General features: G+C 33.7%; 5 protein-coding genes, 1 long non-coding RNA gene and 1 other non-coding gene across 12 annotated transcripts in view; 2 read left to right on the top strand and 5 right to left on the bottom strand.

Annotated features, from left to right (window-relative positions):
* Positions 1 to 6,368: 6,368 nt before the first annotated feature.
* LOC108764338 (uncharacterized) lies at positions 6,369 to 85,077 on the bottom strand. 4 transcript variants are annotated; one of them, XM_018512515.1, is made up of 6 exons: positions 84,707 to 85,077; positions 36,745 to 36,947; positions 31,722 to 31,970; positions 13,498 to 13,711; positions 8,387 to 8,521; positions 6,369 to 6,836 (listed from the first exon to the last, which is right to left on the bottom strand). In XM_018512515.1, the coding sequence occupies exons 1-6, from the start codon at positions 84,847 to 84,849 to the stop codon at positions 6,620 to 6,622; spliced, it is 1,161 nt and encodes a 386-aa protein (XP_018368017.1). In that variant the 5' UTR covers positions 84,850 to 85,077; the 3' UTR covers positions 6,369 to 6,619. The 4 variants fall into 4 exon arrangements, with proteins under 4 accessions (XP_018368017.1, XP_018368018.1, XP_018368019.1 ...); XM_018512516.1 differs by having other exon boundaries at positions 8,387 to 8,518; XM_018512517.1 differs by lacking the exon at positions 84,707 to 85,077 and adding an exon at positions 51,647 to 53,114.
* On the bottom strand, positions 37,422 to 37,493 carry TRNAP-UGG (transfer RNA proline (anticodon UGG)). The gene has a single exon. It is a non-coding gene; the product is annotated as a tRNA-Pro (tRNA).
* On the bottom strand, positions 73,102 to 75,183 carry LOC108764339 (uncharacterized). The gene is made up of 3 exons (XR_001940267.1): positions 75,109 to 75,183; positions 73,339 to 73,461; positions 73,102 to 73,175 (listed from the first exon to the last, which is right to left on the bottom strand). It is a non-coding gene; the product is annotated as an uncharacterized LOC108764339 (long non-coding RNA).
* Positions 85,078 to 87,847: 2,770 nt separating the features above from the next.
* On the bottom strand, positions 87,848 to 92,166 carry LOC108764321 (stress response protein NST1). Of its 2 annotated transcripts, none has more exons than XM_018512482.1 (3): positions 91,851 to 92,166; positions 89,115 to 89,313; positions 87,848 to 88,394 (listed from the first exon to the last, which is right to left on the bottom strand). In XM_018512482.1, exons 2-3 carry the CDS (start codon positions 89,283 to 89,285, stop codon positions 88,041 to 88,043), a joined length of 525 nt encoding a protein of 174 aa, XP_018367984.1. In that variant the 5' UTR covers positions 89,286 to 89,313; positions 91,851 to 92,166; the 3' UTR covers positions 87,848 to 88,040. The 2 variants fall into 2 exon arrangements, with proteins under 2 accessions (XP_018367984.1, XP_018367985.1); XM_018512483.1 differs by having other exon boundaries at positions 89,115 to 89,279.
* Positions 92,167 to 92,407: 241 nt separating this feature from the next.
* On the bottom strand, positions 92,408 to 97,153 carry Usp1 (ubiquitin specific protease 1). Its single transcript, XM_018512477.1, has 7 exons — positions 96,915 to 97,153; positions 96,507 to 96,686; positions 95,764 to 96,002; positions 95,200 to 95,429; positions 94,604 to 95,121; positions 93,870 to 94,062; positions 92,408 to 93,587 (listed from the first exon to the last, which is right to left on the bottom strand). Exons 2-7 carry the CDS (start codon positions 96,673 to 96,675, stop codon positions 93,011 to 93,013), a joined length of 1,926 nt encoding a protein of 641 aa, XP_018367979.1. The 5' UTR covers positions 96,676 to 96,686; positions 96,915 to 97,153; the 3' UTR covers positions 92,408 to 93,010.
* A 1,042-nt stretch (positions 97,154 to 98,195) lies between these two features.
* Positions 98,196 to 105,453, top strand: rin (ras GTPase-activating protein-binding protein 2). Of its 2 annotated transcripts, XM_018512478.1 has the most exons (9): positions 98,196 to 98,570; positions 100,198 to 100,387; positions 101,095 to 101,275; positions 101,572 to 101,937; positions 103,281 to 103,760; positions 103,832 to 104,027; positions 104,290 to 104,546; positions 104,629 to 104,794; positions 104,880 to 105,025. In XM_018512478.1, the coding sequence occupies exons 2-9, from the start codon at positions 100,290 to 100,292 to the stop codon at positions 105,023 to 105,025; spliced, it is 1,890 nt and encodes a 629-aa protein (XP_018367980.1). In that variant the 5' UTR covers positions 98,196 to 98,570; positions 100,198 to 100,289. The 2 variants fall into 2 exon arrangements, with proteins under 2 accessions (XP_018367980.1, XP_018367981.1); XM_018512479.1 differs by lacking the exon at positions 98,196 to 98,570 and having other exon boundaries at positions 100,290 to 100,387; positions 104,880 to 105,453.
* Positions 105,454 to 109,767: 4,314 nt separating this feature from the next.
* The window catches only part of SPARC (secreted protein, acidic, cysteine-rich), a 14,115-nt gene continuing 2,761 nt past the window's right edge, over positions 109,768 to 121,121 (top strand). The window contains exons 1-5 of the mRNA XM_018512481.1: positions 109,768 to 110,208; positions 116,574 to 116,656; positions 117,665 to 117,886; positions 118,644 to 118,862; positions 119,633 to 119,983. Coding sequence (XP_018367983.1) covers positions 110,025 to 110,208; positions 116,574 to 116,656; positions 117,665 to 117,886; positions 118,644 to 118,862; positions 119,633 to 119,983 — 1,059 coding nt within the window. The 5' untranslated portion in view covers positions 109,768 to 110,024. The remainder of the gene's footprint in view (positions 110,209 to 116,573; positions 116,657 to 117,664; positions 117,887 to 118,643; positions 118,863 to 119,632; positions 119,984 to 121,121) is intronic.

Below are 121,121 nucleotides of genomic sequence, written 5' to 3'. Positions count from 1 at the left end.
TACGTCAGATTAAATTGCACCAATAAAGGTGATTCTGCCTTTCTATCTGTTGTTCGATTTGGATTTGGAAAAATCAAAGAAATCATTAAAATGCGCCCACCAAATACGGATTGTAATCTTTTTAAGAATTCGATTCTTACACCACCATCAAAATAAAAATCGTCAATCGAAATCGCGGATTCTACTCGTTCTCACTTGTGGATCAAATGATTCGCCTGCGCGATTACTAGCCCACGCAATATTGTTTTCATCTCCAATCATTATTTTATGACAACACGAACAAATGCTATTGAGTGAGCTACATACATGTGTATGCGTACTAGACCGTTATGATTAATGTAAATATATTGTCGAATATATCCAGAAACTCAAGCTTCAAGTTTATCAAGTTCAACTGTTCGCTTCGAGTTCTCGTCGGCGAAACGTGTGCGGCATTTCGACCGAGGGTCACTCAATTCCGGGGGGGTCCTCGATCAAACCCGATGGAATAATTAACACGTCGTTGACACAGGAGCACGTAGGAGGCTTTCCGGATTATATGCACCGTATACTTTTTTAAAGTCCCAAACAGAATCGAAACCCTGACTGGCGAAAGTTCACAAGTTCATCCGCCGGCGTTTCGATGATCGATATACCGTTCAGTATTAATCTTCGTTATTCATGTAAGGGACAAGGGCGTTTATAATTAAATCCTTGGTGTTGGTCTGAGTATCCAGAAGAGCAATATCGATATACCGCCTCGTGCTATTTCGCAACTCACAGCTTCGACTTGTTTAGGGATGAACAAAAGCGCATACATCCATTTGTTAACTCTTCGAGCTGATTTCACATGACAAATAAGTAACTGGTAGTATATTTGAAATGAAAGTACAAAAGATCGATTTTTTTCTCTTAATGTTTTAAACATAAAATAACAATTAAATGGTAAATTCCTACAAAAAAAAGAATAATATATTTCCCAAAGAGTTAACAGTATCCCTTTTTTCAATACAATTAAGCTTATAAAGCGCGTACATCTGCAATATCTTTTCCTCACCGATACAATCATTAGCGTGTGTGTAATATGAGTTAAAAAATTCTTAAACTCATCACACGCTTCTCGATCGATATCTTCGTCTATCTACGTATTTACAGGACTAGAGTCTTACTTAAAATCTCAGCTGCTTGCTCGAGGAAGGTTTCGAATCCAGAATATGATCGAGAATCGATAGTAACGTCGTCGAGCAAGCAGAAAATTATGAGCATAACGCGTGTGTTGCCTTAAGAACTATACTTACTTTAAATATACTACGCGATTAGTACCCACCGTTTTTCATACGATAAAAGTTACTCATCAACGCAAATTCACTTGGTATTCCAGCTAGCACCATTCTACGGAATATCATTGAGACGCTTATTAACAGATATCACTCGACTGATATATAGTTTCACGTCTCTAAACTTAGCGTTTATTAAGATACATTTCTGTTTTTCTTTAATAATTAAATCTATTGGTATACGTAATCAAATATTTATGCAATAATTGTACAATATTTTCATCTTAATAATATTTTAATAAAGTTATTGAAAAAGTATTAATATATATGTACATATATTTCTTCTCATTTTTATTATATTCCCTTTACATTATTTCGACTTCTCTACCTTTTATAACATAATCTTCATTTCTTTAGATTTGTCAAGTTTAGAATTAATGATATAAGACTGTATGAATATTCATTGAAGAATAGTATTCTTTTCCTCTTGTGATAAAGCTCGTATTTCCAATTATTGCGTATTTATCTGTTTTCTGCGAATATTCAGAGCGATAAGTGTTAATTAGCGTCACAAAAACCTCGTATCCAGTTTCGGTCAATTCCATCAAAAGCACTTAATCCGATTGCCAGAGCGTCATGTTGAAGATCGTGTTACTCGTTAAAACCGGCTCTCGACTTGCTTCTCATCGCGAAACATCAACAGCGCGGGAAGAATTTCGCTTTTCGCCTTATTAGAGATAATAAAGCGTCTCCTTGCATGGACGATCTTTTACGAAACGTAACGCGTGTCTTTCATGCTCGATCCAATTTCTTACGAGTTTCAGGAGAAAAGGTCGACATTTGAGAATAAAAGGATTGGTGGTATTTGCCAATATGCAAAATTCAAAATTCTGACGACTTTAACGAGCTCGCGATCTTATATTGAAACAGGAACATTTCGATGGAACGATATTTCGCGATTCATTGATTGTTCGAATTCACGATGTGAAACAGCGAGGTCAGTATATATTGTAATGAACAGTAATGGAGAGTAGAATTTAACAAGCATATTAAAAACACATCATTAAACCATTTTTCTTTCAATAAAACGTCATCTTTCTTTCAATAAAAAAACATATTAATTTTAATATTTCAACTAAAAATAATCTCAATTTCAGATCTATTTAACATAGCCCGTAATGAACCAAAGGTAAAATATTTATATTACTAAAAATTCTAAATATCAAATTTTTTTAAACGTTACAAATTAAACTAGTATGTCATTCAACTGTAAATAAATATTTTATTCCTGCGTAATAGTAGTAATAATAGTAATAGTAGTAATAATAGTAATAGTAGTATTAATAGTAGTAGTAGTAGTAGTACTAGTAGTAATACCGGGATGGGTAGAACTTTATCAGTCCCTATATGTCTGAACCTAGTCAAAGAGTCACTTAGATCTAAAGAGTTTCCGCTAAGTTAGTATGGATTACGAAATTTTTTCGTATATATGCAGGATTTGAAACTCGCGATCTGTCACGTGATGTTACGAGTCTATCACATGAACCTATACGAATCTATCTCTTATTCCTGCGGTTCCTACGTAAATTACAGAAAAATAAAATAAGAACTAATAATAATTATTTTCTAATTCAACAAATTATTTTGTATAAAATCTAAATTGTATAAAAAATAATTAATTAAACTAGAAAATTTACTTATAATTAGTTAAATTTATTTTTATAGTGTAACTAATTATTTTTTGAAATTTATATCAGTGAAGAAATAATTAGTTAAACTAGAAAATAATTAGTCCTTATTTTATCTTTCTGACTTATGCAGGAATAAAACATTTATTTACAGTTTGAACAATATATTAATTGAAGATCATTAGCGTTTGTTTCTCAATATGTGCTATGGAATGTTAGATGTTTGAGACCTTCATTCTCTTACATCTCTATCACTTTGATTCTTTCAGTTGTCGTCCCGATTTCTCACCGTTCTTTCCATCAAATTTTGATTTCGTAATTTATATTCAAGTATTCCCGAAATCTTTCTCTCGTCGCCTCTTGCCACGATTTAGCAACACGAATGTCTTCTACGATAGATTGTCAATGGTCACAGTCATTCTGCTAGTCGTTTCATCCTGACTCTCAATCTACTAATCAATACTCCGAGTAATCCTTCTTGGAGAATTATTAACTCTTCACACACTATAGACATCTGCTTCTTGTTTCAGAAATTACGTAAGTGGTTTATGAATGCCGATGTAAATTCGTGAGTGACATTTTACGTGATAAAAGATCCTACATAAATATTCAATAGTGATATTCAACCGCGACAAATAATTCACGTCATTTCTCAAAATCGTTAATGTAAAATATGACATCATTTCTCTCAATTAAAATCTTTGACATATTTTAAAATAAACGGATTTTTAAAAATTGACAAGTTGTTACAAAGCCAATTTATTTAAAACAAAAAAGGCTGAATTATCGAGCTGAATCGCACGGAAATTTGTCATGTTATCTAGCTTGAGCGTTGATCAAGTTTTTCATTGGATTATATATATGAACCGGGCCGGAGATAATTCGTTCGGATTAAAAATAAGAGCGTTACCTCAATTCTGTGCAAATTGGACCGAACATCCCATCGGTCCATCTAAGCTTTGAACATTTGCCAGTGCCAGCTGTTTGATCCATACCTTTATCTATTTAGTTAACGTATTTACCTACCTGAATCAAAATGAGAATTTTCATCGCCCTCGTAATATCGATTTTCATGACTGATTCACGAGAGAGAAGAAAGCCTTCTTTTCCCTCCAATACCAAGGATTGGTCTTGGAAGTTGAGTCATGAAACATTTAAAATATGTAAATACATAGTATATATCCTGATAAATGCGGTTTAGGATATTTGCCCTAATCAATATCACTATTTTTCAGAGTCCTATTTTACACCGCTAATAAGAAATTTTGATAAATTAAACTTCCCGATTGTAGCATAAAATAATGTAATAATAAGCAATGTGCAAACATATTTGCTCACTACCCTTTTTGACCCCTAAATTGCTGCTGTGACAAATTTAATAACTCGCGAGACCGTTTCAACGCTGAAGGGCTAAGGAGGAGTGAAATCGTAAGAGCAAGAGGAAGGAAGGGACACGGATTGATCTTGACCTCTCTCACTTGGATCGTGATTTGATGTCTCGAGGGGACGTGCTAAATCGCGCGCGAGGATACCTTAAGAACTACTTTTGGCCAGAAACGTGCCCCGTTGCGACGAATATCTACCGGGATGTAAATGTTCGAGACGGTGGAGCTTGGCGGTAATGTAAATAGGGAGGTGTGTCGCTCGAGTCGAGAATAACTGAGACTTAATTAATGCGCTGATAGTGCGAAACCATGCTCGGTGTCTTCCCTGCCAGACGGTGCCCTTTCCATACGAAAGAAAGGGATGCCGCGACAATTTTGGCGTACCGTTGGAAATAGTCCTTAATGTATAAAGAGGCAAGAGATGTTCACGTATGGTATTAATTTACAGACATTCATGCAAAATTAGAATCTCGTAATAGAAAGTAAGCTAGAAATTAATAATTTCTGATTCCATATTTGTAAAACATTGAATAACTTCTCTAACATAAATAATTGTTCATTTTTTTGTAAATTAAATTTTTTTTTAAATTAATTCCAATGTTCAAAGTAACAGTTAAAGCTTTTTCTTTTGATAGTATCGAAAAATTTGACTCGTTATTGCGTGCATATTTTTATTATGACAGCTAAAAAAAAGAGAGCGCATCGATAATAACGATTGAAATTTATAAATATTATCAAAATTGTTCTACCGATGGACTACAAAAGCATCGCGAATCAAGTTTAATTTGCGAAACAATTTTTTCTGTTGCAGTACATACAAGTTCTGTTATATATAAAATAAACACCGACATGTTTTTAATTAAATAACGTATGACGAACGTACAAACGTATTATTTTTTTATACGTTTTCCTCGTGCAAACTTATTTATTTCGCTTTCCTATGCGAAATATAGAATTCTTAAATAGATAATATAGCACTATATATTTTTATCTACTTGATAAGTTTCCGTACACACAGTGCACCATTGTATGTGTATCATGATACACGCTAACGTGTAATTTTCGAAGGTTATCACATGCATATTAAATAGCACCTCTGATCAGTAGCGCGCATTGCGTACTTCTCTAGATTATCAATAATGCACAATAGCACTCTAATAATGTAGCAGACGTCGAAGCGCGATCGATTTCCACAATAACTTGGAAATGCAAAATTTTTCAATATCATTTTTATTTCTCTCGAATTCTGTATACAGTGCTGAAAATTTCCAGCCATCGTAATTTTTTCATTTACGTACATTTGTACGATATGCCATCGAGCTAGAAAATGGAGACACTGAGCATGGTTTTTAGTCGAGAGATATCATCGAGCAATGTCTCCGTAGCAACGATATTTCACGATAATAAAACTATCGCGTAGAGTACCGTTAATCAAGCGATAAAAAGTGATGGGATCCATTACGAGATCCCTCGTTTCCTAACATCAATGATAGATCAACCCTCTCGGGTCTTGCGTCAATTGAGATCTAAAACGATCAGGCTTAAAACGGAAAGTTTGATAGGTCGAACGGGTTGACATTAACCAACGTTAACCAGCCATCAATCATTTGCCTCCGTCAATTTTACTCATGCATCGTGCATGCGGAGACCGTGCCCGGTCAAAGCGCCGCGGTGACATCAATTAACTCTCAGTTACCCGGATCGTGGCGCGTAATGCAAGACGCATCTTCATCGTTGTCGCGTTATCTCGCAGACGAGCGAGACGCTCCTAGATCTAGAGGTGGGCAAATTAATTCGCGAATTCGAGTCGAAACTTTTTTAAATAAACGAGAAAATGAATTTTCAAATTTATAGATATTACCAAAAAATAAACATGACAAATGTGTATCAAAAAGACCTTCTAATAAAAAATAAGATTCTTTTTAATACACTTTGTTATATAATGTTTATTTTTTAGTATACCCGTAAATGGAAAATTGTTTATTTTTTAAATATAATTTTTTCTCCTTGATCTTTTAATGTAAATTCAAAAAAATTTGATTCGAATTCGATTCCTTTTCGAATCCAGAAGATTCGATTCGATTTGGTTTGACGTAAGAATTTCAAATACGATTCGATTCGTTTCCAAATATATTATCAAAGATTCGATTCGATTCAATTCGATCTTACAAATGGTTGATTCGCCCACCTCCTCTATCTAAATCGAGACCTGCTGCTCGTCGCAACGGTGCACGAAGCCGTGTTGCTGCTGCTGTAGTTGTTGCTGCTGCTGATGCTGCAGTTGCTGCTGTCATCCGCTGTTCTGTTCGGGTAGCAGTATGCTGACGGATTTGCGGTTCACTGTGGAGACAGCGTGATGGCCGTCGTTCGTTGCGGCCAGGGCAGACATTGGTTGTGGCCGATGGGACGGTGCGACCACGCGCACCTCCGGCCTAGGTGAAGCTTCTCTCAAAGGGCTACCAACGCCTACCAGTTCCTCGGGATTCGTCGCCAGCACTGCTGATGGTCTGCAACGACCACAAAAAAAACCATTCGCCTCATGAATGCGCGTATATTCGCTTCGGCCATGTTAACCCATCAATTTATACTGTCTAAAATTTGGAATAGAATCTAATTCTAAAGAGTGATAAAGAGTGACAATTAAGTTGAAAAAAATGACTCCATTGAGAGTCATTTTTTTAAGAGTGAGATTTCACTCTTTAGAATTAGATTCTACTCCAAAGACTTTAGAGAGTAAGATGTATTTCATACATTTTCAGGGTTGCCATAAATTGCTCATCCTAAAATCTATAACTTTTCCTGATTTAAAAACAAAATTTTATAATTTTCCTTGATGTTTTTAATAATATCTCGAATTTTTTTCTAGTTTCGTCCTAATTTGAAAACCGTCAAATATTTTGTTAAATGAACAATTTAATACAGCAATGTAAATTACTGTACTAAAAAAAAAGGATTGGCTGCTGCAACAATTTAGATGGTATCATATGGCATTTTTAATTGGCTGCGGCAGCCAATTTTTGGTTGCGTTAGCTTATCCGCAATATACGATTTCAATAAGTTAACGCAACCAAAAATTGGGTGATGCAGTCAATTAAAAGTGCTATGGTATATTTTACCATCTAAATTGTTGCAACAGCCAATCTTTTCTTTCAGTGTACTTTAATTGTTAAATTGGTAGTATTCCAAAATTATGTAGATGTAATATACACACATTAAACTTCTTCGAAGGTAAAAATTTTAATTTTCCAGAAAATTTTACAAAATTCTCTTTTCTTTGATTTCTCTATTTTCAATTCCCCTGACATTTTCCTGATTTCCACTTTTGTGGTAATTTTGATTTTTAAATTAGCTCAACCTGGGTAATTTCTAACCATTTCTTCCCTAACCATTTCTTTTGCGTATATTTGCTTTTAACATTTTTCAATTCATATAATATTATATGTATACATATAGTGTTATTGATTTAATTTATTCCTTTTATAATTGTAAATTCAGTCTTTTTAAAAGAAAAAACGATAATTGATGATTTTCTAAAACAGGCCTATCCAAAATTAACTCGCGAATTAAACATTTCCCTCTCTTTATCATCTCGTTGAGCGAGACAGAGAGAACAAAAAAAATAGACGCTGGAGTTTTACCCAGTGACTGACTGCTCATTTATTCTTTTTTTCTATTTATCTGTCTCGACAATGGAAAGATGTTTGGCTCGCGAGTTAAATTTTGGATAAGCTTATTCTGAAGCGGTCTTATAGATTGAGGATTAAAAGACAACGGTAAAAAATTCATGCATTTTAATGATTGAAGGTGTTACTTTAGTATTAATAAAAAAATAAACGAGACTACTAAAATTTTGTCAGAGAATTTGTCAATTTCGTATTTATTTATCGGATTATTATGTTAACTTAAATAAATAATTTCACGTTACCAATTTCAATTTACGCAGACATTACAGACCATTCTTTCATTTTCTGCGGAGGCGATTAATTTATTTCGCAAAGTGCTTCGCTATCTATTTGACGTGTCGGAATCAAGTAAGATAAACGAAATGTTCACGTACCTGTGCTGCGGGGGTGGCGTGGGTGTTCGCGATAGAGGGAAACTGGCGACTTCTCTCGTCACCGAAAGCGACCGGATCGAGCCGAATGTTTGGTCCGGCGATAAATTGGCCCCGACGCTTTGTACCATGCCGCTACTGAAACATGGACATCGGTTAATTGCCAATTAGGCTGTTCACGGAGAGCGCACGCAACAGTGCTCTTCTGTCTTAACCCTTAAGTTCTCTCCGAATGTTTCCAAATGTGACTCAACTCGACTTTGTTCTTACGTTTCGCGGAATACAAGTGAATCACTTATTCGAGAGGTTCTGACCAACAGTAGACTAACAAGGAAAGTTCAGCGACCCGTGAATTCAAATAGATTTGAAACTTCGCGCGGATATAGATTTTAGAGAACGAAGCGACCGACCCTTCAAAGAGATAAACCAATTCTCTTAAGTTTCTCCAATATCTTGGAAATCGTCTAAATTATTTGAAAATCAATCAGAAACGTTACAACACTTTTTTAACAAGTATAAAACCGCAGGATTTCAAACAGTCCTTGAAAAAAAATCAATTTGTGATTTCAGTCTCGTTCTGAGTGTCTAACTTGAAAAAGAACACTCGTATATGAAAATATTCTGAAAGATCTTAAAAAAAAAACTGACGCTGTCAAATGTAATAAAGATAAATAGAATGAGTAAGAAACAAACTCGCGATATTTGTAACAAGCGGTTTCAGTATGCTGTAATTTGCTCGAATACGTCAGCCCTCGATTAAATATGCCTAAGAGAGATGACACATCGATTCTTTTTCTAATAGTTCTTCAGAATTTTACACTTCGTTGCTCCGGGCAAGGTTCTACCGGATCGTTACGAAGACATGATTAATCTTACACGCAAGATAATAATCATTCTCGCATTCGTACACGTGCGCTTAAACGCGTTATTAAATCCAACTTCGATCACACCTCCAATGGTTGGGAAAAAGGTTATACATACTTCGATTTACGAGGAGAACTGACTCTTCTTTATGTTAAAACATGATTAACTTCCTATCATCGATATAAAAAGGATTCGAGATCTTTTATCGATGTGAGGAAATGTGGAAAATGCACGGGTTCTGTGCTCTTCGTATAAACGAGAGATTCCGGACAGACTGTGTGAAAAAAATCTGCAAAGGCTGACATATAAAAATTCGCGTATATATGAAGGCTTACAACAGATATATCGCTTTCATATAGGAATCATCTGTCACACTCTTTCTGACTCTCCCTCGTCGCGCTGTTAACATGTGTCAAAGTGACGAAAAGCCTTCTGAATTTAAGAGTGGAGCTGATCGATAACTTTGAAATGGTACGGACTATAGACGTACCCACGCATTCAACTTGCCTCTACACGCGAGGCATCTGTGCCCTTCGTTGACGTGAAAAGAACGCCTCGTTCTTGTCCCACGTTCCACTAAGAATCGCGACTATTTTAAGGATTAAAACGCTACCACGAGTTACATAGTATAAGTGACTTTTTCATGGAATTTCTCTAAACGTGACTAAAATACAAGATACACTGTTAGATATCAAAGGAACATTGGACATCCAATTCCTTGAGTTAAATAACATTTTATTATTTTTAACTTCTACGTATATATCAAAATGTAAGTCAATCTATTCCAAGTTTTCTATTTTAATGTAACGTTATGAATTTAACAATGTATGCGGAACTGTATATTATCCATTAAAAAATCATGTTGAAGGAGCAGAATATCCAAAAAAATATCCCACACACACAATTTTTTCAGGAAAAAAAATATATATTACATTGCTGACTAAATTCAAAGTTTGATTAATCTGTTCTTTATAATATTTTTGTTTTATAAAAATACTGCCTTTTTTCAATTTTCAACGTTAAATATTTCACACGTACATATTGTAAGATACTTCCTGGTCAAGATTCTTATGGAAAAATAAAGGATACATTTTTAAAAAAAAAAAAAAAAAAAAACTTACACTCCACCAACTGCGTTTGACTTTTAAAGCCCTTTACTTTATCTTTTTGTCATACTTTAAAGTAATAGAATCAAAATCATAATTGTATATTGTTTAAATATCGTTTAAATAAAAATCTATTTATAAAACAAAATAAATATATAGAACTAAATACAAAATATTACTTCTTATTGTATGTGTATTTTAATTGCAAAAAACTATAGCTTATTAAGTTTATTATTTAGTACAAAAATTATTGATATGTATAAATAATATTTTAACAGAACATTTTTTTAATCAATTTTCTAAATTAATTTACGCGAATTTTTTATAACAAATGCATAAAAAAAAGTATAGTATATAATACGTATAAAAATATTTACCAGCGTATAGTGCTGATTGACAAAACAAGTCTGCTGATCTCATTAATATAGATATGTATGTATAGCGTGTCTTGTTTTCGTGCCGCGGGAATTCGCGAAACGATTATCGGACGACAGAACAGGAAATAGTTGATCAAAGTGGATGATTATCGATATTGCAGCAGGGGCTCTGGATGCTTTAAGAGATGCTATGAATTATTCATTCAGACCCGACCGGGCATGTCGAAGTTATATCCGACAAACTTGCTATTCCGCTCGCATTCGCTGAGTTCGCAAACTTTTCGGTAAGATCGGTTTCCTCGCGAAAGGATATTGGTGAGACGAAGGTCTTCTAGAAAGACCTCCGTCGATAATGAAAAAGAGAGTTTTGTAAATAAAAAAGTTTAGTTGCTAGCAAATGCGAAGATTTACATTTTTACGAAAATTAAAATTCATTATTCATTTATCTACATGTGTAGATGTATCTAATACATTTTGAGACTGAAAGCATACAATTTTTTAAGAGGATATTTAAAACTTAATGAACAACAAGTTTTATGTATGTTGTTAATTCTGAGTAAAATAGCTTCATTTATGCTTAATGACTATGCGCTTAATGACGTCTTCTATATTGTAAAAAGAAAGAGCTCTTTCTTGGGGTTTTCTTGTTTTTATTTCATTTATATATAGTAATACATTCATTCTACTGTACACGAGTCAGCACCAACAAAAAATTATAGCGCGTTTATCTCGTTGCTTTGCATTATTTTTTAGGCTTAATCTTGAGCAGCGTAAAATATTATATCCGCGTAGGCCCTAAAATATTAAAAAAAAAAGATGAGAGAGAAAAAACTTCGTACATATTATTATGACAATACTTTGTACATGACTAGAATGCTTGAAATATTGCTTCATATTTTACTTTGTGTGTTCATATATATAAAAAATTTGCAAGTATAGAAACATAATATTAATCTTACAAAGTTTTCACAACAAAGTGATATTAAAAAGTTTCTGCTGAATCACTTTCACGATATACGAGTGGAATTACATTACAGCCGGAAATGACTATAATTGTTATAATGAGTACAGAGTCACAACTAAAAGTTAAAAACTTATTGATATCTAAAAGCAAAATTAATAAAAACAAATAAATAAATTTTTAATGGACCAATAAATTTTCTAGTTTATTGTTTCTAGCATTTATTATTGAAAGAAATAAATAGGGTATTATAACTTACACACGATATTATAACATATACGCAGACGCATACATATATATTATACATATATGTATAATGTATATATAACATGACATGAAATATAATGTCCGCAAATACATCTTCAGCTACTTCATTTTTCACAACACTAATTGTTATTACATTGTGACACGTAAAAAATGATTACATAAATAAAAAAGGAAGCTTTAATCATCATTCCTTCATCAATTATCGTGCGACATTACTCTAATATCAAATGCAGCTATATTGTTATTGTCATTCTTCTGATTCCAAAAAAAAAGCAATTAAATAAATATTACAGAAAAGCATTTCTTCACAAAAGATCCCGCACTAAATAATTATATGGAAAATTGGATCCCCGTGAAACGAGTTAGTTTTCATATATAATATAGCTTATAATTGAACAAACGATATAAATACAAAGTTCAATAATAATATTAGGTAGTATTTGAATTATGGTATATCAAACGCATAAAACTTGTGCTCATGGAGCATTTTTGATAATAATAACTTAAAAATTAATTATTATCAACTTTATGTCTGTGACATCTCTTGTTCACTACTTTATAAGTTAAATATATGTGAAAATTGATTTATTTCACCGAGACCCAATTTTCCATTAATTAATGAGGAATTTTTTAATAGTTTAAAAACAAGTTTAAGCAAATATACATTAAGTACTTATGTAATATAACTGTGAATTTATTAAATACATATTTATTGATAGACTGATTGTCAAGTGCAATATGCAATAAACAAAAAATATCTTACAAAAATGATTTTTTTTTTACCTAGTCACGAAAAAGTCATTTATTTCATCGGTGACGTATTTCTAGTTCTGACGAAAATAAAGGAATCAATATGACGACTGACGTATGTAGCAAGAAATTACAATAGATCAGCAATGAATTAAAACGTACGTTGATTATTGCCGGCTATGAACTTTCATGTGGCTTACATTACTGAGCTATGTTTGTCTCATAGCTGGATATAATGCTCGATAAAATATGCATTAAAACCTATTTTAAGTGAACATGGCCTTTAGTCGAATGGCAACCGGTGTCGCTGTTATGTCGAAAATGGAACTTTGCAATCTTCCGCGAATTTACATAATTACAGAGGATCTTTGGTATCGCTAATTATTTCCTCTAAAGTTTCTCTGGTAAAGAAACTTAATTCATATTTAGCTTCATTCGAGAAAACAACGTAGAAAAATAATTGGCCCCGAGTTCGATAAAAGTTTAACTTAAAATTGATTTACAAAGAAAAACACAGAGAAAATAATATGACAGAATCGACAAATACACAATGTTTGGTATCAAATTTCTAAAATTTGATACCAAACTTCAACAACATGTCCTATTTTTACACTCATTGTCAGTATTAGTGACATTTATAGTGATTTATATTGTCCGATATAACAATTTGAAATCCCTCGGTTTTGTCAAGCTTTGACGTTAATAAATCGAATCTCGGTATTACATATGTCATCGAAAGTAACACATAAAACGTTTAATGACGTATATTAGAGGATGAGTTATATTCACCTGACGGAGCCCGAAGTCACTAGGAAAGGCATGGGCGTCGGGCACGGGCTCAAAGGCGAGCTGCTCACGGAGCTGCGAGTGCTGCTCAAAACGGAGTGTGGACATTGCGGCGGGCCTACGTGCGGTCCTCCCGCACCGCTTCCGCCTTTGCTAGACGTGCGACCTTTCAGGCACGGGATCTTCGGCCATCCGCTTACATCCTTGCCAGATACCCCTAAAACAACGCATATCTCATTGGTTATTTTAGGAACACTAGCGACGAAAACAAACTGTACTGATGAAACATCAGCAGCAAATCGTTTAACTAATTAGTATCAATTTACATATATACTTCAAATTTTTGGAAAAATTCTAAGTTAACTTTTTATTAAATACTGAAAAAAAATGATGTTTCAACATTTTAATTAAAAATAATCTTATTGATTTATAACAACAGTATTAATGAAATAAATAAAATTTTATTAAAACGAGAGCATAAGTATTTGTGTTTCATTAATGATATTATTGAATTAAACAAAATTAATTAATTAAAACAATACATTATTTTTTTCAATGTAAGAATATAATTATCAAGTTCTTAATAATCCGAGACTGAGGATTTTTGAGTAGTACAAAGTTTTCATTGATATAGTTCATTTATCTTAAAAAAATAGTAAATAATACTTAATATTAAGTTTTTGTTAGGTGCGGCGTATGTACCGGAGTTACCCTACATAAATTTAAATAGATAGTTATAAAGAACGTAACAATTAACGTTATACAAAAACATTGATTGCAAACAATCTATTTATAAATTTTTATTTGGTGCTTTGGAACACATTGTATGTACATAAATATACTAAATAGATTATAATAGATTATGCTTTGCGACAAAATATATTCTGCGTCTAAAAGCGTATCGTGATAAAAAAGTTGTTGATATTTTTAACTATCTCAACGTCATTATAAACAGAAAGTTTTACTTCTTTTTTAATAAGCTGTATTTAGCAATTTCAAAAACGTAAATTTTTTCACTTAACTTTAAATTGCGTGTGCATAAAAACTTTAAGAATAATATGATGAAGCATGTACGAATATATTACGTTAATAATGAACTTATATTCAGTTATTCATCATCGATAATAATAAATAAAATAAGAAATTGGAAGGGCTACGAGCCAGAGATACAAAAACAAAGAAAATATATTATAAAATTATAAAAATGAAATTACAGCAAAACAAACGTTTCGACATCGATCGGGTCATTCTCAATGTTGACAAAAAATTATTCATAAATGTTAAATTATTACAAACGGAAACATTATATAACTTATCTATCACTTAATATAATATAAATGTATAATATAATATAAATATTTGTTAATTACTGAAATGCTTGCAACAATGTAGTCACATTCTTTTAATCTTTCTAAATAATCCAGAAACCCACGAAAAGTAATGGCATTTTGCGTGTGTTCTTGTAAAAGTTGTCCTATTTTTATTTGAAAGGTTTAATGAAAAAAAAGGTAAGGATCGGTTGGAACCATTACATAATCAAAATGTCGTTTACAAGATATCATGTGATGACTGTGATGTTAGTTACGTAGGCCAAATTAAGAGGCAGTTAAAGACTCGACTGCATGAGCATGTTTCCGACATTAATAAAATAACTAAATCTCTCCATCAGTTATCTCTAATCACCGTATAGAGAAGAGCCATAATTTTAAATGGGACAATGCAAAAATTTTGGACATAAAACCTTCCTATAACAAGAGATTAATTTTGGAAATGATATATATATTAAAAGACAAAAATATGGAATTAATAAACAAAATGATACGGATTCATTCTCTATATTCTAACATCATATAGTCTCTTTCCCCCTCTTAGTTGTTTATCCTTATTCCCCTTCCAGTCAGCACCTTCCTTTGTCTATTAGTCTCCTTTTATTATTGTGTTACGTTATACCGTCGGAGTTACATCATTCTTTGTTCAGACGCTATATAATTTTGACACATCTTTTCTTCTCATTGCAATTGCTCTGATATAAGATTTTATAAGCGACTGTTATTTTTTCTCCTTTTAATGAGATGTAAACTTTTCTCTTAAGAAGGTACTTATATAATATTTTGTTAATTTTATTCTACAATAGTATAATTGTTTGAACTGAAAGTGTTACGGTTACTGTTTGCGGTTTCTTTATAGATCTTTTTATGTTAATCTTTTACACTGCTGGAATGCTTCTATACGCGCGCGCATGCGTATAGAAAATTTTAGAAAAATACATACAATGAAAGAAAAGATTGACTGAATATGGCACAGTGCTTTTAATTAGTTGCAGTAACCAATTTTTGGTTGCGTTGGCTTATCGAAATTCTGTATTGACATTGCAGATAGGCTAACGCAACCAAAAATTGGCTTCTACAGTTAATTAAAAATGCTATGTCATATTTTACCATCTAATTTGCTGCAGCAATCTTTCCTTTCAGTGTAAAGGACTTTAATTCTTACGTGATTTTTCTTCGATATTATCTCAAGAATCATTATAAGATAATCATATCGGTATGCGTACTGCACGTTTATCATGAGTACTAAACGGGAGATGTTGAACTCCTCCTGTATTGATAGCATTATTGCAGTGTCAAGATAATGGGGTGTTTAGTATGTAAAGGGGAGCTTTCGCGATCTCTTCCGAATCCACGACGATTTGAATATACACGGCACAGTTAATGGTTTGCCGAAGTGATACGCGACTCTCTTGGTTATTTAGATTTCCGTCATGAGATAGAAACCGAACATATATTAGTAGATGGAATGATTGTATCTTCATTACATAGACAGCAACTAGATCCGCTCTTCGTTTGATACTCTTTGTTATGAAGAACTCTAAATAACGCGTGTTGTCGTTCGAAATGAAATAAAAATTGTGATCACGTTTCGTACTGTTGGGACACGATTATTTAAAATGCCGTTATCAGCGGACATCCGATTATTTTTTCAGTGACTGTTGGATGGGAAGATCTTTAAAGATCGATTAAACGTCACGTGTAAAAAAATATATAATAAAAAACTTGCAATTGAATTTCTGAAACCTCTGTTAAGTTACCATCCTTATCACTGAAAATCAGAATAAGGTATGTAGCAAAAGTAAGTGCTAATTTAATGCTAATTGAGTACTCTATTTCTGATTCTAGTGCTCAAATTATTTAGCAGGAATCTGCGTTTCAAGGTGAGAATGCTGGATTCAATATAACACATAATTCGAATAAAATTAAAAAAAATAAATATCACAAAATATGAAGCTCTTTAAGTACTTTTAAGTGTCTCGATTTTAATACTAAAATCGCTGTTGTGTCATTTTTTATCCATCTGGTAGTTTTTCTTTTCCATTTAATTTGGATTTGCACGTGGAGTTTTAGATTTTTGTGACTTTTCGTAAATAGTCATAATTAATTACAAGTAATTTTACTTTTATGATGACAACTCTCCCTCGTAAAAAGCCAAATTTATCTTGAACCGCAATTGGATTAATTTAGACCCGCAGTTCTAGTGTTAAAAGATACTTTACATTTGTTTGTTTTAACGCTCGATAACTTAGAGGTGCTTTTTCAACGATAACTGAGAACCAAAATTAGATGTTGTATATCTTATAGGAGCCCAAAATTAGGAAATAATTTAACACTGGAACCAATTCTCTGTGTTAATTTTGAAAGATACTTTATTGTTATTCGTATATTATTATGATTGCTTCTTTGACTTGTATTTTCTAAGTTTATAAATATAAAAATTGACAAAGAAGCTCACGATTTCGATATTAAACAATTTCTTGATTTTGATAGTCCTAAGATATATAATCTCTGTTCACTTTTTATCATCAAAAATTCTTAAATTATCAAGCCTTTTTAAACAAACAATAGTAAAATATCTTTTAAAATTGAAATACATATAAGCACAAAGAGCATTTAATCTTTTTTTTTCTTTGTTTAAATATTATACTTTTTTATTTGTCGTATTTTGATCCAAAAATTAGAAATTAAAGTACTACATTAACACATAATTAACACTTAATTTTGATATATACCTTGTTCCATTTTCAGTGGTAGCAACTTGACAAAGGTTTCTGAAATATAGATTTGATAGACATTCTGACGTTAGCACGATTAAAAGAAAATCAACTCCATGCCACTGAAGAAGAATGTGAAATTATTAGAATATATAACACCAAGGAACATGAATACATTCTTGAAATTTTGAATTCTTTGTTTTAACGCGCAGTGTAATTTGGCAAAATTTATTACGTACGAAATTCAGGAATGCTCGTTGAGCATTCCCGGGATCACGGTCATTCGCCAATTAAATTCTAGCTACCTTCCAACGTCAACGTTGGATAATTCAGACAGGAAGGAAGCCGCTCAAACAGTGCAATGCGGTGGACAAGTACAAGCATGAAATTTGTAACGCGGTCGGATTGTCGACTCGAGAGTCTGCATAGAGCGTGGAATACTCTGTTCTGCAATTCGGTCTTCCAACAATGGAGATCAGCCCATACCAACAAAGCCTGTGGCCAACGTTTCGTTCCCAGCTATGTACACTTCACGCGTACACGTATGAGCGCGAAAAAAAATGATAACTGTTGCCAAATGCATGACTGCACGGTGATGCCGTAACATCGACGAGACAAGAAAAAGTCGATGAATAGACGATGCTGTGTAACGACTGTCGGTATTCTTCCTCTTCATAAAATGCAGAGTCATTTCATTACGATTGAATTATTTCATACAGCATATACCGGTGATTTAAAACATTTATGTAAATATTTTCAAATGTTAAATTTATAAATGATAAATATCGGTGATAAACATTTACATTAATATAGATATATTTTCAAATGATAAATTTATTAGATTAATAAAATATGTATGATATATAAGCTATTTCCAATAAATATTGAGATATCTGAAGACAACTGTTTTTTCCTTTGCACACACATTTTTATGTCGGCTGAAAATATAATAACCTAGTATCTACAGAAGCTTTTTTTCTCGTAATGACCCGAGTTAGCAAACCATTAACTTTAATATCAAAACGTGATAAATTACCGTGAAGTAAACGAAATTCTAGCTTCCTCGAGCTCTCTAAACGCAAATATCTAATATTATAAGGTGAAAGGTTACGGAGATTAGTGCTGAGGAGATTAATTTTTCCTTCCAGGAAATTAAATACAAAATCTTTTAGATAACGAAGACGGACGTAGGATTAAAAAGGTTTAAAGAGAACTTTGAAGATACAAAAACAATATTGTAAACGTCATCAACAAAATTAGTAATCAGTTATTCCAAAGTAATCATTAATCAAAATCCAATATTTTACTTAACGATTCATTAACAATTGTAAATTCTAGTAGTATAGTATTATCAAGTTATAATCCAATCCCATGCGCTTAACGATTTCAATTATCCTCGCTCGATCATTCATTACTTTTATAGCATCTGCAGGACAAAAGCTTTCCAACTAAATTATTTATCGGTGGGTGAAGATGTATGAGCATGAATGTTTGTGCCATGCCTAGCCGTCGCCGCGTCGCCATCGTATAGTCGTCGTGCAAGAATCGTTTAATCTCGAAGTCAATAGCCGTCACTCTACTTCCGTCAGAATTTCTCGGGCTTCGTAAAGCTAGACAATAGCAGAAAAGAATGACGCAACGGCGGACTAGTGGATATTGCACCGTCGTGTCGTAGGTACAAATCGCGCGGACAAGAGGGAAAGAAGAAGTTGGAGGCCGAAAGTATCGGAAAACCGTTCGACATTCGTCTCGGGATGAGGTCTTTCAAGTATAGAGAGTTTCGTCATGGGAGGACGAAGAGAAGAAGATGAGACAGCGAGGCCTGCAAGCGACAGTCCACTGGGATTTGTTCCTAACCAACGTCCAGACTCTCAATAAACTCGCGGCAAACCGCCAATCGATTACCAGCATCCACATCTATAGATGTTTCAAACTTACCGGTTTTTTTTAATTGAGCGATCGAAGTAAGAGAAGCGACGGTTATTTCAATCCCGTTATTAGATTTAAACATTAAAATTCGTTTGAACAAATGAAGTCTCGATTACTTTTAAAAAATATCAAGATCTATTTTAAAAAATATCGAGAAGAATGAAAAAGAAATAGAAACAGATTCTTTGTGCAGGTACTTTATATATGTACTATGCGTTATATTTATTTCACTTTGTACAATTTTTATATGCGGCAATTAATTTTTTGGTTAATAAATTCAGAGCTGATCTTTTTTTTCTAAGGAATTTAATTTAATATCTATTTTTTTTTGGCAGATTTGTTTAACTGTTAATTTTATACATGTGCGCAATTCAGAGGAAATTATAGAAATCGAATTGTAACACATACGCCTGCAGGTATACAGTACCGAAATAACATCATTTTGACTCTAATTAACTGACTGACATAGTTCATTGGTATAGGTCAAAGGAAGCCAAAGGTGGTATTCCACGATTCAGTGGCGGTCAGCATTTTAATTGGCTGACCGGGCATCGCCGAAACGTGAGGACGACCTACTTTTAGCAAAGGCCAAGACTGCCGGCTAACTCGTCGCTGCGCTATGCCATATTAATCAATCCCTCTCTCCTCCCGTTATCTCTAACCGCACAAGGGTTAGCGTGCCTTGCAGTGTACGATAAACCTGACCTTTCAACCAAATAAAATATCTCATCAGATCTGACGATTGCACAGTTGAGCGATGCGGCGAAACGCGTCCTCGTGGAAGATCAATCGGCGTTTAACGACAATCTGATAAATCGCGAACCATTTGCGAAATATACTCGAACGCCAGCGAAATATGCTCGAACGCCAGCGAAATTAATGCAGCCTCTCGGAAAAGTAGGATGGGCGGGTGACAACGCTGACCGCCAATTCTATTCCCTGTGGAGCATATACGCTACATATGCATTTTTGTGGAAAATGGAGTCAAAAGTTCAGGATCCTGATGTAATAATACGTTTCATCGACGTAGGTTTTTTAGTCAGTTATATAATTTACGTTGGGCGTCACCCTTTTTATGGATTTTTCGAACAAAATATGGAGATGGTATCTTCTCGACAAAAATGTGGAGAATTGTTTTTGGATTATAGAGAATTAAAAGTCCTTTCCAGCTGAGCTTTAGAAGCTAAAAATGATAGCAAAATTTTTTCTTTAAAATCTAGAGAAAAAATTGAAAATAATAATTTCAAAAAGGCTATTAATAGATCCAACTTATCAAGATATTTACGAAATGTAAAAGATTATAGACTGTTTTGCTTAGTTTTTCTTTCTCTAGATAAATAGAACATTATTCTCTTAAAAGTTTACTGTAAATGTTACAATTACTTGAAAATTGTTATTTTCGTATTATGTTATTATAATTGTATTAAAAGAGCTTTTTTTAAGCTTCCTCGTGTGCGGATTATCCGACCTTTATTTATGGTTAAAATTCAGTGATGAATTATGGTTTATCATCTAGTATAATAGAGCCTTATCGTGCAGGTAGCATCGTGTAATCTGACATAGATATTACCTTTTTAGAGAATATAATAATGCAGAATATCTATATATTGTATGCGGCAATTTAATTACAATACAACGCTACAATTAATATTGTAATTAACAGAATGTCAGAGCGGCTTAATTAATGAAATGTAATTGCAAAAAGTCATTTAAAATATAAAATCATAATGAATAATGAACGTAAAAGTTGCATTTTCACGTATGTGTCTAATTAGTCTAGTTTATTCAATTTAACAAAACTTCACTTTAACAGAACTGTAAAGTTCTGTAAAATTTTTAGACTCATTGTTAGTTTGTTACACCGAACAGATTCATCTTATTTTATCTTATTTTTTATCTATTATACATATTTAAAAAATCTATCAAAATCTATCCAAATTTTAGCTAAAAGGAAAAAATTTCTTTATTATCTTTAAAAGCTTCTCTTCTAAAGCTCAGCTTTTCTGGAAAGGGTTTCCAATTCTCTATAACCGAAAAGCAAATTTTTGCCGAGAAGATACCGCCTCCGCATTTGATTGTTCGAAAAATCCGCAAGTGAAAAGAGAGTGACGTTCAACGTAAATTATATAAGTAACCAGGAAATCTACGTCGATGAAACTTCTGACGGCTATATTCATACGAGACAGTTCCCTCCGCACTTAAGCATTTTGTCGTCATTACTGTTCTCTCTCTCTCTCTCTCTCTCTCTCTCTCTCTCTCTCTCTCTCTCGTACGCCTATCGTTTATTCGCCCACGGAAAACCTTCCAATACTTGAAGAACTGGAGAAAGTTGTAGTAAGTCACGTAGGTGGGTGCCGCGGGTACGCAGATATAGAAGAAACAAACTGAATCGACGGAAGCAACGTTTATACACACGCGGCCCTGAGAACACGGCTGCAACATCTGTCGTCTAATTGTAATTTGTGGAACACCGTCCGTCCGTCGTCCGTGCTCCGCACCTGCATTGTATTTTAAATATCGAAACAACAGATCGACATTTTTCCACGCGCCAAACGATTACGAAACAATTCGTGCACGCTGTATCATCTTGAGGACAAACAGCTTCTTTCAATATTTCTTTTTCATTATTTCTTGTTAGTATGTAGTACATTAACGTTTAAAGTTTGTATATTTCTCCAACAATTCTATTTATCAAAAATCAAAGGCTAGCGTGAGTTTATTACGTTCGTTTTGTGAATTCAAATAAGCAATCCACAGCATAACGTCTCTATAATTAATATTGAATAAAGCAAATTGAAAAGGTTACAATTGCAATTATAGGGTGAGATTTATGATCGCAATATAGAAACAGAAGGGTTAATTACAGCCTAAGAAAAGTCAATTATTATATATTGCAGAAGCTTTTGATCTCTAATTAGCTCTTCTATGTCTACTTGACTTAATATTAGCGATTCATCTCACGATAGCCTTATATATATAACCCGAGATTATTTGTTTGCTTTGCATGGTAGTTATTAAGATTTTGCTAAAACAAATTTAATTTGACCTCTATATCAAGAGAACAGGAGTCAAATTAACACAAACATCTCTATTTTCAAAATATCACAAATTTCTAGATTTGTGTTTCCTTAAACGACTGATGCATATGTACTAACAATAAGTTAAATCAGAAGTAGAATACGAGTAACTAACATAAGAGCTAATGAAATCGCAAATCAGTTTATGAGCGGAATACCCTTGCAAAGATCTAAGAGAGCGCGCTTGCCATCAGAGACCTTCCTCGATAATAATAACCGTCGCGTTTATCTTCAGTGACGTTCATGAACGCCGGTAAAATACGAAATGCGATTAGGCGGAGGGCGAAGTGCGGTAACGACATTATCCGACGTTGCCGTAGTGTATTTGTTAAGAGAGGCGGAGCAGAAAGGGGTAAAACGGAGAAGACCGACATTCAGGAACGAGAGGAAGGACGAGATACGGACGTACGAGGAGGAGGCAGAGGAGCAGAGCAGGATCGAGGGCAGCAGATGTCATGGACCCTGCGCGACCCATTTTACCCTGTCCTGTATAAACTAGCTCGCTAATGCTGTTGCTAAACCACCATCGACGACGTTCAGCGACGCCCACCGTCGCTGACCCCGGTTGGCAGTAAGCAACCAATGTCGATAGTCTTTACCATTACTACATCGCCTAATGCAGCCTTATTTATTCTGGAGATCACATTGTATCTTTTATTGACATCTTAGCCATTTGTGTTTCACAAAATATATAAATATAATATGGAGAGCGCGACACGAATCAATATCTACGAAAGAACTAAATTTGGAATATATCGTTACGCAAATTTTATTTTAAGAACAGGATATTGATTTCTGAATCAAACAGAGAATAGCCTATATTCTTCCCGAAAACGTCATCTTTATCACGAAAGTTGTTTTTGCGAAAAATTTTGCAGATTGATTACAAATGTGACGTAAGTTTTATAATTCTGCACGAAAAAAAATATTTGATTGAATTAACTGGAATTATGAATTAAATTAACTGGACTCTGATGGAAAAAGAAATCCAGAACTCTGGTTATATCTACTAGATATTTCTTTAATATAATAAAAAATTTTAGTAGATTTAATCAGAAAATTCTAAATTAAATATCAGTTATTAAAACTAAAAGTCTACTAAATTTAATCAAAATTTAAAATCATTCATTTTCCATCAGAATTCCAGTTAATTCAATCAAATATTTTTCTTCGTGTGGGAAATTTTAAACATTAGTACACACGATGCCATTCGTATCCTGCGCATTTCTTTTCTTTGAAATACTACTATACTTAGATAAAAATAATAATCTTTATCCTTTTCTTTTCTTTTTAAATAACTTTATAAATATAATATTTTCTAAAGACGTTAAAATACACGTAAGAATCACTTATAATTTTTCTATATTTGTAAAAATAATACAAATTAGGACACGGACAGAACAATCCATAGTATGTAATAAAAAATCGAAAAAACATCGTTTGTATTAAGGATTAAGAGGATGATATGATGGAATTATCGGCATTACAGATTAAAAAGTCCTTCGAATTGGTTTTACAGAATAGAAAATCTTTTTACATGTGTAAAGTATATATCGAATCAACTTCGGGATATTCAACTTAAACTTAAAAACATAAAAAATTAAAAAATTATATATATATACAATTATTTCACTTTTTCCGTTTTTTTAACTTTCAGTATCCCGAGGTTTATTCGTGTGTGTTTAACACAACACAAATTTAAATATAATACATATATAAAAGTTTTCAATTTAAAGAACTTTTTAACCTGTAATGTCGGTAATTCTGTCACGCTAGCATCATATTAATAACCAAAGAAATTTTTGGAAAAATTTGAATCGTATAGAATGTTACATACATATATAGAAAACTGTATACCGATTCTTGCTTCGATTTTTCGTAGAAGGAGTATCGATCGCACAAACGAATCCTGCCACATAAAAAATGCACTCAATTGCGTCATAGAAACGACCTGTGGACGTCGATTGAATTTCACCTTGTGGTCACTTCGTCTTCCCGCCTCGTGTTGACGTCTACGCATCGCGATTACGCGATTTGCATTCGTGCCACAGTGATGCACCAAGGCTACGCTTCTCGAAGACGATCCTCTGCCACGGCGAATTTACATTTAGATCGAAACGCAATCGGTTCACTCAGCGAAGTCGATTCGGCGACGACGGATGAGCGCCAGTTTTCCGCTTCGTTTCCAATGATGGCAAGGAGAGATCGCTATATACGCAATATAATATATGTAGACTCTTCCTTTCCTTCTGCCTCTTGAGGCAGGGCTTCACGCATCGCCGGTGATGCGCTCGCAAGAAAATTGCGTACGAACTTATCGCCGAGTCATACTCCGCTTGCGCTACGCGAAGATCAAATTTACGGAGAGTTTCCGACAACGACGAGATGAATTTGTCGAAGCGTGAACGCTTCGAGTTAGCGCAGAAGATAGCAAACTGTAAACAATCTATAAAAATATAGTGTACCAGACCTTAACTCCAAAAAATATTTTGGAGCAAAATATGGAGCCAATTTTTCCTTAATTAAAACATGAAAAATATATCAAAATATAATTCAATTAGGATTCCAATAATAAAATAAAAATTCAATACATTTTTACGATATCTCCTATTATGTTCCTGAACGAGTATCGACAAAAAAGTCTCTTTTACAACTTGCTCTTCGCTTAGATTCATGTGACATAATCATCGAGAGTGCACATTTGTTCTATTATTTTCTTTTACGATTTCTGCTTGCGTTCAAATTAGTATTACTCGCAGACGGAAATTTTAAAAGCACGTCGTCGGTCACGCTTTCCATGCCATTGCTCTGATTGCTCATCCTCAAGTAAGACTCTTGCCCGCGTTTTTTGCATGGCCTCTTCCGCAAGACAAGCTGTGTTTAGCCACGCTTCGTGAAGCCAGACGTAATTTCGTCGTCTCGTCATAAAGCTTTGGTGACAGTTGTCATTACCGTACGCCACCGTGAAGAACGAGAATTGTTTTCGCACGACGAATACTCGTCGTGCTTGAAATTACGATGATGTTTCTCAAAATGGTATCTGTTATTTTTCATACAAAGCACGCGTAAGTGCTTGTTTAACAAGTACTACCATATAATTCACATTTGAAAACGTCAGTTAGCATAAGATTGGTAAAGAAAATAGTTCATCATAAATCATAACTATAATATTGAAAAAATTATCAGAAAGTAAATAGTTATACTTTTTCCAAGTTATCATATATAAACTAAGTAGTTTCTTTAAACAATTTTTAAATAATTTTAAAATAATCGTCATCTTTTCTCGCAAATTTAATTTTTAAACATAAATGTTTTAATAAGCCTTCAATAAAAATATTATCTTGTTTCCGTTGGCATTACTTATTTAAATCGGACGTGTTATAATACGAAAGAAATATCTTAATGTTATGTTAACTATTTCATTCTTGTTAATTACACAGGCTTGCAAAATTGGAAGTGTTGAAAGTTGATTGGGATTTAACAATGTTTTCTTACGTAATTTTTTGCGTTGAAGATATCTCGAAATCTTGACGTGATAGAGCGATTCTGCAGCCGAATTCGGATTCAGCGCAAAAAATTACGTAAGAAAACATTGTCAAAATCCAATCAACAAATTTCGTTTTAAATGTTGCCTTGGAATGGAACATATGTTCCCTAACGTTATTCGGACCATGAAGCCATATGTTTTCTCGACATTCTCTTAATGAAGATCTTCCACGTCTGACTGAGTTCACATTGACAATGTGAATAACACTTTAGATTGAATCACCAATTGTAAGCTGAGAATGATTCCAAGAAGAGTTAAAACGTTTTATATAAAAATATGTTATATGTTTATGTTTTTACTTACAATTAATTAACTGCGTTATATTTTATTTACGCATATTTAAGTTTTTACTTACAACGTTTTTACTTATATTTGCCGCTTTCACTCTTAATATTTCTATAATATTATCATCTTGTTCTGTCTTTTCTACATGTTTGCAATCAAACACGATAACAAGCTTAGAGAATCGTTAATTCTTATTAAATAATTCAATATCCATTCAAATATTCAATTAAGAATATCAAGAATATCAAATAATTTTAAAACATATTCTATCAACATTTGTCAGAATTAATTCTCTTTTTATAGCTATGAAAGTTATATTTTCTCAAAACTACATACTAGAAGATTATTTCGAAATGTCTACATTTGCTCGAAGTATACTCAAGCGAAAATATCATCACATCGGTATGAGATTCCAGGAAAACTTTCAGTCTCGCGAAGAACGCACAAAGGGTGTATCCGAGCCAGGATGAAAATGGGAGACGAGAACCCGTCCTTGATAGAACATACTAAGCTCCTTTGGCGTACGCAATAAGATGTCTAAGGTATATAGTGCAACGCTCCGGATGTGCTGAGTATGCGAGACGCATGAAAAGGAACGCGTTTGAATCGAAGAACGCACAAAGAGGGAGAAAAAGAGTAGCGATCCACTCAGGCTGAAATTAAATGGGCGGAACTGAAAGTGATGCACGCGCGTCGCACTGCGTACGCTGCGACCCTGGATGCAAAGAGCTTTCTTCCTCGGGGTTTCTGCGTGACGAGAAACGATCGAGACCGACCTTTAGCAGCATTCAATCAATCTTTCTTTCAACTTTCCCTTCTATACGTGACGCTGTTATACCACTAGAATTTTTCTGCAAATGCATCTTTACCTGATGCATTGACGCAATTATCTCTTTCATGTAACTAGGCAATTACGTGCGCGTTCAGATTTAAAAAAAAAGAAAAGATCGGAGATAAGAAAAAGACTCGGAGAGTTGTTCGTAGAAAATCTAAAATTGCCGAAGTACGGCAAAACTGGAAATGTTGAAATCAAATGAATGGTATCTTTCATGGAAAAAAAATAATAAATCTCGTAATAAAAAACATAATCATTGAAAAAATTATACGAATGCACGATGCGTAAAACGCGTGAAGGTCGAAGTCCGTAATCTCATAACGACAATTTTATTTCCTTAACGTAATCAGTCTCCTCACCCGCGAACGCCGACGCATTTTGTGAAATCTAGAATATCATCAGCAAACAGAATCGCGTTTCCCTCTGCATTCGAGTGTGCATATTCAATTAGCAGAATTCTAATGTTCTGCTCTACGTCGACGATGTATCATTGATATGTTATATACACAGATAAATACACTACAGATAAATATGCTGTAATAACAATTATTTGTTTCAAATATTTCAAAGGTACACAAATTAATTTATCATAAGTTCATCACAAGTATCAAATTTATTCAAAATATGTTTAAACTCCTAATGAGTTTAATATTTCAATCAAGATTATTAAATTAAAACAAATTGGATTTGCTTATTAGATATGTAAAGTCGATTCCTCGATCAATTTTATATCTTTCAAAATAAAATTAATTCTTGTTTTGAGTGTATAATAATCATTTTTCTAAAATTTGTAATAAATATATTTTAATATTATTATCAAAGAAAATAATTTTCATAAAAAAATAACCGTTACTTAAAAGGATGTGCGACTGACATTATTTCTCTCATTTAACGATACTTGCAAAACACGAAAAAAAAAGACAATAAAAAACCAAATAATTGTCGTTTTGCATTATTCGTCATTCATATTTTAGCATGTTAAACGGTATATGGAATAAAGAACCCCTGCAAAACAAGCTTATTGACTTATTTTGTACAAGCTTAGATACTTCTTAGGTTTCGCGAATCGACGAAGCTTAAAAATTGCAAGCTATAATATAAGTAACGTTACAACGGAATGTTTCGCACACGGGGGTACGCAAAAACGACCTTCAGCTCTAATAAGATTTTATTGCGTGCTACGCCGCGAAAGAAATTGCAACTGGGCAATCAGTCGAGTTCCAAGCTTTGCGACCCGAATAAATCGTCGTATAAAAACGAATGGGAAAACCACCTTGAAGTCAAAGTAAGAACATACGTACGTATGTGAGGAGATTGATGGAAACAAAAATTAAAGGGGGATACCACCTTTGAGGCTTAAAAATAATACTTAAATCTGGCAATTTTTTGCAGTAAACTAATAAAGTTAATCAAAAATCGTTTTGAAGGGCTTTAATATATAAAGTTTTGAGAGTACAAAAAAATTTTTTTTTCATTTTCATTTCACAAGATGGCGGCGTTATAGTAAAACCATTTAACCTCCTTTTTCGATGAGTGTATAAACGGTGTGCACGAAATTTTGTACATCATTGGATCTGGAATAAAAATCCAAAGAATTTTATTTTCTTTGCCGCCATCTTGTGAGAGAAAAGTAAAAAAAAAATTTTTGTACTCTCGAAACTTTATATTAAAGCTCTTCAAAACAATTTTTGATTGACTTTATTAGTTTACTGCAAAAAATTGCCAAATTTGAGTATTATTTTTAGGCCTCAAAGGTGGTATCCCCCCTTAAGCAAAACAATTACATTCTCTCACGTCGTTCATATATGGTATGTTTATTCGTTGGTGAAATTCTTATTGTTAAAATTCACATTTATTTTATAAAAATTAAATCTGTTACTAACATATAATATTTATATACAATATTGTAATGATTTTAATCATTTAAATAAATATATATCTTGCACTCATTATGTTTTCAGAATAATAATAATAATAATAATAACTTTACTGAAGTGTGAAAAAGTATAAATTATCAATGTCTGAAATTGAAGAGAATGAATGTAGCGTTAAATGAAATTCTAAAGGTATGGCGGCAATATCGCTGCTCGTAAGTTCAATCTTGATATATAAAAAATAGATATCATATAAATATAAAAAAATAAAACATAAAATAAACAAGAAATTGAGGAACAGGTAAAACACAAGTGAAGAAGATAATAATATAAACATATAAAAAGCAGATATAATATAAACAGATAAGTACAAGATAGACAAGAAATTGAGTAGTACATAAATTTAAATAGTATAATTAGTAATGCGCGGTATGCCCAATAAGACTCTTTTTAAATAGAAATACATAGCAATATTCTATTTACAGTTTGTACATGGAAAGAACAATTTTGCTAAAATATTCACAATTTAGTTAGATACAAATCTGAAAATAATTTTGGATCATCAAAATATAATTACGCAGGAAACTCAAGCATGATGATTATGATGAGCAATACTGCAAAAAATTTGGACATTCGAGCAACCAATTAGAGTGTTCTATATAATTATTTTAATAATTGTTTTGATGGTCCAACGAAATTATTTTCAGATCTGTATCTAGCTAAATTTTTAGATATTTTAGCAACACTTCCGTTTATTGTGTATAAAATATTAGATGCTTCGTGCCATCTAGTCGAAGAGGCTGCGGGTCTTGCAATTTTTATTATCGTTGCATCGTCAAGTTTCTATATATGCCTGCAGTAGCAACTGCCACATACAAGCGTTACAGTAACAATTCTCTCAAAAGTTCGTGTCTCCCGTCAAGATGCGACTAGCGGGAGGTTCTAAATTTCCGGAGCTTCTTGAATTTTTGATGTTACGCTGCTTCCAAGACATGAAAAATTTAAGCCTCCGAATCCGTAACATTCATTGATCGTAAAATATAGTCTGTATACGCATTCAATATTTACAACTGTTAAAAGTTATTCGACAGTGATCTAACATCTTGATGTTTCCAAATTTTATCTCTCAGAGTCAAGTAATTGATAACTCATGTTACTTTCGATTCTTATCGTCTCTCACGGTTCTTCCAAGTCTAAGATCCGGAAGTAATAGGATTATTTCCATTGTTAAAGATTTCTTACCGGACGATTCGATGCGATTTTTCGATCTCTCGGTCGAATGCGGAAACTTGTAGCATTCGCGATGCGCGCGATCGACCCACGCAATAATCTGATAGAGCCGTATTAGCCTGAATTCCGACAATCCAGTTAGCTACCCTACTCCTCGCCCTGCTTGATCCAGCCTCGTCCTGAATTTGAAGCAATTGGCACGAACTGGCACGTTCGCGACGATAAAATAACATACGTCGATAGATTTCCTAAGGCGAAGTCGTAAAATAGCAAAGTGCCTACAAATTTGTTATTAAAATAAAATCAGCTAAATGAGTTATTAAGCAGTTAATATAATTTACACATCACTTATACGTAACCAGAAAATTTACAGAGATTTTAGTAAATTTTAAGATAAAGTTAAAATAATAATCATCGAAAGTAGTAAAAATAAAATGGAGTAAGGCAAACGGCAGTCAATTATCTTCCAACGATGCACATTTTAACATTGTTGCAGATGAGTAATTTAACCTGGCAATACGTATCTTTCGTTAAAAAAATGGATCATTTTGCTGTAATTTTAACGAAACATCTATAAAAAGCATAATGGCATCGCGTGACACGATAATAATGACTGGCGATGTTGGAAAGCTACATCGAGATCTTTTCTCGAGAAGCATTTTAGTGGCAATTCTGCTCTTTGAAAAGGTATCATCGAAATTGCCGACGCGTTTATTGCCGTGCGAATCACAAAGGGATGATTGCACGCGACAAATGATCACGAGATATTGCAAGGAAAAACATGAGTTTCGGCGCTCACGCGACAGTATTTACACGGAAGAGCTTATTTTATTTTCAAAAGTGTGTCGATGTATTTGCGATAATGATGAAGCAAGCAATGAAAAAGCTTTTTTTTATTGTGAATTTATTCAAAAGATTGAATTTTAAATGTGGATATAAAGCTATTATAAAAATACATTAAAGCAAACAAAATTTTAATAGATACAATAGAACAATAATACAGTATATATACATAAAGATAAATTAAAAATTATATTAAAAATAATTTTAATTTAAAATTAATTTTGAAATTAATTTTAAATGAATTATTTTAGGAAAATAATTCGAGGCGATTAATTCAACAGAATAAAAAAATAATTTTTAATTAAAATTAATTTAGAAACTAATTTTATAATTGAAATAAATTATTCAAGGGACCGATTAATTTATCAGAATAACCGTTTGGATTAATTTAGAATTCATTTTCTCGGAATAAATTTGGATTGATTGATTAATGATAGACTAAACTAAAATTACAACATATAATCACAGATTTTTCTTTTATCTCAGAAAACACTTATCTTATATAGGTATAAGATTTCCTTTGTCGAATAAATAATATTGGAATGAATAATATTCCACTCACCAAGCATTTTGATACCTTGGACTGGACTCAGAGGGTAGAAATCCCCGTGAAGTGGACAATGGAAGCCCACCCTGCGCTCCCTCCGCCTCGCCCGTCTCGTGAGCATGCAGAGTAGCACGCCAAGCGCGAGCATAAGGGCGCCCACAACTATGCAGATCGGCCCCAAGATGCGGGAATTGCCGGTAAAGGCAATTCGTGCGGCATATGAGTTCTTGTCTTCGTCTTCGCCGGGGCCACGATAAGAAGCCGCTGTAATAGAGAAACGATCAAATCGAAAATTAATCGTAAAAGTTAATTAAATAACGTTTATTAGGTTCATCAAATTACTGTCTCCTTAAAATAAAAGTTTCTCGTATATTCCATCATCTATTTTTCATTTTTCAACCAGACAAAAGATATAATAAAGTAATAATAAAGTATAATCTATTTTTGTTCTTGAAGTGTCGAATAAGCTGTTAAGAAGTGACAACTCTTAATTGTAAGAGTATAAATTAAATAAGTCGTTCAAATATGATTTCATTGTGCTCGCCTTTAAATGTTGAATACGGATTTGAACCAAGACTTTATGTCCTCTTCGTGTATTTCTTGTACAATATCGTAAAATTGCTTCCCGCTTTTTTGAAGAACTATAATCGCGTTGATTTGAACTGGTCCAAGTTACCGACATCGACTAAGACGCGAATGAGAAAACTTTTCTACCGAGAAGTTTTAGATATAATATAATACTTAAAGAAAGAACGACTGTCTTATTCTCGCCAATTGCGAAGCGAGAATGTTACGGAATATTTGGAGAGAAAATGTGCGTCTGCAAAGTAACGGAAATCATGAACATAAATATGTTCGTTCGCTGCGGAGAGCTCGCCTTCGAACATATTTTAATCGATAACGCTGCGCTAGTGAAACGTTTCATAAACGATCAGCATGCGCAGATCCGACAAGCTTCTCTTTGCATTTGTTTTATTTCGTAAAATAAGAAAACAACTAAAATTCAGTAATGTGATTAAAATAAATAGACAAATAAAATAATGCAGCGTTAAATACATATGTTTGTCAATATACTATACTTCTTCATTTTATGAATGTGATATTTAGAATGTGAGTTCTTCGAATTATTCTGGCTCTAAGTTTATAATAATAGTTTTATAATAATAGTTAATTGAAAATTTAATTTTCAGTATCAATGCGATACTCAATTTCAATTTTTTATAATGAAAAATATTTGAAATATTGAATATTTTCAATAATGTAGCGATATTAATACATTTCAAATAATTTTTTAATATTAAATTTTATAAATACGAATACTATGTTCTGATATATAAAAAAATTTATTTTTTTCAATATTTAGTATATTATTGTTGATATAAAAAAGGTTTTTATTCTGAAACAACGTTTATAGTAACATGAGATCGTAACATTTCAAAACGAAAAATAAAAATAATATACGTATAAAATAATATTAAAACATACAAAAGATAGAAAACTGTAAAAAATAAAATATAAAAATATAAAACTATGAAAAATATAAAACTTATTAATCCCAAATAAATATAATAATTAAAAAATGTTAAGAAACTGTAAATAGTAATCCGCTACATTTACAAAATTCAGATTTGTACATTCAAAATAATGTATCTACTAGTTCTGTTTAGTCAGTGATAAAAAATAAAATCCTCGTTCCACTTGACTCTATCAAAGAGAGCTTGACTCGGCGGCGTGATAAACGTAACAAAGACATTACGAGCAACCGGACAGACGATCTAGAATCTAAACTGTTCAAGAGGAAGAGAAAAGAATAGAAACAACGAAAGGGAAATGGGCTATTGGACCGGTCTTGGCACGGCAGGAAAAAAGGAAGATGAAAGAGGAGGACAGACCGGTTCTGATAAATCGGTTGGTAACAACTAACAACTCTCGGCACCTCGTATGTGAAGAAACGTGGTCGAGAAGTGACGGCGGGAGATGTGACGGGCCAGCTGTTGCTTGGTGAACAGTCTGGGCCCTCTTCCACTTTTCGTTTTCTTTTTCTTTCTCTTCTTCCTCGCGATAAGAAAGCTGTATCTATCTCGGGGGTCAGCGCCCCGACGAACGAACTATATAGCACTTCGCAAATTAATTCAATGAGAAAGAATACGAAACTAGTCTCTCATCTTCGACTAAATCTCGAAAGTTTTCCACGTATTAATATTAATATTAATTAATATTAAATTCACTTTTCAAACTTTGTTATATCTAAAATCAATTGGCAAACTCACGCATCTCTGAATATAATATTCTCAAATGCTTTTATTTAATAAGATTAATGTAATATAAAATTAATATGTCACTTGATTAATATTAAAATATATTTGTGAGACATTCAAAATTTCTTCACCGAGGAAACTGTTATTAATATTGACAGTGGTATTAATATTCACGAGCATCATGAAATTAGAGCAAATTCAGTTGTAATGTAATTTATTAGACGACTTAAATGCATTGCATGCTGCTCACCAAATTCAGATATTTGCACATAGCTTGTACAACTCTACTACTGCTTCAGCCGACTGAATACGGCTTCCTTCTCTATGTAATTAATCCGCTTATAGAATATCAGGAGAGGCTTCAGTCCGATTAGTACATAACGACGAATACTGAGAGAGATATCTCTTCGTTACATCCAGTGTCGACAACATGTTGACGGAATATAGGCATTTCATTGTTCAAAATATATCTCTATTCCATGTATAATTTCAATTCTACATATCCATTCGTTATTATCATAAATAAATAAAATATTTTTAGAATTTCTAAAACGAGAAGATTTTCATTTTTGTTTGCGAAATTATTTAATCTGAAAAATATTTTAATATCCAATATAAAATTAGTGCAAAAAATGTATTTTTCATATATGTATATATATATATATATACATATATAGAATGTTCATAACTATTACTTTAAGAGTAGATTCCTCAAATCATTTTGAGACGAAAATCTTAATACTGAAATATCGATCAGACTATAATAGTTTTTAAATTATACATTTAAAGTTAGTGAATCATAGCGCCTAAAGTTTACACATCCAGGTATAGTTGACATTTTGCGTTGTATAGGTGCGAACTTGTCAGGTATAGTTGGCATTTTGCGTTGTATAGGTACGAACTTTAAGCGATATAATTCGCTAACTCTAAATACTATAATTCAAAAACTATTACAATCTCGATGTATTATGGTATTAAGATTTTCAAAATGATCTCAGAAATCTATTCTTAAGCGTTGTTACGGTCTTTATGCGACATATTTTGGCGTTACCCAGGATGCACCATGTAGAGGCACAGTCCGCTTGGCATCCCTCTAGTAAAGTAAAAAAGTTTAAAAATAAAGAAATAAAAAAGGAGGGATGCCAAGCAGACTATGCCTCCATATAGTGCATGCTGGATAATGTCCGAAATAAATAGTTCGAAATGTACTTATTTATGTTAAAACACTATGAAATAAATTACGATTGTGATTATAAAAAATAAATTACAATTTTTTTTTAACATAAAAGTGGTTGTAACTCGGAAACGACTTATTTCCGGACCTATGTTTATATATCTTTTTTTCTTCTTTTTGAGTCCCGAATCACCTTCTGAAGTATTGCAGGCGATTTTTTGGACACCCTGTATAATCGCAAATATAACTTATCCTCTACTACAAAGATAAAGCTATAATTTCTGTATATAAATAATATTGAAAGATGAAAACATATACAATTAATAATTTTTTATCAATTCTTTGTTTAGTCTGTCCACGAATTAATAGGAAAGGCAATTTCTTTATATAGATATTACAAAACAAATAAAAAATATTTCAATAAACAATAACAAATGATTATGATATCTCATAACAAAATAAACATTAATTCTCTTTTCTAAGTGACCCACATGCGATTACGGAGCCTATGCTTTCTCCGAAATGGAAAGCTTGAAATTATTCTCATCCGTTAAATCACGCCGTGACGCATGCTCCATATCTCCATAGATATACGAACGATCCGACAAATGTAACATAAACTAAAAGTAAAAAGTCTGAAATGATAAATATGATTTATCTAGCTCTCAAAACTCAAAGTCTAAAAATGATAGATCGCCTGTGCGCAGCGCCGACTGACATTGCGAAAAATTATGTATTATCGAAATCATAAATTTAAATACACTAAGATATTTCTTCATCAATGATATTCATCCTGTGCAGCCGAAGCTACATTAATTCTCAGCCGTAACTGTCAGAATAGCGCCATCGCAAATTTTGCAGGTCAATCATGAGATGCAAATGCGAATGCAAATGACGTGTTACGAGATAACGGGAAAAAAAAGAAAAATTAAAGGATCGGTGAATATTCAAGAGTCGCCGATGTAACTATTGTCCAACACACTGTATGTTTTTGCAATATCATAATTTATACAAGCGCTCCTCTAATTGTAACCGTAAAATTATGCAATGCAGTTAAAATCCCTGCGGAGAAAATCTGACAAGAATATTTACAAGAAAAATAAATAATATTTATAACTTGTTTACCATGTTTGTTTGTGACATTTCCTGATAAATTTATGACATTTTTATTGCATTTTTAATCGTCCGCATTTGATGGAGGTGCACTCATTTTACGAAATAAAAAAAATTTATTTCGTCAAATAAGGGTACCTCCAAATGTGGAATGAAAATTACATTCTGGCATTAAATGTACATCGAAAATGCGATTTGCGATTTTAGAAAAAAAAACGTATAACAAGATCTAAAAAAGTGTGCAATGTGTTTTATAAAAAAAGCAAGCTAATAATATTAGAAACATCGCTCTATGATACATTTTTAAACAAACAATAATGCTCGTAACAATATTCTAAAGATTATACTCTTAATAATATTGAGGATATCAGTTTCAAAATAAGTACAGCCTTTTTACCTTACTACGTTTACATATTTGTAACGTAATGCATATTACTTTGACTAAACAATGCAGAGGTAAATATAAACAAAAGAGATAAATATGTATACGAACCAGTGAGTACGGCGCCGACGAGCATGAAAAGAGTGCCAAATGCTGGAAGGGCAATCTGGCAATTCGCCGCTATTACCACACCGGCCACCATCAGGCCGCCCTCGATCTTCTCTACCCTCAACCGCGATATGGGAGTCGGGCATTTCAATTTCGCGCCCAGGCCACCACCCAGCATTCCCTCTTCGGCTGCCATGCTGCCGGTCCTGCAACAACAAGCGAGACTAATTACGACAGCTGTAATAAAGGCTTCCCCTGGTAAAAATTGCGCGGATGAGTGATCACCCACTAAACGAGGTTGGGACATTCTTCGTAAAATTTTAAGTGTAAACGCATTTGTGCATAATTAAACTGCATAATTAGAGAATTAATGAAACGATTAGTATTATTTGTAATATATTTATTACGAATAATGATTTATAATATAATCAATAATACAGAAGAAAAAAAAATTGGACTCTATGCTAAAATTTGAATATGAGATTTATCGCATTCAAAGTAAGAAAAAGAGAATATCAGTGTCTCTTTAATCACTGTCTCACAACCAAATGTTAATCATTGTACAATTATACTAAATTAAAAAAATAATTTCTTTTTAAAAATTTATATTTAATTTTTCATAAAATTATATTTAGACTCTTAATTTATTAAAAATTGTGTTAAAAAAACTAAAAAAAATTGGGCTCAGCCGGGATTTGAACCCGGGACCTCTCGCACCCAAAGCGAGAATCATACCCCTAGACCACTGAGCCACTTGCTCAGCACCTCGTAACAAACTCTTAAATGTATATCGCACTTATTAATTTCCATTGATACAACAATTAAAATATATCTAATAAATACAATTTTAATAAACAATTCTAGTTATTAAAATCTACATAAGAGTGTAATTGCAATTAAAAAATATAATTGTTTATTTAAGTTATTTATTTTATAATTTTATACATTATATATATATAAAAAAAATCTTATACTTAAAAGATTATCACTTAAGATTTTTTATTACTTAAAATATTTTAAATAAAAATGTGAAATAAACTTCGTCTTAGATATGACTTTACGTATAACATATAGTAGATCTCATATGATAGATCTCGCGCTCTCTAAACATCTCACGCATCATTTTCTTGAAAGTCAAACTCGGATATCTTACAAGTAAACCTACTCAAGCGTTACTCCGATTTTGATAAGCTTTGAGTATGTTGTAATCTAGGTCAAACTAAAAGACACGTATTTTTTTATACATGTCCATACGTTACTCTCACATTGAAAGAAAAGATTGGCTGCTGCAGCAAATTAGATGGTAAAATATGGCATAGCATTTTTAATTGGCTGCTACAAACAATTAAAGATGTTATGTCATATTCAGCCAATATTTTCTTTCAGTGTCTATTATATCTCTTATATTATTACTTTTGTATTTTATTAAAAACGTCGAGTGACTTGCCGCTCAGTGCGATTGACTCGCGATCTATAAATCCACATACGCAATTTTTCGTGTTTAAGGAGCCGAAAATGACTCCATCTAGTGATTAAAAGATTTTTGATCACCAGCGCCGTTCGGATCCGGCGTTAAACCGTATAAGACATTTTCGAAAAATATAAGTGAACTATCATAAAATACATTAAAAGCCATAAAACTTTCATTTGAAACCTTTTTTTTATATCTTTTATAGTTTCAACGATATTAGCTCAGAATATAAAAACAAATTTTTTTCAAGAGGGTGTTTTACTCCCTTAACGACCATGTGGGCACGTATAAAAAAATACATGTCTCTTACTTTGACCTAGAATACTCAAAGCTTATCAAAATCGAAGTGTAACACTTGGGTAAGTTTACTTGTTAGTCATACTTGAAAACTGCATAAGGAAGAGAATAGCTTTCTCATAGACACGTCCGATCTTTTCAACTATGATAAACGATTAAAGCGCAAAATTGCATGAAGGTTCATTCCCAGTAAATTGTAGCGTTTACACGACGGAGTAATTGAATCAATCAGCCACTATCATGCACAGCTACTAATTCGACTGTGGAAACCGAGACTCGATATCTCCACAGGGGCGTGGTAATTAACGCGAATACCCTCTACGGATCTCTGGATTCTGACAAATGGCGCAGGTTTCGTCCGCGTGATGAAATGATCATTCTACTAGACTAACTAGACTATTCTACACGACCTCAATATTAATAATAATTTATTGATCCGATTTTTCCGTATTACATAATATATCAATTAAGCGAATTCGCAAAACAATAGCCAAATACGAGAAACAATTTTGCTCTTCATTTAGATCCAATATACCAGAAAAAATGGCAGAGAAAATATAACCAACTAAGTGAGAAATTAATTAAAGGCACGTGAATAGACAATAAAAGGAATTTGTTTCGAATATCGGAACAGCATTTATAGGATCGACGATGGTACAACATTGTCTTCATTATGCAACAACAACGAATGTATTTATGTTGGATACATACGTGAATGCCTCTGTACTGTAGCATGTACTGTACTGTTAGGATTTGTAGTTCTAACAGTATTAGCGATGAATAAATTTGAAACAACGCAGAATAATGTATATCGGCAGTAGTTCGTCACTCTCAAGATGATCTCTTATAATAACAATAGACGTCCAGCTGTGCCGTTAGCAAGAGACAAACAATAGAGATAATGTAAAATTTTAATAAAACTGTTGCAAAAATAACAGATGCCAATGCGTTTGACGTATGACATTAATATTCCATTTATATAAATATATTTTTTCGCACGTGCACTTTATATTCACACGCATTTATCTACATTCTTTTAAAACGTATATCCAATTAATGAACGAGTTCTCTTGAGAGATGGTATTTACTCTTTCCGTTCTTTTAATTAAAATTGTTAATTGAAATTAAATTTCAAGTAATTTTCAGATCGGACCAATCTTCATTTAACTTTGTGCAATTAGTTATTCTCGGAATAGTCCTTTTCTGCTCTTAATTTCATAAAATCGTACATTAATTAACGTTAATCTAATTAACACCAATTCACCTGAATTATTTCACTTCCGAATTTACAAAGAAGAGTGTAGCTATTTTGCTGCGTATTAATTAACCATTGGATAAACTCAATCACTCACAACGGAATTTTCCTAAAAACCAGTCAAAAACAGCGCGACATAACAGTTTCGATAATCCCTGCGAACTGACATCAATTCTATGATAAATTGTATAAACCCTGGCAAATCGTATCGATATTGACACAGCGTATTCTTCGACCGCTAAAAAATTACTGGCCAATCCAGCGATTTTGCTGGACTTTTTTTCTTTAATGTGATAACAGTTAATGAGATGGCAAAATCACTTTTTTTTCGTTATGCATGACAGAATATACAAACAGCGTAAATTACATGTATATCGAGTGATAAAATAACTGTTTACTGTGCATATTGTATTCCTAAATTTACAACATAAAACAGTGTAAAAAAACGTCATAACACAAATAATTAATTAATGTGATGTTTGATTTGCATTGTTATTTCTAATAACAAAAACTCGAACAAATTGATTTAATTTATAATACAATAGCTTTAATTAATGCAAATAATTAACAGGCATGCTGAATAATATAATATATATATATATATATATATATATATGTCTGTATATATGTAGTAAATATAGGTATAATTGCAGACGAAAGGTAAGATTACAGATAAATGTTGATTTGATTTCTAACGTAGAAAGAGAAATGTGGACATGTAGAGTTAAGTAAAATCATAAACGTTCAGTTATTAATAGAATGTATTATTTTATAAGTAAATTAAGATCAAATTTCATGTTCATAAAAATTCTTATTAACGATGTGAAATATTTTCCAGAAGAGCATATCTTTCGATACGTTACGATTGCGTTTACTTTCCGAACAACATCATGGCTTATGTTGATAACACTCCTACTCCGAATGATCAAAGTTACGAGAACCACGCGAGAGACGGCGCTATGTTATCATGTAAAATTCAAGTTTCATCTTCCGACGATCGGAACTTTTCGATTACGAATTACGATCAAATAATATACATTGCATGAATAATCATACATTTTATCACCGAAAGAAATAGAAACATGAAAATAATTTTTTTTTAGATTCTAAATTATGAACGACATATATTTTTTGCTATATTATAATGTCATATATATATATTATGATAATTTTTATTCCATTCACATTCATTAAGGTAACTTTAAAAAGAAACTTTAAGCAGGATACTAAATTAGCTTTAATTGAATCGTGAAAACATCAAATGTCTAAACAAGATTCTAACATTTATTATAAATATATGACTTAGATTATATGTATATTTTATTTACTAAACCCATATACGAGTATTTCTAGTTCAAATACGATGTCAGAGAACATACTAAACATTTAGTCACGCAATTGTTAACAATTTCTAGCCAAGTAATAGTTAGATAGTCATAATTCTTAATTATAAAGCTATGGAAATTTGGCATGTATGTGAGTCATCTAAAGTCGTGAGTCATCTAAATAAAAATAACCGCGAGGAATTATCTTCATCGACTGCTGTGACTCTGATCTTTAATTATAAAGGGGTTCGATGCTCTATCTTGCACGCAATGTATACGATTACCGCAATGGTTTAGTGGAATGGCTTAGGAAACATGTAGCAATCAACATGACCTTATTCCAAAGATGGCGAGATAATCCGTGTAGCTTGGTGAATCTTGACTCGTCTCGCCCTCTGCCCTATTTACCCGGATGTTTCAGGTCATCGAAATCGGAGGGGAAGAGTAATAAAAGCAGGGATAACAATTGAAGCAACAAGAATGAGTGCCACTTATTCTCGCTTCACTGATTCTAAATAGGTTCATCCATTATGCTTTGTACCTTTATGCCATGTTCAAAATCGTAAAATCGATTGGAGAGTCGAAAATTAAATGTCTACTTTACGAAAGGGGAATATTAGAGTTGTTATTATTAATAGCGTCCTGTGTATATAAATACGCGATGACTACTATTTTGTGATTCTATCACAATTATTTATAATAAAATAATAATTATTACTGACGTGCTTAGTTTGAACAATGTTTGCGAAAATATGACTCTAATTTATAAAAAAATCGCAATTTCCTAAAATTTATTCGAAAAATTTTATTTTTTGTTTAAACTTTAAAAATATACTTTTATTATTTTTATCATAATATATAATCCCAATTGTTAGTCGCGATCGGATTGACAATGTATCCTTTTAGGAATTGGCTGTTTTCCTTTTAGGAGATACAGTTGATACATATGTCGCTGTATCCTTCTTGGCATTCAATAAATAATAAAGACAGTTGTGTCAGTTGTCTCTCTTAAAAAGGAAACAGCCATAATGATATATCAAATGTGATAGTAACCAATTTGTGAACATCAGACACTAGAAAGATAAAATACAGCACAAATATTATAAATATTACAACCTTTACATAAAATATACTATACGCGGTGCATTTTAATGATGACGAATCCACAGACTCACTCATATTTTCGCATGAGCAAAACTCAGCGTTATTTACGGAAGACGGTAACGACATGTGTACATATTCACATGCTTACTTTATAACTTATCACGATACGAATATCTTCTATGCCACTGTCATAAATTTCGTTCGTATATTTCGATATCATAATTTCCTGAACTCTTCGTACAAAACTCAGAAAATAAAAGATAAATATTCATTTCGACTAATTTTTAATGAACATATTTTACATATATATTGAAAGATAATCACGTAACAATATCGAAGCAACAATATTACATTAATCAACATGCGATGTGATTTAATACAAAATAAAGTACATCCAGTTAAGCACATCGCGTAATTACTTTACAAGTTTGAGATTACATCACGTATTAAACTCGGGACGCTAGCTAACTTAGTCCAAATTATACAAGTTGTTCTAATATTGCTAGACTTTCCATTAATGTTAACAGACTTTAGTAAATCTTGACAGAATTATTCTCGACAAAATATAGTAAATAGTGAATTTTCGACAAAAATTTATTTTTAATTTATTAGGTATATTTTTTAATCGTGTATTTTTGTTATGAGATTTATTTACAAATGTCACATGATTAAGTAATTTATGTTTAATTACTGGATTTATTTATATTCCAAATTAATGAAAATGTGGTACTCAAAAACAATAATAAATACCACCATGATAAAAGTACCTACTACAACATTTTCATTAATTTAGAATGTAGATCCAGTAATTAAAAGTTAATTATGTAATATTTATAAATAAATCTCATACTAAAAATACACAATTAAAAAATGAATTAAGAATAAATCTTGATGTCGAAAGTTCATAGAATATCGAGCATAACCAAGCATTCGGAAAGGCATAATAAAGTTAAGGATAAGGTTGACGAGAGAAACTGATTAAAGAATTCATAAGTGTAAAGACACGCGGGAAACTTGGTAGTCTTGGAATGCTCTTCGGTAAATGTAAGTCGATTTTTTCCCCTCACGAGAAACAATGGATGCCGAGAAATCAGCGACACTGGTTTACTCGCGGGGCGAATCATGCCACATGTCAAGTTCGAGGCCGCGATTGATCTCCTCCCAAGTGGCAAGTTAATCGAGTCTGCCTGCCGACAGTCCGGTTCGCGTCAGTCGACTCGCGTCGCTAATGGCATAAGCGAAACCTCCTCCACCTGACGTGATTACGTAATGAGCGGCGGTTGATGGATAAAACGACGGCAGACCGCGAAACGGCGGGATAATTTACCGTCAGGACAAAATGTGATTGGCCGTCTAGTCGAGGTTCTGCCAGGAAGCCTGTAAATTTTCTGTGCATCAAGCATATGATTCTATCGCGATGGAAGACATATTAGACACGCTAAGTTCATTACCTTGCTGAGATGAGCGAGAAGATAAAACGAGCGGAGAGGCAAGTAAATGATGGAGTTACGCTCGCAGTCTTAACGAAGACTGAGATCTCTGCTTAATTATTTTCCATCGCTATTGTTAGCGCATAGTGTTAGTTTAGTAGCGCAATAGTACATCCAAAGTAACTGATTCGTTCACGTACAGTTAAGGCGCGATAACAGAATTACTACGACAGTCAATGGTGAAAGATCTAACGGAATTAATCCATGCGCTATTCATGAGCGACAACGGAATATATTAATGCAATCATTAGTCAAGAGATAAAAAATAATACAAATATTATGAAGTATGCTAAGCCACAAATGCTGTAACTGTATAATATAAACCGTATCGTCGCGTGTAACAGGGCTTACATAAAGATAAACTTGGCAACGAAATTACGTGCTCTGAGCTTTACCGCCAGATCGATCGAGATAAAACAACGGAAGTATGGAGAAATCGTTAAGTTAACGAACGGAAATTTAACATCACGAGAAACTATCCCTTCTTGTGGTCTATGTTCGATATTATTAACGTGCACTTCCTCAACCGATCGTTATTTGCAAAGACGGCTTGAAAAGACGGCTGAGAGAAGAAATTCACGCTTTTATGGCGGACTGGATTTTCTTGACGAGCGAGATCGACGATAGAATACCATAAAGAATTGCACACCGTGGGTTGGAAACGCCTATATAATGACTATATAACCACACGAAAGGAAGTTTCTTCCGGCTCCGCCATTGTGCTTTCTCGCACAAAATGGCGGAAAAATAATTAAGTAACGTGAAATTTTGCTATAAAAAGTAGACAAGAATTGTCGTTTGAAAGTCAAAAATTATCTATCCTTTTTTTTCCCATTACGTGTGTGATCGCAGATATTATCTTTTCGAAATTTTTCAAAAGTGATTAAAAGATGTAATATATTCATTTTATCATATATAAATGTTATAATTACAATAATAATTCAGATATTCCTTTCTTCCCAGAAATGTGATATTTATTTATTTCCTATAATGTAATTCTCAAATATAATTCTTCCTATGCTTTTCATATTTTAAATTAAATCTCTATATAATTCTTTTACTCCGCTAAAGTAAAATACTTTACTCTCCATTCTACAATCCGTCGCTATTTTTTTATGACGTCAATATTAATATCAAAGAATAACTATGTCTTGATGAAAGACACAGTTCTGATAGAAACGACCTGAAGAAAGAATTTAATTGAAGAGAGCGGAACTATGAGGCTGGGAAAGTCGAATGTGGAACAAGAAGAAACAATTAATGACGGCTCACCAATCAAGTAACGCCATTAGCAATCTTCGAAGATTCTTCGTTGCGGTGAGCAAATTGATCGCTAATTCCGACGCGCCGCTTGCGAGAATAATTGCCGTATTTTCTTTCGCCCAGCCTCCTCCTTAGATAACTTTATAAACCTAACAACTGAGATGTATTAAATACAGTAATGAGCAAACTTATCGGTCTTTCGCAATAATGCTCCATGCAACTCTATCTTTTTAGATTGTAATTTCTCTTGCTCACCGACAGAAGACTCTAGTTAAATTTGAGAATTAACACACTACTTTAATTCCATAGAAATCTCTCGATGTTGAGAGTTTACTTTACTTTATTTGCTTTCATATAACACATACTTATAAAACCTATCCCGCATCCACCGCAGCAACGTTTAATGACACGCTCTTTGACCAATTTAAAGTTCCATTTTCTTTAACGAAAATATCCAGGGAGAATGTTTTAATTCCTCAACCTTTAATACTATATTTTTCGATATATTTAATATTATATCATACCTCTCTATTAAATTAAAAAATTAAATTAAATCTTCACAACAAAGTCTCAGATTATCTTCACTCTAAATTTCTTATACAACCACCCTTAAAAAAAAAGTGAAAATATTTCACTTCTTAAAAAAGAGTGACAATTTTCACTCTTTTTAAAGTGAATTTTTACTTCAAAGGAGTGAAACCTCATTTGTTTAAAATGAGATTTTACTCTAAAAAGAGTGAAGATCATAAATTTTTTTCAAAAAATGAAATATTTTCACTTTTTTCAAGGATGGTTGCATTTTCACTCTCTTGGTTATATATATATATATATATCAGTATATCATCAGTTAATCCACGATTGTAATTGTTCAAATGATTAATGGTCTTAATTAGACAACACGCGTCGACATACGGAAGAACATAAAAAAAATCGATTTCAAATTAATCAAAGAGAATTACCTGTCAAAGACTTACGCGCGATTTTCTCTATGTATGATTTATTTATATCGTAGCACCTCCGATCACCTATTCGATTCATTGCTCTCGATCACCGGTAAGCGCATCGACTTGGTCGACGACCAAGACGAACCTAAGTAAAACGACCTTGCGCAAACGGCGACGAACACGCTCGGGTTCGACGACCGCTCGGTATAGCTCGCGAGATAGAACCGGCAGTGCCTTTCTACAGCCTTGACTGCAACCTCCAGCGGCACCGTCGTCGCTGCCAGCCTCGTCACGTGCATCCTGTGACGTGTCACTATCCCTCTCCGCCGCGACGAGCGCGGACAATGCGCGATGCATGCATGAGTCGATAAAATAAGGCAAATTAGCGCTTTTCGCAGAACGAAAACATGTGCCTATTGTGCGCCCGCGTGCGGTCATTACTGCTTTCCTGAACACGCACGCGGCGCTGGCAGTTTGACCCTTTAATTCTGCGGGTGCGGTATGTATACACATCCTGCCACAATGGGAAACTTCGTAGCAACGGCAAACGATTTAATGCACCAGCGCAACAATGCTGATCGTTTTTACGCGAATTCATAACGCATGTACCGTACATATTGATCTTTTGTTATATTTTTTTGTATGTTATATCGTGTACCTTTATTTTCTTCATCCATATTCACGTGAAATAAATACGTGTAAAACTTTTTATTCATCACGCTTTATAGAACGTTTCATTATCTCGATTATTAAATAACATAATTTACGTTAATGATTTAGCCATTAGGAAAGGATTTAACATTTACGTTACGTATCACCTAATTAAATTTTCGTTTAATTAGTGAAATAATTAGATGTAATTAAACGTATATACTACACGGAAGTATCAAATGTACGTATCAAAATATACACGACCATATAATCAGGAATCGCGCTATGCTGAGCTCTGTGTCGAATGACTTTGTAATTTATGAAAGTCTGAACTTTCGCGAGTTAGAGATATCTACTATTTGATAATGGCAGAAGTACATTTTCAAACGACGTAACCATGGCATTTTTTCAAACAAACTTCCTTTTTTTAGATTCTTTCATATCCTATTTTATACGTTTCTACAATACAAACGTATAACCTGACAATTCATGATTCATATCATTCATCTCCATCAATCTTCGTGGATCGAATATTCCAGAAATTTTCGTCACGATACTGCCACGTCCAATATCGCACGATGTCGGTATTATTGGAGAAAATAGATAAACGAAAATAACAAATAATATATCTTCATACTTCGACAAGTAAAATGCCTTCGATTGTCTATCGAATTCTAGCATCTCTTATTTCTTTGAGCTTCGGCGCTTGGGCAAGTTTCAAAAGGCATTGCAAAACGCTCAATTCGACATGACATGAACGACCTCTTTATCTCCGTAAAGCGGCATGAAAACGGGCCCTAACGGGAGTATTTAGTCGCGAAACGAAGTGCCTGTCCACACGCGAGCGCATGACGTGGACGGATGTCGGGCTGAATTGGCGCAATGACCATAACCGGGGCCCAACACAACGAGTATGCGATCTTTTTTTCTCCGCTCGTATCAAGACAACGGATTTTATAAAACTTTATTAGAGAAATTTATGAAGAAAAAACGGCTTTCTTCGCTAACTTATAGCAGCTAATATAAAGTAAATCTCAAGTAAATAAATATATGTACGTGCTTAGAAAACAACCGATTTTCTATGATGTATTACGGTATTCAAATAGGTGAAAGAAATTTCTAAAACCTGTTCTTGAAAGACTTCACATAATAAAAACTTATAAATAGAATTATATATGGTTCATTACACTCTATCCATGTCAGTTATAATAATTATCATTTTTTTTACATGAGTATTATATATATATATATATATCCAACTAAATATTTATTAAAATTGACTATATTTTTTTCTCAGTGTATATATTGTATATATATATATATATATATATATATATATTAGATGTGTGTGACTGACAGATTTTCTGTTCTGAAACGGTTCTTTATTACGCATTAATAATAACAAATAAAATAAACACAATTTTAAAAAATTCAAAGAAATAAATTTATTCTATATTCATAGAACTTTTTTTCAATTTCTAATAAAGAAAAATTTATCTGCGTAAATATATTAATATTTATTCTAAATATATAATTTGATATATAGGTTGATATAAAATGATTACATGCATTTCTCTCTAAAATTTGTTTTGATAATATATATAGATGCTGTATAATATATTCATAAATTACGTCCGCTTTTATGATTTCAATGTATTTTTGTATATATCTGTACTTTTTATGACTAAAAGAAGATTCGGATGCTGTATCTGGATAGCTTCAATATTACGTCTTTAATAATACCAGACACGGTTTATAGTATCTCTGGTTTGAATCCCGTTGTATATGGGCTGTGCCCAGATAATAAGGTCACATCAATCCACTCTACTGTGTGACCTTGCCTCCTTTCCACTACTATAGTATTGCCGGATTTTTCTAGTTCACTGATCAGCCTCAATTCGATGGTATTACTGCGGATTTGTCGGCATGGATGACTTAATTTCACGAATCTTTGAACGAAATCATATCGCAGAAAAATTGACAAGATATTTGTAATAAATTCTCCTGAGAAATATTTGTTAGTTATTTCTATAGCAGCTGTATCATCAATTGACGTATAATATTACATTAATTAATTAGCGTTAATTAACTAATATTTTCTACATTAAAAAAAAGAGTATGGTAATAGTAACAAAATATTGAGTAAAATAATTTTAATCTAATATTCGGTTAGTATAACTAAAAATAATTTCACTTTTCTGAATATTCCAAATATTCAGTATTATTATCAAACGATTGGTTATATTATTATGTCCGATAATACATATACTTACTAAGTACTTAGAAAAGTAAAATTATTTTTGGTTATATTATAACTGAACATTTGACTAAAAATATTTCAACATTTGGTAGATCTTTTTTAAATATAAATTTTCTAAGTTTATTTATTTAGACCTACACCCCTCTATATTATTTTCGACAGGAAAATTATTTGAATAGTAAAGTTCGGCAAACAAATGCGTCTTTTAAATACAACCAGAAATATATATCACAATCTCTATACAAAAATATTCATTGTGCTGCAAATGACAATGGGTTAAATGTTAAATATCTCCCAGCGGAGTGCAGTTTTCGCGCAACTTTCGCGCGAGTAATAAATCGCTTCAACGTTAACGGAAATATGGCCGACAAGGAGAACCGGGAAATTTATATGACGGTCCAGTTAATCCTCTCTTTGTGAATAAACTTATCGTTTCCTCGGAGACTACGGTAAGTTTTACGTAACCGTGAAAAAGTAGCGGCGCAGCCGCATTATAACAAAGAGTGTTAATAATATGGACAAGGAATTGCGCGTGTTTCTCATTCGCATTCTTCCTCGTGCGTTCGCTTCTTTTCTTACTCATCGCTCGCAACACATACGTGCGTCGCAATGCTGATCTTTTCTTTCTCGCGTGAATTCGCACACGTGTACACACACAATCACGTGCGTAGAAAGTATTGAGATACTAATCACGTTCTATGCGAAGGACAAATTCATGACAAAGCGCATTTTTGCGATCGCTTTTCTTTGGATCGCACTTAGAAAATAATTATGTGAGACAATGAAAATTAGATTTACAGAATATATTGAGAAAAATAAAAAGGGTATAATGCCGGTTTCAATCACTAAAAGCTTTCAATAAAAGAGCGACTATTTATGTCGTGAATTATTCACCCTAATTATCTATGTTGCATAAATTTACAATAAATTATATTATTCATAATAAATTGTGATGAAGTTGAGTAAATTATAATTTAAATTGTCCAAATTAAATGCAATATTCATGGAAATTTCGCACGAATGATGGTTATTTTAAAATAGAACGTCATGTATATAAAGTCGGAAGAAAATGACTTAGGCTCGTTTTCACAATTATATAATTACCTAAAGATTAAAGATTACCAACAGATTCATCAATGAAATTCATTCATGAATTTTTTGGTTTCCTTTAATTTTTAAGTAATCATGTAAAATCGAGTTTTAGCATATGTATTTCTTTTAAGTAAACTATATGCTGAGACTGAAAGTAAATAAAACATTTTCTTTTGTGCACTATACATATAAGTGAGAAAACTTAAACATCAACAATTGTCTACATTGTGCAACTGTCATTCTTTGTGAGACGCTGTTTATCGTAACAATACTATACGCAATTTTTATTGTGAGATAAAAGTTAAAAAATTTTAACAATTCTATTAAAAATTCTATTATTCATACATTCAATATTTTCTTATAACTTTCTATTCCTATTTATTTAATACGTAATACGTATCCATAAAAGATTGTAGTTAAAAAGATCAAAGCAACAATAAAATTATAAGATACGATATCAAAGAGTGAAAGAGCTAGGATATACTCTCTAAATTCTTTGAAGTGGAATTTTACTCTAAAGAGTGAAAATTCAACTGGTCTTGAAAGAGCAGCTCAATTTTCAGTCTTTAAGAGTAAGATTTCACTCTTCAAAGTGATATTCGCTCCAAAGTTTTAGAGAGTAAGTTTTGATATCAATGCAATCAATCGAAAGCAGATTTCAATTTTGATTCGAAATTTGATTCGGATCAGGGATGTAAGATTCTTTGAATCATAGATCGCTAATTTGTTACTCCAGAGTAGCCCAAAATTCGTCAAATACCACTTCCTAGTAGGAAAAGAACGAAACAAAAGAGATTCTTTAATACTTTAGATTTTTTAATACTTACTAGATTGCTACTTGCCTTTAGTTTTCTTTCATTAGAGAAACTAAAATGTATAAACTAATTAGAGTATGACTAATCTCAGTCTAGTATTTTTGTTATCGAAAGACAGAAATAACAAATATTTATTGTTTTTTATTTTGAATAAAATATAGACTTTCACTTAAATAAAATATAATGTAACCGCGTGTATTATATTATTAGATTATACATTATAATATATAAAAGTATATAGATATCACACTTCTTGTTCAAATTACATTTTAAAAGAACAAAAACTATAAAATTTATAATTGAAAAATAATAATTATATTTTAGTTTTAAACAAACATAAAAAATCATTCCATGCAAGAAATGAAATCAATCTTAGCTTTAGCATGAAATCTTCATGCGTGTACAGGTTTCAATCTTTACAATCATCAATCACAAAACATTTAAAGCTTCCTCAAAATCCATATGGCAGCCATTTATAATACAACAGTCAGTTTTATGATCGGCCATTGCGATGGCTAATCAGGACTTGTAACACCAGTTGCGGTTCACTTATAATATAGGACCAGTATTCATAGTCCATTCAAGACTGCATCCTATTCAAGACCGTCTTAAGTAATGTCTTAAGATGCTAATACAGCTGTCTGATTGGTTCATGACATCTTAAGATTGTTGTTTAAGAGTCTTAAATGTAGAATCGGCTATGAATGCCGGCCTAAGACTAATCATAATATACGTTCAATTGGAACGAGCTCAATTTTCATGTAGCTAAAAGCCGAGATAGCGACTGGTCGCGAAGAAGTCATTTTTCATCGCAAAGTTGAGTAGCCCAAATTGCAAAAAGTACAGCCTAGTCTGATAGATAAATCTCTATCGGATCGAGATTCGCATCAGGAATCGAAACGGCACGGAAACGTCTTCATGAATGTGAGCATACATACCGAGCGGAATTCTCACTGGACAATTGCGATTTCTCGGTGTGGAACGCCGTGCCAAATGTCATGACAGAGCAAGTGGGCGGCGGGCGTTGCTGTGGATGCTTGTCCCGAGAATTATCCTTATCAGCGGTGCGGCCGCCGAACAACTCGACTAGTCAGCTGATCGCGCGATGCTTCATCGCTTCGGTCAGTGTGCGCATAGCAGTGGCAGGAATTTTCCCGTGTATCGCCTGACTATACCCTCCTCCCACGCGATAATCGGCACTTTTTCACTACGTTAAAATTTATCGGATATCCCAGAGGGACAACTGAAATCACCCGCTTCTTCCTGCTGTCAACGATATACACTCAGCTTATCGCTGTCCTCTTTACGACAGCCCGAGATCTGTCGGTATCTTCGAATAATTTAATATCACTTCACGAACAGTCGTATTTTTGATAGTTGGATGTGTTTAGGATCCTCCTAAATTCCTGATGCGCGACTTCTTATCAAAAGTAAATACAAGCTCGGAAAGTGTCCTCGTTCGACTCGGGGAACGGAATTGGGTATCCGGTTCGTACTGGTCGGTGTGGAGCCTCTCCTCGCGCACGTACACGAAAGGCGGAGGCCTCGTCCGATCGGTGTGTCGTGGTGGTAACGGTATATCGCGAGGAGGCGTTTGTAGATTTACCGGAGCGAGCAGGCGAAGTGCAACGACCGGCTGATCGCGTCCGTCGTCGAGACTTGTCTCGTTTCGTATTGAATACGACTCTATGAGGACACGTGATAACGATGCGTTGTCTCGCGTTGGATATCAAATATACGTCTCGATTCCCCTCGAATTTCAACCGTTTAATCTTGACCCTTGTTTCGCTACCGCTCCAGTTACTCGGAGTTTCAGAGAACTCGGCGCTTATTTATTTTTCGTCTCTGGATATGCGTTTCCTGCACGCCGTCTCGACTCGCTCCAAAATTAAGCTAGTTAATCTCGCTATCTTAAGCTGCTTAAGCGTGTTATCTTATTCAGCTAGTGATCGTCGCTTGAACTCTCTATCTGTAGAACTAATCCGCACTGCCAATTTGTCTCGTCTCGAGCTGGATATCACAGATTGGCCGTTATCCGTCTTGATTCGTTTCGAAGATTAAACGTCTTAATCTAGCTACTTATCTTGATATCACTTCAATCTTATTCTTGCAGTTACGAATTTGTGCCTTGACCGTTTGATCCCTCTTGTACTAAATTCTCATCACTATTAGAAGACGATCTCGACGTCTTATCTAATCCAAATCTCTTAATTACGATAATGAAATTTGCTTTAGATTATAGCCGTGTTATTTAGACTCTCGAGTCAGAAAACACAGACTCGAATTTCGAGCAGGATTACCGGAGCACAATCGGAGTACAGTCGCTTCCTCGATTTTATCTCAGGCTCTTCAATCTCAATGTATCTTCTTCAGAATGAGATAATCATTTGGATTTCTCACAATGAGCGCAACTCGATTGCCGTGAGATGTCCGTTGGGATCGTGGCACAGTTCCTCTATTCACGTAGTTCGGAACACGTATCCTGGTTCCGTGTAATGTTAAGTATCCTGACGGATACTATCCTGACGGATACTACTCGGACCGCGCGGCGCGGCGTCCGCACGCTGGCGACATTCGCCGATGATGACGGGCGTCGCGAGAGCGTCGAACGCGGAGCGTTGGGTCACGTCGGGAACAGCCAGAATGGACAACGTCGGGCTTTCCACCTGCCGCCGCCGCGGGTCCTCGCTCACGGACGCTCTCGGAGTAACGATCGCATGCGAACGAGAGGAGGAAAAGGGAGAGAAGGAGATCGGGCGAGAGCGGGATCGACCGACCGCAGCCGAAGTGCAGCGAAGAAGGTCTGGATGGACTGTATACACCGGGTACTACTAGCTCGCGTCGCGCCTGGCAGCCGACTGACTCCGGCGAAAGAGGATGAAGCCGGGCGACGTGGCTCTGACGCCGCCGCAGGGCTTCGCCGCCTCCATCCCGCCACCGCCATGCCACCGCCGCCGCCATCGCCACCCCTGCGATCGTAGCACCAATGCGTTGTGTCGCAGTGCCGCGAACCGTATCGGTAATTCGTACCTTCAACCCTCGCCGTACCGTATTCAACCTCCCCGTACCGTTCTCAACCTCCGATGCGAGGAACACGTGTCAACAGGATAAACCGTCGAATGGACGGACGGCTCGTGCGAACCGAATAAAACGCGACGTCATGTACCCGGTATCTCGAGGACAGTCGATTTTAATCCCACTCGTCCTAAAATCATCTCTAGATATGATTATAGCGACACGTGCACTACCTCATTTCGCAATTTCATTTAACAATGACAATCCACTATTTGCGTCAAAAGCAAGGTGCAAAGTGCGAGTGCGTCTCTCTTGAAAACTTTTAGAGAAAATTTTATTCTAAAAAATTAAATCTCATTCTTAAAGATTGAAAACTGAGTCACTCTCTTTTTTAAAACTCAGTTTTCACTTTTTAAGAATGAGATTTCATTTCAAAGAATTTGCAAGAGTATTATATAAGATATAACGTAAAGATTAAAGTATATAAAATTTTATAAAATAGCAGATTATACGACTTAATAGTGTAATAATAAAAGAGAGTTGCCAAATGCATACCACTTGAGCAATTTTCTATTATATTTTCCATATAGTATTGATTTGTACGTAAATAATCATTGGAAATTGCAGCTTAATATATTTAGAGCTCACTGTTCTCATTGGAGGACAGTCACGTTTTAGTACGTTGAATCCTGCAGCGACTCGCTTATCTCATACTTCGGCACTAAAAAAAAATTTTGTTTAATAAATTGAGCGTTAATCGGTTAATATTTTGGAAATTTATTATTACATGTTTAGTTTTTCAACAATAACAAATTGATTTGTCATAAATTTTTTGTAACATACTATAATTAGTCACCTATAAACTGTACCTATAAATTTTCTGAATTGTATCTCTTATAAAGAAATACTAAATTTATAAATATATATATATATATAAAACCAATTAAAAATATAAGAATAATAAAAGAAATCATCAACTAATACTCTGAAAGAAAAGAGTGGCTGAACATGGCAGTGTACGTAATTACCTAATACTTAATTTTATTATAATTTATCAAAAAAAGATCAAATATTTAATAATTATTAAAATAACGAAAGAAGATCAAAATAAAACCGGCTTGCATTTATTTTTGTAATTAATATTTGTATTCAATAAATTATTAACTTCATTATTGTTAATTATCAGCCTTACCTTATAGTGGTACGATTTAGGAAACATGATTTTATAAAAGTATCGATTTAATCTTTATAATAATTATCGATTTAATCTTTATAATAATTGCAAATATGCATGTATATGCATACACACAATAAAGGTTTATTGTAAAATATTTTACAATAAACTTTTTTATGAAAATACAAAAATTCATAATAAAATTACATGATTACGTTATTATTAGCTACATAAATCAATTAAAAATTAATATCAAATGTATCTGACTTTTTAAAATGATGCTAACATCCATAAAACAAAACGTAACCTATTTACCGTATTAAATTTTTGTCTATATCACTTATTTCTCAATTATTTCATATTTTTGTTACTGAACGTTGCTTATATTAAGTAATAATTATTAATTAATTGCTTATATTAAGTAATAAAATATTGATAAGATACGATTTAGGCATGCAGTATGCATTCGACAATTCTCCCTTGCGTAACAAACCATTTAATTATGACCATTAAGCATATGAGGATATCCTCGATATCAATGCATATCAGGCAGTTTACGAGCGCTGACACATTAGTACGTGATCAAACTCTCTTTCCGTTCACTTAAACACGATGATGAGAACATGTTGAGTTTACGGATGCGACAACGACATCACCGGAATAAGCGAACACCTGTTTGCTCGTATAATAACGACACTGTCGGTAGCAAGCTTTCATACATGCATAGACGCGCTGATACATACCATGTCTGCGGTATTTGAATGAAAATAAGTAGCACCCGTGGGATGAAAAGTTGCATAAAATACGACGTAGTGGCAACTTCGTTCGTGTCAACGCCATTTCGCGATATTTGTTATTCCATCAGAGTTGGACACAACTCGCTTTGCGTCCGAGCTCATTGATTAACGATGAATGAGCATTGCTCGGCGCAATGCAACATAAAGAATTAATGTCTAAAGCGTTATCATTTTGACGTCAGCATTTTGACGTCAGTGAAATTGAATTACAAAGCTATACAACAATACACAGAAAAAATAAAATACCTAAAAATTTATATTTGAATTGTCAAAATAATTATGTGAGACTCTCAAGTATAAAGCAAAGCTGAACAAATTTTTAATAAACTAAACAACAAGCTTCAGTGTCTTATTTAATTATTTTTATAGTTCAATCAAATTATTTTTGGATTTGTATTTAGCTAAATTTGTAGATTCAGCAAAACCGTTGTTTCTGTATATAAGCCTAGTATTTTTTATTAGACTTAACTTATATACTTTAAAGTTAATCTCTCTTTAAATTGATAATAATATAAAAACAATGCTTTTTTTAGCTTAATAACGCTGATTAATGAGGACATCCTCATATTTGTAAATTGATGATTTTGTAGTGTGATAACTTTAAGGCTCGGGTTTTCATTATCTGGTTAACTTGTAGTTTAATTTTAATCTTATTTAACTTGTATTGATGATAATGTAAAAATTGTGTTTTTCTAGTTATATAATTAATCACTAAACTAATGATTTTGTACTAGTATCTTTAAAAGATATTTACTATAAAATCATCAGTTTAGTGATTAACTATAGATAGAAAAATATAATTTGTACATTATGATTAGGTTAAACCTAATCAGAAGTAAACCAGTATATAAATGAAAAACAGGATCTAAAAAGTTACTCACTACAAAATCACCAGTTTAGTGATTAATCATAGTTGAAAAAATATAATTTTTACATTATCAACAAGTAACCAGAAAAACCGAGCCACACAGATATGATATAAACTTTTAAAAATTTATGTTTCGTAATTTCTCTCATGTAATTTATGCTTTTATTTCTCGAAAAAATAAATATGCCACGTTAAAAGAAATTTAAGTTAATATTTCATAAAATTTATTGACCTTAATTTTCATCGAACGTCTCCCTGGAAGCTAAATGCTGACTCTCATATACCATGGCAAACTAGCGAAATATCTTTAAAAGCTTTTTAAAAGCGCTGTGAAGATTCGAGTAACGTTTAAAAAATGTAATTTTTTCCAACCGCTGCGTTCGGTATTATTTCAACTGAGTGAGATATTATCCATCGAAATATCGCTATCTCCACTATTTCTAATGGAAGCTCGCCGAAAATTTTCGGTGGATAACGGATATCGTGACTGCGCAAGATCGCGCGGGCCGAGATAAATCAGTGGTAGACGTGAATCTATGACGCAATGCTGCAGAATCCGTCGGGTGTCCGACGTCACACTATTATTTTCAACCTGCCGAAGCGCCTGACCTATCCTCCAAGATACACTGAGATATTTCCAAACGAGTGGATTACGGATCAATAAGGGACTGCGGACGATTTAAAAAAAGGCTCCGAGACGGTGGAGCTAAAAAAAGGCGAGGCAAAAAATTACAGGTAAATTGAGATGAAGGGTAATCGATCTGCCTACCTCATAACACGCGGGTGCATGAACTGTTATGTATACTAGGTCGCTCCACATCATAACTAAAGCACTTCTTCCGATGAATTAGATAATTAATGAATCATTTGCAGCGTATCATTAAACTCAGCGCGATAGAACTGAAAATACTGATTCGTGCAAAGAAATCGTTTAACATTTTATACATATGGATAGTAAACGGAGCGTAAATAGAAGATTGTTACGCGGCAAAGTTAATTCCGGATTTTCTCAAAGACCTAGAATTCGCTAAAGTCCTGTTACTCTCATATTTCTTTCTAGTTCCTTGCTTTCATGCGTTAAATCTGTTCGATATAATAAATTAAATATTTTGTCGCAAGTACTTCAATTTTATTTTAATAAATATCGCTCCTTTTTCTCATATTTCTACCAAAAGACGTTGTGCTTCATCTCACACTATCCGTAAAAATAGAAGATTATTATTGTGTTACTCTTTGCATATCAGCAACACAAGTGCAACGCTAATGACTAGTAGTTAGCAATTTATTGGATATGCATATGAACATTTCTCGAGTACTCGAAGTCCCGCGGTAGATTTGCGATAACAAGTACCGAGTTTCGCGTTTGCGTATACCTAGCATTACTATCCCTCGCCTTAATGTACGTTCGCCAACTTGCACGGCAGGACGAAGCCATTAATTACGTCAGAACGAGCCTGAGGTTGATGATACCAATAAACCGACTCAAGGCACGATATTATAGCGTTATATATATATATATACATACATATATATGTATTTTACGTAACACATTATCATTATGTATTTGCGATATAACAATTATCATATAGAGTACATCTATAAATTAAAAAAAAAATTACCGGAGAAAGAGATTACTATTTTGTGCATTGTTAAATTTATGATGTTAAAATATTAAAAAGTAATTTAAATTATACTCAATTCAAGTTATTTTTAATCATTTTTTATTCACAGGTTGCCACTGCTCCTATTCAATATGTCATTAATTTAAAATAATGGACTTAAACAATTTAATTTAAGAAAATATACTACAATAAATTTAACTTTAATTTAGTTTATTATTTACTGAGTGCATGCGTTAATATGGACATCGTTTACTGAGAAACTAATTACAAAAAAAAATGGATTGATTTACATTTCTTATACAAATAGAGGTTAAAATAATAAATGTTATTTAACTAAGGGATTGGGCTGCTCTTTTGATATCTATGGTACATTTAAATGTACAATGCATTGTAAATAAATGTCATTATAAATTCCAATTTCTGCTGCTAATAAATACGAAATAATTATTCTCTCTTTTTAAGGCTCTTGAATAGTCACCACAGTCATATTGAATCGTGACGTCAGAAGCGAGAAATGACATATTAACTTTTATTACGTGCCATTTGTAAATAAAGACAATTAGGATAAAATGAATTAATGACAAGAGTATTAAAACAATTGTAAAAATGGACGAAAGCTATATCATTATCCCCCCTGACAATCAGTAAATAATTGTAAAACATGATAAAGGACACATAAAGTGCTTTTATTCAATGCGCACGCGTACACTATTTTCACTTACACGTGCCTTTTAACTGCACTTTTTACGATCATTTACTGCACTGAGAGAAAAATGTTTCGTATTTATAACTATAATTATATATTACTATAATTATGATTATAATAACAGTAACTATGTAAATAATTCTAGCAACAAATGTATATAACCTTGGCAACCTAAAATGACCATAAAATAGTTGAAATTACCATAAAAATAATTTAAGTGACTATAATTTTATAGTTATATTTTGGAACAACCAAATCATTTTTTATAAAAATGATTCAAGTAACTATAAAATTATAGTCAACTATTTTATGGTTATAATAACTATAATTATATAGTCATTTTAGGTTGCCAACTATATACATTTGTTGCTAGAACTATATACATAGTTACTGTTATTATAATCATAATTATAGTAATATGTAATTATAGTTACAAATACTAAACATTTTTCTCTCAGTGTGAGTGTCAGGGGAGATAAACATAGTTTTCGTCCATCTTTACAAATATTTTAACACGATCTCATCATTTCATTTTATCCAAATTGTCTTTATTTACAAATGACACGTAATAAAAATAAACGTATCATTTCTCGTTTCTGCTGTCACGATTCAATATGGCCGTGGTGACTAAGAACCTTAAGTGGTTTATAAAGATATCTTTGAAGGAGTACGCAAGATATCGTCAGGAATCTTTTGATAGTAACAAAACTGCGTAGGAATCTGTGAGTCAAGTGAATTATTATAGATCGCAACTGTGTGACATTTTTCTTAGCAACCGGAAGAAAAATACAAGCAGGAGACGCGACCGAGTTACAAAGAATTCTCCGTGTGGGTCAACTCAAAATAAATCCAACACTCATCGTTCTAGTCACATCTACTTGGCAGATCCGTCGTCTTTAGCTCGAAGAAAAGCACATTTACTGAGCTGCTTCAGTTAAACTAGTTCATCGTAAAAAGGAAACATTAGCAAAAATAATCTCACAGAAATTCTCGTGAATTTTCACAATAGAATAATAAGTAGTTTAATAAATAAAAACGTTTTATAAACTCGTTATTAATTTGCGTTACAACTTTTACGATTAATCGGTATTGCATAATTTGTGTTCATAGAAGATATCTAGATTTTTATTAGGTACTTATGTATCTCAAAGACTATACTGAAAAAAATTATTCTAAATTTTAATAAACATTTGTTTGAATAGTATTAATAAATATTTATTAAATATAAGCACATATTTATTTTGTACAAGAACTATTAATTTAATTTAACTATACATATAAAAGCGCAAGCGTGGTGTAGCAAACACCGTACAGGTATGATATACCTACTTAGATAGAGATTCCGAGTTCGATCTCTGGCAGAACCAAAAAATTTTCTTACATTCGTATAGTTCCTCTCGGAAGGCAATGGCAAACCACCGAGTAGTATGCCCAGGAAACCTCCAAAAATTGCCGTTCGGAATCGGCGTTTAAACTGTAGATCGACCCATACACGTTGTGTACGATCAATATGCGCGTGAAGGTGTATGAGAGGAAGATGCTACACGCTGAGATAGTATGGCACTTGAAGAAGATATGTACAAAAAAAAATACATACTGTACGCCAATAATAATTACGTGTTTCAAGGATTTCAAAAGTTCATATAGCCATAAATCTATCACAAACTTTCCTCACAAATTTGTTCAAAATGTGCTCTGAATTCTGATAAATTCAATACTTCAATCAAGAATATTAAATTAAAATTCGATTTATTTATTACATAAAGTTGCTTCTTCGATCAATTTTATAATATTCTTCATAAAAGAAAATAAGTTCTTATTTTAAGTGCATAATAATAAATTTTCTAGAATTTGTAATAAATAAATATATTTTAAAATTATTATTAAAAAATATTTTTTGTTAAAGGTAACCGTTACTTCAAAGAAAGTAAATTGAGCAATCACATTTCTCTCTCTCTCTCTTAGTAATAGAATATTTTTCTATGTATTATTTAGTAAATATTTATTTATCGTGAATAAATATTTACTAAATATCTACAAATACATCGTAAATAAATATTTTGTTGAGCATTATTTAAAAAAATATTAATTAAAATTTAATACACTTCTTTCTCAGCATATTAATATTTCGATTCTATTTTTCTCTTGTGTTATAGAAATATTTACTAAGTTGTTCAAAGAATTTACAGATTCTGAGATGAATAAAAGAATGCGCAAAAATGTCTGATAGCGACGAACGAAAACTTCTCGAGCGTGGGTGTTTGGACGTTCGATCGAGCTTCGTGTACTACGTCATGACCGAGATGCACAAGGACGAGGCTGCAGTTGCAAGCTGCGCGACTACGTATCGTGGAGCAAGCAACGGCAGGAAATAGTCCGCGCGAGTGCATTATGATAATTATCATCCGCTTGTTGGAGCAGAAGCGTAAGGCATCCAATGTTGTACTTGCGCAATATCAAAAAGTATTATTATTTCATTGAATTCAATTATTTAAAAAAATTATGCTCAATCCTTTTTTGTTCTTTTTTAAAAGACGTAAATTAATAACCTTTCTGAAAACAATGAGCTTAATTTTTCTTTTTAAAGGTTCATAGTAAAATAATTTGTTTAACATAATTTTTAAAGATTTAAAGATTTAGATATCCAGCGATATACCTTTATAAAAAAAAATAATGAATAAAAAATATAAGAACTTAGAAATTTGCGATTTATATTTGTGTAATAGTTTTGATAATCTAGGAAATCCAAATTGATAGTATATTCACAATTATATGCCATAGTATATAGAATAAAAATATTTTAAAAAATGTAGTGTTGAATTTTTGAACTATATGTATTTCGTGGATTACTCCTTCGTATAAGTACGGACAGGATAATGCATTTATGCGCTTAATATAGTCCAATATGGTCTATCAAAATCTAGTTTGTAGCCGAAGCTCCTCACAAAACGATTCAAAATACGACTGTGCCGAGTGGCTTTCGAGAGTTGCGGAATGCATGTACTTTGTGGTTCGTACATTGCTCATAAAGCTCAGATAATAGTTAATGAATAGTGCGAGGTCAACATAGATCACACAATAGTCGAATTAAATAAGATACACAATAGATACGATTTTAATTAATTCTTAAAATTTCTTTCAATTGTAATTTCTAAATTCTATGTACGGGTGCTAGTAAATTTAGTGTCCAAGACACATTTGGTAAACAAAGTGAGTATACTGCTTAAAATTTGGTCCTTGAATTTAACTCTTTGTAAGTTATGTGTCTCCCATTCAAAACATGACAATTTATCAACGAACCATTCACAGACGACAAAGTAATAAAAAAAAGTTACGATATAATATTATACATACATAAGAGTATTATATATACATATATTTTTTCTATATTTATAATATTTTTTCGATTTATTATGTATATTTATATTTGATACATTATATCTGTACATAGTAAAAAATATTTTGTATTTGTGTTGGAAACGATTCACTCAAGTACTATAAAAATTAATATACATGGAATGTAAATTTAACATAAAAGTAACGTATTTTAAAACACACTGAAAAAAATTTTTGTGTGAAATTATATGATTACGCTGTTTTTCTGACTCGGCATAATCATGTAATATTGCAGCCTACATGGAAAATTACAGATTATATTAATTTCACATGCAATATGTATTTTCAAGATTCCATTGGAATTTTACATACAAAATAACATAACGCGTTAGGAACACGCGTACAATACAATGTTGGTATGCCTCTATAAAAAACGTATAATTTCCGTTTCTATATGACCGTTTCGTACATGGCTTCATATACTAATTTTTATACGTGTATTAAACGTTAAATGTATATAGGAATTAAATTCAGATATAAGAAAAAAAATTTTTTTTAATTTTTAACATAAGCTACTTTTTTATTATTCATATATATAGGATTAATTTATGGTTTAAATACAATTCATTAATTATAACATTACGCGTCGCACATTTTGCAATTTTTGAAAACGCATATACGGTATCGACGGAATTCGAACCTACTTCTGGAATAGTAATCTAACACGCTGAGCTATAATTGTACGTTCACTGAAAGAAGTATTTATATGATTATACTGAATCTTTTACGATATTACTAACATAATTATGTATAGTAATGCAATCCACATGGAAAATTACACATGTTAACTTCACATGCAATATGTATTTTTGGAATTCTATTGAATATGGAATTTCTCATCCAAAATGTAAAATATAAAGACGAGCAGACCTAGTCTCTTTGCCTCGCTCATCTTTTTTTGGCGCGTTGAGCATACAGATTCTGATTGGCTATAACAATCATACAATAAATGTAAAATTCCAATTTTTCTGTAATTTCGTATGAAACTGTTTTTTCCGTTTATACGTTGTAAAAATATCGCTTAAATTTAAAATTACAAGTTATTTTTACATAAAAATAGTACTTTCATATATATTTTACCATTAATATGTATTTTTATTTTAAAAAATCTGGAAAAGAAAATTTCCAATCATATTTAAATAATTTTCCAGTCATAAACATATAATATTCATGTAAAACATATGCATTTTTTTCAGTGTATGTTTAAATTCTAAAAATAAATGAATAAAATATATTATATTAATATAACATATCATACATGTTAATTTTACTGAAAAATTTCCATGTTTGTTTATAAACAGTATTATTATTACCTTTTTTGTGTTTATTTTTTAAAATATGATATATTTATGTTAAATTGACACATAAATTTGAGTGAATCGTTTGAGACACGTAAAATGTGTTAAATTTAGCACAAATTTTATAACAACTACTGTACATATATTTGTAGCATTCAATGCAACAATGTTAAAAGCATCTCTTATTATGCCTTCGCCTATTATACTTGGCCTTCGTTAATATCAATAGCATGACGTAAAAATATCAGTTTTTCTTAGCGTAAGAAGCAAATAAGCGATAAAAGCAACATGTAATGTGCTCACCGTTTGACTGACGACAATAAAATGTATTTCATTGGTAGAATCCTCCATCTCACGATTCGAATGACAAAAGGCTTTTACGTTTACACGTGTACATAAGATAGATTCGAGAGAAGAATTGTCAATGTTTCCCATTAGTAGCCTCTCTTGAGAATCATAAAGCTATCATATTCCATCAATACAAAATGACAATAAAGAAATGTATACTTAGATCAGAATAAGCGTGCACGATATATTTTGGTGTTTGATTGATGCAGTTAATTAATATATATCCGATATCATTTTAGAAATTAGAAGTTCTCTCCTAATCACTTCAACAACGTGAACCGAATTATCTTGAAAAAACTATCTCATATATAAAATAAGTAGTAATATAAAAGTAATTAATTTATAAAAATGAAATGTCCTAACTCATGGTAAAATGATTTCGGGTCGTGACTGCTGGAAGTGAATGACATTACTTTTTGACACGTGTTAAGAATATAAGTTGGAAACAAGTAGCTTTCGAGAGCGACGTAAACGAGACTCGATCTTAACACGTGTTAAGAATATAAGTTGGAAATATAAGAGTTTAAAATTCATCCATCAAAACGTTAGAATAACAAAGTTGCAAAGGAAGAGCGCATCAAGAAGGAAAGTCGTGAACAAAGCGGAAGACAAAATCGGACGGACCGCCTGTGTTATTAAACGAGATCACGAACCGAGGATTAAAACACTGGTCTATGATAATTCGTGTTCACGCTGTTTCTCTCGTTACATCCGTAAAAAAGTACGTGCCATTCGGAGTTTGCGAGAAGGAAGCGGAACGGGAGTCACGAAGCGAACGATGTCTCCTCGCCACTTATCGCGGATATCTCGCGCACTACCAATTACGTCAGCACCGGCCTAATAATTCTGCCCCTTTTTTTACACCATTTACCGTTATATGATTTTTTACAACGCACGAACACGAGGATTCCCTGCAGTATCCTTGAACCTTCGACTTAGGCCACTCTAGCCGACTCTAAAAGTCGGATATATAGTATATTTGGTCACGCGAGGTACGGCATGTCGCCGATCGTTTCCGGTAATGTCGTTAGTATTGCTATCGATATGCAGTATTCAATATACATACCAATATTTCCGATTATATTTAAATCAGCCTTATTATCATTAATTTCAATTTATGTACAGTACTATATCCAAAAGAGTAATTGAATGGTTTGTATCGGTAATCGGATTAGCATCTCATTATTAAACTACAAAAACTCACAATTAATGATATTAATAATATAATAAATTTATCAGTATATAATTATTAAAGTTAATAGAATATTACTTTTGAGACTTCCACCAGGGATTTTCTTCAAAGAAGCTACACAGTTTGCGGGTTATCTCCGTATCTTGATACATCGTTAAATACCAATGTTTTGTAAACTTTGCAGTTCTCTTCATCAGGGCATATCAGGTTGCTTCTCGATCTGATGAAGTGAACTACAATATTTACAAAACATTAGTATTTAACGCTGTATCAAAACATAAAGATAATTCGCAAACCGCTTTCTTAAAAGGATATTTTTAAAAAGATTTTTTAAACATGGAAACCAATGGCTGCGTTCAGCAAAGAAAGCAGCTTTGTAACTATTGTTAAATTCTTTAATATGATTGGTCTTGCCCTTAGTTCCTCATTGGATCTAAATATATAGCAATCACGTTCAAGAATTTTACAATAGTTGTAAAGCTGTTTTTTCTGCTAAACGCAGTCATTGATATACTAATTTATATATTCTTCTATCTTGTTATCTTTCCTGAAAAAAAAACAAAGATTCTAATTATAAGATTTTTTCGGCAATACTGTAATTGTATATAATTTAATAAAGGTGCATAAATTGTTGTAAAAAAAATCGACTTTCCATTACTCGTCAAATTAGTAATTATAACGTCATACAGGTGAATATATGGCGAGATTGATTTCATACTTAATGCATGTATGAACTACGGAATATCTTACGTGTCACCATTAATACCATAAATGACATATCGAGTTGAAAATTAAATCATGCGAGTTTCAAACTCGAGACGTGGCAGATTCTAGAAATAGGCCACCTCCCAGCGAGACATGTGCACTTTGGGATGTGTGCTGGTGGACTCTGAAATTAGACTCCGTACAAATTGTTTCCATAAGACATAAAGCTCGACATACGGTGACATATATTGTTTAGTAGACAGTTGTTGCGAAGCAAAGAACGAAGAACGACAGTCTGTTGTATGAAAAATTTTTAAATATATTCTAGCTAGAAGAGAGAAGTTTTGTAAGTTAATGCAGTGAATGTAGGTTCTTTTTCATGACACTGTCAACTCTGGGATAAAGAGAAGTGAAATGCATTTAAAATGCTCGGCAGAAAATCAACGTAAATAATTCGCGATGCAAAATGCGAGGTTTAAATGAATTCCGTTAGGACACCGCTGCATTTTTCAACATAGAAGAGGGGACGGATTATCCGGCCTAATGAGGCGACGCTGAGTTAAAATGGCCATAAACACGCGTCACACGTCGTCGGTTTAAAAGCAAAGTAAAATGCACGTTAGAAGCGTGCATCGCACGCGTTTTCCCATGATGCAGACACAGACAGCTTATGAGGCTTTGCGTGGAGACCCCTCTCGCATTCCGAACGCTGAGTCACTTATAGATCCCACGCGACGATCTCGCATGAGAGGATTTGGAGCGTAAGCCATCGTCGCGGTCGAGCTGAGTTAAAATTCGATTAAAAATGCGTTTGGTCTGTGAACTTTATGCGCATTATGACGATACGAAGGTAAATGACACATTGATCCAACGCTTTTGCGATATTCAACGTGTAAACAACCACAAACGTTCGTGCCTCATGATTTCGACATAATTTCGGACGAATATCATAACATCGTAATTAGACCGTGTAACATGATATGGAAATGACGCTCAATGGCTATCGAGTTGTAGTATGATATAACATCGTATTTCAAATTTGCACTTTCGCGCTTGTGTTGAATTTCACGTAGTCATGTACCGTAAATTTATTATTCCGTATTTCGCTGCGAGCGGTTTGATAATTATCCGTGGATCACAATGTGACAGTGAATATATAATATCTTTCATGGGCATCTCATAAATTATTATATGTAATTAAAAAGGCCTATGAAACATACCTATACATATCCGGCTCGAAATATTGTAATATAAATCTTTGTTTAACAAAAGAGAAGATAGGTCATAGGTAACGTTTGTCGGTTACATAATATTTTCTATGTCATTTCAACGATATTGCAAATGTAATGTATAGATAACATTACAATCGGCATTGTCTGTATTTCCTGTTGTTATAGACATAAACAGGCGTTCATGTTACACAACGATGCGCGAACAGTCAATCAATATTTCCGTAGCAAGTTTTCGTAAAACAGCAAACGTATTGTTCTCGGACTGTGGATATTGATTAGGTACGTGGGAGGAAGTTATTTACGAGCAATAAAAGTTACCGAAGTAACTTTGCGATCTTTACATTCGCAAATATTCAGATTAATTACGCATTCTACGAGAAATGGCTTAATACATAAAATCTTATTTCAAGCGGAAAACATACGTTTGTATTTATACCTCATATTTATCGGTACATTTATTTATCGCGCATTTATTTCTGAAATTCTATAGAGGAGAAGGTGGTATTATGGCCAATGTAGATATAATGGCTCCTTTTAATATCTCCACTATTAGATAATGAATTCTAGTGATTACGTATAAAATTACTTGCTCAGTCATTAACTCGCCATTACCATAACATCAATATACAATACATAATGGCCAGCATTTTTATTTTCGAACACACATTTCGAAATGTTTTTAAAATACATTTTAGCATTTAAACACACACTGAATTACTTACTGATTTAATTACTTCCTCATTTTTTATAAACTTGCAAGCATATCATATGAATATATGTATATTTAAATATGTTGTTGGTTATTTAACATTTTATTTGACTGTATATATTTCGAGTTAAACAACAGCATTTTGCTAATATGACTTCTCGTATCAAAATAGTTGTTCCGCAAATCGATCGCAATTCTACTGTTAATTTATAGTTTATATTATAGACCCGTATTCAGAATTTATCGATAAAAGTGCTTTCATTTTGTCAACGCCTATGTGCATTATTATTATATTAGTTGTGTATTTTTTCTTAATATATATATAATATATTTAAAATACATTTAATATTATATATATTTATATTGCAATATAATGAATATTTTTTTATTTCTTTGTCAACATTTCACAATTCATTCATTTCTTACTTTTGTTTTGCGCACAATTACCCGATGCGCAAGAAATTTTTTCGCTTTTCCGTTTCCTTTTGATTCAATACAACCTTAATGAATGAAAATCTATTCGATATGAGAATATGGAATGGTAGAAAAATGTTTATAGTTTCCATTTCCATACTTATATCGCTTTAAACTTGGAAAACTATTCCACGGCAATAAATTTCCCTTAGATGCGCACAGTTCACCCATTTTCCCCTAATATGCGTAACGTAAAGTGTATGTTAGCGCGCTAACATCGTTGTAAGCACGTTCTGAATATGGACCCATGTGTATATAGATTTTTAATACTGAGCAGCTTATATGCGGAAGAAATTTGTGTACGTACATACATTTGCATACATTCCGCGATATTTTACTTTAGATTTTTATTTTGTAACAAATATTGTTTTTAAACAAAATCAAATTTTTTAATCTATTTTTATGGAAAGCTATATTACAACCTCTATTTTTAGAAATAATGTCTTAAATTAAATAATAAATTATGTTTCATAACTTTGAGTCTAGAACTGATTGAACAACACTTTAATGAACGTAATCGTTAAGTTTTAAATTTTTTAATATTAATTATTAATTAAGTTATTGTATAAAATGTAAATGGGGTGCCATAATAATACCACCTCCTAAAAGATACCTGAGCCGAATAAGGCCTAGCACTAAATAAGGGCCACTTTTAAATTTATTACTTTCTCATTCAGTTATTACAGACCACAGATTGCAATATTCCCATAAATAAAATTTTTTTAAATAAAATTAATTAGGCGGACCTTATTATATGTAACGTAAACTATATACACACATTTATCAATAAAAATAAAATGTGAATACGGATCATTCTCTTATAATTAATATCCTGCGTGTTAGAAATTTATAGATCTATGTTAAACTCATTACGGTTAAAAATATCTGTATCCGGAAAGTAAAGGAATCTGTTTTTCGCGACTCTTTTTCCGTCGTCACGAGTGGGGTGAAACAGGACGTATCGATCCGAGAATCTGCGCGTTTCGAGGTAACGCAAAAATTTATGAAGTGCTGAGAAACGTCCCTGGAAAATTATCACTCAACCATACGAAAATAAAATCACGTCATTCGTTCGAAGCTCTTCGCATCGAGCTCTTCTCGCCTCTTTCGCGCGGTTCTAATGCAAGTTTATGAAAAAACACAGAAAAAATTTCTGGTTAAAAATGGATGAATGAGAAAATTCTATATCCATCAGCATTCTGGTTGTCTCAACTAGAATTACAATGTGTATATAGATTCAACCAAATTCTAATTTTGTTCATTTTAAATCAGAATTTCAATTAATGCAACCAGACTCTTTTTTTCAGTGCACAGAGTGTGAATGTTCGCCATAAGATAAAAATATATTCAGCGCCGAAGAAATTTGTACGCATACGTGACTCGACATAAAACATGTTGCAACAAATTATTTATAGTATTACTCTTACATAACGTACGTCCCAGTTTTAAATGTAACGTAGTTATTAATATATAAACCTTATTCGTAAAAATATAATTTTACGGAGTTTTATATATTTTTATTATTTTCTTTTTTTTTAATATTACGGATGTTTTCTACAATTGTATTATATTCTTTCTCTCTGTATATTATTTAATGTTTTAGAATTTCTTGGGAAGCTTCCTCTTTATTATACTGTATTTTTTTAGTATATATTTCTTTTAATATTATTTTTATAAAGTTTTTAGCTGTTTTATTCTACAGAATATTCTTCGCTATATTTATATAGTGCAGTTCATAGTAGATGCATAATTTACTGCGCTCCGCCCACGTAAGTGACGAGATATTCTTTCATTTAAAAGTATTTCTGTCTTTAAAAATAATTGTGTAAGAAAAAGAACACGCAAAAATCAACATTTTCTACTAATAAGATGAAGGGAAAAACATTGATGATGCAAAACTCCAAAAACACGAATTAACGTATTTATTTCCCAACAATAACCATAACTCAGCGTTATCTTCAATTAAACACAAATACCCAAAAATAAAATAACAAGTTGACGACAGCCATGATATACCGCATAAAAAAAATAATATTTGAGAAAACCGAACAGTCCTCATAAATAACCGCCTATAAATTTCGGATTCTTCTTCCTCACTCGATAGAAATACAATTAGGTTGGCTTGCAATCATCTAGCAATGCTCCAAATTTCCAAATTGTACCAAAGGCCGTCTACACTTTTCCTGATGATTCTCTCTTCTCTATGAAAACAAAGCTACTTGAAACTATGTAAAAGCCCTCTTCTAGCGATTCAACAACACTCTACACTTGTCCAAACGAGTCGTATAATTTCACGAATTTATTATGTAGTAACTGTTTCCGACGAGGATCCACAACTCATGATTAATCCATCGTATGATGACGTAGAAGAAGACCAACCGATTGATAGTGCACACGACCTCGAAGAGATCGTGCTCGGTGGGTATGCCGCGAAGGAGATCGCGAAGAACCGGCTCATCAGCAAGGAAGCTCTTGTAGGATCGCTCGGCGGGTTCGATCTCGACTGTTTTGCTTTCCACCACGGAACATTTCCGCCGAATAATCTTTGGATCCGTGTCACCCTGAATCCATCTCTCAACCACGCGTAAGATAGAGTACACCTCGCCCATTATCCCTTCGTCGACCGTTAAAAGAAAAACGATCGTCGTTTTCACGGAGTCGACCAACGACTGATCGACCACTCATTCTCAATGCTTCCAGATGGTATTTTGGCAAGCCGGTTTAACTTTCGGCGCTATTGCAATTTCGGTTACCTAACTTGGCGTCGTCATCGGTCAAAAGTGCTTCGTTGCGAAATTTGTGACTTGCAACTTGCAACGCACGCTTGTGAGCGACTGATCCATACATAATACTCTTTAAATTCGCCAAAGTAGAATCTCACTCTAAAGAGTGGAAATTGTCAGTTTTGACAAAGAGTGGCTCAATTTTCAATCTTTAAGAATGAAATTTCACCCCTTAGAATAAGATTCACTCTAAAAGTAGAGAGTATACATGCCATTAAAACTGTCATTATATATTATACGTATAATCACATTCGGACTTTTGAGCAACTTTCTACACTAAAAAAAAAAGATATTATATCAACATTATTTTAGTTGAAAATAATTTTGTTAATTCAATAACATTATTAATGGAACAAATAAAATTTTATTGAAACAAGAACAACGTATGTATTTTATTAATAGTGTTATTGTAAATTAACAAAATTATTTTCAATTGAAATAATGCTGTTGATATAATAATTTTTTCTGTGTGAACATGATTCAAAGAAATCAAATTATAGGTTCTCAATTATTTTGTAATTGCGCGATTTATAATTTAGGTCTAAAGAAACCATTTGTATTAAAAAAAAAAACGAAAACTGCAGTTATGATTATTATGAGTAATTTTCGCCATATTGCGCTCAAACAAAATTCGATGATTCAGTACTCTCTCTCTCTCTCTCTCTCTCTCTCCTCAATAAAATTCTTGCTAAGATCGCAAGTTTTGCCTCAAAGAAGATGCTTCCCGTGTCCTTATTTCTAGGAATAATCGCGAACCTTTCTCGAGACGAGCTCAGAGGCAAGCTCGGCAAGCATGGTCTGGCCGTTGACACCGTCGGTTTCTATAAATAAAGAGGCAACCTACACTGCATTCTAGAATCCGAAAGCTACGAAAATATCGAGAATGTCGACTCAAGCGTAATGTCGCCCGAGATGTTTGAAGTAGTTAGGGTCAAAGGTGGATCACGTCAAACTGTGTGTGAAGAATTTATGGAGGCTTTATTCCGAAATATATTATCTCCTATATCTGTAGACATTATATCTTAATATGATAAATATTTTTATTTTTAAAAAACTTTATAAAGAACATCTCTTTTTATAAAAATTACTAGTCAATTTAACTCGTGATATTACTGCGGTAATTTATTAGAGTTAGCGTTTCAAGACCGAAAAATCATTTCGGTGCGCGTTTTTGGGGACTACATACTATAGTATATAAATTCACGTAAGAATCATACAAGCATTAAGATCCAGCTAGATCGTTTGAGGCTTTGATTTCTATAGTTTGTGTCCCTTTTTATACTTTTCGTAATTTTCAGATTTTACATTTCTCCGCCGAGTGGAGAAAATAAAAAAGACGCACTATATTTGACACGGAAATAATTATGCAATCAGCATATAAGAAGAACTCTAGCAGATAAAGCTTTCTTGCGTTTTCAGTTACTCAAAAAGTCTGCTTTGGAGAAGTTATCTTAAGAAAATGTGTCGACAAGAAAACTAGAGCAATTTCGAGACAAAGATAAATGTACGAAGTCACTTGAAGAAGTTTTCTTCAACGAAAGAATCTTACAATGTATATGATGCTAGCAAGATTTCAATGCTGATGCACAAAAGTTCTTAATTAATATGTAATAATATCAGTTATATTTTATAATATTAGGAGCAAAATACCAAAACATTCTTTTTTATTTTTATCTCGAATAAACAATATTCCGTTTACAAAATTGTTAATTTAATAAAGCTTAAATATGTAAAACAAAAAATTTACAAGTATCATAAAATAATATAAATAATAGTAATCGGATTGACTAATTCTAATTAAATTTGATTCAAAATAATACACATATATTTCATTATTAATTGATTATATCATTGAATACTGAGTTGAATACACATATTATTGATATAGAACGTAATTATCATAATAGATATTAATTAATGTTAATATAGATTGATTTTGCAAAATGCAACATTATACAATACTTTCTATTAATATTATCCCACATTGTCTATTATAAAAAAATAATCATTCTTTTAAGCTAATAAATAAACGTTTAAAAGCGAGCGTCCTTCTGAAAACAGAGTTAAGAGTTACCTACGTTAAGAATGTTCGTCAAATGGCACTTAATTTCCTACACAACAAATTGCAAATTGCGAATTTGCCGTCTACTAAAAGAAATCAAAATAAAAATCAAAAAAATATCCAAACTGGAGGAAGTCCGTCAATAGTCGCGAATTATATTACGAGCATAATGCTATTACGACGTTTCCGAGGGAATTTATCGAGGAGAAGCATCAGTAAAGGACGCAGCTGCTGAGTTAATATACTTACTTTCCATTCGTTTCTTTGTGACAGCAGGCAATAAAGAGCGTGAATCGGATCTTCATTGCAGCACCTGCTTCTAACACGAGTCTCACGCGAGAAAGTTGTACAATTCCGAAGTTTTTATGTGTACTGTATGAAATAAAATGCACCTGAAAAATATATAGTTTTAACAAACTATATATAAATTATATAATTTTATCATCTTTAATCAAATCTATATCTCCTAATTTCTAATTCAATTTCCAGCTATACATACTAATTGTTACGGAATATGATCGTCGGAAGTATTCTGTAAGGAAATACATTTCTCTCTCGCGTATTTCTCCCAACGTGAAATAATTCCGCGGACGTGTTACTACACGTGCAAGTTCGCAGGAGAATCCAACCTCGATTGAGTGACGATGTCGCGAATAATATCAAAGTGTCTATCACGACGAACAGACGGAGATCGCTATAACTCAGCTTCCATCTCATCGCTTGCATCATCGATAGGTGATGGGAAACGGAGGTTGAGGAACTTGCTTCCTTGTTCATCGCCCAGGTACACGAACAGGGTACAAACGAGGGAGAGTCGAGGGAAAATGCAGCGTGGGTGTAACGCGAATAGAAACGAAGAGATGAGCGAGAAAGGCAACGAAGGGATGAAGAGCGTGCGCGCGCATGTGTTGGGGGGGGGGGGGGGGGGGGGGAGAGGCGGTGTATGTGTATTGTGCGTCGAGAAGAGGGAGAGATGCAGAATGCCTGGCTGCTGCGGATCGATAGAACGGAGCTGCGTGATAGTCGGCTTTCTACACGAAGAACCGATAGATGCCGGGAATTGCTGTGAATGAGACACACAGTCTACCTCATGATGAAGGCAGCCGGAGGAAATTGCGAGTATGCAAGCTATTCACAATCCGACTTCCACCGCATAAACGTCAATGACCGATTCTTTAACGAGCTGCTGTGCTTTCACGAACACATATATTTTATGAGATATCACGAATGAATGACGTCCAAGAACACAATATCAAAAATTATTAGAAACAAGCGTTTAATTCATTCACATTCATAATAAAATTATTTTTATATAATTGTTATCAATTATATAAAAATTTTGAAATGAGAATTTTGTTAATTATATCAGAGCCATCAGGGTTAGGCATGTATTTCAAGTACTTTTATTTTAAATACAGTATTTGTAATATAATTGTATTTTGTATTTCAGTAGAGCACATAAAAATATTTTATATTTTATATTTCAAATCGAAAGATTGAAAGTATTTTGTATTTTGCAATTCAAAATAATAATTGTCAGTCTTAGGCAATCTTAGAAGTTTGTATTTGAAATACAAAATACTTATATATGTTCAGCTGAAATGCAAAATACAAAATACTTTTATGTGCTTCGACGAAATACAAAATATAATTATATTACAAATATTGTATTTAAAATAAAGGTATTTAAAATATATACCCAGCCCACAAATCAGAACTTTGAAAACGCTAATTTCACAAAAATTTCGATTGTGATAATAATTTATCATTAAATGAATAAAACTTTAATTTAATAGACAGGATTTTTATAAATTTAATTTTGTTTTATTTAAATTTTAATTCTAACACAATATTTATTTAAAGTATATTTAAGACAGCTAATTCTTTATATGATAAAAAAACAACTATATTGATTCAATAACCTGTAACTAAAATATCAACCAAATTTTGAGAGATATCGTATAGACTCATATTTTCAATATAAATAGTATCCATGGGATATAATATATATAAACGCACCCATGTATAATTTCCTTTTCAAAACGCTATTCATTAACCTCTCAGCAAGAATGATGATTTAATTAGAAATATGTCGGATAGCTTTACATGGAAAATCGATAGATGCCAGGAATCGTCGCAAATGACATATGCAAACTCCACGATAAATGCAGTTGAAGGAAATTGCACGTACGCGGTGCTTTCGATACATGACGTATTTGGAGCGAACTAATCCAAATAGTATTCGCTAATGAAATGTCCAGACATAACTCATTTTCCTGAATAGCTTTCATCAATAATATACACCGATAATATTTCTTTTAATAAATTCTTTAAAAAGTTTATTTAAAAGATTATTTCTAAATTCTAAGTTAATGCCATGTATATTTTAAATAAAAAATAAAAAAATAAAATCTATTTGAAATTATTATAAATTTTCAATCACACACACAAAATTTATAAATGTTATCTGTCTACTTATCAAGTAATCAGATATAAGTTGCAATAATATCTTTAATCATTAATATAGCTAATATATTAGCTCTAATTGTAAGTTACAAATTTCATTTATCGAAAAAAGTAAGTATCCAGCTTTTAGCTAGAACTTGGTTTTTTATGAAAACATTTTATTAAAATATTACATATAAATTGCTGAACTCAATATACAATTCGCATAAAGTAAGTTTTACTTAAATTGAAAAATCAAAACAAATTTCATTATCTTATTTCATTTTATCTTATCAATGTCCTTTTTTTATAAGAACTAATATCAAAGTTCATAAATTTAATTAAAAAACGCGCAATTCTACATTACGGTTAAATAATAAATGTTCCGAACGTAATTTTAATCCCAGAAAACCATAGTTATTATGTAATGGACTCAAATATTTTTTTGTCCATTACGTAAATAATTGCAAATACAGAAAAATAGTTGCAAATTTAATATCACTTAAAAATCTAAATCATATCCTAATTTCATTATATCGCTACATTACATTAAAATTGTACAGTACATTATAATAGTGCGTCGCAAATTGCAAATTTTTCCATTCTTATACGTACGAGAGAATCAATATACGATATGAGAAGACGTAAACGTTCCATCGAATACAACGATGTGCAATTTCACACGTAAAACGTCGCGTGTTTATGAATTTTACCGGGACTGAAATATAAACTGAAATCGTCGAACGCCCCGAGGTTTTATGCAAAAAATACCCGTAGTTAGTAGCATTGATGTAATACATCGACGATATCGAGATTTCGTCGGTGAAACACTGGGAGAAAAAAGCAGTGTGCTTTTTATTGAAAAATCAATATGCACCACTCTCGCAAAACACGAGAAGAGATTTATTGCCTGATAGAGGAAGATTTTTTGTTAAAAAAACGCGATTTGAGGTAATTATCGTTAATTACTCACAAAAGAAACACCGTCTATAATAGAAAAAAATCATACCAAAGCATTTACACAACGAGAAATAATTTCTATACTGCATCAGTAAATAATTTTTAAAGAGTCCAACAATTATTGTATAATACTTTAAAAAGTATTCCGGAAATTGATTAGGTCCAAAGTATTGATAAGAAAATATAGTTTCTAAATAGTGCAATTAATTGTTCGTCAAAATTCGCATGCAATTACACTTATATAAATACCGACCTGTCATCTAGCGTTGATTCTTACAACTTAAATATCAATTTTTACCATACAGCTGATTTTGTCCTTTTATTTCTTTTTGTATAAAAATATCACATACTCTATATAGCAATATAAGTAAATAGATGGACTATAAAAAGTTAAGATATATTGGTGTGTTATGAAAATAAATGTAATTATCATTTATGCGTTTGTTATATTAAATAAATTAACTGAAATGCGACTTGAAATATTTTTTATTCTTTTATTGATGCTTTTGATATACACATATTTTAAAAAAGCTTGAAAATTATATTCCAACTTCCATTTATGTAATAAATATTAAAATAAATATTTAACTCTGAAAATAGAGACTCTGAAAATAAACCTCAAACTTCATTTAAAAAATATTTAGAAAAAGGAGAAATAGGAAATCTAAATATTATTCTTCATCATGTTTTATAAAGATCAATTTATTATTTCGCATAAATATATATATATATATTTATATAAACCTCTTGTTTTTCATTAAATATGAAAGCTATAAACGCTATAACGATATTTAAATAAAACTTTTATATTCCAAAAACTTTATTTCTTACAGTTTTATATTTTCTCATTTTCATTATGTTTTATAATTTATGCCTAATTAATAAACTAGAAAATTTAATCAATTATAATGTACATATTATTAAAATAAGCAAAAATATATTCTAATCGATTTTATCACTAATTTGTTTTGTTACTGCATTAAAAAATATATGTTTGCATTCTTATATGCACGAAAATCATCAAATAAATTCTTCCATATTCTACTGAAAGAAAAATTTAGCTGAATATGGCATAGCGTTTTTGAATGCGGTCCAAACGCTTCGGCAGCATTTGACTGACCAATCAGAAAAAAGAATTTCACTAATTGACACATCAAAAAATGCTTCGAAACATTTGTAGGCTCAAGTGGACCATAGTCTTTAATTGGCTGCAACATCCAATTTTTGGCTGCATTTAGCCTAACGAAATCGTATATTGACATTGTGGATGGCTAACATATCGAAAATTGGTTACTGTAACTAAAAATTAGATTTTTGCCTCTAACATTAAAAAATTGTTTAAAAATACTTAGAGGCCGGAACTGTCGCTGAAACCTATCAGGAACTGTAGAACTCTTTGAGAACTTTAGAATTTCGTGATAAAAATTAATTTTTGCGATACTTGGGGTGCCACGCGAAGTTGGCACCCCATTTATAAAATTTTTTTTTTTTTTAGCTAAATCAGCGGAACTATTGTTAAAAATTAGCAGGAACTGTAGAACTATTGTGGGTGCAAACGGAACTGTGTATAAAATATCGATTTTTTTCAAAATGGGGTGCCAACTTCACACCGGAACTGGCCAGTATTCTGGCTATTCACAAACTTAGCGACTCTACGCAAGATGTACGTTCAATATATACATGGATTTTCTGTAGAAAAAAAGGTCAATTTTAAAGGAAAAATTCCTATCTCGACAATTTCGTCCCTTCAACATCCTCTTTTTATAAAGGGATCCTATAAGAAGATCCGCAAGAAATAAATATCTATATGATGAATTACTCACACTATTGTTCCGTCATCATCGATATGTACCTCCTATGTATCTTCCAATTAAATTTCTATGTTATCATTCTTCTGTTATATATAGCACTCACACTCATTTGCGAAAACAGTTAATTACTGCGATTACGCGCACTAACCACCGGAGTACGATGACCAGAGCACGATACTTAGGACGATACTTAGGCACTCTCAATGTTAATTAACCGTAGCGCGTACTTTACCGTATCGTGACGGAAGATTAACGTGAGATTTACTTCGGTAGCTCGAGCCATCGTCTCAATACACTTACGGATCGCTAAAGTCTATTAAACGCGATCCAGTATTCGCTAACTTTAATAGCTACAGAGAATAATCGGATTTGGCGTCTCGTAGTATGTGTTGCGGTCGCGTTCCGAATGATAATGCTAGGATATGCAGAACGGATCACGTTGCTTCCTAGCTCAATTTTCGCCGCACGTATGCCGAGGTAATCGCATATATACAATAGTTACGAAAAACAAACGTCATCTGTTGTCGACATTAAATATCATAAATTTAATACACATGAAAATATTTTGAGCTTTGTTCTTCAAAGCAAATATTAATTAACGACTATTGAGTGACTCGTATCGCAATTTGCGCTCTTAATCTGAAATACCCTGAGAGAAAAATGTACTAAATTTTAATAAATATTTGTTTAAATATTGCCAATTGAATATTTACTACATAAATGTAAACATATATTTATTTAGTACATTCAATCATTAATTCGGTTCAACTATTATTACTTTTATTTAGCAAATATATTTTTCGTATAATATAACATTTTATAAAATTATAAAAAAAAATAATTATTAAAATAAATGTTACATCAATACTGTTCAAATAATTATTTATTAAAATTTGGTACATTTTTCTTTCAGTGTAGGCTCTCGTCTTTTTTCACTTATGTTCTTGCTTCTCAAGAGTACAATACTATCATGCATAATTTAAATTTTTATTAAATAGAAATTGATAAATTTTGATATTAATTTTTTAAATGTGTCACAATTTTATTCATTTTGAAATATCACGATGTTTTTGATTAATTTAAAATATCGATCTATTGAGAAATGTATACGTAGCTATTATTAGCCGTCATTCGTCAGACTCTTTGGATACAATTTGCATGCCGAGTATGAACTGGAATTCAAATGGAATACAAAGAGAAACTCTTCCGTGATTTGAAGAATGAATCAAAAGGCTATACAATAAATTGGTTTAATTATATTGACAATACGAACAATTATACAATGTATAGGTATAATTATATAGCATGCGATTACCTGGATACACCAAAAAATAATTTACATAGCAGACCACCGTTAAAATTAGTTTTTTCTCAAACCACTGACCACCAAAATTATATACGCTAAACCAAAATATTCGGATATTTTATTGTATAAAAATAATTTCAATAATATGAAAGAATACACTGTTAAATTATCAACGTTCGTTGAAATAAATTTAATAATAAAATTTTTTTTATATTTCGATCAAAATTTTTTTTTACTTTTTCAGTCAATAAATTAGATAGACAGAATGAATAAATAATAAACCTACACATATAAAACAACTAGGAAATATTTTGTATAAACATTTTATTTGCAATTTTCTAAACATTTTGCACCAAGAAATATCAGTTAAATCCTTATTACAATTTTATCAAGAAATCTTACAACTTCTCGATAATCATTCAACAGAAAAGTCGAGAAATTATAGTCATAATCTAACTTTCTATATTAAACATCCTAGCAAGTAAATCTCGTCTGCAATTTGTCCAAGTAAAATTGACAGTCATTAACTCGAAAGCAAAGTTTTATTTTCATTTACACACCTTTGACAAACTCAGCTCGCGAGAACCTTTTATCTCCAGAGCGAAATAAGTTTGTCAGGGAAACACTCGGTAGACAGATACTCTGACAATTTATCCCTTGGAACATGCTTTGGTGTATCCGCGACAACCCCGTCGGAGCAGAAATAGATTCCGCGATGGAGCTTGCGCATCAATGATGTCATATGCACGGTCAAAGTTCATCGACCTTTGACGTCGCGCCGGTCACCTGACAGCCGTGTGCAGTTCTTATTGTCCGTGTAACAAAAAGTTCTAGACGCACAAAGCCTCGTTCGTTGAATCGTCAAACCTGCATGACAATGTCATGATAATGCACAACGCATAACGCGCTACTGCAAAATTATTGCGCGCAATCGATAAATCTGCGTCAAAATTCGAGCGCTGTTCTCAACAATTTGCGTTTATTTATCCGTTGCAAATGATCGTAGATCTCGCGAGAGTGTCACGTTATCTTTAGGCAAATAAAAGTATTTTTATTTTTCTTTTTAAAATTATTTTCTTGTAAAAAAAATTTCCCGCTCGCCGCGAGATAATTTAAATTAATCCTGCTTAAACACTTTTTCGATATAGCATATCCGACTTTTTTCAAAACTTTTCTAATGCTTTTTTACTTATAATTTATTTATTGATAAAGATACATACGTTTGCTTGGTACAAAAAAATATTTGTGTGAAATTACATGATTATGCTGAGTTGTGTTTTTCCAACCTAGCATAATCATGTAATATTAAAATCCACATAGAAAATTACAAATTATATTAATTTCACATGGAATATATATTTTCGGGATTCCATTAAACATAGAATTTTACATACAAAATAGATGAGTTCAAACTGACAAAGCGGTTCACTTGGCATGCTTGTCAAGCAAATAAGCATGGTTCTTATCTGTGGATTCAATCAATCACTTTTAACTCCTCGGCGAGCAGATCTAGCCGCTTTGTCGAAAAATTCGCCTATTGTTTTTTCGGCGTGCCAAGTTATACAGATCCTAATTAGCTACAATAATCATACAATAAACGTAAAATTTTATTTTTTCTGTAATTTCGGATGAAACTGTTTTTTCCATCTACACGTAAAAATAAATAAATTTAATTTGAAACTGCAAATTATTTTTGCATAAAAATTTTCACATATATTTACCATTAATATGTATTTTCATTTTTAAAAATCTGGAAAAAAATTTCCAACTATAATTAGGTAATTTTTCGGTCATAAACAAGTAAATTCTATGTAAAAGTACTATATGGATTTTTTTTTCAATGTATAGTTATCCAATGTCTAATTAGAAAAAATTGTTTCGATTGAAAAAAAAATTATTTACAACATGTTTATCTTTATGAAAGTTTTGAAAGTAAGTGAATTGAATATGCTATACTCAAGTGTATTATTCCCAAGTGTATTATTGTAGTGTGGCGTTTATAAGAGTTAAAGATTAAAGAAATTAAGACAAATCTTTTTTTATCTTTCTTTAAATAATCTCATGCTACGCATATATTAGAAATAAAAGTATTAGAGATAAATGACTGAAAAAGACTGAAAAAGTGTGAAATGGTTGAAGATTTAAAAATCAATATGTGAAATTGACCTTGCGTTATTACTTCGTAATCGGTATTTTATCTCTCCCATGTACTTTATTGAATTACTCTGTTAATAGCGTCGATAGCAATTCAAGGAAATTTAAGCAATTGAATTGGATTGGGTATATGCCATGCCCAATTGTATTGTTCCCGCAGTGTGGCGTTTAAGGATTAAGGTTTGAAGAAGTTGGGACAAATATTTTTTTAGTAATTCCATACTACGTATATATTAGAAATAAAAATAATTGAAAGTGTGCAATGTTTAAAGATTTAAAATCAATATGTGAAATTGACCTTGCGTTATTACTTTTTAATCGGTACTTTATCTCTCCGACGTATTCCATATCGAACTATTCTGTTAATTGCATCGATAACAATTTAAGAAATTTGAAGTACGTAGTGTGGCATTAGAGTTAAAGATTTAAGGAGTTGGGACAAATGTTTCTTTAGTAATTCTATGCTGCATATTAAAGATAAAAATGATTAAAAGTATGAAATGATTGAAGATATTAACCCTCACCATATATATACGGGGGTCATTTGTGTTCAGGCGATTTTTTAAATTATGAATATTTTGAAAACAAATGAGTACAAACGCGCCGTTCTGTTCTTAAAAAAAAATTGTAAGATGGAGGAAGATGTCCGTGAAAGCCCGGCAGTGGATATCATTTTCTCGCTCAGCAGCGGATATTCAAAATCGAGCGCGGACACAAATAACCCCCGTATATACTCAACGCATATTTGTCGTACAAATAAGAAAATAATTTTTTTCGTGTTTCTTGACTATTTTTATAAGTAAAACACATATATTTATATACCGAAAAAATTTTTATTTAGCGTTATCTTAGAATAAAAATAGCAAATCGCTCTGCAGAAGAGATGTTACTAGGAGTTGGTTACTAGCGGTTATATAATGTACAAAAATTAACTTTGATATACGAATTAGGAGGGGGTCAATGTATACACGGTGAGGTTGATATTCTATCGAATTTTTCGTTCATGTCGTCAATAGCAATTTAAGAACATTACCGATTTATACAAGAATCAGAATGCACTAAAAGCTACTTTTCGCAAGCTTTATTTAATAAAAAATGCACATAAATATTACGTAGAAAGCGCATCCGATTTCTCGATTTTACGTTCTACATCGAAATCTGAAATTTCAACCTGTAATCCAACCTTGATCTTCGATTGAAACATGACCTCACAAAATTGGCTTTCGCTGAGCGAAAGGATAGGTATATTCATGTCGTGAGAATCGAAAGCGTCGCGAGATAAGTCTCGTCCTTTTCCGTGAGAGAAACACGGTTACGCGAAGCAAGTCCTTGACCTTCTCTACGACGTTTTGTTAACCGTTTCTAAGTTGAGATTCTGCGTCGAGATCGTCAAAAGACACGCAAACTGCATCGATCGCGAGCTCTCCTTACGTATATATTGCAAGCCGCAAGCGCCGCGCGTGCAGCAACGGTTTTCGCAATGCATCATGTGCAAAAGAGATTGACTTTGTTATTATTCAACCTCTTATTATCCCCCAATGTCACGTCCACCTCACAAAATTTACAGTATATATATATATATATCTCTAAAACAAAACAGATAAACCGGTGTTCGTACCAGTTTCCTGGCACGCAAATGGTATCGTAAATGGAGTCAATTAAATCGGTAATTTAAATTTTTATTATGTTTCATGACGTTTAGTTTCATAATATTAGATAAGAGAGATGGAGAAAGAAAAACTAGAAGTATTTTTGCTTAATCCTTTCTGGCTGTAAAATTCCTGCATTATTTATTAAGAATGTAAAAAAAATTTTCTTGGACACGCAAATAACATCATAAATGAAGGTAATTAAAATTTTTTTATAAATAAAAATTAAAAATTTATTACATTTATTTTTTTCATTTGTTAAATGAAAAAAAATTTTTGGAACACGCAAATGGCATTGTAAATGGAATTTATAATTACATCGGTAATTTAAATTTTTGTAACGTATAGTTATCATATTAAGCTTTATCATATTAAAAATGGAGAAATAAAAAAGAAAAAAATAGAAAAAGATATACAATATAATACGATACGAATTTTAGACGGATGAAAAAAATTTATAAGGAGATATTTTTGCTTATAGCATTTTCTGGACATAGAATTCCTACGTTATTTGTTAAGAACGTACAAAAAAATTCTTGAACGCGCAAATAGCATTATAAATAGAGTTATTAATTAAATCGATAATATAAATTTTCGTTATATTTATAGCTTTGTCACATTAAAACAGAAGAAAAAAAAAAAGAAATAAATATAGACATATTTTTGCTTAGCCTTTTCTGTAGGCCGTAAAGTCTTTGTTTGTTCAGAACGTAAAAAAAAATTAATATTCAAATATTTATAAACATATAGATGAAAACAAGAAGGGTTAGGACGAGAGGGTGGAGGTTACAATTGCACACGCTCGCGCCGGCGCGCAACTTTGATCTCTCGCGTGCCACTCTCCAAATACACACGGAAATACGAGGCAAAGAATGTACAGCTCGACAAGCTGGAGCAATGATTTACATAAGTTGCAAAGCGCAAAGGTGTTAAAAAATTCTCATCGAAAACATAAGTTTCACGCCACGCGTGTCAATTCGCAACATTCGTCGCGTGTCGCGAAACTCGTCATTATTAATAGCTCCGCAGCTAAATCAAAATAGAATTAGAGCGATAGAAAATAGGACAGTTATACTTTCCACGTTAATTTCAGCTCAGGCTCAGGGTCGATACATTAGAATACCGTGTCGAGGCCTTGATAAGGCCCGCGATGATCGGCGACGATGCCGCGGAAGGGCAGATACGACGAGTTGACGAGTTTCGCGTGATTTCGCGACAGGACAGGATAATTGACAAGAGCAAACAGGAGCTTGACAGCAAAAAGTAGCGACTTACGTTCGGCACTTACTTACTTGGCGGTGGCGGCGTGCCCTAGCTGACAGGACGACGCGGAGTCGTCGCTGTCGTTCTCAACATTCGCCTCGTCCGTGGGGGGATGCACCGCGGCATGGCATCCGTCACCGGTGCCCTTCGGACTCGCGACAAGTCTGTACATAGGACGAACGCACCTCACGAGAATGCGACGCGCCGTCCGCCGGTCGGCTGTCTCGGCATCGCCCGCATCGCCCGCATCGCCGCTGGCGCGCGCGGAAACGACGCCACGGCGCTATTGTATTATCGACACGGCCTCGGTTTCACGCTCGATTCACGCCGCGGAATAAAACGGACGGCGGGGGAGCGCTTGTCGACCACCCCGTAGAAGCGGGTCGCGCTGCGCCTCACATCGCGCTACCTAGTACCGATCTCGCATATGCTACTAGCTGTCCACTCCGACACACCTGTCGTCATCTACCCGACGACGTCACCGTCACGACGATGTACGCCCTACTCGATGCAGATGAGATGCTCTTTTGTACTGCCACCGCCATTTAGCGGCGACTGAGTCAACTACCTGCGTCGAAATCGTTGCTATGAATGTCGGTAACTGCGCAGCACGTGAAGTTGCTTGTTTTCTGGAACAACGATTGACGGCTGTTCTACAATGTGCTTCTATTATAACTAGAGATGCACCGGATATTCGAAAAGTATCCGGTATCCGGTATTATCCGGCACTTTTTTATTATCCGACCGAATAGTCGAATATCATTAGTATCTGGGAATATATTCAGTTGAAATTTTATATCATTAAATTGTTGATGTTTTATTATATAAATGTTCTATAAATAAGTATACATTATACTTATAATGCTATAATATCTTATACTATATTGCTGCAAAATTACAATTTTTTTCTATATACAGTTATCATTTCTATTAAAACAGTTCTTTTCGTTCCCTTTTTTCTTTTTTTACTCAGCCCCATTTTTTTTAGACACTGTCCCGGAATTCGATCAGATATCTGGAAAATATCGGATATCCGACTCGAAAAATTGTTTTCTCGGATATCCGACCGGATATCGGATATCCGATGTTACATTCTTTTCGGATATCCGATATCCAATAATTTTATGATCCGGTGCATCCCTAGTTGTAACTGCGCCAACAAACGATGGTGCTTTTTCACTGACAGATAAAAGGTGACCAAGGTGACGCATGCATCTGCTTGTTGAAATCAAAAATACTCGTAAGATTAAGGTATTTCTCTGAGAAATTGATTTTCCACAGATTTTTTTGAAATTTGGATATTATGTTTAAAATAATTTTATCTATAGATAGTTAAAATTTCAAAGACCGGTGCCAAAATGGAGATATTCACCTTCAAAGTTTTAACAGAAAATTTAAAGAAAATTTAAAAGAATAATTAGTTCTCGAATATCGTAATTACCATAATCATTTTATTAATTCTACAACAAAAATTGCTGCGTGTACGTTTCAAATATCTATAATATTATGTTGTAATATAAAAACACAGAGTCAAGAAATTACACGTCGTATACGTACAAATTGTCATATATTGCAATATACAGTACTCAACAAAAAATAGGGAACATTTTAAAACACGCTCAAAATTGCGTAATATTCAGAACACCATAACTCGGTAAAAAATTATCGCAGACAAAAAGTCAAAAAAGCATTTGAAAGCTTGAAATCTCTACTTTCGAAATCGGTAATTGATATTTTAATCTGACTGATTCTCTATGGAAATATACGGACACAAATGGATACCTGTCAAATCTGAAAAATGTTTACAAACTTTACGAAGATCTATAGCGTGAAGTAAAATTTACACAAAAATGCAGTTTACAGCAGTCGAAAGAGTGAATCTTCAATTTGCATTTTTATTGAGTGCTGTACGATTTTTTTCCACCGAGTTATTGAACGTTGAAGCAAAAATAATCATTTTTGCTTCAATAACTCGGTGAAGAAAAATCATACAGCATTCAATAAAAAAATAAATTGAAGGTAAAGATTTACTCTTTCGATTGATGTAAATTGCATTTTTATGTGATTTTTACTTCACGCCGTAGACTTTTATAAAATTTGTACAAAATTTTCAGATTTGACAGGTATCCATTTGCGTCCGTATAGCTCCGTAAAAGATCAATCAGATTGAAATATCTATTACCAATTTTGAAAGTAGAGATTTTAAGCTTTCAAATACTTTTTTGATTTTTTATTTGCAATAATTTTTCACCGAGTTACGGTGTTCTGAATATTGTACAATTTTAAGCGTGTTCTAAAGTGTTTCCTATTTTTTGTTGAGTGATATATATTAATTCTTCTATAATATAATTAATTATTCTCTTATAGTTGCAAAAACGTGTTCCCTATCTAAAACATATCGTAAAATATTCACACTAAACGCAAAAGTAAATGTATATAACGTAACATCGCTGATATCGTCGCTGGTCGTCACAATGAGATATACATATGTGAGTAAATACGATGCCACTTACATTATTTACGATTGAGCCTATTATAGGATCGCTGCCGCAGTTCCTAACGGTTAAATAAATTGTGACGTATATTAATGCGCACGTAGACACGAATTCCTCGAGGTAGACGTTCACGATTTGTTCTGCATATATTGATCCTGGTAATGACGACAAGGGCGAAACAAATACAGTATTTTGTACATATGTCTAAACTAATTCACTTTCACTCTTGGATTATGAATGTTCAGATTAAGAAGTTACTACTTTGCTTAATTACACCCAGTAGGCAAGAAACATTTTGGAACATTTCAACAACATTCTAGTAATGTTAAAATGTTTTTTGTTTACTGGACATATGTATGTGTATCATACATATATAATATGCATATATATTGTATGTATATATTTTATATGTGTGTAAAAGTAATAGTTGTTTGTAATTTCTGCTTTGGGAACACATTTACATGTATTGCGCGTACTTGCAGCTATTTATCTCTCTTTTAATTGTAATGCGATTGTTATTACACGGTTGTTACACTGTTATTGTAATATTTATGTAAATTACTTCCCATTTCTAACGATTATTGAAAATTAATAAAATTAAATATATATATAAGAAAATGAATAAATTTTCAGTAAAATATCATCAAATCAGTAAAAAAATTGGTATCTTCTAAATTCCGATTTTACTAAGGCATTTTGTGACTATTTGATTATTATACGTCATACGTGAGCATTTAGTACGGAATATATCGAAAATTTATTTGCTTGGGGGGGGGGAGGGGAGATTTTTGTTTTCACGCAATTGTTTCTTCATAAGAAAGAACTATCGTAAAGTCTCGGTAAGGCACTTTTAAAACACATATAGTCATTACTTCTTCTTCTTCGCTTCGGTATCGATCTCAACTTTCTTTGTTTCTTTCTCACTATCGCTTTTCTCTTTACTAACGTCATTCTTAGAATCTTCGTTTTCTTCTTCCTCTTCCAGAAGTTTCGACTCCAGTTCGTGCTTCTTCAATTCCTCGTCCAGCAAGGCGTCCCAATCGGACATGTCTTTACCTTCGCGAACTCTTTCTAATTCTCGCTTGAGCATGTCGAGGCATTCCCTTCGTTCCTTCCACTTCTCTGACATCTCGAGACTCTTCTTCTCATCATCGATCTGATCCAACATTTCTGTTCTTTCCTTCTCCTCGCATTCTAACACGTATTTCTCATAACTGTCCACCTAAAAAATCGTACATTTGTAATAATTAATGATTATCTCACGAAATATTAACATTTTGACTGCTGATATTGACGTTGAACTTAATAAATCTAATCAATATCATAATAATGTGTCATTTTTACATTCTGTTCTTTTTATTTACATTGTGTCTTTAATCTCTTAAAGTACTTAGCACAATTATTTTTAATTAAGTAAATAAAATATATGTAAATAAGAGTGATAGGATTCTTATGAATTTTGTCGAAATGTAAGTGACATGACAGTCAAAATGTTAAAAGTTTTTCATATTAACTGCTTTTAAATCATTAAAAAAAGAGGGAGAATTAAATAAATCTTTGCTCATTTTAATTAATGTCCACAATTTTTAAGGATATGTTACACGTATTTTTTAACAAAATAAGAAAATGTCAAATGTTTCAAAATATAAAAAGTTTGGTAACGATTCAGAATTTGAATAAAAAAATTTTTTAATAGAAAATAAGCATGTCTTTAAAAATTAATTAACATAAAATGAGAAAATTTTCCTTTAAACTATAAAATTTACGACATCTTAAGATTGTACTTGAAACGGTCTTAAATATAAGATTCCATTATAAATATGTACATAGTATGTACGGTTTATGTACTTCATATATCGTTAACAATGTGCACTGCGTTATGCATATGCATCGATTAAGAAAAAAAACACAATTAAAATTATTGAAAGACAGTCAAATTTACCTTATCTTGCAACATTCTTTGAACATCATTTTGCCTTTTCAAATGTTTCGGTAGCCAAAAACAAGCCTGGATCAGCCGCAAAAATATCCAGACCGCTCCGGCGAGTGCCAAATAGGAGCAAGCGGTAAACACCATGTTCGTCATGTCTACGGTTACTTGTTGGTGCTTCATAATGATAATTAATTCAATTTAAATATTCCTGCAATAAGCATAACCATGAAAATAATTTTAAAATGATTTTAATCTTATTTAAACTAAAATACATGTAACAATTCGCAGAACACAAACTAATAATAATATTATGTCTATGTTATAATTTCCTATCCTACAGTGTTCCTAATCCACAATGTTCTTTGCTTCCTATTTCTTACTTTTTAACTCATTCCTTTTTTCTTCTTTGCAACCTTTATATCGACAATCGCATTTATTTTTACGTGTTTCTTATCTCATACGAAGAAGGCAAGAAATAAAAAGTGGAAAAAAGCAAAAAAAAACAGGAAACAAAGATCACGTTGGCTTAACTGTAATTATGTACATGTGTTATATTACATGTTGTACACAACATATTGTTGAGTGGGAAATTATAAAATAAATGTAATAATATATGTTACTGTTCGTATTTTGCGGGAATAATACAAATAATGATTTGAACAATATGAAGATAAGCAATTTTATTTAATGAGAAATGCTTGTGCTATCATTTGCCAACTAAACTAAGTATTGAAATTCCCTCTTTCAAATTTTATGTGAGTAATGAATAAAAGTGGTCTATGAAATTTTATTGATTTCTACATAAAACTTACAATAAATTATATGCTTTTATTCCATGACTTCAGGAGATGCTCTCATAAAAGGAAACACAACCTGTAATTGTCTCTCTTCAATTTTAATATTTAATAAGCTTTGGATATATCAAGTTAAAGTATAAACAAAAATGAAAATTTTTTTTATAAAAAAGTGCTGAGTCGCACATTAAAGGAATAAAACTCTCTTAAGAAAAAAAGATCAGTTTTTTTCTTTCACAGTGAATATCGTCTAAATTATAAAAAATATAAAAAAATCTTTCAAATAAAAGTTGAATAGTTGTAAAAGTATTTATAATAATAATAGAAAGATTTTTTTAACAAATTTTTTATTTATCAAGAAATGAAAAATTTTAAAAATATTTAAAAAATATTATTATAAAGTATTCTTAAAACTACTTAACTTTTATTCAAAACGGTTTTTTATATCTTTCAGTTCAGTTTCGATATTCACTCGAAAAGACAAAACCAATTTTTTCAAGGCAGAGATTTTTTCACCCTCTTAACGGTGTGACACTTAACGCTTATTTAGAAAATCGTATCTTTTGTTTTTACTAATATTTTAACGTATCCAAAGCTTATTAAAATCGAAGATGTACAGTTGATTGATTGCGTTCCCCTGTCAGAATCTTTTGTTAAAAAGACTAGTTCTTTATTCACGACTTGTTAACTCAGTGACTCTTATACAAAGCGCGTCATCGATTTTGCGGTCAAATAATGCGTGCGATATTCTTTTTTTCTCATGCCTATATCATTCAACTCTAGTGTTGCATAAGTATACCATTCACGAGACGGTGCACTGCGTTGCAGTTGCAGACTCGACTGGGCGATTATACGTGGTGATAAGTGACCTACTGCGGATCTCGCCGTGTGCTTTAAACACATCGCGGGAAAGACGACGTTGAAATCCGTATCCCGCGACGAAACGCTGGACGTATTTGGGTTGATTCATTTCGATAATGTCGACAAACGGTTCTTCGACGGAAACGAAATGTTTTCGATGACGCGTGACAGTTTCGTGAACAGCGTGCTCAGATATGTCACGTCGCGTCGCGACATCAGTTTGTCGGTGTCTTTACGACTGTTGTGTATCGATCACGCCCGTTCAGAATGCGAATGTATACAATATATACGGCGTGAAAAAGAAAGCTTGAAATTTCCGTTAAGATTCTCATCGCGGAAGTTATTAATGTCGAGAGGCCAAAGGAATGATGATTTATGCATCGTGCCGGTGTCCTTGCTAGGTCTTTCGCGATAGAAACTGTTTGCACACGATTTACGCAATTTTGATGGTGAAAATTGTGTGTTTACGTCAATATACAATTATTTCCTTTTTACTTTACTCACCATAATGATAATGAATTCGATGCTTAATAATTACGGACGAATATGTCTTGGATGCATTGTGTACTCGGAAAAAAAACACAAAAACTCATTAAGAAAAAACAAGAAAACTTATTAAGAAATTCTAAACGTAAAATGTAAATGTTTGGAACATAAAATCTGAATACCGTTATTGAAATGTAAAAATTATAATAGATTCTTTGTAAGAAATATTTATTAGTAATAGCGTTGCGTTAAATAATACGCAGCAAAATAATATTTTAAATAATTTGCGGTGAAATAGATATTTTTCAAGTGTATTTCTTTAAAAGTCTAAAATATACAAAGTAACAGATATCAATGTAAATTAATGCAGGACTCATTAGAAAAGATATAAATTCGTAATTATATTTTAATAAAAATAAAGAATTAGTTATTATAAAAATTGCTGATACACGATTCTTTTCAAATTAATTAATAAATGCTATGTTATAGGAACAAAAAGTTTTGATCAAATTGATTTCTTATTCGTACATTTTGCTAATTAAATCTTCAAGTATAAAAAATTTTATTTAATTAATAATATTATTTGATTAATGTAGCCACTTGCCTTTTGCCTTACTCGAAGAATGTCGTGGAGAACATAGCCGTGTAGGAACGTGTTCCACCTAAGAGATATGAACTACTGAATGTATCACGTCTGGAAGTAGTAAGAACTACTATGTGTACGACTGACAGGTGGAATGTTACTCCACTACTGACCCCCTATGAAAATGATCGATATATGGATGTAGCCACGTATGATTGAGCTGACACTATACAAATATTTCAGCATGTGTACACGCGACATTACGAAAGACCGTATGCGCATATACGGGAGAGATAAAATTTCGCCGAATTTATCCCTGACTGGAATTTAGCAAGAGTTCGCTGACGGCTGAGGATGAAAAAAAATTTCTTTCCATCGATCGTGCATCGATAGCTTCCTTGTTACATTGCAATTCAAAATTGAATCACGTAAAGAACTCTTATTTACGCAAAGAGATGGAAATTGAATTGTGCCACTTTTCAGCGTGTGATCGATTAATATCGGAAAGTACTCGTGGAACGATAGACGTTTGTAATAAACGACGTTTTAAAATATTCAAGCTACGTCGCCAATGACGTCTATCCGTATAAAGTCGCGTGTAGATTTTCTAAGGATTGGGTTAGGTGCCTCCATCTCGCGATACGGCACAAAGCACAGTGGTAGACAGGTGTGTGTCAAGAATACATAATTTTTTTTATTATTTTACAGATAACTGAATGATAAAACGTTCCACGTCTCAACTAAGGCTAAGTCATCTACGCGCGGAATCGCGTCGCTCGCTTTATCATTCGTTAAGTCGAGCTCGATGGTGTTTCGTTACATGTACAGAGGTCGACTCATCGTATACCGTCCGATCTCGCCGGGACTCTAACTTACATAACATGATTGGCGATAGACAGTTTTACTTCCTACGAAAATAATACACGCTCGCCTCTCTAAAACCCGATGCGGCACGTATACAGGAAGAAGAACTTGGGTAATCTGGAATGTGCGATACATCACAGCGCGCAATTATTGAAGAATACGGAGGAAGAGAAGAGGGAGAGCAGAAGGAAGAGGGCAAGTATGAGAAGAACGAGGCCCGTTTTTGTCATGGTGTGCTCGTTGCCTCGCTTGGAATTCCAAACCGAGACATTTTGATATTAAACTTCCGTCACGGGAGGGAGACAAAAAACGGCGGCTTACGTCGTCGACCTCACGTAGAACAAGAGATAAGGGGTGGCCGAATTCCGCGCATTGGGTGCCAATTTGTCCTCGAGTTCTCGCAGTGGGATCACGTGTACCGCCTCATCATCGCACTCCAACCATGTGACGCCCTGTTTATTTCGCTTAATGCCGCAACAGTCCATGCTACGACAGCCGATCCTATTTACCAGCTGTTCCTTGTTCTCGTTCGTGCTGGGCTTGCTTCTGTATAAGTACTTGAGTATACCCGATGGTTTGTCTGAAGAGGAAGAAGATGATGACGAATTCGCGCTCGCGGTGCCAGCCTGGCTTAAATTCTGCCGCTTATTGTCGCGATCGCATTGGGAATACTCTGCGTACGCAGGTTCGTCGGGTAAACGTGTATAAGCGACGTAATGACCGGCGGTCATCGTTGCACCTTGGTGCATTATAACCGAATATAATTTGTACACGTGTCGCGTCTCCGTGCTACTACCAGCTGTCGTCCCATGGGTCTCATCATTACTGCACTCCTCGCAGAAGCATTGCAAAGTAAGTGGCGTTGGCATGTGATTATTGATTTTCTCCATCGAACTGAAAACATAAATTCGATTGCAATCGCGATGCAAAATATTGCAAAAGTTTTTCAATATAATAAATGTAAGAACTCAAAAGCAAAATTACATGTGCAATAAGCTCCTTAATGAAAATTAATTAGCAAAATATTTTTATGTAATTTTAATACAACTGCTACTTTTATGATTGTTATAAATGTTAAAATATGCAAATATTTTTCGATATCTTTTATAAACTTTGAGCTATACTTTTCAGTTATTTATTGTTTCTAATTGTGCTGAAAGATCGTACAAGACTTACCCAGCAGCTGTAGAAAACCTCTTCAACTGCAAGATAAGGAGTCTGGGTAAGGAAGGAAAACATACGGCTCTACGAGCTTCATTATACCGTAGGCACCGTGCACACCAGTACTTATCCCTACCCCAAAGCAATTCACTAGTCACTACAGCACGTTTGTATACTTCACTGCTATCCACCAATTCACCATCATGATCTAAAACGAAAAGTCACGTTACTATGAATCGCAGATTAATTATGGAATGTATAAAATATTTAAGCTAGGTTGTTCCATCTATCGAAAAAAAATTTCAGCTCACTCTCTTCTTTTATATTCTCTTACTCTTTTGTCTATCCATTAGATAAATTATTACCCAGTTTATCCAAAGATGAAACAGCGGGTCCTAAAGCTTTAAATCTTAAAGAGTCCGCGCAATCAAAAGAATAGGGAATAGAGAATAAAAAATAGAAGGTCGATTGTGTGTTTTGAAACGAGGTAAAAGTTATAAAAGTGAATTTATTAGAATATTTGTAATTTCATTGGTCAACAGACTTAGTAAATCTTACTTTTGACCTTGCTTCAAGATACATAATTGACCCTCTGTTCTGTTCCCCCCCATTCTCTATTCCTTTGATTATATAAAGTACTTTATACAAACATAGAAGAACATGTCGCACGAACTTAAACAATATTATTAATAATAGCACATCCTTTTGATCTCACATGTACTGCAAACAAAAATTAATTAAGTGCATACCTTTCTCATTCGAACGATCGATGTCAATGGGAACGCATATATCGCAAAATGTCTCCTTCCTTTCCGTCACGTGTTCGCATTCGAGACATGTTGTGCGCAATAGGCTGACACCTTCAAAATCCTCTGAGATAAAACATTTCTTGCTTTCCGGCTTACGCATTCCAATCTCGCCATTACTTTCGACAAACTCTGCGTGACCATTCTCATACAGTCTCGCAGATCCTACGACGCCGTTTGTATTTGGCTGCGCAAGAGATACCGAACTCCCTCTGCTCGTAATCTTCTTCTTCTTTCTGGACTTACGAATGCTTCTCTTCCCGGAACTGCTGCTCTCTGACTGTGTGTCTGTTGACGAGTGATTTGCGGTAAATTCAGGAAAACCACCATTGCTTTGACCAAATTGGCTCTCCCTATATCTGACCAATAATTGAAAAGTCTCCCTAATGTTATCAAGCAAACAAACTAACAGCTCATGAGCATCTTGCTGCTGATTTCCTTCGAATATTGGATTTACTTCTCTATAATAAAATCAGTGCAAAAGCAATGTAAACACGAAACACAACATTTTTACAACATTTTGGCATCAGCATACATACCTAAGAGCTTGTAAAAAGGCATCCGGTTGATACGGTTCGCTATTTTCTCTTACTTCCGATGCTCGTAGTGCCATAAAGAGCTCGTGTAATCTTTCAGTGGCTATTTGAATACGTGGTTTATTGGCTTCTGATGTTGATCCAGCTAATGCCAATAGATCTTTACTGCTCCAACTACGACTACTGCTCGATGTTAGCGATACACCAGTTCTACCTAATGAAGAAGATTTAGCCTACAAAAAAATATTGATAATTTAAAACTTGGATTAACACGTATGCATATACATAAACAAAAAAACAAATTCGTTTTAGATCAAATTAATCTATATAAAGACGTTTCACCATTCCAACAAGCAGCATAATATAAAGGAAACGGCCTGAAGGAACAGCTCAGTATCAGGCTGCTCCTCGCCCTGATAAAGTGGACTGTAAGGTTTACAAAACGTTGGCATTCTAAGAATGAATCTGGACACGGAGAAAACCCACAAAACGCATAGTCTTTATATAGAAAGCACCCATGGAAGCTTCAAAAATATTAATAAATTAATCTGTTTATTTAGTACTTACTTTTGTCTGAAGTTGCTTGTCATTTAGGTTAGACAAGTCAGTGGCTAGATGATGTAAATTGTGCAGAAAGGAAGGCGCGAATCTTAAAGTATATAATACACTATTGAGGAAACAGGTATTTCCTAAATTGCATAAGGTGGCTATCTTCAATCCTTCCGAATTGGTACCAGACATGTCGTAATTTCCATCCTGATGATTGCTCAGCTGATTTCGATAGCCATTCAACATTTTGCTTGTACCTTTACAGAATCAAGTATAATCAAAGATATATGTTTCAAGAAAATTATATGTCATCTAATAAAAATACCAACTAACAATAACATAATATCAATATTACAATTTTACTCAGCAATAAATGTAACATATGTTATACCTAATAGTTACATTGTTGGGTATGAAATTATAATATTGATGTTATGCTATCGTTGCTTCATATTTATCAAGCAATTATCAATGCAACAACCTAGTAAACATCAACTAATGCTAATATAATGCCAACGTTGTGATTTCACACTTGATAATATAAATAGAATAGCATATGTTATAGATAACAGTTACATTCTATACAGTATCCGAGAAACATAGAAATGTTAAAATGTAGGAACGTATTTAGAACAATTGTGCTATATAGATTGTTAAGTGAAATTATAATATTGATGTTACGTCACTGTTACTTTGTATTAACTGGGCAATTATAAATAAGATATCATTAATAAATAAGAATAAATGAGAAGCATACATACTGAATGAAAAATCTGTTCTATCCAGAAGGCCCCCTCTTGTGGATGTAGGAGGGGGCTGCGGGACGACGATGGGAATTGCACGTCCGCGGCCCGACAGGGACAAGCAGAACTTCTTTCTAGGAGGAACCGAGCGTTTATCTGCGTCTTCCTCCGTTTCTAATACTGTCATCTTCTGTTAACCTAAAACCATGTTACCATATCCTATATTTCCCGTTTCATCAAACAGACGGACGTGGAATGCGTTTCACGTGCACGAACTTCCCCCCGTCTGTCCAGCCGCGCATACGCGCGTGGAGAATTCTGGAGAATTCTCGGTTTTACGTGAACTTGGAAACGATCGGTCGATCGCGTCTCAACGCGGAGTCGCGTCGCGTCGCGAGGCGAAATGTCAAAGTGCGTTTTACTCACGTGTGATCGAGTGGAGAAGTCATGGAACGCGAACGGGCTCGTTTGTTATAACGTTGCTAATGCGAGCCGGTTCCTACGCTAAGAGAATCAGAGGAAACGACTACCCGAAAACTCGTCGCAATAAGCTACATGATCCGCGAAAGTCTAAACTCCGAACCAGCGTCCCGAATTGGCGAATCCGCCTCGGGCTCACGGCGCTCACGCCGCTCGCTGGCTCATCCCCGTCAACTCTACGAGACGGAGACTCACGGAGACGGAGACAACTTCACGCGACGCAACAACTAGATCAGTCAGGGGCTCTATTCTTGAAAAGAAACGTATACGAAAGTCTAGGGAAGTGCTACAGTATACGTAACGTATACTATAGTATTTCCCTAGACTTTCGTATACGTTTCTTTTCAAGAATAGAGCCCCAGGGGCTTGAAGATTGAAAGTCTAGAAAAAAAGTATCGTCACCGAATGGAAAATATACGTGTATACGGTAGAGTCCTAGATTTATCAGAGAGTCGCAACCGGTGTTATGCATTCTGATTCGCTGTTGCAATCTGACCAATTGCGTGACTTGGCAGCCATTTATAGTACTGGGGACATATTTCTATTCCATTTTATCGTTTGACATAGTTTAAAGGCAGTTTCATAGCATGTCGGCCATGTTTAGTACTCTCCTTAGCACCTTTGTCATACTGACTTAAGCCGGTTGCGCCTCTCTGATAAATCTAGGACTCTAGTATACAGGTGCTTTGCGAAGACCGGGACTGTCAACAGAGCCGACAGTCCATGTAGCAGTAGTTGCGCGGTCTTGCGATAGATGGTGCTGGCATATGTTAGATAAGAACAGATGTATGAGTTCGAGTACGACAGGATGATATATATTTCATAATATAATGTAAAAACTGAATGAAAGGTGTCACCACTATTATCGAATTTGGAATTAAAAAAGTACTATCGACCTTGATCGAGTTGGGTAATCGGTTTAGCATCCACGGATCTGTTGGAAAGATTTGAAAAAGGATTTGAAAAAGCCGCGTTTTCATGGGCATTTCGAAGCAGTCACGTGATATCGGGGCCGTGCGCGATATGGATGCGCGATCGGCACGGAAACGACAAACTGCGACAAACGAGGAGACGGCGAGGAACGGTAGCGCGTGCGCCGGAAGATTCCGGCTCGTGAGGTGCATCATTTCTGGCCAATGAAAATCCGGCGTTCCGGGTTTCGTATCTTCAACACCGGTGTTCACCGGCGCTCAGGTGCTTCCGGTACCGAGCAGACCGATGCGCCCGTCTGCGTCTCTACACGACGCCTTCGTGCGTGTATTCGTGTGTCGCCAGTTCCTCTGGCGGTGCTCTGCCTCTGCGCGCATTTGCTGACACAGTGCCGTCGATACCACTACACAGTACAAGTATAAGCCGCGTAAACGACGATAGATACGAGAAATCGCGAACTGTTTTTATAATTAATACCACGAACTTACGCCACTTGCGGGCTCTGTGTCTGTGGCGTTCGCTCGATCGCTCGAGGCATCACCGACCCTCGTAAAATCGTTCGCGACACCGTCGGCTTCCCGCGCGATAAGCAACCGCTGCCGGTCGTACCGAGGTGCCCCCCCGATAGCTGCGTCCCCGCTGTGTGCCGCACGCGAGACCGCCTGAAATCAGGTAAGTCCACCCCCCCACGCTAAACGCTCTACGATCATTGCGATCATTGCGATCGCCGAGGCCATCGTCGCGGTGATCGCTCGCTCCATCGCTCCCTCGTGCTCGATGCGAGGGGAGACGCACGCCTCCAACGCCAACGCTGGAATCGAGCGTCACTCCGAGACCGTGCCCGTCGGCTATCTCAGCCACGCCGTCGCGATCCGCTCCGTCCGACGGACTCTCGACAGTCTCGACGTCGCGTCTCGTCCGCGTTGGCGTGTTCCCGTGCGCGGTACGGGTCGTCGGGAAACATCGCCATGCTTGCGCGAGCGACCGGGCGCGACCGCGCGCCTCTCTCTCTCTCTCTCTCTCTCTCTCTCTCTCTCTCTCTTTATCTCCCTCTCCCATCGCATCCGCGCTCTCATCGGCGTGCTCTCTCTCTCTCTGTCTCTCTCTCGCGCGCCTCTCACGATTCTCCTCCTCGTCCCTTTTTTGTTTCATCCTGCTCCACGAACTCCCGGATGGGGATACGTGAGGAAATGGACTCTCCGTTCGGGGTTGAGAAACACGTGCTTCGCAGGATACGCCGAGTATCCTCAGCGCGGTTTAGGATCAAGGTATGAAGAGAGACAAAGAGATCTCGAGGGTCGGGGAGGGGGATGGAAGGGGGAGAGGAGAGGAAGAGAGGTGGTGGCATGCGAAAATTTTGCCATGCGCTTCGCTGAGCTACGCGCGTCGCCAATCCCTTTGTGTTTGCCGCATGTAGGTATCGTTCCGATTATTTGCGCGCTGCGTAACGAGATGGGATTTTCGGGAGGGCTCGGGGGGTCCCCCCCCCCCCCGCCGTCCCATGGATTTTACATGCAAGGGAAAATGCAACCTCGTGTATACCTGGAATTCGGAGAACTAAAAGATTCTGGATGGGTCATCGCGTGAAAATCACCGTAATATTTTTCCACGTGGAAAATAATTTAGCGGAGTAGTACAGGCATTGAATAAATCAGCCAGTAATTTAAATCCGATTAGAAATAGAATCATAAAATATTCATGAGTTATAAAATATAGTACGTTTATATAGAGCATTGACTATGTCTATATAATGAACGTGTGCGTGCGTTTAATATATTCTTGAAATATCTGCGACGACAATGCCTCAAACAATGAAATTTGATTTCTTTCGTTTTAACAATATTCATTTTTATATCGCTAAATTACACATATGATTAATTACATTTTTAAACAAATTTTATGAATTTATTTCTCATAATTGGTATGCATCATGAAAGATATTTATATTTGATTATTCGTTATAATAAGAATGCCATGTGTTTTCCAAGAAATATTATTCACTTAATACATGTTCTGCGAGAAATATATTATTAATTTAATAAACATAAATTTAATTGCATTTTAAAATAAATATTTTATATTTAATATTATACAATACTTCTGATTTGTTTAATTAAATATTGTACTGAAACATAAAAAGACTTTATAATATATTTGAATATTATAAATTATACTTAAAAATATATTAAAAAATGCCGTGTTCACAAATCTAATAAATTTCTTTTTAATCCACAACTTTATGTTATAATTATACCGCGATGCTCTCTCTCTAATAAAAATGTATTTTTCTTTGTTTCAGATATCTGCCTTAATAATTTTAAGATTTTACATTTGAACATTTAGTTTGCTGTTTCCAGCGAAAAAATATTCTAGAAGCTAAAAAGTAAGAAGATGGTCATGGAGGCATCTCCCTCTCCACAAAGTGTCGGTCGTGAGTTCGTCCGACAGTATTATACATTGCTGAATCAGGCGCCTGCCCATCTCCACAGGTAATATGTTGTCTAAGCTATATTTTTCCAATTTAATTTATGCCGTAGATTTTTTGTCTGTTGTAACAAGTTCAAATTTTATTCAAGGAATAACAATAATTTAATAATAGTAAACAAACATTGGTGTCTTTCAACTGTTGCACATAAGTCTCCTCTAACGTTTTCCTTCAAAATATTTAAAGTTTTTATGACTATATAAAACGTGTCGCAATAAACACGTGTGTTTAGGGAATTTGTTTTTTAACCTCTTATGACTCTAATCATATATGGAGTAATATATTAGCACCCTAAAGTGCTATAACTTTCCCATAACAATCGGAATTTTGGAAAACGGAATCTCGAAAAAATAATAAGACCAATCATAATCATTCGTTTGTACAACGCGCTAAATTTAAATGATTGATTGGTCGTATGACTTCTGAAATTCTGTTTTCCGAAATTCCGACTGTCGTGGAGAAGCACCCTAAAGATCAGAATCGAACCCGGAATCTGCCAACTATAGGTCTATTCGCGTTGCTTGAAATCACAAAAACTTTAAATGAGATAAATATATATTCGATTGTTGAGAGAGAAAGCCAAGATCCTGAACGCAAAAAGTGCAAGCAATGCGAATAAATGTTTTAAGTCAGTTGCTCCGGAGCAACGCGTTATTCTCTGCAGGAATATTTTTTAAACGCCGCAATAATTATTGTAAATTTTACTATTAGGTTCTACAATCAGCATTCTTCCTTCGTGCACGGCGGATTGGATTCTAATCGAGAGTGTACCCCGGCGATCGGTCAAAAACAAATACATCAAAAGATTCAACAACTGAACTTTCGCGATTGCCATGCCAAAATAAGCCAAGTTGATTCTCAGCTTACTCTTGAAAATGGAGTTGTTGTCCAGGTAAATTACATTAACTTTATGTAAGATGAGAATTTAACATAACCACCAGAAATTATATGATTACAATTGTATTTTATTTCTTAATAGAATATAATAGCAGAAATTTAATATATTGCATATATTATCTTCACAAAGCATCATTAATTTTTTAACATAACTCACTTATTAAATAATATTTATATAGCCTTTAATTTACTTAAAATATATTTTTATGAAATCTAGCACTTGATGTTGATGATTTTAATAAACATAATTATTATATGTAATTACATATTCATTGTTTTATTGTCATGTAGGTATCTGGAGAACTGTCTAATGCCGGGCAACCAATGCGTCGATTTACTCAGACTTTCGTATTGGCTGTGCAAGCACCCAAAACTTACTACGTGCACAATGATATCTTCCGTTATCAAGACTTGATATTCCCCGATGAAGATGAGGCTGACGTGAGTGCTGGGGATAGTGGTGAGAGCGGCGAAAGAGAAGTGGAGGAAATTGGTCGATCTGAACCTGAAGAAGATGAACATCAAACTCAGGCGCAGCAACTGTCGGCTCCTGCTCAAGCTGCTGAGCAGCAAGCTCAACCGCCTCTCATTCCGACTCAGCAACCTCCGTTGCAACAACAGCAGCCGATGTATTACGCTGCGCCACCCCAACCACACGTTAGTATAACAAACATAAAGACGTAAAAGGAAGTCAGATGGTATCGGACAGTTTATGCTTTTCCGAGATTTCATTTTTTTGGACGACAAAAATTACGTATAGTATACATAAAAGTATATGAAACGTTACTCTTGTACCAAACACCCTTATAATTGTTTTTTTCTTAATGTAGAAGTACCTAATTTTTACATTTTTTAAATATCATTATATTTTCTTGGTTTTCTTGTAAATTGGAAGATGGCATTGAACAGAAATATTTATTAAAAAAAATAAAACTTTTATTGAAAAGTCCCTATAGTATTATCTGTGCATGGTTTTAATGCTGTCTCTTGTTTCAGTAGCTTTTAATCTATCTCCCCCAATATACTTTTCGGAACAGACTATTGCTTTCTCGCTTCTATTATCATCTTTTCTCTTACTTACCTTATCTTTTGCTTTCTTAACAACTTACGTTTTCTTCTTTCCTTTGCCTCATATCTTCTCCATATTCACCTATAACAAAACACAGTTTGTCAAAGGCAAATCTAAGGCTGTCTAATATTACCTAAATTACGTACACTGAAAAAACAACTTATAGAACGAAATAAAACAAGAAACATTTTAAATACACAATTTAAAGACTATATGTTTATATTATGAATCAAAAATGAAATTTGACTTACAATGTGATAATGTGACCGATTGCTAAAGTTAACTTTGTGCCGGTATAAACAACAGCTACACAACAAAATACAAAATAACTCGCAAACAATACTGCCTCTATTCTTAATATGGAGAGGTCTTGGCTCTCACATACAAGTGGATTTGCCAGTGTCTTGATAAATGTTGCCATACGCGTCTAAAATTATGAACAATTCTTATCCGATACCATCTTCTATTGTTATTGCATTGTCGAAAAAGAGACGCGCCCAGTTAAGGTTTTTAACTCTTAACTGAGCGCGCCTCTTGGTTAAATGTTAGTGGGTGTGCGTGGCACTGAGTGTCGCATCACAAATTTATTATTTAGGAGTCATAATAATTGGATTAATTGGACAATCTTCATAAAAGCAAGTAAAATATATTTATAATAAAATATAATATTAAAATTTAACGTTAAATGAGGGAATACCGAAGGTCGGTAATAAAAAAAGACCTGCATTATCAATGATTTTTCAGAAAAACAAGTTTTGCGACACTCAGTGCTGCGGCGCGATCGGTTAAAGGTTAAAGTTGCAAACATATTGTATAATGCAAACAGTTTTTTCTATATGCTCAGATTTAAATTAGTAAAGAATTAAGTTTTCCAGATTTTATAGTTTACCATGGGTTATGCAATTTTCTATTTTTTGTTTTTACTGGTAAGGTTCATCCGGTGATACAGCAAGTGTTGAACGGAACGGTGCACGAGGAGGTGATCAATCAACAAGCGCCACAGCAGCAGCAGCAGCAGCAGCAGCAGCAGCAGCAGCAGCAGCAGCAGCAGCAGCAGCAGCAACAACAACAACAACAACAACCGCCGCCACCGCCTCCTGCACAGCAACATCCATATATAGCCGAACCAGCTCCTCAATCTCAGTTTGTACAGGAGGCAGAGCTAAGCAATGGCGAGCAGCCACAACAGCAAAGTGAGAACGAGCCACAGGCACAGACAGAGGAGAGGAATGAACAACCTGAGACAGAAACATTTACTGCATCCGCACAAGAGATCGAACCGGAACATCAGGTATCCAGCGCTACTGTCAACAGCAGCGGACCCAAGACGTATGCTAATTTGGTAAAGTCTTTCCCAAGCGGTCCTACTGGTGCTACTAGTCCTCAAGCTCCTAAATTATCCATGTCTCCGGTAAGTTTCGTTTGGCGTAATGTCATTATCAATATGAAGAAGAGGATGAATAAATTTCTTTTTCTTTACAGCCACCTATGACGAATCTACGTCTGGACGATAGGTCGCCATTACATCCTGCAAATAACGGACCGACGTCTATGTCTGTATCCAATAATGTATCTACAGTTCAACAACAGGCGCATCGAGTGGGCGGAAATCAACCACCGCAACAACAGCAGCATCCTCAGCAGCAACGCGTTCCGAGAGGGGGATTAGTTCAAAGAGGTAAAAAGAACTGGGAACTAGTACAAAGGGGACTAATACAAAGGGGACAAGGTAAAAAAAAAGAAGATAAGATAACTTAGAAGGCAGAATATAAACTTCCATATTTAAAGTAATATGGAAATGAGCCCTTTTAGCCGCACATTCCTATAAATCTTGATTATTTTTATATTAATTACTTTGTAATTATTTTAATTAGTTAATTCTTCATTTTTTTAAACAGGATTTTGTTTTGCACATAATTACGTGTAATTATCTATCTTAGACGGAGAACGTCGTGGCACAAGACCGGGACAGTACAGTGACGCTCATCAACTTTTCCTAGGCAACTTACCACACAACGCCTCTGAAAATGATTTGCGTCAAGTATTCGAACGTTATGGTAGAGTTGCTGAGTTACGCGTGCACAGTAAATCGAATGACAGATGTAAACCGCAAGGAAATAATACCGCTCGAGTACCTAATTATGGATTTATCACATTCGAGGATCAACAGGTTGTGACCAAGGTGTTAAATTCCTTGGTAAGTTTGCCTCTTAGATATACATATATATCGTCTCGTTTAATAGAAATAGAACTTGTTGCTTTTATTATGATCATTTCAGCCCATTTATTACCCTGACGAGAGTGGACAAAAATTGAACGTGGAGGAAAAGAAGGTGAGACCCAGGCCCATGTTGGATGGTAGTGGTGGCAGATTGAACTCCGGCGATGGTGGCATGCGCTCCATGGGTGGTCAACAGCAGCAACAGCAACAGCAACGTGGACCAGGTAATTTCCAGATTATTCTTCTTCAATTTATTAATTTTCTTAGTAAAATTTTTTTATTTACCAATTCATTATTGACTTAATTCAGGCGGACCCGGAGGCGTAATGAGAGGTGGACAGCACGGTGCACGAGGTGGCCGTGGAGGTTTTTCACGAGGCGGTGACGGCGGTAGGGGTGGCGGTATGCGACAGCCAGGCAATCCGAGTAATCCCGGTTACCAAAATCGTCGCTAATACCGGCCATACTACACAACAGCCTCCCTCTAATTTCGTCTATACTGAATAAAGTCACCGGTACCATCACTCATCTGCCATCTTCATTTCAAGAAGCGGACTCCAGGACTATTTCATATGTCGCACGACCTCATCACTGACGCCAATCTCATGCTTAAACGTCGCTTGCAACGTTTGTCAAGCAACAGCAACAACCGATATTAGCTGACGTAGCTCAAAAAAGAATCGTACGAAATATGAGCTCGAACATGGATGGCGTGCCAATCGAAATCTTGACCGAGGATCACTTCTCACGCGAGACTTTGAGCTTAGTGGTGCGTGTATCTGAAATCATCGGTCAGGCGATGATCATTGGTTCGAATTCGTCCTTCGTACATCGACAATCGGGCAATTCCGTAGGACTTTGCGACGCGAAGTATTCACACGCAATCATAGACACACATACACGTGCAACCGTGCGATAAGAAGAGCATACAGAGAACGTTGTCGGAGTGTGGCAAATTTTAGTGCAAACGGAAAAAGGCAACGGAACGTGATCTGAAATCGGGGAAATTGTGTCGGAACTCTTTGTGAGGCGGTTTCAGAGTAGTGCGCAACATTCGTCACTCCGCGCGTTTCCTCCAGCTCGCCAAATCGCAGGACGAAAAGGCAGCGGAGCGAATTCCGATGCACACACACACACACACACCACGTAACTAAGCGAGGGGCGACCAAGCGAGAGCGAAGCGAATGAAGGAGTGTCGCTGTGACATGCATAAATCTCGTACGCTTTTGAGTCGACTCATCAACCGCTAACGAAAACGTCCCGTTGCCCTAAGTGAAGAATCAGCGTAGATAAAAATCGCACGGAACAAATCCCGACGAAACGACTACAGGATTCCAAGACTGTGTCCCGGTTGCACGCGACAGAAAAAAAAATAAAAGGCGACAGTTTCTTTTCTTCTACGATCTTCTCCTTTATTTATATTGCCGATCATCGATTGATCGGTATCGATCGTAGACAGGACAATGCTTTTAAACTGCAGTAACTGGTTTCGCCGTTTTTCCTTGCTCCATCCGCATACAAGTAAACAATCCTGGCCGCGTTTCGTTGCAGTTCGGAACTTTTTGTTCGTGCCTATCTTATTCCTGGTCTTACCTTCCTTCCCTATCCCTTTTCTTCTAGAAACACACCTTTCTGCGCTACTCTCTGTCCTCTCTTCTAGACTCTTTCTATTCTAGCATCTACCTCCCTTTTCCTTCACGTATATACTTATTACTTTCGTTTAGGTAAAGTTAATAAGGATCGCGCACGCGCATGGTCTGACGTTGTATCGCCCGATCGCTAAATTATCAGTTGCATGGCAGCGTTTTCACGAAGGTCAATAATGTCTTCTGGTAATCACAGAATTCGTACTACGCCAAGCATTAAATGTGAGCATTAAAACCATACACACAGTGCGGAAATGCGTCCAACGTAGCGACAGAACATTTTCGTGCTATGTGAGCAATAACTTTTTTGGAATATGACGCACCAATTTCTCTCGGGACAATATTATCTGTTCACATTTTTTTGACGAAGTACATTCATATGTCGTAGACTGCTTAGAGTATGAAGTGAAATAAGAGTTCTAGTCAGCAACGCTCACAAGCAATGCACGAGAAGGATCCTGTGATTATTAGAGATTGGGCGATGCGTCTCTCCTGGCCTATCAGCCTTCATTCCTTTACGAAACTAACGGAATTTTGGAAGCGAATGGTCTGAAATCCGCGCGATATTGTAGTAGAAAGTAACGTCAAGCAAATTTTTAATTTTCCCTTTTTATGTTTTGATGAAGAAAGGACATTAAAAATTTGCATTTGACAATAAGTAGTGAGAAAGAAAAAGAGACCGAGATGAAGAGAGAAAGAGAGAGAGAGAGAGAGAGAGAGTGTGTATATGTGTGTGTGAGAACGAGAGAACATGAGAGAAAGAAAGTTTGTGTTAGTTTGTATTCTTCGTCGTGATCAAGATCATCGTGGAGATTGTTAACGTAGATCACGCACGAGCGCGACTCCACATCCGCAGTAGTTTGTAATTGAAAAGGAAAAAGTAAAAAAAAACTCGTCGCGATGCCCCGCGTCTGGGACACGGCGACCGCGCCTCCTCTTCGGGGGCCCCGCCTCGTTCAACATTACATTTTTTTAAGCATGCACTCTAGGGATTAATATTCGTCATGTAGTATTATACGCGATGTTAGTGTCTCGTTTAACAAGACTTGGGATAGTGACGACATAACGATGACAATGACAGACTGACAAGTGACAATGATATAATGACAATGGCGGCGATGATACGCGGCCGCTCTGACGCAGACGCGGACAAAGGGATAGGTTTCGCGTAGCTGCGATTTGCTTTTTTTCGGAAAGTAGTTAAAAATAAATGAAAAAGGACGAGTAAAACCGACGAGCGTCTTAATATGCGTTCTCGTTGGATATACAATATCTCGCAATTCTTAAGCCTATCTTTCCGTTATAGGTATTATAAAAAAAAAGCGCTACGTAGGAAGTAATGAAGGTTCGACCCATTTTTATCCTACTTCTTTATAAGTTAGTTTAGTAACGCGTGGAAACGTATTTCCGGAATTTTGTCGGTAGTTATCACGTAATTGGCATACTTTAATATTGTTAAAAAAAAGCGAAAAAAAAAAGAAAAATTGATCATTAAATCTGAACAGAAATATACAGGATGGAGCACTCAACTTTATCACTTCTCTCTTCCTTGCGACAGAACGTTGCGTATGTGATTATGAAAGAGAGGATCGCAAAATTAAGATAGGTCACTTTCATATTCCTTTCATTTAATTATAATCATTTTATTCTAATATGAAAATTTTGATCTGCTTGAGCTATTAAACAATCATTTCTAAGAATATTTTTTTTTATATTTTCAAAAAATTATTGTATAGACATATTTATATTTTTACATGACATCCTCTTTAACATCAAGTAAAATATACCAATTGAAGTACGGTGCGATCACGTTATTCGTTACAAATTCTTAACACTTTGACTGAAATTTCACCCGCAATTTCTTGGAAACCATGGCATTCCCATAAAGATTAAGAATCTTACCTCTCTCGCTTCAGTCACGTTTCGAATGACAAATACGAATTAAAATAAGTCATTCGTACATATAAGTGCCATAATTCCCAAGAAAACTGAGTATCATGCACATAACTGTAAAATATAGCAGTCAAAGTGTTAAAGAAGAAATTAAACTTGAATATAGTATGGTGATATTAGATACAATTCATGCTCGGTTAAGGTAAAATTTTTGCAGTGATCTGCACTTTGTTTAGCAAATATATTTATCGCTTTAAACGAGGTTCAAATTAATACTGCAATGGTAAAATGTTTCTCTTTTCACGGTATGTGAGAGATAAATGTGACGCTAGAGAGATTTTGAGACATTGAAGCGCCAGCAGCTTCACAACTTTGTATACATATGTAGAGCATATTTAAACGAATATTTGTATGGTTAAGAGAAAATTGTCATTCTAGATCTTCTTGTACATTAAACGGTAAACCGTCTCCATCATTTTTATCCCAACTTAAGATCGATTATACATTCGATACTTTATCAGTCAGCGCAATCGTGCAGACATAGAGAGAAAGAGAGAGAGAGAGAAAGAGTATTTTAAGCTGAGCGACATAGTTGTTTAATATTTGAAATCGCAAATTGACTTCCGATTTTCGCGTGCCACCTAATATAAAATATTACACATCATACGCGCGCCCGTTTGACTTCACTACGTCCTTATCCATGTGCATATCCGTGTGTTCAAGTACAACGTGTTCAAAGCCGCAGTTACGCGAGATCATCGCTTTACATAACTTGAAAGAGAGCTCTGCAAATTTTTAATGTGAATGTTTTCGTTTTTAAGTAACTATTAATATTAATAATAAAGATAAATATATAATAACGAACGAAGAAAAGAGAGAGGATATGAAGAAAACACAAATAACTGTAATAACTAAAGGACGGCGGTTATGAATTTTTGTAGTATACATTATTATTTTGGTCTGCCAGGCCAGTTTGTGTGTATAACCAATTGAAACGTTACTGCGATAAAAGACGGATGAGAGAATAATGTTAAAGGAGAAAAAAAAAGTGAAAAAAACGAACATCAAATGTATTGTAACTTTTTGCATTTAGTATAATATATATATATACTTACCTTATACTACCAACCCCTATTATAGCATCTCTTTATTTATCACAACACGCTTACCTGTTTGGTATGAACTTTATTAGCTGGTCTCGCGCATAGAGTCACGTTTCCTCTATAATCGGCTTTGCCGAAACTGCTGAGCACTCTGTGAATTCATCAGCATTTGATGGCGGTTGAGAATAAAATGTACGACGAAAATAATGTCGATATTATCAACACAGAATTTCTAATTTTCCATAAAATACAAATCTTGGCAAAAACAAATACTATACAGATTTTTCATTTTTTTCTTTATTTTATTAATTTTTTTAACCGACTGTCGATTGTGATGTATTGGAACTGTGATTAAAAATGCATTCCCCCTATGATTCTTCATTTTTCGTTACATTTTAATTATTTTCCTAACTTCAATTAAAATATCTACTCTCTGAATTCTTTAGTGTGGAATTTTATTCTAAAGAAAATTGAGCCAGTTTTGATTCACTCTCGAAAAGTTTTAGAGTACCATATTATTTTCAGAGCAAACTTATAACTAGGACAAGTTACAGATTGACTATGATATTAAGATTCATTATATTTGCTCGGACTGACACCATCCTTAAAGTGTTTTTTATCTGAATTTTTGCAAGTTATCCGAGTAAAACCCTTCGAGGGTGCCAATGTCGAAATTCGTCGAGACGAATGAGAACGTTTGAGATATCGTCGAGGTGATCGGTTGCGTGTATTGCGTAAGAATGTGACTGCGGGGCATACGCATACGACGGGAAGATCAGATGAGGGTGTAGGAAGAGAGAAAAACGCAAGAGATGAGATCATCTCTCCTCTCTGGCCGCGCGTTCCGCTCGGCGCGGCGCGGCACCGCGCCGCAATGTGCCTCGCGAACGCAGTCTGTACCGGTCCAGCGACCGATTTGGAGGGCTGTTCTTTTCTCAATCTTTCTTGCTGAAGAAGAGAAGGACAGAAGCGGTTTGCGAAGAAAGCCAACGCGAGGTACGGTAACCTTATAATTTTTCATTTTACTGCCTTGCCAAAATATTTTAAAAACTATAGTTTCTACGTTTAAAATATTTCCGAACACTATTCACTATTTTTATCGATTAATGTAATATATAATATAGTCCATTCAATTATCTATCCAATATATAGATCGTTATATTGTAGAAAACTGATTATGTTAACTATTAAAATATCTTGTGCGTCTTATTAATCTTAATACGTTTTAAAAGTATATTAATATTCCACACACACACACTAAAATAATTAAAATAATTAATCTAAATAAATTACATTTTTTTAAGAGCATATACGAGTTTATCATTTAATGTAGATTATAAGTATATATTATTCCTAAATAATAATAATGTTAACTTTTTTTAACACTTCTAATTTATACATTAAATTTTTTTAATTTAGTAGTAAAATTATTTTTTAGACGTTTATGTACGAATGAAGAATGATATTGTATTGTAGAATAAGCAAGTACCTGAATGTGTCTGAGTTGCGAAATGTATAATCACATAGGTATGGAAATAAAGAGACTGCCACTAGGTAGCTGGCAATCAGAATTCAAACATGAAAAGGGCCTTTATCGAAAAATCTCTTCATGAATGATTCTAGCGATTCTCTTATTTTAACGAAATTCCTTGAGCTTCTTGTAATAGAACTAGTTTCTGCCTCTCGAAGTTTACATCAATTTTTATCGTCAGATTGAAAGTGTCTTCATAGCTTGAGTAAAATAACTGAAGAAGATAAAAGTGATGTACTCCAAATAAAATTACCGCGATAAAAGTGTCTTAACCATATTAATTTTCACACACAGTGATTAATGTGAGTCACTTGCACACGAAGAACTGCATACGATAGACGTTTTATATCAGTGGGCGTACTCACAACTATAATACTTATCTCTTGTCATGTATTTCTCGGAAATCGTGTCCTTTCTGGAACGGAAATCTAACATCCTTTGTTCATTGAAGTGCAAATTAAGGAAAAGATGTGCCATTACATCTTACTATCATTTACTATAAATTCTCGCATTACGTTTAAAGTTACATTACGTTGTATCGGTTATTGTAATACCACAAAGTTATGAATAGAAAAGAAATTGCAACGAGTAACGTAAATTATAGGTTTGTTTTTATTCCTACACTAGAACTTTCTTTCTCGTTTTCGCCAAAAATCAAATATATCTATTTCAATTAAGTTCCAAAAATGTACCCTATATGGTTTAGCTGTAGAAAGCAGACTTTAAAAGTACGAAATTCATAATTTTCTATTAGATGTAGACTTAAAATAGAAGTGATGTCCTGTACTTGTTATTTCCAGTAGACCATTCATTCGACCTCTTCTCATGTCGCCATATTACGCCGCACGATATTCCGAGAGTTCAAGACTAAGATCGATAAGAAGACGCAAATTTATTTTTTAGTACTTTTTCTTCCATAATGAACGCACGCTTACATATAAGCTTACATATAAGAAGAATAAATATATTAAAACATTCTTTGGAAAGCAAGAAAGAATAACGAAAATAGATAAAGAGATTTCTATCTGTGAAAACATTTGCTCGAGCTCTACCTACGTCGTCGTATTACATACAATTTTTACAACAGTCTCTTACGTTCTCCAGTTCTTTTATAATCATTTTACGGATACAGATTTACGAGCAATTTTCCATTAGAATTTATACATATGCGTTCCATACATTTTATTATTCGTAATAATATCAAGTCATGCACATAAACTTCCGCTCGTCGACAAGCAGATTGAATGAGATGAATCGAATCAACGCATTTAACTGGAGTATCTCGTCGGCAAACTAGTTAACTTTTAATTCCGCGTTGGCGGAGCTGGCACATATAGGACTAATATAACGAAGAAACATTCATGATGTTCCCAATTTTATGGGATTAGGCGTTTTATGAACGTAATGACTGATTTAAAGTAAATAGAATATGAAATAAAATGAAATAAAAATAAAATTTTCGCAAGGATGACTCCATCTACATTGTTGTATTTTATTTCGATCGAAAATTCTGTTCCACTTCAAACGGTTAGCCACCTTTTTAACAATAGAAACGCGAGTATTTATTTTATTTTGTTTTATTTTTATATAACACATCCATTTATTCTTTTCAGAAGCTATAACCAAAAGCATTTTAGTATTTGTTTTATTAATTTTAATTTTAATTGATAAAATTCATGATTATTCTGCAGTTATTCACGCGTTGCTTTTTATTTCACTGCGCTTTGAATTGTACCCATTGCTGACTTGCGTATTATTAGATATTGTGTAATTTTGAATGTAATTGTAAAGAACCCGCGCTTATATTGATTAGTCCTTATCAAGTTTTGGACCATGCGATAGATATGTGAACTAGGGATGTGCGATCTTCGGATCGATTCGTCAAAAATCGATTTTTTACAAAAAGACCGCTTCAAAATAATTTTCTTTTGTTAAAAAAAAAAAGAATTCTTTACAAAGAGATCAGTTTAAGGTAGCCCCTTAGTCAGAAAAATTAATTTTTCGCAAAATAGATCGATTTAAGATCGCTATTGTCGTTTGGAAAGATTGATCTTTTAGAGATTGGAACATCTCTAATATACGAACTTCGTTGTTACGTGGAAAGGTAATAAATGAGAGCTGTGGAGGCCTGATTTTTGTTTTATTATAAAGAACCCCACAGTACAAAAGTTGCAGCAACAATGCTGCAACATTGCAACAATATTGCACGTTGCAGCAATATTGCAGCGTTATTGCAGCAATATTGCTGCAAATTCTGTGCTGTACGGGGAATTACATTTTCGTTCCTTTCGTCCACTTGCAGAAGCGTTTCGCCCACGTCGGCGAACCGCGCGATAAAAAACAAGGGGCCATGTGCCGCGATTCCTACGCGCGCGGTTGCGTTGGAGAACCAGCGTTTCCGGAGAAACCGCGCGACGCATCGCGGACGTACTTCGACGTCGACGCGACTCACGTTCTCCATATGGAGAAAACTCGAGACCTTAACACGTTATATATGGAAATCTTTACTCTTCTCTCGTTCAGTTCGGCTGTGCGGTTACGTATTATGTGGCGATCGATATAAAGAATTACGTAATTTTTTGAAATCGTGAATGCTCGATAAGATTAACTTCTCCGAATGTATACTACACGATTGATAATACACGATTACTGATTCATTAGTCGGTTTGGCAACGAAGAGAGCTATGAAAATTAAGCAATTTAAATTGGTAAATTATAAATGCGCAAAACGGACTACGTACACAGTGAGAGAGAAATGTACTAAATTTTAATAAATGTACTAATGTATTTATTTACAGAAGAGAAATATTTGTTAAATAAAAAATAATAATACTTAAATCAAATTAATGGTTCTTGTACTAAATAAATATATGTTTATATTTAGTACATATTCAACTGACACTATTCAAACAAATATTTATTAAAATGTAGTACATTTTTCTCTGAGTGTATTATTATTTTTTTTTTTACTTTATATTTGATCAAATCTTTTTACAGTTCATGTTGGTATGACTATAAAAAGATATTGTTCAGATCTTGAATAGAGATTTGGAAATAGCTATAATATATATATGTATTTAATACAAATATTATATTATACTATAGTATACATATATTATACATATATTATATCAGACGTATTTTTTACTTTATATTAATTTTTGATAAATTTTATCGAAAATTTTATTTAAAAAAATTATCTATGGGACAATTTAATATGAAAATAGATACGTGTTCACATAATGCACAAATATACTCTTTAAAACTTCTAGAATGAATCTCACTCTAAAGAGTGAAATCTCACTCTTAAAGATTGAAAATTGAGACAAGTTTCTTTTTCGAAACTAGCTTAATTTGTTTTCACTCTTTAGAGTGAGATTCCACTCCAAAGAATTTAGAGAGTATACAAACCGCGTTGATTTTGTATCTGATTCCAATTGTTTGTATCACGTGATCCCCATGGTTGGCGAAAAGCGAAGAAATGGCGCATGTTGTCCTCTGAATTCATGAGTTGATCGAAACGTTGACTCAACGAACTGTGAACATCTCATAAATACAATTGGATGGAACACTTGGCAGTAAGCCGAGTAACTGCGTTCATATAACAGGAAACACTCGTGTTTTATTAACCAAGCGCCTATACATAGTATTATTAGGAGAGATATTTATATTCCGTCGATATGTATAGATTGCAAATTTCACACATAACTACTTTTTCCAAGTTCATTCTCACTCTTTTTTATCCTTTAAACGACATATTGATTGTTTAATAAAATATCGAAAATAATATGTATAATCTAAATAAAAAAATTTTGAAATCTTATATCTAGCTTTTCAAGACGAGCTAGTCTTGGAAAAGAATTTCAATCTTTAAGAGATTTCATTCTTTAGTATAAGATTTACTCTAAAAATTTTAGAGAATATATATTTGTACATTGTATGGATCTGTTTTCACTAAATTGTGATCTCATCCAGATAGCACAGAATATTTAAGATAAATATTTATTATTATTCATTTTTTGAAATGTTATAAATATTTTATACGTATTTTATATAAAGCTTTATTCGAAATGTTATTAAAAGATGGACTAAATATTTAATGTAATATTTATGATAAATATAAATAAATATTTCTGTCGAGTATTTCTTATTTGAATTATAATGTCTCATTAAATATTTCCATAGCATTTACTACAAGATATATTTACAATAAATATTTCATAATATTTATAATAAATATTTATGATCTATGCAATTTGAGACCACAAAAATATTTACAAAGTATTTAAAATAAACTTTATAAATGTTTACAAATATTGTATACTGTCTGTGCACAGACAACTTTTTAAAATAAATTTTATCGAAAATTGTTATATTTTGATTTACTTAGCTTTAAAAGAATCTTATAATTATTGATACTTTGATTATCGCATGGATTTTTGTAATCGGTTTTATGACGCCACAATATTATTTTATATCTAACTTTAAAAAGTAAACATAAATTGGTATAATATGACTTAAGGTTTCATGTTTCTAAAATTATTTATGAAATATGTGTGTGTATTCAAATTAATACAAGAGAGGTGAACCTACATAGGACTTACATAAATATATCCAATTGGATGCACATGACGATCAAAGTATATTTGTATTTAAGTAATATTGCGTCTAAATAAAAGTTGCATATTAAACGTGGAGATTACGCGATCATGTAAATCCGTGAGTCTCGAACTCGCACAAATTTCATGGCGTTCAAATTTCACCGCTGACGAAGGCAACAACCGATTGCTGACGTTACATTACATGCTTGCGTCCTTCGTCATTATTAAACGACGCTGCAATTAAGTCGGCGACACGTAAACCGATTGTATCATCCGCGAAAGGCAACGAGAGCGAAGAGACGAGACGCCGCGTGCGAAGAAATAAAGACAGCGTCGTAATGAAGTCATATATATTAAAAGCGCGCTCGTGACTCGTGTCCGGATGTATCCGAAGCGACTTGATTTTCAAATATCTGGGTTATCGCTTCGTTGCTCCTATTAAGGTCTCGCGAGATTTATCTCTGGTCTCTCGCGTTGACCCGCGCTCGCGTTGATCGGTGCCATGCGTGCGTGCGTGCGTGCGTGCGTGCGTATTCGCATTACATCGTCGATTTTTTGAAATAATACGAGTTGATACGAGTGTCGCAAGGAAATGTCATTCGTCTTTCATGCCGATATCAACTGGAAACGCCGCGGCAATAAAGCATTACGCGCGAGAAATGATGGCTGATTTATTTACACGTTCAGACCTGCTTGCACCCGATTTAGCTCAGGGATATTAACCCCTTTCGACGCACCGAGAAACTTGAATCTATTCCGAGAAAAATCTCAACTTTTCTACCAGCTGCTTTCGCGGCGCATACAGAATTCGGGAGCTTTCCAAAGTTTTTTCGATGAATGGCTCCTCGAAGGATAGAATCCGATCGTCAAATAGAGCTCTCGCTCGATTGATAATAATCCGAGTTTCCAGGGTCTTACTTAAGAGGGAAGTAGAGGACGAAAATAGTTTACGTTAAGTCCTCCTTCCTGAATCGTGGTGGTTAATTTGATCAATTACGCGAGCCAAACTTCTCCAGAGCGACTTATGAAGATATGATATATCCTACAATGAATGGGTCGTAGTTTACGAGGCTTGTAAATTGCCAGTAACGGGAACGTGTCTGAAATCATAAAGATACTACTGCACTCTGGATGCTATCAAACTTCGTTAAGATTGAGATCATTCTACTTTAGATCGATTATTTTAAAAGGAAGGCGTCTTGCATATACTCATCATTGATTTATCACAGGGATCGCAATGTCGATGAAGTTGCAGCTGCTGTTGGTCGCGTTGCTGGTGGCGGTTCTAATAGTGGACGTGTCATCTGCTCAGGTATTATTATCTTTTAATGATACATATCGCGATATAATTTTTTCGATCTTAAAATCGTTATACTCAAAATTATCCTAACCAAACGAGAGAAATCTACATAATAAAAAATATTTAAAAAAATTGTTTAACTAGAAGAATTAAACTACTCTTAATAAATATATGTTTGAATAGTTTTAAGTAAGTATTTACTAAATGTATATAAACAAATATTTATTTTATAGAAATTATATTAATTCGATTTTTTTAACTATCATTTTTTGATTGAATAAATATTTATTACTTAGTATTTTTTATATTTTTTGAAGTATGTTTTTAAGATCTTTAAATTATTTTTAATGCAATAGCGCTCAAAAGTAATTTGTAGGGCTGTTTTTCAAATGTTCGAAATATATGAAGTTTATTTTATTGAGAATAGATATTAGAATACATGATTTTTAACTTTAAGCAAGTAATATGAATTTCCTTTACTTAAAAGTTCTTTCATTTAAAAACTAGGAATTTTATAAAATATTTTTGAGCACTACTGTAAATTAAAGTATAATATTTTTTAATTTAATTCCTTAGATTCCGTCTAAATTTTTTGTTAGCATTTCTCTGTGTGTAAACAATGTAAATGTTACGGTTTAAAACTTTTAAAATAAATTTCATTCCAAAGAGTAAAATTTTACTCTTAAAAATTGAAAATTGAGCTACACTTTCAAGACTAATTCAATTTTCATTTTTTAGAGTAAGTCTCACTTAAAAAAACTTGGAGAGATAAATAATGGTGATAATGCTAAATACAACACGTTTATAGAAAACAGATATGAACTTGAGTAACTCAAATATTGTGCACTACAACGAAAAATTTTCAAAGTTTTCTGTTTCTTGGAAAAGAAATGACAACGCGAGAAGTACGGAAAACTTTCAACAGTATTCTACTCGCTTATTTTCTATCGTTAAAAATATTACAAAGTACGAAGCAGGGAGAAAGAAAATTAATCGAAGTTTATATTAATCGATTCCTAGCGCAGACGAAAATATCGGCGTCGCACGACCACGACAGAGGCACCCGTGCAAGATGAGATCATGAACATGCTGGAAGCTGACGAAATAGCCGAGGAGGCGGCGACGGCGGAGGAGGCTGAGGTCATTCTTGAAAATGGCAGAAACGAGGTTGGATCGAAGCAGCAGCGTTTGCTCCAGGATCCGTGCATGGACAAGCATTGCGGCGCTGGTCGTGTTTGCAAGGTTCGTCGACAAAGCTCTCTTTTATTCATGAATCAATATTAATTACTTTATATTGTTATATATAATATATATATATATGAACAAGGCGATCAATGATGACGTTCCGCGTACAGTTATACACCCAAAAACAAAAAAAAAACAACTAATAAGAAATGACAATTAAAGGCCCATTACGATCTTTAATGCTTAAATAATTCAATGTGAATTTGTACATACTATATATGTATTAATAAATAAAAAAAACTTAAGATTACTTTCTGACATTCATCTACACTGAAAAAAAATCTTCATTTCAAAAAAATATTTCTTTGCTCATATTCAAAAAAATTATTTTCATTTCAAAGAAATAATTTTTTTGTAGAATTGAATTTAATCTTCTCTGTCAAGATTCGATCCATAAATTTCAACGTTTATTTGTTTATTAATATTTATATTTTTGTGGTTTGTCAACTTCTAATAAAATAATGTATGCTTAATGCAATTAAGGCGTTTCTACAAATGTAAATTAACTTTAATTACGATTCAACTTACTTATCATCTTTTTCTGGTTTTAAGAATTAGAAAAATATGAAAAATATGAATAGTTTAAATTAAATCGAGATTAAAATTGATCTACATTGATAGAAATGGACATAAGTGCCGAAGGTGAAAATAAAAGAGATACATAGAGATTGGGTTTGAAATGTGAAATAAGAATTTTGTTCTCTCTTTAAGACAGACAGGAATAAAAAGGAAAGTGAAATTTCTTCGATTTTAGAGTACGGAGGAGGGCACGGCCGAGTGCGTTTGCGTGGAGCTTTGCAACCAGGAGGTCGATCCGCGTCGCAAAGTCTGCAACAACTACAATGAAACCTTCGGCAGTGACTGTGAGGTCTACCAAGCGCGTTGCTTCTGCGACACTGATGACGCCAGGTGCAGAGGTCCCGACTATCAACATGTCCACATCGTATACTATGGCGAGTGCCGACAGATGCCTGTAAGTATCATTCTGTCACAGGTGTGACAGAACGCTCCTTATGCAATAAAACCGTACATTATTTTTACACAATAAATTGTAGTCACACAACATTTTTCCGTCTGTTAACTCGCGTATCTATCTCAGTGATTTCCGACTGAAAACAACTTTAAACTTTTAGAGCTAACTTAGAGGTCTATTGTACTTATTCAATTATAAATTTCTTTGTAAAAAAAGTCGAAAAATTTAATTTTTTTTATGTTCATCTATAAATTCGTATTATTCTTATTATTAAAATATCCTCCAACTGAAAAAAAGATTGACTGCTGCAGCAAATTAGATAGTAAAATATGGCACAGCATTTTTAATTGACTGCTGCATCGAATTAAAAATGCTATGCCATATTCAGTTAATCTTTTCTTTTATTTTTTTATACGAGTTGTTTTGATTTCTTGAAATTAATTAGTGCCTTTTAATTGACATAAATTAAATAGCTCAGAAAACAATTTAAAATGTCTTATAATATGATGTCTAAAAAATGTCTTAAGACGTCTTAGTCTCGATCCACAATCTTGCTTTAAGTTTGTATTTTGAACATATTATTCCCGAGAGGTTTTATATACATATAGAGATTGAGCGTCAGTAAATGTTACATATTTGGTCATCAGCTCTGTAGAGAGTTAAAAATAAATTATTATCAACGATAAAATATGAAAAACATGTATGTTTTCAAAGCGCTTTTCGATTACACGGTACATTTATGTATACACAAAATTCTTTAATGCGCGCAGATGTGTAAGGAAGAGGACATGGCCGACTTTCCCAGGCGAATGCGCGACTGGCTGTTCAACATCATGCGTGATTTGGCAGACCGTCAAGAGTTGTCATCGCATTATCTGAAGATGCAGCGCGAAGCTGAGACCAATCACACTTTACGCTGGACGAACGCAGCTATCTGGAAGTGGTGCGACCTGGACGGCCACCCACATGACCGATCGGTATCTAGGCACGAGCTCTTCCCGATTAAGGCGCCCTTGATGGCCCTCGAACACTGCATCGCGCCCTTCCTCGATTCCTGTGACATCAATAATGATCACAAAATCACGCTGGTTGAATGGGGCAAATGCCTGCAACTTGACGAGGTATCTCTTCCTTTTTCTTACTTTTCTCGAGAATAATTTTTCTTAAGAAATATTAACAGGATATTAATCCTTATATTATACACGATGATTTTCCGAATCTACTGTGCACACGAGATTGGTCATTCATTTTAACAAATATATAAATATTATTAACCCTCAACTTCGCCGGTAAAATCTGGCCACATCCGTGGGGTAGTTCTGTACTCCAAATTTTAATAAGAGGTTTAACTGAAACGCAAATTAAAAAGTTAGTGTTTGTTTGGTCTGATATAATAAATAAATATTCTGAAACTAAAAAATAATTATTTATTACAAACATAATAGAAAATAAAGTTTGTAGGACTCAAATCAAAATAAAGATTTTCTTCTAACTTTCAACAAGGTTAACTTAAGGATATCATTTTATGATAATAACAGTAATCTTAGATTATAATTCAGTTTTATTTCAATCAGTCTACTAATGAACTTTACTAGCAACTTATTGACAAAATCTATAAAGAAAAAAAATCACCATCAACTTTGAAAGGTTAAAAAATAATCTGTTTTGCCTTTAGTAAGAACATACGTTACACATTTGATTATAAATTACAGTCTATGTCTATTCATGCACAACTGACATATAATTCTGAAGAAGTATGGCGGCATTTTAAAAGAAAGATTTAATTTTTGTAAAAAAAAATCTGTTACTTTTTTGTTTATAAAAATTGAATTTTTGTTGTAAAAACTTAATTCTAGTTCATGCCATGCGCAAAAGTGTTAGGATCAAAAGGAACAAGAAACCAAGATGCTATCTTAATTAATTTTTTAATTATCACTTCCATCAAGTCAAAAAATATAATTTCGAGAAAAACGCGTTTAAAGTTATTTTACTTTCACTTTATTCATATTTACCAATAGTTTCAATGCACTTACGATTATATTCATACAGCAACACCATATGGGGCCATATAATAAACCTTCTTCTTCTTCAAAAAATTCAATAGAATCTTCAAAGACTAGACTACAACCGACATCTATTGGTTTTCTTTGAATTACGACCTGAACAGGATTTACAAACGCTGTTGCGCCGGCAAGTGTTTGGAGGATCCACGCGCCCTTACATATTTGAACTCGTAGTTCCATTAATATTACGAATTTC

The sequence above is a fragment of the Trachymyrmex cornetzi genome, unplaced genomic scaffold (genome assembly GCF_001594075.2).
Source record: "Trachymyrmex cornetzi isolate Tcor2-1 unplaced genomic scaffold, Tcor1.1 scaffold412, whole genome shotgun sequence".
In the NCBI taxonomy this organism is placed as follows: Eukaryota; Metazoa; Arthropoda; class Insecta; order Hymenoptera; family Formicidae; genus Trachymyrmex; species Trachymyrmex cornetzi.
Note: the sequence above shows the minus strand (reverse complement) of the source record. Positions and strands in the feature narration are given on the sequence as shown.

Excerpts from the sequence above, each read along its gene's own strand:
- rin (XM_018512479.1), top strand. The coding sequence starts at position 100,290 with ATGGTCATGGAGGCATCTCCCTCTCCACAAAGTGTCGGTCGTGAGTTC. Across the intron at positions 103,761-103,831 it reads CTAAATTATCCATGTCTCCG|CCACCTATGACGAATCTACG; the intron begins GTAAGTTTCGTT and ends TTTTCTTTACAG. Across the intron at positions 104,547-104,628 it reads CCAAGGTGTTAAATTCCTTG|CCCATTTATTACCCTGACGA; the intron begins GTAAGTTTGCCT and ends TGATCATTTCAG.
- Usp1 (XM_018512477.1), bottom strand. The coding sequence starts at position 96,675 with ATGACAGTATTAGAAACGGAGGAAGACGCAGATAAACGCTCGGTTCCT. Across the intron at positions 96,003-96,506 it reads TAGAACAGATTTTTCATTCA|GTACAAGCAAAATGTTGAAT; the intron begins GTATGTATGCTT and ends GATTCTGTAAAG. Across the intron at positions 94,063-94,603 it reads CGATCGTTCGAATGAGAAAG|ATCATGATGGTGAATTGGTG; the intron begins GTATGCACTTAA and ends TTTTCGTTTTAG.
- LOC108764338 (XM_018512515.1), bottom strand. The coding sequence starts at position 84,849 with ATGTACAGACTTGTCGCGAGTCCGAAGGGCACCGGTGACGGATGCCAT. Across the intron at positions 13,712-31,721 it reads CCAAGGTATCAAAATGCTTG|GGGTATCTGGCAAGGATGTA; the intron begins GTGAGTGGAATA and ends GCGTTGTTTTAG. Across the intron at positions 6,837-8,386 it reads ACGCCACCCCCGCAGCACAG|ACCATCAGCAGTGCTGGCGA; the intron begins GTACGTGAACAT and ends TGGTCGTTGCAG.
- LOC108764321 (XM_018512482.1), bottom strand. The coding sequence starts at position 89,285 with ATGAAGCACCAACAAGTAACCGTAGACATGACGAACATGGTGTTTACC. Across the intron at positions 88,395-89,114 it reads AAAGAATGTTGCAAGATAAG|GTGGACAGTTATGAGAAATA; the intron begins GTAAATTTGACT and ends ACGATTTTTTAG.